This window comes from Sabethes cyaneus, chromosome 1 (genome assembly GCF_943734655.1).
Source record: "Sabethes cyaneus chromosome 1, idSabCyanKW18_F2, whole genome shotgun sequence".
Lineage (NCBI taxonomy): Eukaryota > Metazoa > Arthropoda > Insecta > Diptera > Culicidae > Sabethes > Sabethes cyaneus.
In genome coordinates, this window is record NC_071353.1 from 70,008,052 (window position 1) to 70,152,230 (window position 144,179).

General features: G+C 38.1%; 3 protein-coding genes, 1 long non-coding RNA gene and 1 other non-coding gene across 7 annotated transcripts; 2 read left to right on the plus strand and 3 right to left on the minus strand.

Moving 5' to 3' along the window:
• Positions 1-6,444: 6,444 nt before the first annotated feature.
• Positions 6,445-79,132, minus strand: LOC128738197 (protein max). 2 transcript variants are annotated; one of them, XM_053833145.1, is made up of 5 exons: positions 78,822-79,132; positions 78,702-78,770; positions 49,132-49,245; positions 48,949-49,072; positions 6,445-6,957 (listed from the first exon to the last, which is right to left on the minus strand). In XM_053833145.1, the coding sequence occupies exons 1-5, from the start codon at positions 78,921-78,923 to the stop codon at positions 6,782-6,784; spliced, it is 585 nt and encodes a 194-aa protein (XP_053689120.1). In that variant the 5' UTR covers positions 78,924-79,132; the 3' UTR covers positions 6,445-6,781. The 2 variants fall into 2 exon arrangements, with proteins under 2 accessions (XP_053689120.1, XP_053689129.1); XM_053833154.1 differs by having other exon boundaries at positions 6,446-6,957; positions 49,138-49,245; positions 78,822-78,939.
• Positions 79,133-101,754: 22,622 nt separating this feature from the next.
• Positions 101,755-102,759, minus strand: LOC128741877 (uncharacterized). Of its 2 annotated transcripts, XR_008412235.1 has the most exons (4): positions 102,642-102,759; positions 102,504-102,590; positions 102,130-102,273; positions 101,755-102,072 (listed from the first exon to the last, which is right to left on the minus strand). It is a non-coding gene; the product is annotated as an uncharacterized LOC128741877 (long non-coding RNA). The 2 variants fall into 2 exon arrangements; XR_008412236.1 differs by lacking the exon at positions 102,504-102,590.
• A 2,521-nt stretch (positions 102,760-105,280) lies between these two features.
• On the plus strand, positions 105,281-106,042 carry LOC128741867 (thioredoxin domain-containing protein 17-like). The gene is made up of 2 exons (XM_053837973.1): positions 105,281-105,484; positions 105,541-106,042. The coding sequence occupies exons 1-2, from the start codon at positions 105,340-105,342 to the stop codon at positions 105,774-105,776; spliced, it is 381 nt and encodes a 126-aa protein (XP_053693948.1). The 5' UTR covers positions 105,281-105,339; the 3' UTR covers positions 105,777-106,042.
• A 14,148-nt stretch (positions 106,043-120,190) lies between these two features.
• Positions 120,191-120,297, minus strand: LOC128733231 (U6 spliceosomal RNA). The gene has a single exon (XR_008411906.1). It is a non-coding gene; the product is annotated as a U6 spliceosomal RNA (small nuclear RNA).
• A 15,680-nt stretch (positions 120,298-135,977) lies between these two features.
• LOC128745803 (uncharacterized) lies at positions 135,978-136,865 on the plus strand. Its single transcript, XM_053842877.1, has one exon. It carries the CDS (start codon positions 135,978-135,980, stop codon positions 136,863-136,865), a length of 888 nt encoding a protein of 295 aa, XP_053698852.1.
• Positions 136,866-144,179: the final 7,314 nt, after the last annotated feature.

Genomic DNA, 144,179 nt, shown 5'->3' on the forward strand with positions numbered 1-144,179 from the left:
TTAATATTTAAAAAAATTGAAAACTTATATCACTTCAAAAAATTAAAATTTTATCTTCGTCGCCACTGATAAAAAGAGTGTTGTTCGTACTGAGTCTCAAACAAGAATGATCTTTATTCACTTGATCGGTTATCTCTTATCGGTTATCAATTTCTAATCGATTGACTCATTCTCTCTGAGCCATAACAAACCTACCTACTCTTCATCGATCGACTCTCTATCCAGTGGTTATACCACAGTGATGATGAAAGCGATGATGCTAATAACGAAAATGACGATGGTAATGCCAAAATAGCAATGGTAATGACGAAAATGATGAGGGTAATAACGAAAATGATAATGGTAATGACAACAATGATAGTATTGATGATAGAAAATGATTACGATAATGATAATAATGACGTAAATGATGATGGTAATGTCGAAAAATATGCAGACGATATTGACGATTTGGTTATATTAATGATGTTAGTATTGTTGACATAGATGATGAGCATTTTGATGATGCTGATGATTTTGATGTCGTGGATAATGTTGACGATTTAGATAATGATAACTATTTGATGACGATGTTGATATTGATGTTGATTTTAATTATTTCGATGGCGTAAATGATGATGATTTTGATCGTTTTGATGATGTTGATGATTTTAATTACGTTAACGACTTCAATTATGATTATGGTCATAGTAATTATAATGGTAATGACGAAATTGATAGTGATAATGATGAAAACGATGCTGATCTCAAAAATGGATGATGGAGATTTTTATGGTTAAGTAATCAGAAGAGTAGAGGAGGGGGTGAATGTAGGGAACGAGCCGAGTTAGATGAATCAGCGTAAAACAAATCTAATGAAACTGCAGTATTTACTTGAGTGTAACTGAAACCCCTTGCATAGGAAAAATACCGTCATACGAATGATAAGAGACAAGGAGAGAAATGAATCGTTCAATATGAGATTTACGCATACTGTGGCATGATATAGCATGCTCTAAACTAGAGTCAGTTTTTGGACGAACGTAGACTTTGACGGACGTTGTTCCGTGTTCCGGAGGACTCGGTTGAAAATAACCGACGGACACGACAACAACCATTGAAATTACAGTAATGATTGTTAATGGCAATATGTAGTTATACAAGTTCATGACGGAACGTAATACTTAAGGTCCCATACATACAAACAGGTTGGAAGAAAATGTTGGTGAATTCAGTTAGTGAATGCCAACACGCTCGGCTGTGCGTGAGTTCTATGAACCAAGCCGGTGGAAGAAGATGTTGGGTTCCCCAGATAACACAAAATCGTAATAGAAAATTCACATTAAATCGTTTTCATGTCAATTTCAAATTGGAATTGTATAATGATTAGAGTTCCCCAGATAACACAAAATCGTAATAGAAAGTTCACATTAAATCGTTTTCATGTCAATTTCAAATTGGAATTCGAAGTGAACAATAAGTTGTTTTGCAGTCGTGTGTGTCTTCATATACAATTCATGACTGTGAATTATAAAGCAGTATAGACGATTGCAATATTTGGTTATATCTTAATCATATATTCAGGAGCATTTAGTTGCGTGTTATAAAAACTACGCAAAATAGAATTAAAAATAATTGGCAAAATTTTCGCACGTATATCGCCTCCACTTTGGTACATATATGTTCTTATATGGCGTGAAATATAACTTTTTCGTTCAGATATGATTTCGAATATCTCAGTTGCAATCGAGATATACAAACCAAATGGTTTACTGGGTCGGCGCTTGACCGGAATGACTTGCCAATATTTTGTTCATTTCCAAGTAACAATTTCAGACTGATCAAACGCTTTTATAGCTGATTTTATTCAACCTGTGGCTGAACTTTGGTTTAGGTTTAGAAACGAAACTCTTTTTTCAGCTCCCAAACATCTAAATCTCGTGATTCAAGCTTCAATAGCTGCTTCCGAAGCTGCAATGAAGCTAAATAGAGGCCTTTGCGTCTTGTTAAATAACCAATTTGGGCAATGCTGTCAATTCTATTTTTAGAACGAGAAATAGTTTTGCAATATGCTTTTCCAGTCGCTTAATCAACATCTCATCAGCCTTTATGCAGCCAAAAAAATGTATTTTTAATTTTAAAAAAATTGAACGCGTCATTTTTATTTTGCCGTGAACATTGTCGAACGCGAAATTTTTAGTTTCGAATTACTCTAATTCATATAAGTTAGCTAATTAAAAATGCATGTCTTTTTTCGGGAATTGAACCCGCCATCTTCTGGTCCATAAGCACTCACCCTTATGATCCGCCCCATCTACATCTACAGAACAGACCGTGGCAATATCTTTACACCTGAAGCAATCGATAATGTTGATAACTGATAAACTTTTGCTGTCAGCCTAATTGCGAAATTCTATGATCTGGCAGTATGTGTGCTGTGAACCGAATAAAAACTTGGTAGAAGTTTGTAAAGCCACTTTAACACGCTTAAGCAGCCTTGAAGTAGTTTGAAAGCTGTGAGCCTAATGAAATCTGCTACTGTAAACTTTAACACCTTTAAGCAGCCATAAAACGGATTGATGTTTATGGCTGTTTAGCAGCGGACACGGAGTAAATCACTTCCTGCACTATTCAATATGTGATAAATATATTTGCTATTTTAAATGTGTCCACCTCATCATAACAACTCTTGCCACATACTGTTACACTCAAAAAAATCGACACGTCGCATCCACGTGAAAAATCACGTAAACTTCTGTACAGCAACTTACGTGAACTTCATGTACTAGTTAATGGGAAGATTGATCAAATTTACCGGGATCGCACGTAAACTGGTTAGTATGAGTGCGAGTTACCAACAATTCACGTGAATGTTACATGAAAAGTGTGATGGTTGAGAATTACCTATGTTTTCACGTAAACTTAACGTGCTGATTTTTTTGAGTGTATTGGACTTGACAACTCAAGATCGTATTGAAAAAGGTTAAAACTTTCGTTAAATATTCATCAATACCGGTAAATATATTTAGCACCCAGGTAAAAGCATGTAAATATGCATAAATATATTTAATATATTTTATAAATTTGAAGCGATTCGCCCCGTAGTATTTGCGTTATTATCATTTGCAGCTGAACCTGGATTAATCTAGATGTTTTTCCTTAATATCAATGTATATGACATAAAAAACAGCAACATTGCCGTTGTCGCTCTTTCTTTTTCTTACTTCGGTGATTTCCCTATGTCTTACGTTTGTACCCAGTTGTTCTTTTAAACAGCGGTGTCCAGTAAGGTGCAAAATGCGGGATATCTCTTTGGCAATTTAAATACTGTTTCTTAGAACGACATGGTTTTCGAACAGCCCCCTAATGAAAAACTTTCAAGGGTATTTTTAATCTCATTTCTGTATATACAACTCAACCCGGTAACAATGTGACAGCTCCCATACAAATCAAGCGTACCTAAAACTGCTGGTTCATGGTTCACCGTTCACGACAGATGTTTGAAATGTGCGTAAAAATCAAAGAATGCTTATGATATTTTTGGCAAAAGTTCCTTGTGTACAACCAATAAATATAAAAATTGAATTGGTTTATTATTTCAAAAGAGCATTTTACGAACTGACAACATTACCAAAACGTTTCCGCGGCAATGACAATAGCAGCAAATAACCGCTTCTTCTGTCATAATAAAATGCTCTATTTGGTTCTGTCATGTAACAGAGTGTTTTTTATACAACTGGAAGAAACGTTTTTGAGTAAATACCAACCGCAACAAACTCTATTACTTAGATTCACTGTTCAACCATCTAACGGGTAAGACCATCTCTTCACTCTTTAGACATTACAAAGGTCTCAGAGCTGGAATATGTTAGAAAAGTTAAATAAATGCTTCGCGAACAGATTTATATATTCGTGGAGAATAGAGTGCAACGAGGTCTAAAGGCAATAATGCCTAAGCTCTGTTGTCAAAAGCAATAAACACTTTGAGTTTTGTATAACTTGTTATATTAACTACAAAATCGCTCCGGCAATCATGAAAGAGCATTTCATTTTGAATTGCGCAGTGGATAACATTCAATGAAACTCACAATATATAAATACTTTAGAACAGACAACTCGTAAACAAGAGTGACAATCTTGTTAAATAAATACCGCTTTTTATCTTGTAAACAATTAAACTAGCAACCCACGGCTGAAAATCTCGATAATAAAGAGAAAAAAAAATTAAACTAGCAAGAATTCAAACAGTTTTAACGAAAAACATGAAAAAATGCTGAATTAGTGAATAAGCACTATTCGAATCGTTATCCAGACAACTTTTTGCGTCCACATTTAACGTAACAAAAGTGAACATTTCCTTAAGAAATCGATGGTGCGTCAATTTTGGCCGGCACGTAAAAACGATCGTCGCGACATTTTTGGCACTGGTGGGTGTTATGGGAAACTGTTATTAACTGTCACTTTGTTACGGGGTACACGCTTAAAAAATTTAACCCACTTTCACAAAAAGTGGAACAGCCCAAAACATGCGTATATTTTACACACTATTTTGAGTAACTCTTACTCCTTTTATGAGTTCCACCGTAGAAGCTCATTAACGAGCAATATTTACTCAAAAATGAGTGTTATTTCACCCAAAACTGAGTAGTAATTACACAAATTACGAGTAAATTTAACTAAGTTATGAGGTCGACCTAAACTACTCAGAATTGAGAAATTGCCATTACTCATATTTTTGGGCTGTTCCACTTTTTGTCAAAGTGAGTCGGTTTTTACTCATTTTTGAGTTGAAAGTCACTCATTTCTGAGTTATTCTTATTCATTCGCGGGTTAAATTTTTTAAGCGTGTAGATACAACTAGACAGCGTGCACATTTCAAGAGCAACATTTCAAATAGGCCGAAGTCAAAACTGACAGTTTCGAGAAAATCGATGTTGAAACTTGAGCATCATTTTTAAACTCCTTATTTGATATAAACAGTGTTGCTTAGAATTGAATATCACATTATGATGCAAAAACATAATAGTTTAATGTGTAATGCAACAACTAGCAGAAAAAACATTTATTTACTTTGTAATTTGCAAAAATATGCGTTTGGCCGTTGTCGGAGATCATTCGGTAATACGACTTTTTCATAAGGCTGATTTGATTATCAATTGTTGATGGGGCCTTTGACATGAGGCTTTTATTTACTGTCAGTGGTGATATGATTTTGGTGTTGGGCCGGTTTTTAGACAGCGTTTCGCGTTTGGCCTTTTTTTATCACGTTGTTTTGAAGCGCAATGGCTAGAAAAGGTTAAAAATTCGTAACTGGGACACCGATCAACTTTATTATTTCTACTAGAAAAGTTAGGGTTTAATTTCACCGGCAAATCTGCCACCGTTGAACAGGTTTGTGAAGCGTAATGTGTTACCCGTGAGGTGCGGCAGTCGCTATTGGTAGTGTGAAGCAGCAGCAGTTCATTCATTTAGCATTTCTAACTCACCACAGCGTGCAAGTGCATCACGCCTTGGCAGTTCAGCGATAGTAAATGTCTCGGGCGCGCAACTAACGAACTCTGTCCGGTTCCTCCACAGGTGATATATATATACAGCGAAATAGCTTTTTTCGTGTAAGCCGAAAAGTAACTTAAATTTTTGTTGCCGCGCAGGCTTAAGTTCTAAACATGCCGTGTCTGTGAATGACCGTGTTATTTATGCAGGTAGCATCGTAGTTTTTTTCGGTCGTCCGTCGAGTCTCTCGCGTACGGCGGGGATCATCTTCGCAGCAGCAACTGCAGAACTGGCTGTTTCTAAAATATTTAATTTGCACTGTTGACAATTGATTACCAGCGGAAATTCAAAAATTGTGTATTTATTACTTACTAAACGTACTTAACCGGAGATGGCCAGTGATTATTCGCCACTATGCGTTGAAATCTCACAACAAAAATAGGGCCGAATGCAAAACAAAACACAAACTGCGTATAGGCTTTTTCATACAGAAGGGCCGAAGCACAAAATGAAAACTTTGTTGCCAGTTTTCACATAAGGCTTTTTCAAATTTGCTTTTTAAGTTTCATAAAGTTTTCAAATCGCTATGATGTTTGGTATTATTATAGATACTTAAAAAAGCTTTAAATATAACCAAAAAACCAGTTTTTTTATATTTTGCACTTGGGCCCTATTGAAATGTTGCTCTTGATTTGACGTATGACAGTTTTCACATCTGTCACCAAAACTTCTATAAGATGAGATCATTACACACATACATTGACAGTGTGCTTTACCCAGCTGCAGATAGGTAGCGCTGATGGCATACCACTTACGCGTTATATGAAGAAATCAAAGAGTTGCATATCTATTGCGTACTATTAATAATCTAAGGTAAAGACTAGCAATCCTCACAATAGCGGTGTTATTTACTTCGAAAAATATGTAGCATTTCTTTTCATTCTATTAAATTTTAAAAACATTGGTTGTTGAAAGATAGTCTATAATAGATATACAAATAAACACGATATATCCGCAATTATTTTATATACTAAATCAAAGATTTTTCCATTCTTGTCTATCCAAAAGAAAAAAATACGTGACGAGAAAAGTTAGAAAAATATGTATATAACAAAAGAGCAGATAAAAACTGTTTGTACACTTTCATTGTCTCAACCTAACTGGATACAGATATTACAAATTCTGAATTCACAACAAAACCGGTATATGATTCATTCCAAACTGCTATAAACGTATCAAAATTGGTTTTTGAAATTTATACTTTTTTCGCGGATAATCCTAATATTTCATACACAGCAAAATACAAACATTAATAGTTGTTGTTGGGTTTCAACTTTTTATTTCGATGAACGCCTGCCATATCCTGGTTACTAGCCCCGTCATCATCCGTGCTGTCAGAATCCCTGGAACTGTCATTCATACCCAATCCCATATCGCTGCCATCGCCAAAATTTCCTGTAGCACGTGCTTGCTCCAACTGTCGAACTGAAAGCGAAACAAAAGGTCAATGTATTTTACTAAATGACGGCATGATGCTTATATATAAGAACCTGAAAATAAATCTCTGGCTCTCACACAAATCTCCAGGTTCAAACTCTGCCAAGCAAGTCGAGATTTACCGAGTTTTACCAAGTTGACTACCCAAGTAACCAGTAAGCACTAAACACTAGTCCTTGGACAACATTGTATAAGCATACAGAACTATGATTAAAAGCATATTTTTCTTTATACAGTAGACCCCCGTTCGTTTGAACGATTCCTCATGCAAACTAACGGGGTTAGCTTTTAATTTGAACAACTGGTAACCCTAAATATATGCTAGAGCTTGTGTGAACTGGCTGCCCTGTTCTTTGTTATTGTTTTGGTGGTTTGAATCAGTTGGCAGTTGCAAGCAGCGAATATTTCATTCTCTGATCAGATTTCTACCATAAGCGTTGGGAAAACGCATTGTGAAACAGATTAAACACGCTAGATCAGTCCAAACAAATCGTGTTTAGGTGCATTGTCTGCATAAGTAAATGATGTCATATTGAGAATAATATTTGAACCATTTTTAATTTGCACGTCGTGCAAACCAACGGGGTTCAAATTAAAAAGTGTTCAGATTACAAACGGTCAAACGAACGGGGGTCCACGGTATACTTCTGTAGAACTCACATAATGCTAAAAAGGCGAAATAGCGGGTTGTTAAAATGCTACGCCACAAGCATCCAACGCCACAAGCATCCAATAAACATTATCAGTGAAACATCAGTGAAATTAAACGAAACGTCATTTTGTCTACATTATCGACGTATCGAAAAAGTATCGACGGCATATCGTTTGCTTGTTATGGTAAATAAAAATAAAAATAGATTCAGCCGGGATTTAAAAAAGCAAGCGATTTTGCTGCATCTCAAGGAGAGCAGGATAAACAGAACCATTTTTTGAAATGCTGAATGATCTTACCACCTAGACAGGGCTCGAACCGGGAGTTAGTCATGCAACCTCATTCGTTTCCTTGCACCTTTGCTATCTAAACCATAGCGGATGTGATTGAGCAGTATAATCAATATATATAGAATGCCAGTGTCGCTGCAGTGCGCGTGGTAAACATCATACATATTCAGATAATGTATTTACAATATATATGCATATGTGTGTATGCCTGAGGTTCATCAAAAGGGGAATCTCATTGTCAAACTTTGACAACCAGTTTGAAATTTCGAATATGGCTGCCAAGTAATGTGATTGTAAACTTCGCTGGCTGCAAAATTCTGAAAAAATTGGTGCAAAAAGGCACAGTTTTGGGATTCAATTCTTCCGGACGAAAAGAAAATTAGCGTTTAAAACATTTCACTGGCATGAAAACACAGCGATGCGCGCACTGATGACAGCACCAACCAGCGCACAGATAAAGAACAGATAAATAACAATAAGCAACTTTGACAATAAAGTTCCCGATTCACAGACTTGATAGAGATTGTTAGCATCATGTTTACCACAATGAGTCCTGTAGAAAAACAGCGACACTGGTATTCTATATATATTGATTCTACTGATTGAGTGAGTAGAAATTATTCGTATTTAAATCTTGGTGACATTCCCTCTCATATCATAGCTACTTGTCCTGCATTACCAATAGAATAGAAAAAGACGGCATTCGTTAGGTGGAAGAGGGCACGAATAGTGGCCGTAGAATAGCAAAATAAGAAGTCAAGTACCAGCCGTTTATCAACACTTACGGCTCATTTTAATGCAATTGACTAAATGCATTATATTGTTACGTTATATGCGCATATATTACTTACTAAATCAGCATTAAGATTTACTTTAATGCTTCTATGCATCAACAATGTTAATACACGTTTTAAAAGCATTAAGATTGCTAATATACAAAAGTTTGACATTTGGGATGCGGAATTATTTCCAATATACGGTTTTAGATTAATGCTTATGGTTGCTTGGGTAGGCATGTTCGAACTACCGTGTACCCCACTGGAATGACATTCTTTAATCTGAACATTTTTAGTCTGAACCCCGTTGGTATGAATACGTTGACAATAATCAAGCGTCATACTCAGTTGACCGGGCAAATTGAAAAAAAAGCAAAAATCAGAGGGGTTGTGTACAAGACACGGCCGCATACTGGTGACGCAGGACTACGTAAGTCTCTTTGTAGTGATAGTGGCATGTATTCATGCTTGTAATCATTCGATTCTTCATCTATACATGCTATATGCAACATATATATATGCTACATGCGTTGTATGTAACATTAATCAAGGTAGTAACATTGCATACGTTCAATTCTCAAAAGATTGTGCATTTGAAAACAATTTAACAAAATCAAGAACACAAACTATTGCTTTCCTGCTACCTTACTGAAATTAAAGATTGTTTTTATTATCCATGGTTTCCCACGTTGAACGGATTTTACCAATTCAATTTTATTTTATCAACAGCACATCTTTTCACTACACTTCTAATGAAACGGCAAGCATGCGTATTCATACAGTCTTATTATAACCGAATAGTACAGCTGTAGCACATTTTTCCAACACAAGTTCGCCGAGCACAAGTTTTATCAAGTTCGCCGAGGTTTAATCGTCACGCAGTAAAGAATTTGCGATCTGTTGGGACAACGAACTTGTGTCATTTTTTCTGGCACACTTCCCTAACACAGACATCAAATTAGACTAGGTTTAATCGCGTTCGTAAGAAGTCTGTTGACTCGAGGGGGCTTTGTCACTCTCTCTGGCGTACTTCCCAAGCAAGGACATCAAAATGGTCTAGGTTTAACCGCGGTGTTAAGAAATGTTGTTGAAATTAGGAAACTTGGTCACTTGTTTTGGCTTACTTCCCAAGCACAGATATCAAATTGGTATAGGTTTAGATCATCGTAAAGAATCTTCCAACCAATCACGAAGCGAGAACTCTGATAAAACATAGGTTCATTATTTTCAATTTTTCAATAATTCAACATCAAGTATCCATAGTTTCCTTCATTTGGGTCAATTCTTAGAAGATTTTCCGATCGATTGGTGTAAGAATATTGAAAATCGATCGGAAAACCGCTGAGCTATTGGCGCTCAAAACCTTTCATTTTTCGTGACGCTCGCATTTTTCGATTTTTTGGAATGACACCCTATCCCAAATCTTGCCGTAAGACGTAGTCCTACGTCAAAAACTGCAAGGTATACAGCCCTAAGGGTTGTACGAAAGGGTGACGTAGGACTATATCAGACCATTAGATCAAAGACTAATGTAAACTGGCAAATGTATGTTTGTAAGCATCTGTGAGTGCCATTGTTTAAGTGAATGAATAGAGCGAAATATTCAGATTGAATTCTTCATTGAATGCAATAGTGTCTTTAAAAAAACGTGGACGGGCGTTCATAAGTACAACGCCTGCAACTATTGAGACATAGATTCCTTTTAAAAATCACTTGTGTGCATCATAAAGGTTGAAATAGTAATGAATAACCAGCCCACATTGCATTAAAAGTTATTATGCGTAGCTTGACATGTTTCAATAATCTTGCTTTAACTCGCTTGTGGTCTTTAAAATGGCCATTGGATACAAATAACATTAAAGCCAAAGCACGTTCATCGCAAATACGACGGCAACAGGCACGTAAGTTATCGGCATCGATTCACTGTCTCTTTTTCCGAGAAGGTATTACTAGTTTACTTTCACAGCTTACCGCCAAATTTGGTTCCATTTGCTTGATTAATTCTACAATCATGAAGAAATTTGTATTACATTTATATGGAAGTCCCCCCGCTTAGAAGGAGAAGGGGTCTCAGTACACCAAAGAAAAAATTCTTACCTCTGAAAACCTCCACATGCCGCATTTGGTTCCTTTTGCTTGATTAATTCTCGATTTATAAGGAAATTTGTATATTGTTTGTATAGGAGCCCCCCTCCTAAAGAGGGGAAGGGTCTCAATTCACCATAGAAAAATTTCTTGCTTTCTGAAACCACCACATGTCAAATTTGGTTTCATTTGCTTGATTAGTTCAAGATTTATGAGGAATCCCTTTATCCCTCTTAGAAGGGGAAAGGGTCTTAGTATACCATGGAAAAAAATCCTACCTTCTAAAAGTCCCACATGCCAAATTTGGTTCCATTTGCTTGATTAGTTCTGAAGTTTTGAGGAAATTTGTGTTTCATTTGTATAGGAGCCCACCCCCCCCCTCTTACGCCCTCCATAAAATTGCTCTCTTACCCCGGTGCAGTAGTGAATGCTGTTTTGCCTTATGGAAAGTTAAATATCTGTCATGGCAATGTTCAGAGTTTATGCGCTAGGAAATCAGCTAAACTGGATGAAATTAAGGACTTTCTCCACGATTCCAAGATTACTGTTGCTTGCTTCACCGAAACCTGGCTCTCTAGTAGGAACAGCAGCCGTAGTATAGCCATCCCTGGGTTTTCACTGGTTCGTAATGATAGATGTTATCAACGCGGAGGAGGAATTGTCGTATATTACCGGGATTACTTAAGCTGTAGAAAAATCTTCAACACTGTACTCTCAACGGATTCGGAGGATAAAACTGAGTGTTTAGCGCTCGAACTGCGTATGGGTGGTGAAAAGATGCTTTTAATGGTTGTCTATAGTCCTCCGGAAAGTGATTGTACAAGATACCTCTCCGACAAATTAGAGACTCTTAGTGTACAATATAATAACATTCTGCTCATAGGAGATTTTAACATCGATTTGACTAAGGTGTGTAGGAAACAAGCCCAGTTTAAAAGTATGCTAGATACTTTTGCTATGCTATCCATCGGGGAAGAGCCCACGTTTTACCACAATAGCGGATGCTCGCAGTTAGACCTGTTCATCACCAGCTGCAGTAACAAAGTGCTACGATTTAATCAAGTTGGCTTTCCTGGACTTTCGCAGCATGATGTTATTTTTGGTTCACTGGATTTTGATGCTAAACCGACCCACCGAGTTGACGTGTATCGCGATTACGTTAATTTTGATGCAAACGCCTTGCTGAATGCTGTTTCGTCTATACCTTGGAATGTTTTCTATAATAACCAGGATCCAAACGAGCTAGTCAGTTTTTTTAATTCAAATGTGAAGCAGATCCACGATGACTGCATTCCGCTTCGCAGGGGATATCAACAGAAGACTTGCAATCCATGGTTTAGCAACACAGTAAGGAAATCTATGCTGGAACGAGACCTAGCTTACCGAGATTGGCTCAGATCACCCAGAGATTCAAAGGATCAGGCAAGACATCGTTATAAAGTGCTGAGGAACAGAACAAACACGGTGATAGCGAATGCAAAAGCACAGTACATGCAGCAATTCCTTAATAGTCAAATTTCGTCCAAAGTCCTATGGAAGCGGGTGAAAAGCATCGGTGCGGGAAAAGATAAATCGTCTACAGTTTGTGAATTTCATCCAGATGAAGTAAACCAAGTCTTCTTGTCAAGTTACATTCGCAGTGGGACTGATGAGAATATTAGAACAACAAGTAATTCACAGTATTGTTTCTCGTTTCGCCCGGTGCAATATTGGGAAGTTATAAATTCCATATGGGACGTGAAATCTAATGCTGTCGGACTAGATGGGTTGCCGATAAAGTTCTTGAAATTAATTTTACCGTTGCTCGTGCACCAAATCACTCACTTGTTCAACAGCATTATAAGAACATCGTCATATCCGACTTGCTGGAAGCAAGCTAAGGTGCTACCGCTAAGGAAAAAAGCTCATATTAATACGCTTACAAACCTTCGCCTTATCAGTATACTGAGTGCTTTGTCGAAGGCGTTCGAAAAGCTGTTGAAGTACCAGATGTCGGCGTACATTACGGATAACAACTTATTGTCGGAGTTCCAAGCGGGTTTCCGTAAAGGCCAAAGCATACAAACTGCAGCTCTTCGTGTGTACGATGCTCTGGCAAGCACAGTAGACAAAAAAGGATCTGCTGTACTTCTACTTGATTTTTCTAAAGCATTCGACACTATTCCTCACCGGTTGTTGTGCTCGAAGCTGGAAACGCAGTTTAATTTTTCAAGCTCTGCAGTGAATTTGTTGGAGTCCTACCTCGATGAACGAACGCAAATTGTTTTCTGTGGAGACTTACAGTCCGAAGTAGGTTACTGCACCTCCGGTGTGCCACAAGGTTCCGTGATTGGCCCACTACTCTTTTGTTGCCACGTGAACGATTTGCCAACAATACCTCGGCACTGTTCCATTCAGCTTTTTGCGGACGATGTACAGTTATATGTTAGCCGCCCAGGTGTTTGTTCACGAGATCTCGTCGATTTGGTGAATACAGACCTTACCAGAATTGCAGAGTGGTCACTAGGAAATCAGTTGCACATTAACCAAGCTAAAAGTAAAGCTATGTTTATTCGAGGACGACGCAGGAATACTACGCAAATGGATTTGTTGCCACCTGTTATATTGGACGGCCAAGCTATTGACTGGACGGATCGAGCGATGAACCTTGGTTTTTTGTTTCAAGTTGATCTCCAGTGGGATGGCCTTATTAACCAGTAATGCGGAAAAATCTACGCGTGCCTTCGTTCGCTTCATAGTTGTGCACCTGCTGCTCCCATCGACATACGGCTTAGGCTGTTTAAGGCCTTGATACTGCCACATTTCCTTTTCGGGGATATATTGCATGTCAATCCAAGTGCTAATCCCATGAGCAGACTACGTGTTGCCCTTAACTCTTGTGTACGCTTCGTGTATGGACTTAGCCGCTATGCTCATGTGAGTCACCTGCAGAGAAATCTAATTGGCTGCCCCCTTGATTCTCTATATGCCTACCGTTCCTGCCTGTTCCTGCGTAAACTGATCACATCGTGCTCGCCGCCAACACTCTTTCAGAAGCTGATACCAACTCAAGGACGTCGCCTCCAAAACCTGATTATTCCGCGCAATAACACGAACAGCTACTCAAATTCACTATTCGTACGAGGTGTTGCTATATGGAATTCTTTACCCACTGTGGTCAAACAATCGTCAACGGAAGCAGATTTTAAGAGGGGCTGCCTAGAGTTTTTTAACCGTCATTAAATTAATTGTTAGTATGTAATGTATTTAGAATTTATAAAATGATACAAATTATGTATATGATAATAACTGTGACATTCGGAGATAGCATACAAAAAGGTTTACCTTACGCTATCAGATAAATAAATAAATAAATAAATAAAAAAATAAATAAATAAATAAATAAATACTATAACAAAGGTTTAGGAATTGGTCGAAAAACACGAAATTGGACCGAGGCCCGGAGGGCCGAGTCACATATACCAATCGATAGGATTCGACGAACTGAGCAATGTCTATGTGTGTGTGTGTGTGTGTGTGTGTGTGTGTGTGTGTGTGTGTGTGTGTGTGTGTGTGTGTGTGTGTGTGTGTGTGTGTGTGTGTGTGTGTGTGTGTGTGTGTGTGTGTGTGTGTGTGTGTGTGTGTGTGTGTGTGTGTGTGTGTGTGTGTGTGTGTGTGTGTGTGTGTGTGTGTGTGTGTGTGTGTGTGTGTGTGTGTGTGTGTGTGTGTGTGTGTGTGTGTGTGTGTGTGTGTGTGTGTGTGTGTGTGTGTGTGTGTGTGTGTGTGTGTGTGTGTCTGTGTGTGTGTGTGTGTCTGTGTGTGTGTGTCTGTGTGTGTGTGTCTGTGTGTGTGTGTGTGTGTGTGTCTGTGTGTGTGTGTGTGTCTGTGTGTGTGTGTGTCTGTGTGTGTGTGTGTCTGTGTGTGTGTGTCTGTGTCTGTGTGTGTGTGTGTCTGTGTGTGTGTCTGTGTGCGTCTGTGTGTGTGTGTCTGTGTGTGTCTGTGTGTGTCTGTGTGTGTGTCTGTGTCTGTGTGTGTGTCTGTGTCTGTGTGTGTGTCTGTGTCTGTGTGTGTGTCTGTGTCTGTGTGTGTGTCTGTGTCTGTGTGTGTGTCTGTGTGTATGTCTGTGTCTGTGTGTGCGTCTGTGTCTGTGTGTGTGTCTGTGTCTGTGTGTGTGTCTGTGTCTGTGTGTGTGTCTGTGTCTGTGTGTGTGTCTGTGTCTGTATGTGTGTCTGTGTGTGTGTGTCTGTGTGTGTGTGTGTCTGTGTGTGTGTGTCTGTGTGTGTGTCTGTGTGTGTGTGTCTGTGTGTGTGTGTGTGTCTGTGTGTGTGTGTCTGTGTGTGTGTGTGTCTGTGTGTGTGTGTGTCTGTGTGTGTGTGCGCGCTTCATTTTCTATCGCCTGTTTCTCGAAGATGGCTGAACCGATTTGTTCAATTTTACTTTTGTTTGAAAGGTATTATTGCCTAGTATATCACTATTGAGTTGTTTCGTGGTCCCACTTTTCGTTTAAAAGTTATTAGTAAAACCCGATTTAATCCACCTAGTGGTGAAAGGAACCTTTGTTATACGGTCTTACTTGCTATTTGAGATAGAAATCGACACGTTTTCGGAACATAATTCATCTATTGGTCAACGTTGCGTAATGCGTTGGTTTACATAAAATTTTTGAAAATTGAATAAGTTTACAAATTTTGAACAAAATAGGAACACCTTTAAATTTTGATAGATCCTTTTTTCATGAAATTGCTGAGTAAGGATAAGTAAGTTGTTATTAATTTGAGTAAGTGCAAATAAAAGTAAGTTGTAAGAGAAAACCTTATTCTTTAACATATACATTGCCTAGTAAAGGTCTAGCTTATAGGGTTTTGAACTATGCATAATTTCCTGTAATGCCATTCTATTTGATTCACATCAATAGAGTTTTCTAGAATAATTTTCATCAATTTTTATTAACCTTCGGTTACTCACGCTGTTGTATTTTGTACAACACGCCATATTGTTATAAAGTTACAAATCGTTGTTTAACTAACGTATATTCTTCAATAAACTTATTCTGAGCAAAATGTCATAATTATTCAATGCATTAATAATTTAAATTGTTGGGAAAATAGATCAGCATAAACCGCCATCACAGAAACGAAGCAATCAGCAAGCGAGGTGTACCGCAATTGACCCCAAGTGGAATTTTCTCTCGTTTCTCCATATGGAAAAATGGTGTCTGTATGCAGCAAAGCAACCCAATGTAAAATGTTTAAAATGTATCCGTCTGCTGGTAGTCAAGTAATTCGTAGTCAAAATTAGGGTATTTTTTATAATCAAAGTTTTACAGTTCCTAAACAAGCAAATAAAGAGGTATACTATATTCAGCAAAGTTGTGTATTTTTATCATTTGTACAACTTTGTAATACATGAAAAAGTCATACTACAATTACAAAAAGAGCAAAAGTATAAAACCTGATTTTACAAATTCATATACAATAAATAAGATTTTTCTATCTTAGCTGCAGAGATGGAAGGTTACTGTCTTTAGCAAAATTTCTTGTAATAATATGCTCTATAACTTTGCAGAACACATCAATGTGTTATATTGACACTGAAGAAAAATATTATTTTTTATTCACTTTTAGGGGGATTAATCAAAATTTAGATTCCACCAGACGATAGAGCTTTTAATTTCAAGAAACTATTCTAAAGGTTCGATAAACCTAAAACCAAGTTTTCCCAGTCAAAACTCTAGTATGCACGTTTTCTTTGGTTTGAGGCTATTGTGCGCGCGAGTAACTGTGTTACAAAAGTTGGCGCGAGTGTTCGAGGGTTAATACCTTTTGACCGCTACAACCAATTATGAAATTTTGCATATATATTCGTAGTGTCAAAACCTCTCGTTTGATATTAAAATAATTGAAATTAGGTAAATTATCTTGGTTAGAATCATTATAAATTTTTGTTAATTTTGGTGTGGTGTATACGGTTGCTCATAACTTTCAAATTAAACGTCCAATCAAAAAATCATTCAATAGTGATCTATTAGGATATATTATCTTTCAAATGAGACTAATAGCGCATAAATCGGTTTGGCCATCTCTAAGAAACAGGCGATAATTATCACCTTGTCAAAACAGGTTTTTTAAGCATAACTTTTAAACTACTTGTTTGTTTTCAATTAAAAATTCCTGAATAACTTAGCTTTAATAAGAGCTTTCATTTGATACTAAGATCGCTGAAATCGGGCATGTAGTTCTAGAGAAACCCGTGTCACGTATTTTTCACATTTTTGCTTATAACTTTTAAACGAAACGTCGTGTCACGAAGCAACTCAATAGTGATCTACTAGACAATAATACCTTTCAAACAAAAGTAATAGCGAACGATTCGGTTCAGCCATCTCTGAGAAACAGGCGATAGAAACAATCATTACATACATACACACACACACACACACAGACATTGCTCAAATCGACGAACCCTATCGATTGGTATATGTGACTTGGCCCTCCGGGCCTCGGATCAATTTCGTGTTTTTCGACCAATTTTTAAACCTTTGTTATAGTATAACAAAGGTAAAAATGTGAAAACTACCTGACACGATTTTCTCCGGAACCATACAACCGATTTCAATGATCTTAGTACCAAATGAAAGCTTTTGCTATCATAAAAATTGTCAGAAAGTTTGATTGAGAATAAACGAGTAGTTTAAAAGTTAACCTTAAAAAACCTGTTTTGACAAGGCAATAATTATCCCCTGTTTCTCAGAGATGGCCGAACCGATTTTTGCGCTATTAGTCTCATTTGAAAGGTAATATATCCTTATAGATCACTATTGAATTGTTTTTTGATTGGACGTTTAATTTGAAAGTTATGAACAATCGTGAACAACACATCAAAATTAACAATTATTTATAATAATTTTAACTAAGACAATTTATCAAGTTTCAATTATTTTAGTATCAAACGAAAGGTTTTGACACTGCGAATGTATCTGCAAAATTTCATAAGAATAGGTTTTGCCGGTCAAAAGATATTAACCCTCGAACACTCGCTCCAACTTTTGTAACACGCGTGGGCACAATAGCCCAAAACCAAAAAACGTGCGCATTATAGTTTTGACAGGAAGAAATTGGTTTTCGATTTATCGAACCTTTGGAAGTTTCTTGAAATTGAAAGCTCTATCGTCTGGTAGAATTTAAATGTTGATTAATCCCCCTAAAAAAGAAATAAAAAAAATATTTTTCTTAAGTTTCAATATAACACATTGACAAGTTTTAGAGCATATTATTACAAGAAATTTTGCTGAAGACAGCAACCTTCTATCTCTTCAGCGAAGATAGAAAAGCCTTATTTTTTGTATATGAACTTGTAAAATCAGTTTTTCTATTTTAGCTCTTTTTGGAATTGTTGCATAACTTTTTCATGTATTACAAAGTTGTACAAATAGTAAAAATACACAACTTTGCTGAATATAGTACATATACCTCTATGTTTGCTTGTTCAGGAACTGTAGAATTTTGATTACCGTCATCCGGGGATACTTGCAACACCGGGGTTACTTGCAACACTTCTGCGCATCGCGCTTTTGACAGCTCTAACGCCTTTGTTTGTTAACATAACCATTTGTATCCAATGCCATTTTAAAGAAGGGACGTTTACCTATTGTTTAGTTAGGTTTAATCCATTACATAATTGTTTTGCGTATAAAAAGATTAGAAAATAATTTCACTTTCAGAGCAGGAAAAATTGATGTGCAAAGTTGCGTCAGTTCATTGACATGAAATTATTTTGTATTGTTAGGTTCCTGTACACAATAAGTGCATCATATAAGCTAATAAATAGCAACTTTGAGCTTTGTTTATATTTTGAACTTGGAGAAGAAACGATGAATTCGTGTTGTTACTTCCAATATGGCGCGGCTTGCAACACTTGTTGAAAGGAAAACAGTATGTACAAAGTAAGTTTGCATCTGTACGATGTTATTTTGTCTACCAGCATCACCAGAAAAATTAAAATTGTGAAAAATTCCACGTGCCTTGAAACGGCAATTTGGAGTTTGCCGACATGCTGCATTTTCACCGAATATCTTTAAAAAGGCGATAGACGAAATTGGGAAACAAAAAACGCCTCCAGTATCTCTTGTTACATACATTCAAAATATCTAAAAATAGTCATTCGCGGTTTGAAATCAGATATAAAATCATAGGAAACGCAAAATCAGAAAAGTGTTGCAAGTAACCCCGTTTACTGGGTAACTTGCAACACCCCTATTTTCGGTTCATTCTACAGATTCATTTAGTTTATATTTTTTCTCATAATCATAAATCAAAAGTACTGACCACTATACAAGTTTTGGCTACTTACACTTGAACCTAAACGATAGACCTCAAAAGTTATACTAAGTCAAAGTTCAAAAGTGTTGCAAGTATCCCCGGATGACGGTATAAAAAATATCCTATTTTTGACTCCGAATGATTTGACTACCAAGATACGGATACATTTTAAACATTTTACAATTGCTGATAGTTTTGCTGCAGAAAAACACCATTTTTCCATATGAAAAAACGAGAGAAAATTCCGGTTGGAGTCAATTGCGGTACACCTCACATACTCCTTGCTTCATTTCTGTGATGTCGGCTTATGCTGATGTATTTTCCTAACAATTCAAAGTATTAATGCATTGAATAGTTATGGCATTTTGATCATAAAAAGTTTATTGAAGAATATACGTTAGTTAAACAACGATTTGCATTCAAAAACCTACACGTGTTGTACAATATACAACAGCGTGAGTAACCGAAGGTTAATACAAATTGATGAAATTTACTCAAGAAAACTTTATTAATGTGAATCAAACACAATAGCATTATAGGAAATTATGCATAGTTCAAAAACCTATAAACTAGACCTTTGCTACGCAATGTATATGTTAAAGAATAATATTTCCTCTTACAACTTACTTTTACTTGCATTTACTCACATTAATAACAACTTACGCAGCAATTTCATGAAAAAAGGATCTATCAAAATTTATAAGTGGTCCTATTTTGTACAAATTTTGTAAACTTGTTCAATTTACAATATTGTTTATGTAAACTACGCAACGTTAACTAATTACTACAAAAGTTCATTTCATTGGACAAAGTAGTCTAAGTCCCCACTTAGACCAATAGATGAATTATGTTTCGAAGACGTATCGATTTCTATCTCAAATAGCAAGTAAGACCGTATAACAAAGGTTCCTTTCACCAATAGATGAATTAAATCAGGTTTTTCATATTAGCGGGGGGTAAGTGTACTTTTGTGCAGGCTTACTAAGTACCTATCTCCTATCCTATCCTATCTGAACCATTTGAACGAGCATTTCGGCAACAACGTTTCAAAAGTGCCAATCTGCATAAGGTAAACAAACCGAGTGAGAGTGTTTTTCCTATGTTAGTCCAGCAGAAAGTAACTCCCACTCGGTTTGTTTCAGAACAACCAAGAGCTTTTTAAATTTTGAAAAAACGAAAAAAACATCCTTGAAACTAGCCGTTATTTAAATTTGATTCTGCTCATCCAATTTGAGTAGTAAAATTTGACAAATTCTAGTACGAACATCTATCCCATTAAAATTCGTAAATTACATAGGCACGGCAACTATTTCAGAATAAGTTTTAAAAGACTGCAAATTACTTTTATTTTCCCCAAAAAAAAATTAAAATCAAAATTAATCAGATTAACAATATCAAGATTCTTGATTTTAAGGACATGAACGACTAAAAATTTTGGAAAAATCATTATTCTTTCATTTCAGATTTTAATTCTGCAGTCTTTTCCGCTAATTTTGATACTAAATTTGAAATAATCCGACCACGGGAAGTGACCGGAAAATGATCATACACATAAAATAGAAGACAAAATTTTATTTTTTCAGGCATTTCTTTTTTTCTTTTTCGTTTTTGTCAAGCTGTGTTTTGTTTACGATATTCAAAAGTAATGAAAGTCTTTACCAAGCTACTACCAACAAAACAAAAAAAAGTTTGTTCCAATACGTTGTGTAGTTTCTGAGAAAAAGGTAGGGTATTGCCGTTATCGTCGGGCCACTGTTATAGTCGGGCCATCACGATTTTACAATTTTAGTAACTCATGATATCTATGATACAACCATTGTAAAATTTCTTACTGTGATAGCTAACTTTTCACAATATTGTGAGTTTCAATCGTATATTCAAAACACCCGTACTGAATTCAGTAACTAAATCTTACAAAAAAAGTTTTCTAGGCGCAATGAACTTTTCTTCAAGAAATGATTCATGAAATGCAATTATCGAGATAAATTTTGAAAATGTATGAAGTGTGTTGTGCGTAATTTTAAGCGTAGAAGCGCAATAATCGCTAGAGAATGTCAGTCACGTAGAATGTGATGAAATAAAGCAAAATTAATACAATAAAAACCTAGATTTTTGTTGTTCATTTTTTCATTGTAGTTGTACACTTCGGAAAAGGCGATTGTAGCAATATTGATTTTACAAGGTCGCCAAAATTTCGCAAAAATGCAATTATAGATAGGGTATTTGTACCTATATGAACCATTGTTCACGGAATTCATTCTTTCCATGTCTCTATATAGAATTTCAATACGTATGTCTTAAATTTTCTGCAGTGGCCCAACCTGTACAACATGGCCCGACTATGACAACATTTTTTGTCTTCACATAAATGCCTATAACTTTTTTATTTTTCAAGCAATCAGTTCGAAACTTTCCGGAAATATACCTTATTCTTAGACACTTGCAACGATGTATTTAGATTTTCAAAATTCCTTTTGAAACAAAAGTTATGGGCGAATTCCAAAACGTGGCCCAACCACGACGACACTCCCCTACATAAAGTTCGAAAATCGTGGAGTTCCAGGAGCAGCGTTTTATTCCGCTGAAGTTGTTCCACGCCATTTCAGTGCGGCTTATATGTATGATCGTTTTTCGACCACTCCCCGTGGTCGGATCATTACAAATTTAGTATCAAAATAAGCGGAAAAGGTTGCAGAATCAAAAACTGAAATAAAAAAATAATGACTTTTTCAAAATTTTTGGTCGTTCATGTCTCCTTAAGATTTTTTCTCATTTTCGAAAAAGTGCTCGTTTTTCCAGTGTATATTTTTGCAAGTTCTGAACTCAATTTCCTTCAACTCATACTTAAGCCTCAAGCACATTAGGCGAGTTTTTTGCTGTCTACTAGCTAGCGAGGTTGCATAATTTTGGAGCCATAGCTCATTTTCGAGATACAATATTTCAAATCGATATAGCGTGCATTTCGATTTTCAAAATGTACCTTCTATCGAAGGATACAAAAAATTCTAATATAAAGCTCATAAAGTTATAAAAATCTTTTCCAATCTTCTACCAGCAAAACAAAAAAGAATTTTAATACGTTGAGTGCCTCTACCCTCTGGAATGACCTTCTTTAATCTGAACATTTTTAATCTGTACCCCGGTAATATGAATGCGTTCACATTAACCCTATAGATTGACTGACCGAAAATCCGACAAAATTCGAGCAGTTGAAGGGATTACCTATGAATGGCCGAAACACAAATGGCCGAATCACGAATGGCCGAAACACAAATGGCCGAAATAACGAATGGCATAATATACCAAATGGCCGAATCACGAATGGCCGAATCACAAAAGGCCGAATCACGAATGGCCGAATCACAAATGACCGAAACACGAATGGCCGAATGTCATATTTGAACGAAAATATTCATAACCTTCGACCTGCGCAAACGTTGGGTACATGCTGTCCTTACTCGCTGTCGTTCGTTCGGACTTAACTAAGGGATAATCCCTAATAGACAGTAAACCTAGGAAAATGCATGCACCTAAATAGTAGTGTTTTCTGCAGGGGGCTGCCCCCCTGCAGTGGCCGGCGCTTCCGACGGCGGGTCACCGCCGATAAAAACCAGGTAAACACAAGTTTATTACCCTATCACTAAAGCGGCCGAAATATTTCATTCAATATCCCGCCGTGTCCATATTTGTTGACCGCACATAGCAAAGCCAACAGTTGTGTCCATTGTTGTTGAACACGGTTTGCTTTCCGCACGGTAGTTGGTAGTTGTCCTGTGAAAAATGAGTGCATCCGGCGATTCATCCGATGTTGCTGGTTTCAACGATGAAGAAAGTGCACCTGTCGTCAAAATTGTGTTGTCGCAGAGAGGAAAACCGATGCTTTCCATTGATGGGGTACTATTCAATAAAAACAAGCAGGTAATGTACGCAACTATTGTTGGTTCCCATCACCTGTCAATGACTAGGATCATCACAGAGCTGCGGGTGGAGCAAAAGGCGATAGAGAGGAACATCCTTAGAATTCTTCAAGGGGATGATCCGAATTCGCGCCGAGAAATAGACGAAAAAATCTACTCGAAATGTGTTAATGCTCACAAAATGAGCAGCAAAAATTTTGTTGACGCAGTTGCGGTTTTATTAACCCTCTAGTGCCCAAATTTTTGATTTGCTTGAAAAAATTCTAAAATGCTCATTTCGTGGCCAGAATAATGGAAAAAATATTCTCTAATTACTAAGTTCAGGAATAGTTTAATTATTTATAAAAATTCGTAACCCGCCAATTGGCGGGGTTGGGCACCTGGGCGCAAAAAAGTTGCGAAATCTAATTTTTCGATTTAATTCGGGACATCAATTTCAGAACATCTAGAACAGTGCTAGTATTGATGGAACTAGTTATAATGAGCTTCAACTGAAATTTTTGTATACATAAGATATTTTTTTAAAATTAAAAAATAGGACAACACCGTACAGTTAAAGAATACTTGTCTTGAATGATGGAAATCGTAGAGACAGGCATCTATAGTTTTTTTTTTCAGCGTGTTCTGGGAAATGTTGTACTCCATCAAATCTGATGTCACACGGTGGAAAATATATACGTTCGGTTATGGCAGCTTGACGTAGGACTACATCTTACTGCAAAGATTCAAAAGGTTTGCGACATTTTGAACATTTTGAACATAAAACCGAACATTTTGAATAAAAACATAACTTTTGAACATAAATCCAATAAATGGTATACTAAGCGATTTCTATGCTTTTTAGTTTTCATTCGAAGTAGATACTGACCAACGAGACCGTTTGCCATATCCACGGCTTCCATATACTTATTGTATACCCGAATCATTGGTGGTACACGGAAGTTGGCCTCAGCCTGGTCGAGCCATCTAGCACGGTGAGCCCCTATGTTCCTGGTGTCGGTGGGGTTCTTGAATAGAACGGATTTCACTGCACAGTCGTCTGGAATCGTTGCGATGTGGTCGGCCTACCGTAGTCTCTTATCTTTCGCCAGGTGTACGATGGGAATCTCTCCAAGTAGTGCCAACAGCTTGTGGTTCATATGAGTTTGTACTCTGCCCAAAATAGTCCGCTACACCTTTCGTTCAAATGCGTGCACGAATTTCCTTCGTAAGCAAAGTTACTGTCTCAAGTTTGTAGAGGACTACCAGTCTGAATAGCGTTTTGTACTTTGTCAGCTTTATGCGGCGATGTATGCTCCTTAATCGAAAAAAAAATTGTCGGCGGTGACCATAAATTCCAAATATATGAACTCATCAATCACTTTCAGTTCATCGTTGTCTATAGCCACTGTCCGTGGGAAGCGAATCTTTCCAAACAGAGACAGAAACAGTTGTATTTTCAAATTTGTTAATGAATTCAGCAGAATGACCACGATCTTGCCTACTGATGTCCTTATCAGTAAGCAGCGGGCTTTTGGGGATTTTATAACTCCGAATAGTTCAGTAATGTCGTATAATAATTATCGAAAAATATGATTTTTAAAATCCGGTAAAATTTTAGAAAGGCGAACAACAATATTAGTAACTGCTCCCAAGTCAGGATTGGCTACACCATAATATGCTTTGAAACTGTAATCATTGAAAAACCATTAGAGTCTGATAGAACATGAAACTTAAATCCTGTGATTTGTTTGATAAATTGGGTTTTTCATTTTTGTTGTACACATTTGTTCACTACAATCTTTTATCGTCTGGTAATTCAGTCAATTTGTTCATTAACACAAACTCATTAACCGATATAGATTAAAATTTGCGGTTAAAATGGTCTATGATAGATCCCATTTTAAATAATTGTCTTGCTTATCAAGATTTTGTCGTTAAGCATCAAAATTCGCCGGGTTTCATGGAATCTATTTCTTGGTTATAGGGTTATGGTTTTCAAATACCATAAAATGCAAAAATCTTTTGTGATATAGCTATAAAACGCCATATTGCAGCTCGTCAAAAAGGCGCCCTGAAAATTAGGTGATAAGTCCTATAAATTGCCCTTCCATATTAATGCCACTGCATGTTTGTATATTTTTCAAGGCATATAAAAGAAGCTAACAAGGCTTATAACAATAATTTTTAGCTTAAACTCGAAAACAATCAATAAATAAAACAGAAACAACACGTTGTCAAATTACCAAAAAAAAGTTGGCGTTAATGCCCAACCCCGCCAATTGGCGGGGTCAGTTCCTTGATAACAATCGACCAGTTCCTAAACTTTTTATCGCAAATTTCCTTTTTTACCATGAAGTACAACTTATCAGCTACTCACCAATAATTTTTTTGTTCATTTATTCCAAGAAATAAGCAATTTACAACAATTTGAATTTCACTCTGCAGAGCAAAATAATTTTTTTCTCAGTTTTCTGGCATTTTTCAAGTTTCGCACGAAATATCTGCCTCAAATTAACGTAACAAAACAAACAAACCACTCGAATAGTTAGATTAGACTATAATGAGAAGGTATGGGTGGATATCAACATAAAACGATTAAGCATAGTAGATTTATAACGATTTACCTGAAGCCCGCCAATTGGCAGGGTTGGGAACTAGAGGGTTAAGCGCTTAACAAAGGCGTTCGTGAAGCATGTTTTGTTTGTTTAATAGTAGCAGTTTGTTTTTTGTTTGATTAAAGTTATTTGTTAACTACTTGCCAATTCATGGTTTTTTATTGAGTAGTTATTTGGGCATTCCGAAAAATTTCGGCCTTTCGTGATTCGGCCATTCGTGATTCGGCCTTTCATGATTCGGCCTTTCGTGATTCGGCCATTCGTGATTCGGCCTTACGTGATTCGGCCTTCTGTGACTGTTATTGAAATTCGGCCATTTGGATTTCGGCCATTCGTGATTCGGCCATTTGTGTTTCGGCCATTCGGTACCAGCCCATTTGGAGATGGGTCAATCCCGGCGTAGTGGTTAGCATTCATGCCTCTCACGCCGAGGACTCAGGTTCAAATCCCAACCCCGCAGAAGTCACTGTTAAAATGACTATAATCAAACAAAAAAAAAGGTATCTGGAGCCTTTGGACAATATTTCAAAAGGAACAGTCTGAAACTGCAACTCGAAATTCTCGACAGGGGTACAGGTGTACCCAGTTGATCAATTGAGGGTTAAAAAATGTTCGGTTAAAGGTTAACGGCAATCATCCATTTTCGAGCAAATAGCATCACAGGTCTGCTAAATAATTTAAACTTATTTTTACTCTTTCTCTGAAAATTTCAGACCCTTTGAATAAACACTGTAATATAAGACAAATATGTTATACCCTGTATATAAGCAAAGCAAAGCCTAGGTGCTACATTCCGTTATCGAAACTTGACCTTCTGGTTTTATACGACAGACTTCGCAGCCAGCTGTTAGAGTACAGGACAATTGCAGGACCGTGTATATACTTACGGTTTTAAAGAGGGGGGCTGCGGCCGCGGGATGTCGAACGAAGTAATGACTAGCCTTGTTATGTGAAGAAATAGATAAGCCCCCTTAGGATATACGCCCTCTCTAAATTTCCTCCTCCTGTGAACCCTAGAAACACTACTGGCTATATAAAGGCTATTAATAGACTACGAACTCATTATTAGTTATTTTAGATCTCCCCGGGTTATATTCGTCCATACAATTTGTATGATGCGCTGTTTAGGCATTTATTTATTTATTTATTTATTTATTATCTTACTTCATCGGATCTAATGTCTAAATGAAGATTAAAACTGTGGATGGGAAAAACCGATTTGAGTTGAGATTTTATCCCATTCCCAAATCGGCATAAAAACCCATTATCTTTTGAAATAACATAGGTAACATTGGTACACAAACTTAATCAAACATAAAGACATAAAATTCACATCAAATCGCAATATTTCTAATCATATTCTTAAGAGTATTCGTCGATACCGTAAAGCCAAAATGTTCATACACCTCATTAAATAAAACAACACATCGCATGAATTGGTTCATGTAGTCCGTAACTTGTACGGTGAAAAGCAGGCCGTAGAAATCCTCGGGATCTAAGCGGTCGAGGCATAACATTCACATCTATCATACGTGGAAGTTCTGGAACGTCGACCTCCCATTTCAAAAGTTAGCTGCTTTGATTCTTGTTGACCAAATGTTCGTGAACGGACTCCATACCACAAAAGCCGTCTCAAGAATGGAGCGTACTATGGTACGAGTAAAGAGCTCACAAACAATATGGGTCGCGGAAATCTTTAGCCACGCGCATGATAAAACCCAGATTACGATTCGCCTTTGAAATAACGTCTGAGTAATGGTTGTTGAAGGTCATTCTCGTATCCAGCTCCACTCCTAGGTCATAAACAACTTTGACCCGCTCAAGACAAGAGTTGTCGATTGTATAATTGTACACAATTGGTGTTTTGCTTCGTGTGAAGGTGATGACTGAGCATTTGGAAGTACTGATGGTCAGGTTGTTTAAATGACACCATTTTGTAAACTGGTTGATAAAGCCTTGTAATAGTCAACAGTCCTCAGCAGATCGTACAGAGAGAAACATCTTTAGATCATCAGCGTATAGTAGCTTGCAGCCCGATGGGATCACCGAGTAGACGTCATTAAAAAATATTATGAATAGTAATGGGCCTAGGTTGCTTCCTTGCGGGACACCAGATCAACTGCAAAAGCAGTACGACTCAGTTGAGCCCAATTTAACTGAGAGTTGTCGATTTGTTAGGTAAGTCCGAAGCCAACAGACCAAGCCATCGGAATCTCCAAAACGGTTTAGTTTCCGAAGCAAAACATGGTGGTCAAAAGCAGCTGTGAGGTCTGTGTATATTGTGTCGACTTGGGCTGCGTCTTCAATCTGGCGAAGACAAAACAGACCTGCAGTAGGTTGGTATTAATTGAGCGTTTGGGAACAAATCCATGTTGCTCTATCGAAATATATGATTTCACTTTAGTAACAGTAGCTCATTCACGAGGATCTCAAGTAACTTAGAACCAGCACATAAAGATGTTATTCCAAGGTAGTTCGCGATGTTGCATTTATCTCCTTTTTTTAAATATTGGAAAAATATAAGATCTTTTCCAGGATCCCGGGAACTTAGTTTGTCGAAGAGACAAATCGGAAATTTTCAGTAGCGGTTTATATAACGCATCAGCGCATTTTTTCAAAACTACAGACGGTATCCCATCAGGGCCCACACTGCACGATGATTTTAGTTTCGAAAGGCCGGCTTTAATGTCAGCTTCGCAGAATTGTGTAGAACCCATACTGAAGAGGTTTTCGGGAACATTGCGCATCGCTTCGTCAATTTGGAAAGGAAGAGCTGTAACTGGATTATAAACAGGCTTCATTCTCCGTTTTTTGCTCAGTAGATGCTCATTTGGAGTTTTGGCTGGCAAAGGGTGAACATGTGCATTCCATAACCTCTGTTCATTAACTCCTATTCCTACCTCCACGAGGCGCCGACTGGGGTACGCAACTTCGGTTGTCGTATGCTAACAGGAAAGGGGGTACAGTGGCTCCCGCCCACATTAAGATGGCAGCCCCATCAGCGGGATAAGGACCTTAGGTTAACAGCCTACTGTACCAGAACATAAAAAAGTTACCGAAAATGAAAGAAGAAATCTCTCTGGATTATTGGCAACGACCTTTAGCATGAAAACACGGACACGAATCGGAACATGGAATATACTAACCCTTGCCCAGCAGGGCAAGCTGGCTCAGCTCGCAAGGGAAGCTAGCCGCCTGAAGCTTGAAACGCGGACCTTGAACGCGTCATGGGACGCCATGGCCTAGGAGAGATGAGCGAAAACGGGGAGCTGTTTACAGAATTCTGTGGTAATAACGACATGGTCATTGGTGGATCGCTCTTCCCCCATAGACCAGTACATAAAGTCACGTGGGTTTCCCGCGACGGCCGAACAGAAAACCAAATCGACCACATCTGCATCAGCCGGAAATGGAGAAGGAACCTTCTTGATGTACGCAACAAACGCAGCGCTGATATTGCATCCGACCATCATCTTGTTATCGCTGAGATACGTCTGCGCGTCGCACGTGTCCAACGACGGGAGGAAAAAGTTGGATGCCGCTACGACGTCCGCCGATTGGAAAATCCTGAGGTGAAAAGGGCCTTTGTCGAATAACTTGAATCTCGAGCCTCGGAGTTGCCACCTGGTGGAACCGTCGAAGAGCAATGGACCGGCATCAAGAGCGCCTTCATCACGACCAGTGATGAAACCCTCGGCAAAGCGCGCAGCGGGCGGAGGGATTGGATTTCGGATGGAACTTGAAGGAAGATCGACGAGCGGAGAGAGGCGAAAGCCGGCATTGAGCGAGCGCGAACCAGATCGGCTAAGACAGCTGTCCGTCAACGATACGCCGAACTGGAGAGGGCTGTTAAACATGCTTGTAGGCGGGACAAAAGAGCCTGGACTAACTCCCTAGCCGCACAAGGAGAAACCGCCGCCGCCAATGGTGATATCCGTTTGTTGTACGATATTTCTCGCCGCCTTAGTGGTGCCAGTATGAATACAAAGATGCCGCTAAAGGACAGAGCTGGTCAGCTATTGACTGACCGTACAGAACAGCTTAAGCGATGGACTGAACATTTTGAACAACTCTTCCAAATTTCAAATGTCAGAGACCAACAAAACCAGCAGCGTATGACGCCTACAGTTCGTCGAATAAATCGCGTGAACTCGGAGGCGCCATCGCTGGATGAAATTGTAGCAGCCATCAAGAGTATCAAATCCAATAGAGCGCCAGGGATAGATCGTATTTCAGCCGAAATGCTCAAAGCTGACCCATCTTTGTCAGTCCAGATGATGCATCAGCTTTTCAGCAATATTTGGGAAACCGCAACTTTTCCGGTGGACTGGATGCAGGGCATATTGGTCAAACTCCCTAAGAAAGGAGACCTAACGGAATGCGGTAACTGGCGTGGCATCACGTTGCTCTGTATTACTCTCAAAGTACTCTGTAAGGTAATCCTCAACCTGATCCAGGAGAAGATCGACGCTACTCTCCGGCGGCAGCAAGCTGGATTCCGTGCTGGCCGATCATGTGTAGACCATATCACAACGCTCCGCATTATACTGAAGCAGATCAACGAATTCCAGGACTCTCTTCTGCTGATGTTCGTTGACTTCGAAAAGACGTTCGACCGACTCAATCACGAAAACATCTGGGGCGCACTTAGGCGTAGAGGAGTTCCAGATAAGCTAGTCCATCTCACCGAGGGTCAGTACGAGGCGTTCTCGTGCAAGGTTTTGCACGACGGCGTCTTGTCCGACCCCATAAGGGTTACTGCTGGCGTGAGATAGGGCTGCATTTTATCACCGCTTCTGTTTCTCATCGTTATGGATGAGATATTAGTTGGAGCAATTGACAGTAGACCAAATCGAGGATTGCCTTGGAATCCTCTAACGATGGAGCAGCTAAATGACCTCGACCTAACCGACGACATTGTCTTGCTCGCACAACGCCGAAACGATATGCAGAGCAAGTTAGATTACCTCTCCGAGAGCTCCCAGGCAGCAGGTCTCACAGTCAATGTAGCGAAAACTAAGTCTATGGTAGTGAACACTGACAATTACGCCAACTTCACAGTAGCGGGACAACAAGTTGAGCAGGTAGACGCCTTTCAATATCTTGGTAGCCAAACAACGCCCGATGGTGGTACCAAGGCTGATATAGCCACACGGATCAGGAAGGCCAGGGGTGCCTTTGCAGGTCTGCGAAACATTTGGCGCTCAAACCAGATCACTCTACGTACGAAAACCCGAATCTTTAATTCAAACGTTAAATCCGTACTGCTGTATGCCTGCGAAACGTGGTGCGTCTCAGCGGAGACAACGCAAAAACTGCAGGTATTCATTAACCGGTGCCTGCGATACATCATTCGTGCCTGGTGGCCTGATAATTGGATATCCAATGAGGAACTCCATCGTCGGTGTCATCAACGGCCGATAGCCACAGAACTTCGTGAACGTAGGTGGAAGTGGATCGGACACACCTTGAGGAAAGGAGCGAACGAGGTTTGCAGAGAAGCACTCGACTGGAATCCACAAGGACAGCGTAGAAGAGGCAGACCCAGAGGCTCATGGCGACGGAGCTTAGCCAACGACATCCGGGCTGTAGAAGAGAACCTGTCCTGGCGACAGGTAAAAGCCATGTCGGGTAACCGTCAGCAGTGGAGATCTCTGATTTCATCCCTTTGTTCTGCCGGACCGGCGGACATGAACACATAAGTAAGTAAGTAAGTAAGATGCTCATTTGATTGCAGTGCCTTAACTAAACAGAATTCGAAAAAGTAGTGTATACGGCAATTGTAGAGCTAATTATTATCTACATTATTGTTGAAGAAAGTATAGTTCTAATTTTTGTATTTATGGCGCTATGCGATTGTTACCCCGTTGTTAGCCAACTGAGCGCTCTTTTTGCTACCAACGGGGTGGCAGAACTAAAGAACTATACTTTCTTCAATAATATTGTAGATAATACTTAACTCTACAATTGCCCATTACACTACTTTTACGAATACTGTTTCGTTGAAGCGCTGCAGTTAAATGAGCGTCTACTGAGCAAAAAACTGAAAATGAAGAATGATTATAAACGCTGTAAAAATGCTTCGCAAATAAATCACAGGTTTTCTGTTGGCTGTCAGATTCGGAATTTCTCAGATGGCAGCGCAATATGTTTACGTTTGTCGTTTCCGATCACTTTGCATACGTCTAGCGTAGCACGAATAAAGATGTCGGTTGTAGATTCGATATTCATTACTAATTTGACAAAAATCAAGTTTAGTTGTGGGATTACGTCTATTCGTATACCTCCTTAAAGCAGCAGATCGTTTACGCTTCAAATGCCGAAGTCTGGATGTAGACCAAGGTGGCTTCTTGCGCGGTCACCGTGTTGGCACGTACAAATGCAGAGAATCCGAAATTGTTGTGTTAAAGTAGTCAACAGCTGAATCCACATCAAGCAAGCATGTCAAGCAAGGTCCAATCGACACTAAGTAGTGATTAGTTCAGTGCAGCAAAATCAGCTTTGCTGAACTTCAACTCGTTAGTCAACGCGAAACTTTCATATAAAACGGGCAGGGAAACACGTAATGTAAGTAAGAGCGGGGGATGAAAAGCATCAGTTTCGATAATTGGCACAAGAGCTTCAAATACAGTGCAGGCATCTTTAGCTTCATCATTCACAAATATAAGGTCTAGCGTACGACATATGCTGTTGACAACCGTGTCCATTTGTCTCATGTTCAAGAGAGCAAATCCATCGATCAGCGCAATACTAGCGAGAGAAAAAGTTGAAGAGCTGGGATCGGGAAATGCAGCTCCATTTCGGCCCCTAAGCCACGATAAGTTTAGCTGATTATAATCCCCAAAAACAATATGCAAGTTATTGGGTTGCAAGACATTCGATTGCCGTAAGACTGAATCGATATGAGATTCAACTGACGACACGTTAGTAGCACTATCAGGGCTCATGGAAGCGACGCACAGTGCGTTGAACGTATGGGACTGCGGGACAAAAATCAAAACTGTTAATTTTAGACATTTTACCAAGCTAGTGTAATGAAAAAAAATAGTTTACGATAATCGAAGCTAGTATTTGCTTAAATGTCTCAAAATATTTACATAATGGCAAAAATGTCCCAAACGCCAAATTTTTACGCAAGCATTGCAAAAGTTTTTCATCATTATATGGGTTGTCGTCGGCTATATAACTACCAAAGTTTTTTGTGAAAGCGGCATTTGTACTAGGAACATTTTGGTAAATTCAGCAATGCCATGCCAGTGCCAATCAGATCCCTGTCACGACAGCTATCAGCTGAAGCCGCCTCCGATAGTGGTGGTAATAGAGGTAGACAACAAATTTTGAAACAAAATTTATACGAGACAACGCATGTATTTAATGCTGGGCAATATGACGAATGCAGCGAGTTGTTTCCCCTCTTTCGTTTATGGTTAAAAATAAGACTATCAAAAGTCAAAAATTTTTCCTTTTTTATGTTGCCGATAACAGAAAAAACAAACATGTTTCATTATCTACATCCCAAATGCAACAAATTTTCTGAAGCATAAAACCGTACGATTGTGTAATTCTTACAGCTGCTGCCAAATTTGACGTAAAATCGAGCCAGCAGCAAGCCTGGCACAAACGGCTTCAAGAAAAATGTATGAGAATGACGTTCGTGCCAAGGATGTGGTGCCGATGCCAGATCAAGTAGCACTCGAAAATCAACCTTGGCTGCAATTTCGGTAATCGAAAAGTTTTTCTTCAGTGCATGAAAGCTTGGAAAGCTATGTTTATGGAAGACGTTTAAGCATTTCTAAGCAAAATGTACTTTTGCACTAACAAATCTGTATTTGTAAACAGGGCTAGTGTTTAAGTAATACTTAAGCCTTTTTTACCATTCTCAGCCGTAACGGAAAAGTAATTAAGAATTTTCTGTGGCATAATTTGAGACAAAGTCTGCAGCTCTACATTCTGTTTTTGTTGGGTAATTTTTGAAAACCTTTTAATTAGATCCACGAAACGAATTTCCAGCAGGAAAATCGTATCATTGATTATTCGTCATTATTATCAAACCGAGAAACGGGAAAAAACGACAGCCCGTATTAAGTTTATTAATTTTTTTAAAGAAATATTTACTCACCATCTATATAATAAAATCAAGTTGGTGCGATTGTTTGTAAGGGATAAACTCAAGAACGGCTGAACGGAATTGCATGATTCTTTTTCCAGTTGGTGTGTTTTGGTTTGCGTCAGGTTTATACGTAAAAAAAATAATAAAAATCTACGTGAAAAGCTGGAAAATAGTAAAAAACCGATATTTTACTTTTCCCGCCATTCGCCGTATACGCAATGTTTTAGATTACTATGATTATTATCGGTGCAAATCAACTGGCGTCGCGTTCACTATGAAGCAGCGTCGTTGCTGGGCAAGCAAACATGTTGATGAGGGTAACTTTGATTGAATGATCAACTGTGCCGGATTTTCACAAAACATCTGTTCGTTACAACTATGTTAAACCATTAGTAAAAATGGTAATCTTTACAGAATCCTTAAGCTTATTGCCAAATATTCATTGGAAACATGTGAAAAATGTTGATTTTTCAATTTATAGCACCAACAGTTAAGCTGGCTGTAAATTTATTTTCTGTAAAAGTAAACTCGATAGCTTTAGATAACGCCTAATTCCGTTTGCTGTAGCTGCCCGTAATATGATATGCAATATTCATATATTCAAACAGTTTTATGGACTAGCAAATTTAAAAAATAACAAACGTTGTATAATGCGTTGTGGGTTCAGTTTATCAGAGAGCCTAACAGTCTAAAACTAATTCTTTCATATCATTTATGAAATTAATGAAACTAACCAGAACATCAGGAAACTTTCTACGTTGTATGCGTTTCTAATGCATGTTTACAAATGTTTCAATGACTGAATAAATTAGACATGAAGCTATATGACCGTCAAGTGAAGAATATATTTTAGGTATTAAACAATTTAAATAAAAGTTGTACATAATTGAAAAGAATATTAGCTGGAATAACCTAGCACTAAAAGTATATGTAGCCCATTAGAATAAATCGTAAAATTATGGTTCTGTTTCAAATAGTTTTGAAATACCAAAGTAATAAAGAATACAAAAAAGGGTTTAAGACAAAGCGTACATTTATTTGCATTTTCGTATGTTTGAGGAGTAGACAGGAAATTAGCAATATAACATTGATTATACCTATTTTCAGGAATAATGAAACCCATCGGATTGGTATAATATACTAACAGAGGTGATTGTTTGAGAATAAGTTATTGAAATTCAGTACTGTAATTCATTCGACAAATTCTTACCGTTTGATTGATAAATCAAATAAAATTAAAGATCTAATGAATGTTACATTCTCAATACATACATATGAATATCAAATTTAAATTCAAAAATTATGGTGGAAATCATAACAAAGGTCTGATTATGATAGAGAAAATGTGCTCGAAAGTGTCAAAAAATTATTTTTTTAATAAAGGAACAATTTGCGTAAAAAACAACATGCAAAATGTCAAATTAATAACGACAATGGCAATGAAAATATAGTTGGTGGTGCAATGGTTCTGTTCTCAAAAAGTTTTGAATATATGTTGCATATCATTAGACAGTTCACTGCAGTAGACGGAATTAGGCGCTATCTAACATCATCGAGTCTACTTTTACAAAAAATAAATTGGCACAACTGTTAGGTACTGGCACTTGAAAAATTAACATTTCGGTCGGTGGTTTTTACAGTAGACGGAGGAAGAGGCACATTTTGTGTCTAAAAATAACTCAACCTGCCAAATGGTAGAGTCTGCAATACCTCGCACGCTTAATAAGGGGGTATTGGAGCCTCTGTTTTGGCCAGCACCTCTGTGGTTCAAAGGATCATTACCACCGGCGAGCCACATGACCTGAGAGGAGGAGTGAGTTCGAATCCAGTTGTAATGCTCCGAAAACTACTTGGTTCGATCCATGAAATCCCCCAGCTTGGATGAAAGATTGCGGTACACAACTTCTTAAGCGGGACTTCATCTTCCGCTCTTTTCCCTTCACGCCTGGTCTCAATTTGTTAGATCCTATAGACTATGAACACAAACAATTCATCCAGTACCAACCCGGATTGAATAAACAAATTCGCTATTTGTTTCATTACTTACTTCTACCGTTCCCTCTGGCAATTGTAAAAATCTACCGCTATAAAAACTTAACATTTTCCACATGTTTTTAACGTATATTTGACAATAAATTTTACGATTTTGGAAATATTGCCATTTCCAACTACTGGTTTATCACAGTTGTAAGAAACAGACGTTCTATGAAAATCCGGTCAATTAACCATTTCCTTAAAAGATAAATTTCTCAAAAAACGTACAAAATTTAACCTGCATTTTGAGTACATCCAAAATTTACAAAATTTACGTCATTTATTTCAGTTGGTGGCAGTACGAAGTTTGCCGGGTCAGCTAGTATGAAATAAAATCGCTTTGAGTTTAATTTTGAACAGTAATAGCACAAACCTTCATAAACAGTGGTTTCTTTTAATAACATAATATAGTAGAATCAACGGAAATCTGACGGTTTAACAGTGCTTGACGTTGATCTACAAATATTGAAATATCTTGCAGAGTTGCAGGTAGTTGCAGCTAAAACCTGTTCGATCTTGTAGAGGCCACTTTGAACAATTATTCTGTATATATTTTAGTTTGGAAGTCGGTGGAACATTTTTTAAATCTGTAATCAAAGTTTAGCTATTTTTAGCTGCTATTTTTTTAGAAGTGAGGTCAAAATGAATTCCTTCTATAACCAAAATTTATTCTACTAACCTTGATTGTTATTCTCCATTTTAAAGATTTTGATTACATAACCTACGAAACTTTTACGAGCGTGATGAATAACCTTTAAAAATGAAAGTAAAATTTGTAAGTAAAATCCACTCTGTAACTTGACAGTTTGAACGCTTGTAATAGTAGTTGTGGCGCTTTCCCAACCAAACTAATACTTGCTTACATAGCAGAAGGCATCTATAAACAATTCTAAATACTTAGTATACCCCATTAAAAAAAGTGAAAAACGATTTTTGTCTATGGCTCAACGCACTGTGCGATGCCAAGGCAAATAGTTCTATCTAATCCGGAAATTTTAACCCAAAGCTCTTTCACTACGTCAGAAGTTTGAACCGACGAGATTTGCGAGTTCAAACGGTTGGCAACTTTATTTTTATTTATCTACTAGAGGACCCGGCGCGCGTTGCTACGCAATTTTAAAAAGCGGGTAGATACATAATGCTGAAGGTAATTGTAATCTTGTAACCAACAGCTTTTTTTGACAAACTAAGACATTTCTAAATTCTACCAAAAATTTCTAAGGCCAAGCAATTTTAGTTTTATTACCAACCCTTAAAATAGTGATGTTGACAAAATCGCAATAAATATCAGTGCAGTTTGTTTGAAAACAGGAAAACTGGGCAGAAACAATAGACTTAGAGTAATCTCAACATTTTTTTCCTTATATTTTCATTTCAACAATGTATTTTTTCTTCAATTTTTGTTAAAAATAAGTATTACATTTTCTTACTTTTATTTAATAATTTTCATTATTATTAACAATTTTGTTCCAAATCTTTTCGTATGGACGGCAACACTCACCCTAAATCATCTAGATTTTGGTGGTATTGTTATTAACTAATGTTTTATGGAAGAATCTGAAATTTCTCGAGCTCGATTACTTTTTGAATTATTCAAAATTTCTGTTTAATTTGTATGAGAGCCACCCCTCTTAAAGGACAGAGGGGGAAAGGGTCACAAACTACCATAGAAAAACATTCTGCCTCCAAAAACCACATTCGGTTCCATTTGCTTAACAGTCGAGTTGTACAGAAATGTTTGTTTCATTTGTATGGGAGCCCCCCCCCCTTTTGAAGGACAGAGGGGTCTCAATCTACCATAGAAAAAATGTCTGCCTCCAAAAACTTCACATGCCATATTTGGTTTCATTTGCTTGATTAGTTCCCGAGTTATGCAGAAATTTTTGTTTCATTTGTATGGGAGCCCCCCTCTTAAAGGGCAGAAGGGTGTAGGGGTCTCAATCTACCTTAGAAAAAATTTCTGCCTCCAAAATCCTTTACATGCCAAATTTGGTTGCATTCGCTTGATTAATTCCGGAGTTATGCAGAACGAAATAAACAACTTTGAAACAGGAATCCCGGAGGATGAGCCATGTATGAAAGAATCTCTGCGAAAACAAATTAGAACCGACCATCTCAATGATGATGAAAGAAAAAAATTATTAAATCTTATTTCTCGGTACGAAGATATCTTTTTCATCGAGGGCACACAACTTTCGTTCACAAGTTCTATTAAACACAGCATCAGAACAAAACAAGAGATGCCTATATAAGCCAATAGCTTTCGCTTCTAGAACATTGAACAAAAGTGAAGAGAAATACTCCGCAATCGAAAAGGAGTTATTAGCAGTAGTATGGGCCTGCAAATATTTCCGCCCATATCTCTACGGAAGGAAATTTGTTCTATACACGGACCATAAACCTTTGACGTATGGTCTCAATTTAAAAGACACCAATAACAGATTGGTCCACTGGCGTCTTTCCCTTAGTGAATTCGATTATGAAATTCGCTATCGGCCAGGCAAACAAAATATTGTTGCCGATGGCCTCTCTCGAGTTCGAAACGAACTTAATATTAACGAAAATGAGGACGTGTCGTCTGATGATGCTACCGTGCACTCGGCAGACACTGACGACTCAGAATTCATAAGTTGCACTGAGAAACCGCTGAACAGTTTCAGTAACCAAATAATATTGAAAATAAGTCCAGATGAACCAGATAACTATGAACAAATTTTTTCGAGAGTATATCGAAGAACGATTACAAGACTCGTCTTCGGTGTACCCGCAATTTTCAAAATGTTTAAAGACTTTATGGATTTGAGAAGAGCGAATTGTATTTATTGTCCAGAAAGTCTCATGAATTTAATCCAAACAGTTTATAAAAACCATTTCAGTAGAACGGATAATCGGATAAGGATCCGGTAATATATCGTTTCATCCAGCAGATGCACATCGAACTGCTTCACGTCGGGCAAACAGGTCTACTGAATGCTCTTCGTCAAAGGTACTGGCTCCCGAAAGGAGCATCATCCGTTACATCACCCGTCGATGCGTTAAATGCTTCCGAACCAACCCGACGACAACCAATCAACTAATGGGAAACGTGCCAGCGTCGAGAGTGATGCCATCGCCCCCGTTCGCCATAACCGGTGTGGATTACGCCTCTTCTGGATTAAACAAGGGTCACGTCGTACGACGCTGATCAAGGCGTACGTGGCCGTCTTCGTCTGCATGGCAACTAAGGCTGTGTACCTGTAAGTCGTCTCCGATTTAAGCACCGAATTGCATTCGGACAACGCCACCAACTTCCGAGGTGCGAATCATGGATTGAACAGCCTATACCAGAATTAGTAGGCTGTGAACGCCATCGAGTCCTTTTGTCGCAATCGAGAGGCATTACATCCCACCGGACGCACCGGAGCTCGGTGGTCTCTGGGAGGGGTGAAATCCTGTAAAACACATCTGAAGCGTGTCGTCGGCAACGTGAAGCTGACATTTGAGGAGCTTTCGACTGTTATGGCTCAAAGAGAGGCCGTCTTGAATTCTCGTCCTTTATTCGCCGTCTCGAATGACCCGGCGGATCCGCGGGCTATCACACCGACTGACTACCTCATCGGACGACCACTCATCGCTCCAGCTGAGCCCTCCTTAGAAGACGTCAAGGTTTTCCGTTTGATTTGTTTATTTGTTTATTTGAACAACATCCTCAACTCCTCCGCGAACATTTTTGGCTTGCTTGGAGCAGAGAATATCTGAACACCCTGCAACCCCGAAAGAAGAATCAACGAGAGATGCCCAATGTTCGTGAGGGCATGATCGTCCTGCTTCATGACCGGAACCAACTATCCCTGAACTGAAAATTGGGACGCAGCGGAAGCAGTCTACCCTAGTAACGATGGACTTGTTCGTGCAGTCGATGTATTCTCCAAAGGCTGCAAATATCGTCGTCTAATCAACAAGGTATCTATCCTTCAACCGGGGGAGGATGTTTCGTCTCCAGCCGAAACTAAAACCCGCACCCAGCAGCATACACTGCGCATACAGGGCATCGCGCAACACACTCACTGTCATCATCCCGCAGCTATAAAAGCAGCCCACCCAGATAAAATCACCCCATTCCATTTTGACTCGTTACATTTTTCATGGTAAAGCGTATCATAGCAACCTGGAGCATCTGGGGTAAAGATTGTTGTTGTTGTTATTAGTTTATTAGGACTTTTTAAACGCAAGGCGTTCATTCGACTGGGGTAAAGAGTGAAGCAAATTAAAGTTAGAAAAAGATTGCTATGAATACGTTTTAAATCTATGCCGTTTCAGATAGACTACATATACGTGCATAAAATGACAACGATTGAGGAAATAACGCATGAGCTGTTAAAGAGACCAAGTGGTGAAATGTTTAGAACGTGTGGACAATATTGAATACACTTTGCGAAAGCAAAACTGCAAAACTAGAACTAATTGACAAAAACATCTTCTTCTTCTTCAGCAGCATAGAGCCGGGGTGGCTCGTGCTGTTTCAAGCACTCGTCTCCATTCAACTCGGTCTTGGGCCACTCGTCGCCAATTTCCTAGTCGTCTCAGAAGTCGCAAATCGCTCTCGACCTGGTCGAGCCATCGTACACGTTGGGCCCCCCTGTTCCTGGTGCCGGTGGGGTTGTTGAAGAGGACTATTTTCGTCGCACAGTCGTCCGGCATCCTTACGACGTGTCCGGCCCACCGTAGCCTGCTAACTTTCGCTAGATGTACGATGGGAGTCTCCCCAAGCAGTGCCTGTAGCTCGTGATTCATACGCCTCCGCCACTCTCCGCTTTCAGTTTGTACTCCGCCAAATATCGTCCGCAGCACTTTCCGCTCAAACACGGCAAGGGCGCGTATGTCCTCCGTAAGCAGCGTCACGGCTTCAAGTCCATAAAGAACTACTGGTCTAATAATGGTTTTGTACATTGTTAGCTTCGTGCGGCGGCGTATGCTTCCTGATCGTAGCGTTTTACGAAGGGCAAAGTAGGCCCGATTTCCCGCTTGGATGCGCCGCTGGATCTCCTTACTAGTGTTGTTGTCCGCGGTCACCAGCGATCCCAAATACACGAACTCTTCTACCACTTCTAGTTCGTCGCCGTCAACGGTTACCGTCCGTGGAAGGCGCACATTTGTTTCCTTTGAGCCTCTTCCTTTCATGTATTTGGTCTTCGACGCATTTATTTTTAGCCCAATTCTCCTAGACTCCGCTTTCAGTCTGGCGTAGATTGCCTCCGCCGTCGCAAAGTTCCTGGCAATGATATCGAAGTCATCTGCAAAGCCTAGAAGTTGGCTACTCTTGGTAAAAATCGTGCCTCTCGTTTCGATGCCCGCTCGTCGGATCACCCCCTCAAGCGATGTTGAACAGCATGCAGGATAGACCGTCACCTTGTCTCAACCCTCGTCGCGTCTCGAAGGGACTCGACAGTGTCCCCGAGATGCGTACGAAACACATCACTCGATCCAATGTAGCTCAAAACAAAACACACAAAAACATGCAACCACAATTATTTTTCATACAATTTTATTCCTGGGAAGAACATATGCCGGAGGAGTGGCTTCATTTTTTTAAAGGACATCAACTCGAGTGTAAAAACTATTGAGGCATTATATTGCTTAATTCAGCCTGCTCCCTCGTATCCTGTTCTGTAGCCTGAGACCGTGAGCAGAGCCCTGCATCGACAAGCACCATGCTGGTTTTCGTGAAGATCGCTCCACAATGTATCAGATGTTTACCCTGCGTCAGTTACCAGACAAGTTCCGAGGGTGTAGACTGCAGAGTTGCAGACTCATTGTCTGTTTGTAGACTTTAAGGCGTCGTACGATTCAGTCAAACGAAATGAATTGTTGTAAATAATGCTAAAACATGGTTTTCTAACGAAACGAAAATCATACGTCAGAATAACGGGTGAAACCTTAGCCACTATAGTGATGCTAGACAGTGTTGAAAAACTCTTAGCAACAAAAAACTCAATGAGATTTCAAGTACAAGAAATTTCAACTTTGATCACAAGCGCAAAACTCACATATGAATTTCTCTCGCTATTAAACGCGATGTCTCTGTTGCTATGCGATGTGAGCCAAATTCAGCTGTGAGCATTTTGCTTCATTCTTCCACAGCTGGCATTTCATACAAGGAACCAGAGAGCAAAAGAGAATCTACCGTCAGAGAAAACAGCAGCAGCAAAAACGCAGCACACATTCATGAATTAAGAGGGCAAACATATTGGCGGAATTTACATTTTTCCTTCGCGGGAATCGACATTTTCTTAACTAGAAAGTAACAAGCATAAAAAGAATTAGATAAACATGTAATTTAAATGTTCGTTTTAGTTAAACTTTGCGATTTATTTAGAGATTCTTTCACTCACGCTACACTATGTCATGAAACCCGGGAGCTCACCCCTCAAATGATAGTTTATGGTGTCGCAACAAAACTTCTATATTTTAGTTAGAACGTTAAATCACCGCAATATTATGATTTGAGATTGCTTGATTCTTTTCGGTGAAATGATAACTATGTTTGTTTTATGCGTGACGCGTTTCAGCCTACTGTATTCTTTCGGCCATCTTCGGACGCCTGCGTAATTGTGAAATATTAAAATTAAAATAAATAAAATTCTACACTTCCGCAGGCGTCCGAAGATGGCCGAAAGAATACAGTAGGCTGAAACGCGTCACGCATAAAACAAACATAGTTATCATTTCACCGAAAAGAATCAAGCAATCTCAAATCAAAACTTCTATATGGCGGCAACATTGGTTGACGTGAAACATTTGAGTGAAAAAGAGCATTTTTTAGAATAATTTCAAAAAAATGTTTTTAGAAATAGTAAAGTACAGTCAACTATTGTTCGTTGGGCTATCTTTAAGTGGGCTACGTCTTAATCGGGCTCCTGTTAATTAGGCTATAGCCCATCTGAAACGAAGTCAAATGTCATTTCTGACAGTGTATTTTTTCTTCCGTGGTGCTCTTGAATACATTATTTCAAATGCAGAAAATAATTTATATGGAAAATATTAAAATTAATTAAATGGAACACAGTTGCATCATATCATTATCTAATAATTTTTAAGCATCACGGCGAAACAGTTAAAAATGCCAATATATGTTAACATTGTCGTATGAAATTCTACTTTTTCCTTGTTAAAAAAATCTAGAAATAAATTTCAACAGCAAAAAGAAAAATTTCACTTCGACTCTATGTTTATTAAAGCTATATATTTTCATAAACCTTTCAGCGACGATTTCGACAAAAACAATCGATGTATCCCTCGGTTTCTACAGCTCAGCCCAAATAACTAAGTCTTTCACTAAGTGGGCTAAGCGCTTAGTGCAATTAGCGAATGTTGACTGTAGATGAAACAAGGTACAGGGATACCTCGATATAAGACCATTTATAATTTCAAAAAGTTGTCTTATATCGAAATTGTCTTATATCGAAACATGTTTTTTTGACAAAAATTTGGCAATAGCAGACACTAATATTGCTCTGTGTTGTGTGTTTATGTTTTTTGAACTATTAATTATTATTTGAGCTATTAGTTGTTAGCCATTTTTAGAATTATTTTGAAATAATGAACAAATTTATGGCGCCGCTTTTGTAATGGAAAATGTGCTCTGGTATCGTTACCAACTCAAAGGGATTTGCCTTATATCGAGGTAAAAATTGTCTTATGTCGAATTGTCTTATAACGAAGTTGTTTTATAACGAGGTTGCCTTATATCGAGGTATCCCTGTACCTCGATATAAAACATCCTTGTTATAAAACAACCTCGCTATAAGACAATTCTCGCGTAACTTTTCAAAAGGACCTATCTAACAAAACACTTTTTGCCAGTAAAGCGCGCGCGAAGATTGATGAAATATTATTTGAAAGTGTTTAAAACTGAATCATTTTTTTTTATTCTGTCCTCGGCAAAGTCAGTATGCATAAAAGTACTTTGTCATAATAAAGAGATCTTGTAATTTTATGCAGAATTTACATTGAATAAGCCCAAAAAGTTACATAGGACATTTTTTCAACCGGAATGTACATTGGACATATTAGATAGGTCGCTTTGATTAACTTATTGTTGGATTGGTCGTTTTGAATTTTCTCATTTCATCGTCCCGGTAACGCGATATTTCTATGATACGATTTCAATATCATGATATTTAACATAGTGGCTATACATACGAGCAGGAACGGGGCAAAATTTCTTCTAACGTCTAAGAACATAAGACTTTCGTTCAAATCGCTATGTGTAATCAATAAATAATTTGAGTCGCTCAGAAGGAAAGGGGTGTAAGTGACAAAAAGTATATTTCGAGAAAATCGGATCCAAAGTTAAGCTAGAAGTCAGCTAGAAAATTCGTCAGGTTAAAATACAAAACTAATGGCGCACTATGGTTCTGTTAACTTCACTTTATTAATTTCTATTGAAATCTTGGAAAAGCATTTTATAATTTTTGGGAGATATAAGACATTTTTGAAAATGTTATTTGCACTTACACACCCCTTTCCTTCCAAGCGAAACCCAACTTTTATTTTGCTCTTTTTTTCATGTTTCTAAAAAAGTCATTAAACGGTAAAATTTTGACACGAATTTTCTAGCATGCATAAAACCATGCTCAAAGTATCGTTTCCTATCATTATCTCGATTTTTTCAATTTTGTCACTTACACCCCTTTCCTTCTGAGCGACTCATTTATCATCTTCTGACGATTAATTTAACATTCTTAACAGATCTGATTTTTATGTTTAACAGATTTGATTCACTAGTATGATTTGATTCATATGACTGCATAAACAAATTTAACAAATACCGGCCAGCTATTAGTTGTGTGCTGAGCAGGGCCCGGCATCGTCGAAACAAATAAATGAAACTGACTTTCTCTTACCTTCGCTTCGTACATGAAGTGACTTGCTTCATTTATTGAACAGAACGTTTCAAGCAAGCTTCGGTTGAAGTTGGTGGTTGTTTCAATTGACGATGGCAGAAAATCAGGCACGATTGGTCGACATTACCTAGGTTAACTTTAATATGCGTTGCATTGTAGGAAAGATTACTCAAAATCAATTTATTTGCATTTAAAGTTGCTAGTATTCTTCTGAATATTTGATAGAAAAGTACAAATGAAAAGTTGAAACCGATAGTCATGATGAAGTGAAGCCCGTTTCGCTGACGCTGACTGAAGCCAGTTTGAAACTGAAGCGGTCCTGTTTCTGTTGAAATCGAAGCTTCACTACTTCATTGTTAAATGACGCTATGCAATTGAAGGTTACGTTGTCGGGCCCTGGTGCTGAGCGCTATTCTCAATGTAAGCAACATTGGTACCCGTTTGCTCGCTGCTAGGTAAGATGTTACTCTGTAGTCGACTGCTGTGATATCAAATTCATGTGACCGCAGATCCACTATTTGTCATAAGCTATACAGATCATGATTTGTACAGTTGGCGATATCTTTCAATATCGTCCATTTTCCATTATCCAAAACATGTAGGGGAATGACCCCGGTTATGAAAAAGGTTTTGTATTTTGGTCATAGTTTTTTGATCGGATCATTCAATCTCGAATCTTTTAAAAGCATATAAAAGTTTGAAGACATACATATCCTTTTGCTAAAGACTGCGTATTTTTTCGCTTGAAACAAAAAAGTTATAATAAAATTAGAAAACAGGGTATTTTTTGCCAACAAAAGTGCCCCCGGTTGTAAAACACTTTGCAAATCCATTAAACAGAAAATAAACAAAGAAATACAGATGGAAAATAATATATAAAAATTATTTATTAACGAAAACTCCTTAAATACAGTCGTTTATCAGTTTCTTTATTTAATCATCCAAATCTGAATTGCTTTAGACACATTTCAGCGTTACGGGACACAATTAGCATCCATTTTTACTGTAAAATTAACTTTTGTTTCACCAAATTTATAGTAAATAGCTTGTAAAATTGGTGACTAAAAGGGACTTTACTTTGCAGGTGTATGCCAAAGATTTGGTTTAAGGCGGAACCGAAAGTGGCTCACGTTATTGTGTTAGTGCGACAAACACTGTACTGTACATCTCATGTGTTTATTAAAATCCTAAACGTTTATTTGAATATTGCATTAGTATTGGTAATATATGTCAAATAGCGGAGCTTGCAAACATAAACAGCTGATTCGCAGCCAACCGCACTGACTACAAACATCCCGAAAAAGGGTTTGTTTTCTTTATCAAGGCATTCCGATTCAATCAAAATTAACAGCAGCAACTGAATAATGCGTAGGATCACTAGGATGTTTAATTAATCCGCTTGCATCGGATTGCGTTTTTGATTCCTGCGTTTGCGTTTTGTTTGTTTACTTCACTCTAAGCTCATCGATGCGGCGAAAGTTGAAAGCTCTTTAAAAGCTCATTGATGTGACGAAAGTTTGATACTGTGTTGCTGCTTTTTCGGAAATCGCTAGTTCAACGAAATATGTGCGTAACCAAATATCTATTAACTAATTCTAAATTATACATTGGTCGCTTTTATGAACACGTAATGATCGATATGTTCAGTTAAATTTATTTTCCATTAGCAATTATGTTTTGCTGAGCATTTATTGATACATAGCAGATCGATAAATTGAATTACAAGTTTTAGGAAATTATAACAGCGCTGGCAGCACTGATTACGTGGCGAAAGCGTGCTCTGCCAATACAGATGCATTTTTAAGGCGCAAAACAATACATGCTTCGTATGGTAGCCATTTATCCAGCCATCTTTGAGCCACTTTCGGTTTCCCCTTAAATGGAACTGATTTGCATAGTGGACGTAGTGTCCCGTAACGCTTGAATGTGTCTTTAAATGTATGTAAAAACAGGAAGATTTAGATTCCAAATAAGCCAATTTCGTTAATCGTATGCCTGCATAGTATTTTAAATATGATTATGTTGGTTGAAGTATTAAATAGTTTATTTTCTGGGTATTTTAGAACCGCAGAACTTTACTGTTTCACAGCCGGAGTTCTTTCACGAATGGGGTCAATTGCCTATCATATTCAATCATCAAGTTTTTTCATTTTGGAGAGCGCAACGATCAATGAGGAAATTTTGTCCTGGACTCAGAAGGATGCCGTTAGTTGAAAAGTATATTAAAATTGGTCAGTCAGTCAGTATAAGTTTATATGATGTATTATCACTATAATATTTCACACAATAACCGTTCAATTGGTTAGATAGCACTTGTTTTTTCCTTATTCTATGCAGAATAAACACTGGCTGAAGAACTAATGGGCGTCCTTTTGTATAAGCAACTGCCTTCGGTGCATTCAAGATTAGATTTTTGGAACTTGATGTGCAATACACTTGAACACAAATAACGACCAAAGTACAGATTAGAGTTGTTTGATTTGTTTTGTTACTTTGGACGTTGTCGTGGTTACCAAAGCAAATGTCCAATGTAACAGTGGAACGAGAATGAATCAAAATTGTACATAGGATGTTTTGCTTGCTTTGATTTTCTCAATTCAAAGGATATCAATTTGAATGGATGTTTTCGTGTAATATTTATAGGAATGTGATTAACTATAATCATCTATCAACTCGATTTTTTAACATTTGTTACTTAGGACCTTTTGAAAAGTTACGCGAGAATTCGATATTAGACAATTTTTGACGTGGTTTTACACCTTCAGTGAACATGAACGTGAACAAATTTTCATTAAGGCATTACTCGCTCGTCCATAAACATATGTAATCCGAATCCCACTAGGATGATGCAGTACTAAATTTTGCATGAGGAAAAAAATGTATACATTGCACATATTCTGAAATATTGGCATTTATTCAATTTCCGAAGAAGCAATTAAGTTTCATGATGAAACCATAGCGGAACCAAATTCACCACCCTTCACTAGAAGCGTAAATGCGTTAGCGAACATTATCATGAAACGAGGTGAATATAAATGTCACTGTTGTTCACAGTGGACACTCGCTTCCGAATGTGTCGCGGCATTCTGAAAACGTTTACTCTTTGTGTAAACTGAACAATGAACGCGAAATGAGTAATTCACTTTTCACAATGAAGTGCGGCACGGAAAAGTGACAGTTCAAACTTTAGTTCACGTTCAATTTCACAATTGTAAACTGACCTTATATCGAACAAATCCATTTGGCATAGTTGGTAAAGATACCTACCAGAGCTAATTTTCTATTCCAAAATCGGCGCCATAATGATGTTCATTATTTCAAAATAACCCTAAAAATAAGCATAAGCATATGCATAGGATATCGTCCGTGGTTTATTAACTGAACATGAACTGAACTGGTTCTACAATAACAGAGCTTATTTATAGTGAAAAATGGTAGCTATGCAGTTGTTATTTACCTGTAGCATAGTAATCTAGCAAAACGAGGGTGTGTATTTTCGTGGTAATAATCGCCCACATTAAGCAAAGACACGAACCAATCATACCAGATTGCATTCAAGACGAGCAAAAGTAACGTAGTTGCACCTCATAGAGTTACATAGCGTTAGCGTTACATAGCGTATCTCCAATTTGCTCTCAATTAGACGCGAGGCGACGTGCGCGGGTTACAGCTAGTAAGATTATAGATCATTACACGGGAGCTCCTAACCACACTTTTTTGACAGCACTTGGTGGTTTGTTTACATGGTGTTAAAGTTTGAATTGAGTTTTCTATCTTTGTCCGGCAGATAATGATCAAAAATTATAGTTTTTATTTAAGAGAAAGCGCCTTACATGCATTTTAAAGCAACTGATGCAGTAATCCTTCACGAAATTTTAAATCGAAACTGCTGGACGTGACAAAAAACATGTAAACAAACCACCAAGTGGCGTCATTTGACGGCAAAATGACGTCATCGCAAAATGATCTATATGTCAATGAACTGCACACAACTTTACCAAGTACCAACCCATTTTTTCTACTCTGAAAGAGATATTACTTACTAATCGTATAAAAACAAGTAAAGCATTGACATAATGAATTAAACCCAATTAAACAATAGGTAAACGTCCTATTTTTAAAACGGCATTGACTGCAAATGGTTATGTAAACAAACAAATGCGTTAGAGCTGTCAAAAGTGCAATGCACAGAAGTGTTTCGAATAACCCGGCTGTTGCAAGTATCCCCGGACGATGGTATCTTTAAAATTCTTCTAAACATTAACCGAAACTATCGAGGCCTAAAATGGCATGCTATGCTTAAAGCATTTAAGTCGTTTTGCAACTAAATACTTACTTTGTGTTTCAAGTAAACTATTTTGCCTCCTCAGATCATCAATGTCCTGCTGGTGAGAATTGTTTTTACGTCTCATAAATTGAATGTATTCTGCTGCCTTTTTCAGAATTTGTGCTCGGCTAGCCTATACAAAATCCAATATTAATGTCGTAATTGATTACGTTAAGTAGCGACTTTTCCTACATTTACCTTTTCGCCATGCAGTGATGGCACGGAGTCACGAAGAGATGTAAAGCTGTCCTTTATATGATCACGACGTTTTCTTTCTAATGCATTGTGGTGAGCTCTTTTTTCTGCCTGGAAAAATAAATCAGATCACTAACATCAATAATTTAAACCAAACACACATGTGCATATTCAATGCCAACAATGTTTCATGGCGGTGGAAAATTCCAAATAGAAGTCGAAAATCCATGTCATAATTTTTAGAAAAATTGTAAAATATTTTTTGCTCGTCTCTCAATTCATCGTTTATTTATTTATTTGTCCAGATATATGGGCTTGCCCATCATCTAATTTAAAATTAATATAATTGGCCTCCTAAAACAGTCTAAGTTTTTGCTTTAGAGTGTCCAATGACATATTAAGATTAATTACATTTCTAAAGTTATTCATGAGCACCATGTATCGATAAGCTGGCTCATTACGGGCATAATTAGCTCGTCGATTGTCTAAGGTAAAGAGCCTAGGTCTTCTAAGAACTACCGAACTTAGGTTCACTGTTATTCTAGATTTTAAATAATCACTATCATATCGTCCCCTCTGCAGATTGAAAAAAAACAATGTCCGTAAACTGGTATTTACTTTCCAATGTGTCTATGTCTAGGAGGGCGCACAAGTCTCTATATTCTGGTAGATGCCCTCTTCATCCCAAATTTCTCACAGCAAATTTAATAACTTTTTTCTGTACGAACTCGAGCTTATTCATGTATGTAGCGTACATTGGCCTCCACACAATGCTTGCAAATTCTAGCTTTGACCGAACCAGACTTACATAGATGAATTTAATTGTGTAAGGATCATCTATAGTTCTGTTGCAAATCTCCTCACCACAGCAAAAACTGCAAGACACTCCGAAACCAGCGTATTAACGAGGTTGCTGTAAGTTAGACCTGTATCTAGGTTAACTCCTAAGTCCTTAACCTTACTCATCCTCTTTATCACATTTCCAACTAAGGTATAATCGAATACAACTGGGCTCGAAGAACGGGTAAACGTTATTGTAGAACATTTTTCGTGATTGATTTGTAGTTGGTATCTACAACAGAATTGCCAAAAAACTTTCAGGTCACTTTGGAGAATTAAGCAATCCTCCCTTTTTCTAACTGGATAAAAAAGCTTCACATCGTCCGCGTAAATTAATATAAAAGCATTGTTGTTGATTACGGTAAGCAGCAAATTCATTAGCATGATGAACAGAAGTGGTCCCAAATGATTACCTTGCGGAACCCCTGACGTTACTGTATACAGCATGCTGTACAGCATGCGCTACTGCGCTCAACACTTCATGAATTCCTACAAGATCGAAGACCTTCGTCATGTCTGTATACACGCAATCAACTTGGTTACCCATTTTCATCCATTCTATGACTATTGTGGTTAACTCACACAAATTTGTAACCACTGATCGACGCTTGAAGAATCCTTGTTGAGCTGGCAGTATCCAATTCTCTACAGCTAAGTATAACTTACTATAAACAAGCGATTCAAACAGTTTCGGGATCGCGGATAAAATATAGCCACCCCTCTATAGTTTTCAGCTCTCAATTTAGATCCCTTTTTATGAATTGGCGTTCGCCGTCAGATTTTCCATGAGCTGGGAAAGTTTCCTGCTGCTAGCGATGAGTTAAATAATTTGGTCAGCGGAATAACTAACGAATTGCAACACTTTTTACCTTTCTTATACAGTGGTTTACCGATTTTATCTACCCATCCGAAAATTTTTGGTAGATATATTTGGAAAGTAGACAAATTTGGGGAAAAATAAATTGCTCTAAAATAATTTAAATTAACAAAAAATATTGTTATTATTAATCATTTTTTACAATTATGTATTATTTCAGCGTAATTTTACGCATAGGGCTCATTTTATTCATATCAACCATTGGCATTAGCATGTCAACTCAGCAATATTATGAAAAAAGACATATGTATCGAAATTCAAAATTGCTCCGATTTCATTCAAATTTTGTGTACTTATTCCTTTACAGTAAATCTTAGATCGGTATTTTCATTTGGTACTTAGGGTTCTCTTTTCTGAGTCAGTGTGGTCCCAAAAGTTGCCATTTTTTCACTTTTCTTTCTTTAAAAATTCATAACTTTTGGTCCATTGAACCGATTTAAACGATGTTAGTACCAAATGGAAAGTATTTTAACGAGCTTTTCAGAAAAAATATTGGACTGAAGCCCAAACTTTTTTTTATTATCGCAAAAACAGTGAAAAGATTCACTTTTTATGTTTCCATGGTGTGTAGATCAAAGAAACTCTTTTCATAAAGTGTCGAGAATACAACAGAGACGCATGGTTTTGGTTTTTACTTGTAATAAAAGGGGTTTTTGACAAAGAAATGTGTGTCTCAAATAAAACGCCATGCGAGTCCATTACATTTTCGCATCTTTATTTCTTAAAAAAAGAGTATCTCAAAAACTGAAAATGTTACAGGTCTGTTTTTTGATCGTATGTAAACAACTAGCTTGCCATTACAAGTACATATAATGAAAAAATAAAAAACTAATATATTAAATGTTTTAAGTGGTTTTAAGAGGCTTCAGCATTGTTATACCCATTCTATGTATACACTGAAGTCGCTTTTTAAGCGGTTTGTTTTTTACGCGACTATTTTTACGCGAATTTCGGAATTTACGCGAATTTCGGGGGCTGGTACCGAATGGCCGAAACACAAATGGCCGAATCACGAATGGCCGAAATCCAAATGGCCGAATTTCAATAACAGTCACAGAAGGCCGAATCACGAATGGCCGAATCACGAAAGACCGAATCACGAAAGGCCGAATCACGAATGGCCGAATCACGAATGGCCGAATCACGAAAGGCCGAAATTTTTCGGAATGCCTACATAACTACTCAATAAAAAACCATGAATTGGCAATTAGTTAACAAATAACTTTAATCAAACAAAAAACAAACTACTACTATTGAACAAACAAAACATGCTTTACGAACGCTGTTTAGCGCTTAATAAAAGCGCAACTGCGTCAACAAAATTTTTGCTGCTCATTTTGTGAGCATTAACACATTTCGAGTAGATTTTTTCGTCTATTTCTCGGCGCGAATTCGGAACATCCCCCTGAAAAAATCTAAGGATGTTCCCCTGATCCTGGTCATTGACAGGTGATGGGAACCAACAATGGTTATCCATCGTTGATGCCATGCTTCCAAGCTGTTTGTGGTCCGCGGTAGCTTGTCAATGACAGGCTTAAAATTTGACCACAGAGTGGGGTGAAACAATGGCCTGTTGTTCCGGTTCCTCCCACTTATGTAAGTATTCTGAAAATATGTAAGGCAATTCTCCTAATCTTCAGGAATCGTTCCTTCCATCGCGTCGTACGCCTCCTGTATCCGATTTTGCGGCAGAAAAGACAAGGCCTAGAATTTTTATTACATTATAAAAACATCAAATAAAAGTGCTTTATCAACAAACCTGCAGCCGTTTTACCGCCATGAATATGTCTGTATTGTCGAGTAATATTGTTTTAGTTCGCGTATATTTAATTGTTTTATTATATTTTGTGTGAAAAAAAAGCATAAGAAGCATTCCGCTTCTGCTTGTTTTTTTTGAATAGTATCCCATCAATGGAAAGCATCGGTTTTCCTCTCTGCGACAATACAGTTTTAACGACAAGTGCACTTTCTTCGTTGTTGAAGCCAGCAATATCGGATGAATCACCGGATGCACTCTTTTTTCACGGGACAACTACCAACTACCGTGCGGAAAGCAAACCGTGTTCAACAACAATAGACAGAACTGTTGGCTTTGCTATGTGCGGTCAACAAAGATGGATATGGCGGGATATTGAATGAAATGTTTCGGCCGCTTTAGTAATAGGGTAATAAACTTGTAGTTTACTGCATTTACTTCTTTATGAAAATCCATGACAGTAAGAATAAGATTACAATTATAATATAAGCATATATCTACGAAAGATAATTTTTATACTGGTTTTTACCTCATATTTCTTGATTATAAATACATCTTCATTATAAGGTGGGAGACGTATTTACCGTGTTAGTAGCAAATGTTTCCTAGATGATTCAGGGCGAGACGGCCGTAGGCCGCGAGTGTGCGCCGGTGACCCGCCGTCGGAAGCGCCGGCCACTGCGGGGGGGCAGCCCCCCCGCAGAAACCACTACTATTTAGGTGCATGCATTTTCCTAGGTTTACTGTCTATTAGGGATTATCCCTTAGTTAAGTCCGAACGAGCGGCAGCGAGAAAGGACAGCATGTACCCAACGTTTGCGCAGGTTGAAGGCTATGAATATTTTCGGTCGAATATGACATTCGGCCATTCGTGTTTCGGCCATTTGTGATTCGACCATTCGTGATTCGGCCTTTTGTGATTCGGCCATTCGTGATTCGGCCATTTGGTAAATTATGCCATTCGTTATTTCGGCCATTTGTGTTTCGGCCATTCGTGATTCGGCCATTTGTGTTTCGGCCATTCGTAGGTAATCCAATTTCGGAATTTTCGTGGTTTTTTTACGCGAATTTCGGAATTTACGCGGTTTTTTACGCGAATTTCGGAATTGGTGCGGTTTTTTACGCGATTTTCGGAATTTACACGGCTTTTTCGGCGATTTTCGGAATTTACGCGAATTTCGGAATTTACGCGGTTTTTCAACGTGATTTTCGGAATTTACGCGGATGTGCTCAAAACGTCTATTTTTTCGCGTACTGTTGAATACCACAAAGGATTATTTTACGCGAAATTTTAGTTTTTTTACGCGAATTTTGGAATTTACGCGGTTTTTTACTCGAATTTCGGAATTTACGCGGGTTTTTTACGCGAATTTCGGAATTAACGTGGTTGTTTTTACCCGATTTTCGGAATTTACGCGGTTTTGATTTACGCGGGACGTATCCTTCGCGTAAGAAGCGACATGAGTGTAATTACATACCACAAATGCCCATGCCATATAGTAAACTATAAAATACAAAGAAATATTCTCTGTTATGCATAAATTCATGAAATCTTCCAAATTTTTATGCCTCATGGTTGAAATGACAATTAAAAAAAAGGTAGATAAAACCGGGTCTAAATGGTAGACAAAATCGGGGGTACCTAAAATCGGGTGTAGATTAAACCAGGTGTAGATATAATCGGAATACCACTAGTATACGAGCTGCCCCGACAAACTTCGTATTGCCACAAATTAAACTGTGTACATAAATCGTGAATCTCGGATGACCTTTGTCACAATCTCGAGTTTTGCGGAGTTTCTGAGGAGTTCATGGGTGTTTTAATATACAAATTTTCCTCACAGTAAAGTGTTATTGATTAATGTTTTATGAGTCTAAAATTTCTCGAGTTGGATTAGTTTCTGTATTGTAGTTTTATTTGTATAAGTCCTTATCCCCCAACCACAGGGGTGAGAGGTCTCAAACCATCATTAAAAAAATTCCTGCCTCCAAAACCCCCAACATGCCAAATTTGGTTCCATTTGCTTGATTACTTCTAGAGTTATGAGGAAATTTGAATTTCATTTGTATAGGAGCTTCCCCCCCTCCTAAAGCATGGAGAGGTTTCATTTCACCATAGAAAATATTCTTGTCTCCAAAAACACCCACATGTCATATTTTGTTCCATTTGCTTGATTAGTTCTCAAGTTACGAGAAAATTTGTATTTCATTTGTATGGGAGCCCCCCCTCCTAAAAAGGTAAGGAGTCCTAATTCATCATAGAAAAAATTCTTATCTTCAAAAACACCCACACGTCAAATTTGGTTCCATTTGCTTGATTAGTTCTCGAGTTATGAGGAAATTTGTATTTCATTTGTCTGGAAGCCCCCCCTCTTAAAAGGGAGAAGGATCATCAGGATCTCAATTCACCTTAGAGAAAAAATTGCCTACAAAAACACCCACATGATAAATTTGGTTCCATTCGCTTGATTAGTTCTGGAGTTATGAGAAAATTTATTTTTCTTGTGTATGGGTGCCCCCCCTCCTAAAAAGGTAAGGGATCCTAATTCATCATAGAAGAAATTCATGCCACCAAAAACACCCACATGTCAAATTTTGTTCCATTTGATTCATCAGTTCTCGAGTTATGAGGAAATTTGTATTTCATTTGTATAGGAGCTCCCCTCCTAAAGTGGGGAGAGGTTTCAATTTACCATAGAAAAAATTCTTGTCTCCAAAAACAAACACATGTCAAATTTTGTTCCATTTGCTTGATTAGTTCTGGAGTTATAAGGAAATTTGTATTTCATTCGTATGGGAGCCCCCCCTCCTAAAGTGGGGAGGAGTCTTAATGCACCATAGAAAAAATTCTTGTCTCCAAAAACACCCAGATGTAAAATTTTGTTCCATTTGCTTGATTAGTTCTCGCATTATGCAGCAATTTGTGTTTCATTTGTATGAGAGCCCCCCCCCCTCTTAGTGGTGTGTGTGTGTGTGTGTGCGTGTGTGTGTGTGTGTGTGTGCGTGTGTGTGTGTGTATGTGTGTGTGCGTGTGTGTGTGTGCGTGTGTGCGTGTGTGTGTGTGCGTGTGTGCATGTGTGTGTGTGCGTGTGTGTGTGCGCTACTTATTTTCTATCGCCTATTTCTCGGAGATGGCTGAACCGATTTGTCTGCTATTACTTTTGTTTGAAAGGTATTATAGTGGAGAATATTGCTGTCCAATTGTTTCGTGGTCCGACTTTTCGTATAAAAGTTCTAAGCGAAAATATGAAAACTACGTGACACGATTTTCTCCGGAACCACACAATCAATTTCAACGATGTTAGTACCAAATGAAAGCTCTTACTATTGCTAAACTTTGTGCTAAGTTTAATTGAAAACAAACAAGTGGTTTAAAAGTTAGTCTTAAAAAACCAGTTTTGACAAGGTCCAAATGATCGCCTGTTTCTCAGAGATGGCCAAACCGATTTACGCGCTATTAGTTTCATTTCGCAGGTAATATAGCCGGATAGATCGCTATTGAATGGTTTTTTGATTGGACGTTTAATTTGAAAGTTATGAGCAATGTTGCAAATTTTCACCACGATGAAGGCTCATCACCTGCTCATCAGCGATTTATCAACTGGCAACTCCTGATTGCTCGCGATGAGCAAAATATGAATTGATTACGCTCGAAAATACTCGCTCGGTATCTCTGTCTCACATTCATCGCTAATCATCGTTAATCGCTGTCATCCAACCGAAAATGTATTTTGCGATGAAACGTAAACAAACATATTTTTTGGCAAATTACAAAAGAAATATTGCTCGTTCAAATATAAAACGTTATTCGTATCACATATAATAATTATGAACTTGTCAAACGTCAACATATACTTGCAACGCCATACGCAACCAGTAACTTCAAGCGGCACATGGACAAACAAAATGGTTTCAAGATTTAGTTTTAATGAAATGCAAACCTGGTGCAATATTATTATTATTAATTGGTACCTCGAAGGTTCGAAGCTATGAAAAATAATACATCTTCTTCTTGTGTGACTAACGATGAAGGCTGATAATAAAAATATCGTCGGTCACTGTTCAAAATTTGATTCTGCCAACATGTCTGAAAAATCGCTTGTATCTTGTAAACATTTGCAAACGTTGCTGGTGCTTGTCATTGTCACGAAAAAAAGATTTGTGCTGCACTTAACGTGAATGTTGAAAAATTATGAATAGCATGTTAAAATAATTTTATGAGATTAAAGGTCTTCTGGGTGTAGAAGAACGTTGATGTTTTGAAGTGCATTTATGTATTATGTCGCAAAAATGTATATTCCAAGTATCTCAGGTGCTAATAGTCGCACTGAAAAACCAACATAAAATGTTAGGTACATGTTTTTTTGACGGTGTAATTCAATATCCGATAGCGCTTTTGCCTGTTTTCCAAAATTGATAAATCATAGCTACTCATCGCGATGAGTCACGATGCGAGGTATTCGTTTTTGATTGGCATCATGGCATAGCGATCAAATCATTACATGAAAAAGAGTGAGTGGTAATTCGCTTTTCTCTCACTCTCATTAAATAATTCTCAGCTAGAAAAGCATTGCCAGAGAATTTGACGTTATGGAATCACCTTTGAGTGTGTTTCGAACCGAATCAGTACTTTTATCGATGAATAGCGACATTGGTTATGAGCAATCGTATACACCACACGAAAATTAACAATAATTTATAATGATTTTAACCAAGATAATCTACCTAATTTCAATTATTTTTATATCAAACGAGAGGTTTTGACACTACGAATATATATACAAAATTTCATAAGAATTGGTTTTACCGGTCAAAAGATATTAACACTCGCGCCAACTTTTGTAATACGATTACTCGCGCGCACAATAGCCCAAACCAAAGAAAACGTGCGTACTAGAATTTTGACTAGGAAAACTTGATTTAAAGTTTATCAAACCTTTGGGAGAGTTTCTTGAAATTGAATGCTCTATCGTCTGATAGAATTTAAATTTTGGTTAATCCCCCTAAAAGTGAAATAAAAAAAATTATTTTTCTTCAGTTTCAATATGACACATTGATATATTCTGCAAAGTTTTAGAGCATATTATTACAAGAAATTTGGCTGAAAACAGTAACCTTCTATCTCTTCAGCGAAGATAGAGAAATCTTATTAATTGAAAATGCACTTGTAAAATCAGTTTTTCTATTTCGGCTCTTTTTGTAATTGTTGTATGACTTTTTCATGTATTACAAAGTTGTACAAATAGTAAAAATACACAACTTTACTGAATGTAGTATACCTCTATGTCTGCTTGTTTAGGATCTGTAGAACTTTTGATTATAAAAAACACCCTAATTTTGACTCCGAATTATTCGACTACCAACAGACGGCTACATTTTAAACATTTTACATTTGCTGATAGTTTTTCTGCATACAGACACCATTTTTCTATATGAAGAAACGAGATAAAATGCCAGTTGGGGCCAATTGCGGTACACCTCACATGCTGCTTGCTTCGTTTCTGTGATTTTCTGTCGGTTTATGCTGATCTGTTTTCCTAGCAATTTAAAGTATTAATGCATCGAATAATTCTGACATTTTGCTCATAACAAGTTTATTGAAGAATATACGTTAGTCAAACAATGATTTGTAACTACATAACAATAAGGCATTCAAAAACCTACACATGTTGTACAAAATACAGCAGCGTGAGTAACCGAAGGTTATTAATAAAATTTATTCAAGAAAACTTTATTGATGTGAACCAAATAGAATGGCATTACAGGAAATTTTACTTACACTTACCCACATGTCGATTTCTATCTCAAATAGCAAGTAAGACCGTATAACAAAGGTTTCTTTCACCACTAGGTGGATTAAATCAGGTTTTTACCTTTGTTATACTATAACAAAGGTTTAAAAATTGGTCGAAAAATACGAAATTGATCCGAGGCCCGGAGGGCCAAGTCACATATACCAATCGATAGGGTTCGTCGATTTGAGCAATGTCTGTGTGTGTGTGTGTGTGTGTGTGTATGTATGTAATGATTTTTTCTATCGCCTGTTTCTCAGAGATGGCTGAACCGAATCGTTCGCTATTACTTTTGTTTGAAAGGTATTATTGTCTAGTAGATCACTATTGAGTTGCTTCGTAACACGACGTTTCGTTTAAAAGTTATAAGCAAAAATGTGAAAAATACGTGACACGGGTTTCTCTAGAACTACATGACCGATTTCAGCAATCTTAGTATCAAATGAAAGCTCTTATTAAAGCTAAGTTATTCAGGAATTTTTAATTGAAAACAAATAAGTAGTTTAAAAATTATGCTTAAAAAACCTGTTTTGACAAGGTAATAATTATCGCCTGTTTCTTAGAGATGGCCAAACCGTTTTATGCGCTATTAGTCTCATTTGAAAGATAATATATCCTAATAGATCACTATTGAATGCTTTTTTGATTGGACGTTTAATTTGAAAGTTATGAGCAACCGTATACACCACACCAAAATTAACAATAATTTGTAATGATTTTAACCAAGATAATTTACCTAATTTCAATTATTTTAATATCAAACGAAAGGTTTTGACACTACGAATATATATGCAAAATTTCATAAGAATTGGTTGTAGCGGTCAAAAGATATTAACCCTCGAACGCTCGCGCCAACTTTTGCAACACAGTTACTCGCGCGCACAATAGCCTCAAACCAAAGAAAACGTGCGTACTAGAGTTTTGACTGGGAAAACTTGGTTTTAGGTTTATCGAACCTTTAGAATAGTTTCTTGAAATTAAAAGCTCTATCGTCTGGGGCAATCTAAATTTTGATTAATCCCCCTAAAAGTGAATAAAAAAAAATATTTTTCTTCAGTGTCAATATAACACATTGATGTGTTCTGCAAAGTTATAGAGCATATTATTACAAGAAATTTTGCTAAAGACAGTAGCCTTCTATCTCTGCAGCTAAGATAGAAAAATCTTATTTATTGTATATGAATTTGTAAAATCAGGTTTTATATTTTTGCTCTTTTTGTAATTGTAGTATGACTTTTTCATGTATTACAAAGTTGTACAAATGATAAAAATACACAACTTTGCTGAATATAGTATACCTCTATATTTGCTTGTTTAGGAACTGTAGACCTTTGATTATAAAAAATACCCTAATTTTGACTACGAATTACTCGACTACCAGCAGACGGATACATTTTAAACATTTTACATTGGGTAGTTTTGCTGCATACAGACACCATTTTTATATATGGAGAAACGAGAGAAAATTCCACTTGGGGTCAATTGCGGTACACCTCGCTTGCTGATTGCTTCGTTTCTGTGATGGAGGTTTATGCTGATCTATTTTCCCAACAATTTAAATTATTAATGCATTGAATAATTATGACATTTTGCTCAGAATAAGTTTATTGAAGAATATACGTTAGTTAAACAACGATTTGTAACTTTATAACAATATGGCGTTGAAAAACGTACACGTGTTGTACAAAATACAACAGCGTGAGAGTAACCGAAGGTTAATAAAAATTGATGAAAATTATTCTAGAAAACTCTATTGATGTGAATCAAATAGAATGGCATTACAGGAAATTATGCATAGTTCAAAAACCTATAAACTAGAGCTTTACTAGGCAATGTATATGTTAAAGAATAAGATTTCCGCTTACAACTTACTTTTATTTGCACTTACTCAAATTAATAACAACTTACTTATCCTTACTCAGCAATTTCATGAAAAAAGGATCAATCAAAATTTAAAAGTGTTCCTATTTTGTTCAAAATTTGTAAACTTATTCAATTTTCAAAAATTTTATGTAAACCAACGCATTACGCAACGTTGACCAATAGATTAATTATGGTGCGAAAACGTGTCGATTTCTATCTCAAATAGCAAGTAAGACAGTATAACAAAGGTTCCTTTCACCACTAGGTGGATTAAATCGGGTTTTTTATAGTTTATTAGGTATCCCATCCGAACCAGATGACTTGGTTGGATCAAGTGAACGCAATCCTCTTCGGTGAAAGTGATAGATTCCATCTTTGTAGTTTCCTGTCGAGGACAATATTCATTGTTACCCTCTGCGGGATATATTAATTTGAAAAAGTCAGCGAAAACCTTAGCGGCGCTTTGCGGACTCGATGAGGTTGTCCCTGCATACCTACAACTGCCGTCAACAGACATATGTCCGTATCGCTAACAAAAACAAGATCTAAGTACCTGTTGTTTTGATTCGGAAGATTACAAATCTGGAATATCCCGGCTGCCGTAAGAGTGTGAATAATTGTCGACTACGAATCCGAAAGATGCTCAGGTAAGAGAAATACGTTTCTGTTATTCATTCCATTGACTCCAGATTAAATTCGGCAGATTAAAATCTCCGACCCCAACGAGTGTATCGCCGTACCGATATCTTTCTTACGCATATTGCTTCGTTATTTTCAGCCACTGCATGTTCTTCTGCCCGAAGACGAAAGTGAACGGCAATAAGCACCCCGCCGTCCGATAGTTTTGAGCTATTTCTCTTGTTTCGATCACAGCGAAACACGTTAAAGCATGAGGGAAATAACATACTGCTCGGAATATTTGCATCGGGGTAAGTTGCAGTAAACGTTGTAGTCATAAAAGCCTTACGGCTCCTCTAAGCTACCGCAAACGAGCCAAATCAAATAAATGAGATAAAAAAAAACCTGATTTAATCCACCTAGTGGTGAAAGGAACCTTTGTTATACGGTCTTACTTGCTATTTGAGATAGAAATCGACACGTTTGGTTTACATGAAATTTTTGGAAATTGAATAAGTTTACAAAATTTGAACAAAATACAAGCATTTATAAATTTTGATAGTTCCTTTTCTCATGAAATTGCTGAGTAAGTTGTTACTAATGAGGGTAAGTGCAAGTAAAAGTAAGTTGTAAGATGAAATATTATTCTTTAACATATACATTGCATAGTAAACGTCTAGTTTATAAGTTTTTGAACTATGCATAATTTCCTGTAATGCCATTTTATTTGTTTCACAACAATAAAATTTTCTTTAATAAATTTCATCAATTTGTATTAACCTTCGGTTACTCACGCTGTTTTGTACAACACGTGTAGGTTTTTGAATGCCTTATTGATATAAAGTTACAAATCGTTGTTTAACTAACGTAAATTCTTCAGTAAACTTGTTATGAGCAAAATGTCAGAATTATTCAATGCATTAATACTTTAAATTGTTGGGAAACAAGATTAGCATAAACCGACATCACAGAAACGAAGCAAGTAGCCTGTGAGCTGTACCGCAATTGGCCCCAACTGAAATTTTCTCTCGTTTCTTCTTATGGAAAAATGGTGCCTGTATGCAGCAAAACTACCAGCAAATGTGAGACGAGTGATTCGGGGTCAAAATCAGGATATTTTTTATAATTAAAGTTCTACAGTTCCTAAACAAGCAGACATAGAGGTATACTAAATTCAGCAAAGTTGTGTATTTTTATTATTTGTACAACTTTGTAATACATGAAAAAGTCATACAACAATTACAAAAAGAGTTAGAATAGAAAAACTGATTTTACAAATTGTACATATACAATACAATGTACAATAAATAAGACACAATGTACAATAAATAAGATTTTTTGTCTTCACTGAAGAGATAGAAGGTTACTGTCTTCAGCAAAATTTCTTGTAATAATATGCTCTAAAACTTTGCAGAACATATCAATGTGTTGTTGTATTGAAACTGAAGGAAAATAATTTTTTTATTTCACTTTTAGGGGGATTAATCAAAATTCAGATTCTACCAGATGATAGAGCTTTCAATTTTAAGGAACTCTTCCAAAGGTTTGATAAACTTAAAACCAAGTTTTCCTAGTCAAAACTCTAGTGCGCACGTTTTCTTTGATTTGGGGCTATTGTGCGCGCGAGTAACCGTGTTACAAAAGTTGGCACGGGTGTTCGAGGGTTAATAACTTTTGATCGGTAAAACCAATTCTTATGAAATTTTGCATATATATTCGTAATGTGAAAACCTCTCGTTTGATATTAAAATAATTGACGTTAGGTAAATTATCTTGGTCAAAACCATTATAAATTATTGTTAATTTTGGTGTGGTGTATTCGGCTATCCGGCTATATTACCTGCCAAATGAAACTAATAGCGCGTAAATCGGTTTGGCCATCTCTGAGAAACAGGCGTTCATTTGTACCTAGTCAAAACAGGTTTTTCAAGGCTAACTTTTTTTTAAACTTTTTTGTCCGTTTTCAATAAAACTTAGCAAAATATTTAGTAATAGTAAGAGCTTTCGTTTTGTACTAAGATCGTTAAAATTGGGTGCTTGGTTCCGGAGAAAACCGTGTCACGTAGTTTTCACATTTTTGCTTATAACTTTTAAACGAAAAGTCAGACCACGAAACAATTTAATAGTGATATACTAGGCAATAATACCTTTCAAAAAAAGTAATAGCGGTCGAATCGGTTCAGCCATCTCTGAGTAACAGGCGATAGAAAATTCGGAGCGAACACACATACACACATACATACACACACAGACATTGCTCAGTTCGTCGAACCCTATAGATTGGTATATGTGACCCGGCCCTCCGGGCCTTGGATCAATTTCGTGTTCTTCGACCAATTTCTAAACCTTTGTTATATAGTATAACAAAGGTAAAAACGTCGTAGTCAAGTTCGAGCGACAATTTAAAAATTTCTTGCATTCTCTGTCGCCCTCTTATGCTATTCATATTTTGATAATACAGTCAACTTTCGTTCGTTGGGCTATCTTTAAGTGGGCCACGTTTTAATCGGGCTCCCGTTAATTGGGCTATAGCCCATCTAAAACGAAGTCAAACGTCATTTCTGACAGCGTATTTTTTCTTCTGAGGGGCTCTTGAATATGGTTGATTCAAGTGTGGAAAATATTTTAAATAGAAAATATTAAAATTAATTAAATGGAATACAATTGCATCACATCGTTTTCCGATCAATTATGAACTTGACCCTGCCATTTTTAGAATCACGGTGAAACAGTTAAAAATGCCAATATATATTAACATTGTCGCATGAAATTCTACTATTTACTTGTTAAATAATCTAGAAATAAATTTCAACAACGAAAAGATTAGTTTCCACTAATCTACTGATTCCGTATTTAATATAAGTGTATATTTGTATAAACCTTTCTGCGACGATTTCGACAAAAACAATCGATATATCCCTCGGTTTTGACGTCTCAGCCCAATTAACGAAAGTCTTTCACTAAATGGGCTAAGAGTTTAGTGCAATTAGCGAAAGTTGACTGTATATATGAACTTTGTCGTTTCTGGCAGGTATCGAGTGGTTTTGTTATTTTTTATTTATTTATTTACATTTATGACCCTTTAACTCTAGAGTCATTCGGGTAGTGGTTTTGTGGGCATCACGAAAACTTACATTGCCCATAAGATTTCTGCAAGCTTGGCACATCGAGAAAATCGCCGGGTTGGATTTCACTTCTGCACACAACTCTTGGCTGAGTTTAAAAAAGACTACATGAAAAGTAGAGTTGCAAAAACCCTGACAGGTAACGAAATCGGCACTTTCGACAACGACTTGGTTAAAAAAAATGAGCGACGATATTGATAGCGATTTTCTCTTTTAGTAACGAAAATTTCATAAAGGCGTAGTCCCCTTACCCCGCGCATCCTACTTTAACATAATCTGAGCCCGGATTTTAGTCCCGGAAGATATTGACCAATAGTCTTTCACGGTCCTCACATTAGGTTATAATTTCTGTTTAATGTCAGCAGAACGCTCATGGTCACCTCGCGTTTATTATTTCTTTACAATTGCAGCGCGACAACACCATCGGCACCTGGAAGGCTCGACGTGCAAGATGGTGGCTCGACCACATCGAAAGTGACTTGCGACTTCTGAAATTGGAGACTAGTGGCCCAAGATCGAGTCCAATGGAGACAACTGCTGGAAACAGCACGAGTCACCCCGGCTTGTTAGTAGGTAAGCTTAATATAAATTATTTTAATTATTTGTTTCGTTTTAGCTCATGAAGCATTTCCTAATGTACAGTGAAAATGATGCAACTCTATTCCATTCGAAGGACTGCTGGTGAGATTGTTATATTTTTGCCCATATCTATACCTATAAAAAAGGATTTCTGTCTGTCTGTCTGTCTGTCCGTATGTTCCTTATAGAATCGCAAACTACTAAACCAATCAGCGTGAAAATCTGCATGTAGAGGTTGTTGGGGCCAAGAAAGGTTTTAGTGATGGTTAGAGACCCCTTCCTCCACTAAGAGGGGGGGGGGGCTCCCATACAAATGAAACACAAATTTCTGCATAACTCGAGAACTAATCAAGCAAATGGAACAAAATTTGGCATGTGGGTGTTTTCGGTGACAAGAATTTATTCTATGGTAAATTGAGACCCCTCCCCTCTTTATAAGGGGAATTATAACTCCTCTCCCCTTTAAGAGGGGGGGCTTCCATACAAATTTCCTTATAACTCTAGAACTAATCAAGCAAATGGAACCAAATTTGGCATGTGAAGGTTTTCGAGGGCAAGAATATTTCCTATAGTGAATTAGGACCCCTCCTCACTTTAAGAGGGGGGTTCCTGTACCAAAGAAATACAAATTTCCTTATAACTCGAGAAGTAATCAAGCAAATGGAACCAAATTTGGCATGTGAAAGTTTTCGAGGGCAAGAATATTTTCTATGGTAAATTGAAACCTCTCCCCACTTTAAGAGGGGGGGGGGCTCCTATACAAACGAAATACAAATTTCCTCATAACTCAAGAACTAATCAAGCAAATGGAACAAAATTTGGCCCGTGAAAGTTTTCTAGGGCAAGAATATTTTCTATGGTGAATTAGAACCCCTTCCTACTTTAAGAGGGGGGGCTCCTATACAAACGAAATACAAATTTCTTCATAACTCGAGAACTAATGAGGCAAATGGAACCAAATTTGGCACGTGGGTGTTTTTGGAGACAAAATTTTTTTCTATGATGAATTGGGACCCCTACCCACTTTAGGAAGGGGGGCTCCCATACAAATGAAATACAAATTTCCTCATAACTCGAGAACTAATCAAGCAAATGGAACCAAATTTGGCCCGTGAGTTTTCTAGGGCAAGAATATTTTCTATGGTTAATTAGAACCCCTTCCTACTTTAAGAGAGGGGGCTCCTATACAAACGAAATACAAATTTCTTCATAACTCGAGAACTAATAAAGCAAATGGAACCAAATTAGGCACGTTGATGTTTTTGGAGACAAATTTTTTTTCTATGATGAATTGGGACCCCTACCCACTTTAGGAGGGGGGGCTCCTATACAAATGAACCTCATAACTCGAAAACTAATCAAGCAAATGGAACCATATTTGGCATGTGGGTGTTTTTGGAGGCAACCATTTTTTCTATGATGAATTAGGACCCATTACCTTTTTAAGAGGGGGGGGGCTCTCATACAAACGAAATACAAATTTCCTCATAACTCTAGAACTAATCAAGCAAATGGAACCAAATTTAGCATGTGGGTGTTTTTGTAGGCAAGAATATTTTCTATGGTGTATTAGGACCCCTCCCCACTTTAAGAGGGGGGGGGGCTCCTATACCAATGAAAAACAAATTTCCTCGTTGCTCGAGAACTAATCAAGCAAATGGAATCAAATTTGACATGTAAGTGGTTTTGGAGGCAAGATTTTTTTCTATGGTGAATTGAGACCCGTCTCTTCTTTAGAAAGCGAGTTATGGAACATCTCCCCTTTAAGAGGGTGGGCTTCCATACAAATGAAATGCAAATTTCCTCTTATCTCGAGAACTAATCAATCAAATGGAACCAAATTTGGCATGTGGGAGTTTTAGATGGCAGAAATTTTTTCTATGGTAAATTACGACCCCTTCCCCTTTTAAGAGGGGAGCTCCCATACAAATGAAATTCAAATTTCCTTATAACTTGAGAACTAATCAAGCAAATGGAACCAAATTTGGCATGTGGGAGATTTTGGAGTCTTGAATTTATTTTACGATAGTTAGAGACCTCTCACCCCTGTGGTAGGGGGATATGGACTCTCATACAAATAAAACAGAAATTTTTGCGAAACTCAAAAACTAATCGAACTCGAGAAATTCGAGACTCTTCCATAAAACATTAGTCAATACAAGACCACAAAAACTATCTATAGTAACACTAGATCATTCAGGACGAGACGGTCGCGAGTGTTGCCGGTGACCCGTCGTCGGAAGCGCCGCCCACTGGGGGGCTTGCATAACTCGATCCGAGATTCATGATTTATGTACAACACAGGTTAATTTGTGGCAATACGAAGTTTGTCGGGTCAGCTAGTCTTATATATAAAAATGGAAGTGAAAAAGTTCGACCGCGCATCACTTGAGAACGGAGCGTCCGATTTGAGCCGTCTTTTCTTTATTGTGTTCGTTTCCACCACTGCTATGTTTTTACGGCGAGAAAAGTAGAAAAATTTACTCGGAAGATAGGAAAACTCGAAAAATTAGTTTTCCATATAAAACCCGCAACGCATTGTATGCGCCATGTCGTTGGCTGCTATGATCATCGTACGATTTTTTGCAGCACCGTTGTCATATTCAAACAAACACGTGGTTACCTTCATTGGAATCGCCACATCTAACAATGCTATTAAACATTTTGGGGGTTTACAATTTCAGAAAATTACCAATCAATAGGTCCAACTTATTAATCAACCTAAACTCAAGCCTAAACTGTCAGCAATAAAATTCGTTAATTTCATTCATTCGTTCATTCGTTTATCAAATTTATGAAACAAACACGAATCATTTTTATTCCTTTTTACATCGGATGCGTAGCCAGAAGATGCAGGTTAACAAAAGGTTTAAGCACTACATTCACTAAATTGCCACTTCCCAATCGTCAAATGAAGAATACATTTTGCATATGTTAACGGATTATGAGCATATTCGGTTTAACTGAATGTCAAGCTAATAAATCAACAGTAAGAGCATATGATTTAGAATTTAAAAAAAAGTGAACGAAGCAACTATTATACATCGTATTTAAGGGATCAGTCCCGTAGTGATTATCATTCACGCCTTTCACGCCGAGGACCCGGGTTCAAATCCCAACCCCGCAGAAGTCACGAATGACCCAAGCTGGTTAAAGTGACTAAAATCAAAACAAAAAACAATCGTATTTAACTTTCAGTCGATTTCATTTCGTATTAGACTCTTTAGAAGTGTAACAAGGTTTATAAAATGACGCTTTTATGTCAAACTAGAAGACCCGGCAAACTTCGTACTGCCACAAATTGGGCTAAATATACGATATATAAACTTCAGATGAACTCCTGCTGCGTTTTAGAAAAAGGGATATTTTCTAGGTATAAGTCAAGTTTTGCCGTTGTCTAAGGAGTTCTGCGTTTGGTTTATTAAACGGTGGGATTTCAGAGAATGTCTAAATTTAATAACTGTATTAAGTTATTAGTAAGAAATGCATATCGGTGTAAAAGTTGGTTTGCCAATCCCAGCAATATCAACAGTCGTGTTTGTGGTAGTTGCATTGAGTCTTGTTTTATAAACTCTGCTGGTTAAAAATAGTAATACTGGATGTTAATATATTTGTTGTAAAATTTGGTACGACGGCTAATATCGTCTGCTGCAACTTTGGAATTTCTCGATAATTTAAGGGCCAATTTTATATTCTGATATGTATTCAATATCAATAGTCATCAGATTTTTTTTTATTCATAAATCTATTGATAAGAATTACCCAAAGGAATTGCATCGCTGAATCTCGATAACTGTTATTCTCAATTCTCAAAACAAACTAAATTTTATTATTCCACAAAATCAATTGATCGCTGTATTGTTCCTTTCGTAATTCACGCACTAAAACAATCTTATGTATAAAAATGGAAGTGAAAAAGTTCGACCGCGCATCACTTGAGAACGGAGCGTCCGATTTGAGCCGTCTTTTCTTTATTGTGTTATTTATAGTGATCTATGAGGCTATATTACCTACCAAATGAGACTAATAGCGCATAAATCGGTTTGGCTATCTCTGAGTAACGTTCGACTAATTGACACCTTGAAAAAGCACATTTTTAAGCATAACTTTTGAACCGCTTGATTGTTTGCGATAAAACTCTCCCAAAAAAATTGCAGTAGCAAGAGCCTTCATTTGATACTAAAATTGTTGAAATCGGTTGAGCGGTTCCGGAGAAAATCATGTCACGTAATTTTTACATTTTTGCTTATAACTTTTAAACAAAATGTCGGACCGCAAAACCATTCAATAGTGATCTACAAGGTGATAACACCTTTCAAATAAGCGTAATAGCAAATGAATCGGTTCAGCCATCTCCGCCATTCACTTGGCCGGTGAAGGCCCTATCCCAGGTTATGGTGTCGAACAATGTCAGTTTGGCTTTGTACGACCCTATATAGCCATTAAAATGGGAGCGGGAACTCTTATCCCTACCTCCTCGCGGTGCCGGCTGGGACGCAACCGGGCCTAGGGTCGATCAAATACCAGTCTTTGGTTGTACCCTCGGTTGTGTGCTAACAGGGAAAGGGGGGCACGTAGTGCCTTCGGGCGGCGTAGTGCAGTGGTGTAAAGACGCGAGTTTAGCTCGAGTCCCATGAGCCAGCTGCAGACGTCGTAGTGTCCTGTTATAGCTCAGGACTATAAACCTAAAAGCCAGGTCAGGAGTATCGTGGGCACATTAGAGTCGGTTCCAGGAAGATCCTAATTATGGTATACTGGAATGACGGGAAAACGATCGGATTAGACGCTATAGGGCTGACGGCGGTGCTATTCTGCTCCCTTAGGTAAGGAAGGGTGACACCTTCCCGAAAAGGCGAGTAGGCTAATGGTACAGCTGCCTTCCGTCCCGATAAAACCGTGGCTGGTCTCTAGGTACGTTCAAAACTCGTCACTCACGTCAAAGTGCGGTGGTGTAGGCTCAGATGATACATTCCTGACTAACGCTGATCGGATGCTGACATCCCTATCCCCATGAAGGATAGGGGGAGTGTCCATGGCCTCCCTGCTTGCATAGATACCCATGGGATCGTAAAGGCGACTACACAAATACGAGCGGAGATAGCGGCCTAGAGTTGGGACCCAACAGAAAAGATGAGTACAACCAACCAACAGAATGAAGAAGGAGACAATGGTACGACAGTAATGGCAGAAGGTCAAACCAATGCGTTTGCAAGGAGCGGAAAGCTGCTGAGATCACCGCTTTTCAACCTGTCGATAAAGCAAAGACCTAGGAGCAACAATACTAGCGAAGACCAGCAAATCTCTCAGACAGAGCAAAGCCTGGGATTAAACCCTCTATTTACGCCGAGAAGTAGTCAAACCAGAGAGGGGCGGTTACCTGGAAACACAATATTGAGGACAATTATCACGAAGGTCAACGAGCTCTACGACTTAACGCAGGAAAAGTCCAACCTGCATAAAGAAGTTAAGAGCAGAGTAGTAGGTATAAGGACCCTCATGAAAAGCGCTTTGGAAGAGCACAATGCACTTGTGAAAAGAGCGGAGGTCGCCGAAAGCACTCTCGCTGAAACGTTAGAGAACGTTGCGGCAGAAGTGCGAGCCAAGGTGAAGGAAACGCAAAACCGGTCGGAGAAGAGGAAAAAAGATTCGCCAGTGGAATCCGAGCTGCCCAAAAAGCGCAAGAGCGACCAGAGCGATAGCGATGAAGAGGGAGCGGATTGGAGCATAGCCACGAACAAAAAGGAGAGGAAAAAGAAAGAAAAGGAAAATGAAACAAAACGCAACGAGAAAAAAACGGAAGCTAGGAAGCAGGAGAAAGGAAAACCCAATTCTCGCCGGGTAAGAACCAAAGGTGACGCGCTCATTGTTGAAGCAAAGGGAGAAACGTCATACGCTGCTCTCTTTCAAAGGATGAGAGAGGACCCGAAACTGAAAGGTCTAGAAGAGAACGTGACAAAATCTAGGCGCACCCAAAATGGTGAATTGCTGTTTGAGCTGAAAAAAGACCCGGCAATTAAAAGCTTAGCATTCAAGGAGATGGTTGAAAAGGTCTTAGGCGACGTGGCGAACGTGAGAGCCTTATCTCTGGAGACCACGATCGAGTGTAGGGAACTGAGCATGTTTACTACGGAGAACGATCTGAGACAGAAGCTGGAAACCGAAAACATCTTGGGTAAGGTACCGATGAAAATCCGGCTAAGAAAGGCGTATCGCGGAACACAGACCGCGACGATACGTCTCTCAACAGACGCAGCGAGCAAGTTGTTGAAGTTAGAGAGAATAAACGTCTGCTGGGCAGTGGGTCGCTTCAGGACTATTCCGCGTGTTCCCAACCAATTGGAGAGATGCTTTAAATGCATGGACTTTGGTCACCAAGCCAGAAACTGCCCTGGTCCTGACAGGTCCAAATTGTACAGGAACTGTGGACAGGAGGGACATTTTGCCGGTGACTGCAAAAGGCAATCGAGGTGCATGCTCTGCAAAAGAGAGGACGGCAACGACCACATGACGGGGGGATTTCATTGCCCTTTGTACCGAAGGGCAAAGGCAAGCCAACAGTAACGGAGGTAATTCAAATAAACCTCAACCACTGCGACACGGTACAACAACTGTTGTGGCAGTCAACAACAGAAGCGAAGTGTGATGTCGCAATTATCGCGGAGCTGTATCGTGTTCCTCACGGTAATGGCAGCTGGGTGGCAGATAGAGCAGGAAAGGCGGCAATACAAGTAATGGGACGCTATCCTATTCAGGAAGTGATTTCGAACCTGCACGAAGGTTTTGTGATCGCTAAAGTAAATGGAATTTTCATATGCAGTTGCTATGCACCCCCAAGTTGGACAATAGAACAGTTCCACCATATGCTGGACACCTGTACACAGAACCTTATTGGAAAAACGCCGATCGTTATTGGCGGTGATTTCAACGCCTGGGCGGTAGAGTGGGGAAGCAGATGCACCAACGTGAGAGGAAATAGTCTGCTGGTAGCTCTGGCTAAGTTAGAGGTAAGGCTCTGCAACGAGGGCACCACAAGCACCTTCCGCAGGGATGGTCAAGAGTCCATCATCGACGTCACCTTCTGCAGTCCATCGTTGGAGGCAAACATGAACTGGAGGGTATCTGAAGAATATACTCACAGTGATCATCAGGCGATCCGGTATTCCATTGGCACACGGAATCCCGCAGCAGCTCCAAAAAATAGAGTCGATAAACATAGGTGGAAAACGAAGGCCTTCGACAAGGACCTTTTCATTGAAGTACTACGCGCGGACAGCGATTCCCTGGACCTAAACGCAGATGAATTGACGGATGTGCTAGTGAAAGCCTGCGATGCAACTATGCCAAGGAAACAAGAACCGAGGAACTACCGACCTCCAGCTTATTGGTGGAACGAGGAGCTCTGCGTACTTCGCGCTAACTGGCTCAGGGCAAGAAGAAGCTTTCAAAGAGAAAGAAATGTCGCAGTAAGGGAAGAGCGAAGAGAGGAGTTTAGAGTGGCCAGGTCTGCACTAAAAAAGGCGATAAAGAAGAGTAAATCGAACTGTCTGAAGGAGCTATGCAGAGACGCGGATGTAAACCCATGGGGTAACGCATATAGGGTAGTGATGGCGAAGCTCAGTGGTCCAAGGATACCAACTGAAAGGTGTTCCGACAAGTTAAAAGCCATTGTTGAGGAGCTATTCCCGAAGCATGATCCAACCCTCTGGCCACCTACGCCGTATGACGAAGGGGAAGGCGGCGACGTTGAGCGCAGACAGGTTTCCAACGACGAATAGCAGCTGTAAAAAAACTGAGAGCGAAGAAGGCACCGGGGCCGGATGGAATTCCTAACGTGGCCCTGAAAGCGGCAATGCAGATGTACCCAGACATGTTCAGAACGGTAATGCAGAAATGTTTAGACGAAAGCCACTTCCCAGAGAGGTGGAAGATACAGAAACTGGTGTTGGTGGCTAAGCCAGGAAAACCTCCGGAAGATCCAGCATCGTATAGACCCATATGCCTGCTGGATACACTTGGAAAACTACTGGAGAGGATCATTTTGAACAGGTTGAAGGTATGCTTGGAGAGTGATCACGTACTCTCAGAGAGACAGTTCGGGTTTCGTAAAGGGAGATCTACGGTGGACGCCATTTGCACAGTGATCGAAACAGCTGAGAAGGCGTCCAAACAGAAGCGAAGGAGTATACCGATACTGTGCAGTGGTAACGATTGACGTTAAGAACGCGTTTAACAGTACCAGCTGGGAGGCCATTGCACTAGCGCTCCATAGAATGAGCGTCCCTGACTATTTGTGCATGATCTTGAAAAGCTACTTCGAGGATCGGGTGCTGTTTTACGAGACAAACAAGGGACAGAGGATGATCAGGACTACAGCAGGAGTCCCACAAGGCTCTATCCTAGGTCCATCTCTCTGGAACTGTATGTACGACGGTGTACTAAAACTGGTTTTACCTAGAGGCGCGGAGATCGTTGGCTTCGCAGACGATATCGTAGTAGTAGTAACAGGAGAGTCGCTGGAACAGATAAAAATGCTGGCAACCGAGTCGATAGACATAATCGGAAGCTGGATGCAAGGGGTGAAATTGCAAATAGCCCAACATAAGACGGAAGTGCTGGTGGTCAGCAACTGCAAGGCAGCTCAATCAGCGGAGATTGTTGTGGGAGAGCACACGATAGCCTCGAAGCGATGGTTGAAACACCTAGGTGTATGGATTGACGATCGGCTAAATTTCAACTACCACGTCGACTACACTTGCGAAAAGGCGGGCAAAGCGATTAACGCACTGGCCAGAATTATGCCAAACAACTCTGGTCCAAACAGCAGCAAAAGGCGCATGTTAGCCAGCGTATCCTCTTCTATACTGAGATACGGTGGACCTGCTTGGATAGCAGCGCTAAAAACCCAGCGGAATAAGAAGAGATTGAACAGTACGTATCGGCTCATGGCAATGCGGGTCGTGAGCGCGTACAGAACTATTTCTTCGGAAGCGGTCTGCGTCATAGCCGGAATGATTCCCATATATATCATTTTGGCAGAAGACAACGAATGTTATAAGCGGAAGGGTACTACAGGAATTCGAAAAGCTATGAGAGCGGAGTCAATGGCAAAATGGCAGCTAGAGTGGAACTCCGCGACTAACGGAAGATGGACGCATAGGCTAATACCGGTACTCTCAGCCTGGGTGAACAGGAAGCACGGAGAAGTGAACTTCTATCTGACGCAATTTCTTTAGGGACACGGTTGCTTCAGACAGTATTTACATTGATTCGGGCATGCAAGGTCACCCTTCTGTCCGGAGTGCGGAGATGTTGAAGAAACACCCGAGCATGTGGTCTTTGTATGCCCCAGATTTGAAGCGGTGCGCGAGGATATGTTCGCTCTAAACGTAGACAACATTGTTGAGAAAATGTGTCTAGATGAGGGCACTTGGAACGTCGTCAATAGATCGATTTCAAGAATTCTGGTTGAGCTGCAGCGAAAATGGAGCGCAGATCAGCAAGTCGGTAACGCCTAGCTTCGAAAGAGGGGTGATGAGCATATAGAGGACAAGATGGTCCATTGAATGGGCGTCTCTAGGCCGCATATGACACACAGATCAAAAGCAACGCGATTCTGGGCGCGGTAAACCCCTAGACGGACTCATATGTGTGGGAGATGGGATCTTCCCCAAAATAGTCCCTGTACCTAGATGAACAATATTCAGTGTGGAAATGGAAGAAATCCTGCGATGGTGACTGTGCGGCGTGCGCGTTGTGTTGGAGGGCACTTCCTTATCAGGTCACGTCTCGACAGGTGGAGAAATCCCGCTATGGAGGCCATGTGCGTTCTGGAAGGTACCCGATTTGGCTCACGTCTCGACGGGTAAAGTTCCTGTGAATGCGGTCGCGATGCTAGCTACACTTCCGTAAAGAAATCCTGCGAGGGTGGCCGTGAAGAGATGGACGTTAAGTTGGTCGCCATCTCAGCATCGGCTCGACAGGTAGCGGAGTAGTGCATAGGCACGCTCTCCTCCCGAAGTAATACCTAGCGGTGGTCCCGGGAGGATTTTGGGGCCAGGAGCAGTGAGGTTTTTAGTGGGTTAGAGTCCCACACCGTGCCACGTGATGCAGTGCATCATCAGTGTGCCAGGCATTAAGCTTTTCCTCACGGTAAAAAAACACACACACACACACACACACACACACACACACACACACACACACACACACACACACACACACACACACACACACACACACACACACACACACACACACACACACACACACACACACACACACACACACACACACACACACACACATACACATACACATACACATACACATACACATACACATACACATACACATACACATACACATACACATACACACACACACACACACACACACACACACACACACACACACACACACACACACACACACACACACACACACACACACACACACACACACACACACACACACACACACACACACACACACACACACACACACACACACACACACACACACACACACACACACACACACACACACACACACACACACACACACACACACACACACACACACACACACACACACACACACACACACACACACACACACACACACACACACACACACACACACACACACACACACACACACACACACACACACACACACACACACACACACACACACACACACACACACACACACACACACACACACACACACACACACACACACACACACACACACACACACACACACACACACACACACACACACACACACACACACACACACACACACACACACACACACACACACACACACACACACACACACACACACACACACACACACACACACACACACACACACACACACACACACACACACACACACACACACATACACACACACACACACACACACACACACACACACACACACACACACACACACACACACATACACACACACACACACACACACACACACACACACACACACACACACACACACACACACACACACACACACACACACACACACACACACACACACACACACACACACACACACACACACACACACACACACACACACACACACACACACACACACACACACACACACACACACACACACACACACACACACACACACACACACACACACACACACACACACACACACACACACACACACACACACACACACACTTTTCGGTCCTTCACGAACAGCATTGACATGAAAGTTACTGGATAGATAAATTCGATTCTGAAGTAATTCTACTTGCATACAATGGGAAACCCTTGAGGTGATGGTGGCTACTCCCATACATACCCACAGCCCTTGCAACATCTTCCATGTTGCTATTAAGTCTTGTTTAAATTGCAAAAAACTTCATTGGTTACAGTATTGAAACACGCAACAAATAAGCAACTTCATGTTATTAATACGTTGGATTCAGGTTATCCCATACTTATACTGGCTGTCACAAATATATTAGTCTATATCTAGTAACAAGAAACTTCATCGCAACATTGTGTTATTATAATGTCATTGCTTAAAAATAATGTCACATGATGTTTCATCATGTTGATTAGGGCATATTTTTACATAATGTAAGAACCAAACAAATACAATCAATGTAACATCATATTCTGCCATATTTTTATGAAAAAATATTTTTCAACGAAGAAATGTTTTTATTTTAACAATAATTACACGAACATTCATAAGGAATCCATGGTAAATGCCATAATAATTACTTGATTACAGTATCTACTTCGATTTTACACCGCATTTTTCCATCGTAAACGAATTCTTAATCTGGCTGGTTTAATTCTTTAAACTTGAAAATTAACAAATTAATAACTTTCACGAGGCGCATCAAATAATACAAAGCAAAACTATATTTTGCACGATAAATTTTGAATGGCATGAAGATTAGCTCACAATAGGCCCAAAAAACTAAAGTTTTGTTTCGCATTAAGGATATTAATGTAAATAATTTTCGCATTGGAGACCAGAGAGGAAATTTGTTTCCCGGTTCCCGCTAAACATAATTCGCGATTACAAAGTTGCTCATAATTGTTTGATTTTTGTGGTAGGAAAATAGAGAAGAAAATATTTCTGTTTTTGTTTTCACGCAAGTGTTGACAACGCGGCATATAGGATTTCGTGTGAGTGTGAACAGACTTAAAATCTCTTTAGTATCGTAGTCGCAAGTTTTGACAACGCGACATAGGATTTCATGTGAGTGCGAACAGGCTTAAAATCTCTTTTAGTATCGTAGTCGCGAATGAATAGATAACGCGCATTGATGTTTCATAAAACATCTGTGTAACAATTGGTTGCATATAGGCTCCACCTCTTGCGCTTTTTCAATCACATAACAGGACGATAAAGGTAACTGATGCGAACTTTTACCATACTTGAATGTTTCAATTATAGTTGCGTAACCCTTCATGCAACAAATGGTGCTGTTTGGGTATATACATTAGAGTGCCCCAAAAAAGCACTATGTCAGAAAACCTGGGGTCGCCCCTCAAATGATAGCTTAGGGTGTCACAACAAAACTTTTATATGACGTCGCCATTGGTTCACGCGATTTAGGGGTCGCACATTTGAGTTTTATGAAAAAATGGCATTTTTCAGGAGTAAATTTAAAAAAATATGTTTAGAAATGTTAAAGTCGGTGAAACAAGGTACTTAACTATTTTTTCCACAATCATTGAGATCTGATACATTCATAAAAAAGTTGTGATGGTATGTCTGGAGTCATATTTGGTTACAAAAATTTATTGATTTCGACAAAAATTTAAAATTTTTTAAAATTCAAATTTATTTAAAACATCAAAATAGGGTATCGAACAGTGTCTCAGAGCAACGTAGCTATACTGTATAGATGGAAAATTTTATGACGAACAAGTTTGCCGAAGAAAATATAAACGTATGTTCAAATCTCGCTGACGTAGTCAGGGGCCATCCAGATACCGCGTGGACAGAAAAATGCCAATTTTCAGCCATACAGCTTGGTAATATAACACGGATAACGTATGAAAAGGGCACGTTTAAAATATTTTTTTTTTTTTTCAAATACATATATAATTCACCCTAACCCTTGGTATATAGGTTATAAGCTTATAGGTTATAAGCAGTACCCAACGTTAATTATTTTTATAATAGCCTTAAGGGGGACCCTATTCAGGAAAGTATGAAAAATCGAAATTATTTTTTTTGCATTTTCGAGACGCTTATACCTTTAGAAATGTCATGCCAAAAGAATTTTTTGATATCTGATTTCGTTGAAAACTTACGGCAAATATTGTGGAGTCACCTCAAGGGAAACCCATTGCTGTACGAAACTTTGACGCGTTTTCCCCGAAACTATGTTTATTTAGTTGGCGGTACGTGTATCTCAGAATCTAGACCGATTTGTCTGAAAATTTTTTTCAGCATGTAAAAACCAATTATCAAAATTGTTACGTAGCCGTTTTTTTATATCTCAATTTTTCATTTTTTATGAGCTTTTTTTAAATGGCGATTTTTGATGAAAAAACACTTTTTTTGGAAAAATTGCCGCCATTTTGGCAATATTTCGAATTTTCAAAAACCGCTACGTAACAATTTAGGTATTAACCTAAAGCTTCAAAACCACGCTTGAAATCCTGTCTACGATACGTTCCGCCAGCGAGGAACTATTTTCTAGAGGACATTCACCCGCCCACCTGCCACCAACATAATAATCACAATTCTGGTATCAAAAAATACAGAATACATCTTCAAATATACCTTAACCAATAACCAAAACACCCCAACGCCTAACTGTAATACTAACATCAAAAAAATTTACGAAAATCTATTATTTTCCGGTCTTCCAGAGTAGGGCCCCCTTTAACGCTCCTCTAAGTTACCGCAAACGAGCCAAATCAGATAAATGAGATCAAAAATGAGACCAACTAAATGACAGCACCATTGATGCTGCAGTTGCAATACTATAATACAAAAATTATAAATTATAAAAATATCAAAAAGCACAAATAATGAGACATAGCTTTAAATATAGCAAATTCAATAGCTTGATATGACTAAAAATATGTGCGCACCTGTGAATAGAATTGATTTCCTCCGGAATTTCGTGTCTGTGATTTAGTTGTATCGGAATCATCTCCGTCCTGGAAAAATAGTATCAGCAAGATCGTTCATAAACAAAATTTACGCCTTACATCACTGTCTATGTCGATGTCTCTATCATCGTCACTCATGTTATCGTACGGATCGACAGTGCTGACCTTCCGTGCCTGCTGTTGCTCCTCGTACAAACGCATCCACAGGCTGTTGCTTTTTCAGTTTTGTCCTTTAGCAGACAACTACTATTCACAGGTTCACAAACTCGATCGAACTTCGAATTTATTATTAATCAGCCTGCAGCTCAGCTAATAAGCACACTCCTTAAAATAAAACAATCCAACCTCAATAATTCTCAAAAACAAACCGACACACGAGTTTAGTTTAATTATACACGTTCACTAAATTTTTTTATGTATTCGCTATGACGGCCAGAGATGCCATATTTTCTGAACAAAAGTCTGGAACTGCTCGAAAGCCGAAAAAATCGAGCAGTTTTCCGGCTACTCGAATTTTCTGGTTTGAAAATAATCTGCGAAAATCTGCTCACTTTTTTAGGAAGTCTGTGAAAGTTTAAAGAGCTTCGGACAAAAAACTGCACCAAAACAATAAAAGTCAGAAAAACTGCAAATACAGTGGTATTCCGATTATATCTACACCTGGTTTAATCTACACCCGATTTTAGGTACCCCCGATTTTGTCTACCATTTAGACCCGGTTTTATCTACCTTTTTTTTAATTGTCATTTCAACCATGAGGCATAAAAATTTGGAAGATTTCATGAATTTATGCATAACAGAGAATATTTCTTTGTATTTTATAGTTTACTATATGGCATGGGCATTTGTGGTATGTAATTACACTCATGTCGCTTCTTACGCGAAGGATACGTCCCGCGTAAATCAAAACCGCGTAAATTCCGAAAATCGGGTAAAAACAACCACGTTAATTCCGAAATTCGCGTAAAAAACCCGCGTAAATTCCGAAATTCGAGTAAAAAACCGCGTAAATTCCAAAATTCGCGTAAAAAAACTAAAATTTCGCGTAAAATAAACCTTTGTGGTATTCAACAGTACGCGAAAAAATAGACGTTTTGAGCACATCCGCGTAAATTCCGAAAATCACGTTGAAAAACCGCGTAAATTCCGAAATTCGCGTAAATTCCGAAAATCGCCGAAAAAGCCGTGTAAATTCCGAAAATCGCGTAAAAAACCGCACCAATTCCGAAATTCGCGTAAAAAACCGCGTAAATTCCGAAATTCGCGTAAAAAAACCACGAAAATTCCGAAATTCGCGTAAATTCCGAAATTCGCGTAAAAATAGTCGCGTAAAAAACAAACCGCTTAAAAAGCGACTTCAGTGTATACATAGAATGGGTATAACAATGCTGAAGCCTCTTAAAACCACTTAAAACATTTAATATATTAGTTTTTTATTTTTTCATTATATGTACAGCAAAGTTTCGTTAATTGGTGGTTCGTTAATTGGGCGGTTCGTTAATTGGGCGTTCGCTAATTGGGCTATGTGACAACTTGAATGTCAAAATTGTATGGAATTTTCGAGTTTAGAATTTTCTAACAACTGTCAGTCGGCCCAATTAGCGAATCAGCTGGAGTGCAGTCGTGGCCCAATTAACGAATTCAGGCTGTACTTGTAATGGCAAGCTAGTTGTTTACATACGATCAAAAAACAGACCTGTAACATTTTCAGTTTTTGAGATACTCTTTTTTTAAGAAATAAAGATGCGAAAATGTAATGGACTCGCATGGCGTTTTATTTGAGACACACATTTCTTTGTCAAAAACCCCTTTTATTACAAGTAAAAACCAAAACCATGCGTCTCTGTTGTATTCTCGACACTTTATGAAAAGAGTTTCTTTGATCTACACACCATGGAAACATAAAAAGTGAATCTTTTCACTGTTTTTGCGATAATAAAAAAAAGTTTGGGCTTCAGTCCAATATTTTTTCTGAAAAGCTCGTTAAAATACTTTCCATTTGGTACTAACATCGTTTAAATCGGTTCAATGGACCAAAAGTTATGAATTTTTAAAGAAAGAAAAGTGAAAAAATGGCAACTTTTGGGACCACACTGACTCAGAAAAGAGAACCCTAAGTACCAAATGAAAATACCGATCTAAGATTTACTGTAAAGGAATAAGTACACAAAATTTGAATGAAATCGGAGCAATTTTGAATTTCGATACATATGTCTTTTTTCATAATATTGCTGAGTTGACATGCTAATGCCAATGGTTGATATGAATAAAATGAGCCCTATGCGTAAAATTACGCTGAAATAATACATAATTGTAAAAAATGATTAATAATAACAATATTTTTTGTTAATTTAAATTATTTTAGAGCAATTTATTTTTCCCCAAATTTGTCTACTTTCCAAATATATCTACCAAAAATTTTCGGATGGGTAGATAAAATCGGTAAACCACTGTATCTGCAAATTTATAATGATCTGCATCAAGACCGTTCCAAAAATCTGGAATTTGCAGACAAATGTCGACCAACATTTGAAAGGGGCGGATAAGCCAACTGTCAAACAGAACGAGTGAGAGTTATTTTTTGCTGGATCAGCATAGGAAACTGAACTCTCACTCGTTCTGTTTGACAGTTGGCTTATCCGCCCCTTTCAAATGTTAGTCGACAAATGTCGACTAACATTTGAAAGGGGCGGATAAGCCAACTGTCAAACAGAACGAGTGAGAGTTCAGTTTCCTATGCTGATCCAGCAAAAAATAACTCTCACTCGTTCTGTTTGACAGTTGGCTTATCCGCCCCTTTCAAATGTTGGTCGACAAATAACCAAGCCCATGGCAGACAACCATGTTCTCGCCGCCAACATCTCGTGTGTGCGAAAATGAGATAGCAATTCAGCACTGCGTTTCATTCAACTGCCAGCAATCTGATTTGGGCCCGCTGTCAAATTTTGAGCCCCGGACATGCTGTCGCTGACGTTTACTGCAGCTCGATATAGAGATGTCGATGGGGTGCAAATAACTCTCACTCGCAGGGATGCCAGGTGATTTTTTGAAAAGTCTTCACAAATCCAGAAAAATGTCTTCATTTGTCTTCTCGCGGCTTTCCAGATTTTTTACCCATCTGAATTGCATGGTGAAGACATGTCTTCAAGTGAAGACATTTCAAAATAAAAGTCTTCTTTGTAACAAAACTGTTTTCAAAATGAAGACATGTCTTCACTTCTGGCATCTCTGTATTCGCCCCTTTCAAATGTTGGTCGACAAATCTGCAAGTCTGGTATCCCTGCGGCAGTGGAGACACCTACCACAGAACAGAAGTGGAAGTAAGAATCCAAACACGTACATGCTACTTTCTACAGATACTAGCGAACCTGGCGGTAGCGAGTCACTTTTTTCCACGAAAACACACGAGCGCATACGAATGCACACGAAAGCATGTGAAAGCCGCTTTGCGATTGGCAGCGAGCGTTCTGCCTATATTGCTGTTATTTGCTTCTATGCGAAAACCTTCCCTAAGAAAAATAAAAACAAAAAAGACTCGGTTACCAGTTTTGATCGCCGAATCGTTCGGACTTCCACTTCTGTTCTGTGCACCTACATTAGTTTCGAGTTTGCGTGAAGCAGAATAGCGATTTGTTTAAGAGTGCAAAAGATAGAAATATGTCGGAAATAATTTTCACGCATTCAGCTACGGGCAGTTCTGTAAGTTGAAGAGAGATCGTGCGGTGCCGTCCACGGGAATGACACTTCCAATTCGCTATGACGGCGCCGCAGTGGTGACACCTGCATTAGTTTCGAGTATGCGTGAAGCAGAATAGCGATTTGTTAAAGAGTGCAAAAGACAGAAATATGTCGGAAATAATTTTCACGCATTCAGCTACGGGCAGTTCTGTAAGTGGAAAAGAGGTCGTGCGGTACCGTCATAGCGAATACCATCCTGTACAAATCAGGGGGGTGGTATCAAGCGAAAATTTCGTACCTAGCATCGAAATCATCATCCCCATAAAAAATTCCTCCTATTTAGTATTTGCAGTAGTATTTCAAAAACAACAATCCCAGTTCTTCCAATGTTCGTTCTTCATAAAAACACAAATACTCAATAGTAAAAAGCATTCAGTCTATTCGTAATAAGCTAACCAAACTTGTTTTGTTTGAAGGTCATTGATAATTGTCGTAATGAATTTTTATTGTAATTAATTAAAACGAGCTTAAAGTTTCACAGGCGATTTAGTTTTATGTGCAAGTCAAATTTTTTCTTCGCTGTTATTTCAATTTCTAACCAATTAATAAAAACACCTTAATTGAAAGTAAAAAACTTATAAAAATATTGCAAACATTTCTTGGTCACTCTAATTTGGAAAAAATGGTAACCCTAAGAGCCAAATTTTTGGTGCATGTTAGTAACGCATCGAATATATGGAGTTTGACAATTTGTGTTTTTATGAAGAACGAACATTGGAAGAACTGGGATTGTTGTTTTTGTAATACTACTGCAAATGCTAAATAGGAGGAATTTTTTATGGGGATGGTTTCAATCACCCCATTGGCAGGCAACCATGTTTTCGCTGCCAACATCTCGTGTGTGCGAAAATGAGATTGCATGTCAGCACCAGAGACGCCAAAAGTGAAGACATGTCTTCATTTTGAAAACATTTTTGTTACAAAGAATATTTTGAAATGTCTTCACTTGAAGACATGTCTTCACCATGCAATTCAGATGGGTAAAAAATCTGGAAAGCCGCGAGAAGACAAATGAAGACATTTTTCTGGATTTGTGAAGACTTTTCAAAAAATCACCTGGCATCCCTGGTCAGCACTGCGTTTCACTCAACTGCCAGCAGTCTGATTTGGGCCCGCTGTCAAATTTTGAGCCCAGAACATGCTGTCGCTGACGTTTACTGCAGTTCGATATAGAGATGGGGTGATTTCGATGCTAGGTACGAAATTTTCGCTTGACACCACCCCCCTGATTCTGGCAACAGTTCTCTTCTAGCGCGGTGTTTCCTTTTATACCGCGTTTAACTTTGGGCAAAGCACCCAATAGACCAAATCAAGGTGACGTCATCTGGCAGATACTGGCGCCCTTGTTTACAAACAGACCGCAGAGTCCAAAAAAGTTTCAGCCGTTTAAACGGCAAGTTTGTTATTCAAACCGAGTTTAAACAGCATTAGGACTAAATTTAAAAGCCATTATGCCTGTAAAATGTTAAAACACACGCTACATTCGCTATAAACGGAAAGGAAAGTTTTCCAAAATGTAAACAAGGGCGCCAGTATCTGTCAATTGACGGTATGATGATTTGGTCTATAGAATGCCAGTGTCGCTGCAGTGCGCGTAGTAAACATCACACATGTTCAGATAATGTATTTACATTATATATGCAAATGTGTATGTGCCTGAGACTCACCAAAAGGAGAATCTCATTGTCAAACTTTGACAACCAGTTTAAAATTTCATATATGGCTGCCAAGTAATGTGATTGGAAACTTCGCTTGCTTCAAATTTCTGAAAAAATCGGTGCAAAAGGGCGCAGTTGTGGGATTCTATTCATCCGGACGAAAAGAAAAAGAACGTTTAAAACCATTTCACTGGCATAAAAATACAGCGGAGAACGCACTTATGACAGCACCAACCAGCGCACAGATCAGGAACAGAAAAATAACAATGAGCAACGTTGACAATCAACGGGTTTCCAGTAAGGCGTATAAGTGCGTAGTAATCAGAGATTACTTTTGTAATCATTTACGAATTAATTAGGTAATCAATGGTAATCAGTAGAGTAATCAATGGTAATCTTAAGCAATCATTGGTATAATCATGATTAATTTATAGTAATCACAAGAGATTGATTAGTGGCAGGGGGCTGGCAGGCGGCCATGTTTTTGCAGCTAACATGTCAATCGCAGCATAACAACACAACATATCGTAAACATTTTTATATTTCGCTCCTGCAACTTTCTGTGCTTCCGATTTAATGCTTGATACTTCTACCACAGAGAACAGACATCCAGGCTGGCATACCCAACCTGTGTAAATTTTGGTAACGGCCATTTCGAAATAACCCCTCGTTCACGTTAAAACTACCCCTCGCATTTGTTAGTTTGGCGATTCGTTTGATGGCGGCGCCACCCGCAAGCATCTGTCAAAACTGAAAAGCATTTTTTTTTTTGTATTCTTAATCGGGTACGAGAGAAACAAACGAGAAAACACAATCATAATATTGATTCAAAATTACTGGTTGTGTACAGATGCTGTCCCCGGTAATCTTATAAAGTGTTATAAAATCTATGTTTGATGAGCCAGGTGTTGAACTCGTTGAGGACGATGAGGATTCTTGCTCACCGATATACAGCTTTTTCAACGGCCTCATGGGATCTTTCACTGAGTTCCACTGGTTTGCGATACAGTTCATCGGGTTACGCAGTGGCTGATTCAGCAAGACTACCCACCGTAATTTCACTGAACAGCACATTGAATAATGTGTTGATTGACTCACTAAACTACAAATTTTAGGAAACATTGAACAACAACGCGCCAGTCGATTCACTTAACGATTTACCGAACAAAACAATTAGTCTATCAAGTAGTGGGTTAACTGTCTCAGTAATGCCATCGGCAGGGGAACCGTTTAACAATACAAATCGCAATCTTCAGCTACAACGCCCATTGAAGATAGAGCAAGCTTCCGAAAATCTGCTAAAGATGAAGCTAAGATTTACGACAACTATTTATTTCCAAGCAAGCCTGCAAACGACGATTGACATCCTCATTTAAGTACAAACGACTCGTATTCCAGTGTTGTTGCATTAATGTATTTATTCAAGAAAAGAAAAAATGGAATCGAAAAGCTTTATGTATGAACCTTTTGTAAAATTATATTACTATTGCTATAATTTTCAGATAAACTTTTCTTGTAAATTGTTCAAATATAAAACAAAAAGACACCACCATGCTGCTAGTACAGCACTCGTTCGCTAATTGCACGAAAGAGGCGATGCGATTAGCGAATTTCGTTGTTTAATTGCACGATGGTTGCCAATATTTATTGTAAAACGTGATGCGTTATCACTGTAAAGAACTCTTCACATGCATTCACACGTACGCTAAATTTTGGGAAAAACATTTAAATTTTTACAAACGAACTAAAAGCTTAATGAAAATGTGTTCAATTTGTCAAAGTTTAGCCAAATTTGCATGAATTTGTTTGTAATGTATCTATGTAATGCAGAGATAGAGAGTTTGCATTCGGCAACGCTGCATTTTTGTTTATAGCAACCACCTGGGAAACCACGTGTAGACAGAACTGCTTTTTAATTGCACGATCGTGCAGTTAGCGGACGTGCAATTAAAAGACGGTGCGATTAGAGGACGTGCAATTAGCGCACGAGTGCTGTACTTTTCTGAATGTTTCCCGGATTCTCTCCGGTAGATGAGGATTTTTAATTCCATTTGGCCGGCCGCCAGCACAGCTAGATAGATGAGGAAGATTGCCTACAATACAAAGAATGATAATACCAAAATTTGCTTAATCCCAAACAGCAACTTACCTGAAAAACGAGGAAGATAAATTCAATCGCCATGATCACGCCGGTGTTTCATGAATCGGAATTGTACGAGTTGACATAATGATTATGGCCTTGCAGCAGTTCATTCCCATTAGCATCCTTAGGGGACGGGATCGAATAGCACCGCCCTGTTACTACCGGTGATGTACTTATCCAAAACACTGTACCATTTGCGTAGACCTGGGTCCTGTAAAAAAATATTTTATTACAAAATTTTTGAATGTAATAAGTGAACAGGCTACTTACTTCAATACAAAATCCCTAGGCGAAAAAAATCAGAGGGGTTGTGTACAAGACACGACCGCATATATAGGTGACGCAGGACTACGTAAGTCTCTTTGTAGTGATAGTGGCATATATTCATGCTTGTAATCAGTCGATTCTTCATGTATACATGCTATATGCAACGTATATACATGCTACATGCGTTGTATGTAACATTTATCAAAGTAGTAACATTGCATACGTTCAATTCTCAAAAGATTTGCATTTGAAAACAATTTAACAAATCAAGAACACAAGCTATTGCTTTCCTGCTACCTTACTGAAATTAAAGATTGTTTTTATTATCCATGGTTTCCCACGTTGAAGGGATTTTACCAATTCAATCCTATTTTATCAACAGCACATCTTTTCACTACACTTCTAATGAAACGGCAAGCATGCGTATTCATACAAAGTCGTATTATAACCGAACAGTACAGCTGTAGCACATTTTTCCAACACAGATATCAAGTTCGCCGAGGTTTAATCGTCTCGCAGTAAAGAATTTGCGATCTGTTGGGGCAACGAACTTGCGTCATTTTTTCTGGCACACTTCCCTAACACAGACATCAAATTGGACTAGGTTTAATCGCGTTCGTAAGAAATCTATTGGCACGAGGGGGCTTTGTTACTCTCTCTAGCGTACTTCCCAAGCAAGGACATCAAAATGATCTAGGTTAAACCGCGGTGTTAAGAAATCTTGTTGAAGTGAGGAAATTTTGTCACTTGTTTTGGCTTACTTCACAAGCACAGATATCAAATTGGTATAGGTTTAAATCATCGTAAAGAATCTTACAACCAATCACGAAGCGAGAATTCTGGTAAAACATAGGTTCATTATTTTCAATTTTTCAATAGTTCAACATCAAGAATCCATACTTTTCTTCATTTGGGTCAATTCTTAGAAGATTTTCCAATCGATTGGTGTAAGAATATTGAAAATCGATCGGAAAACCGCTGAGCTATAAGCGCTCAAAACCTTTCATTTTTCGTGACGCTCGCATTTTTCGATTTTTTGGAATGACACCCTATCTCAAAACTTGCCGTAAGACGTAGTCCTACGCAGGGTGTCGATTACCTGGAAAATCAGGGAAAACCTGGAAATGTCAGGGAAATTCGTTTCAACCTGGAAAAGTCAGGGAATGTCAGGGAATTTTATTTGAAGTCAGGGATTTTTAACACGGGAAGAAAATATACCGAAAAAGCTATGGCTTCGCAAGGATAACATTTATTTCAAGTAGCTGGCACATTTTTACTCAATGCCATCACGTGTGCACAAATGAATTTTTTGACTCTCGTGCAACCAATCTGTTGCGTACAAATTTCACAGAATTTCGAAATTTAGAATTTCATGAATGTGCGACTGACCCGCTCTTTCCCAGGCCACGTTTCTCAATAATGGTTGGACCGATTTGATCGACTTTCGGAAGGGTTCACCACCTAATTGATCATTATCAATATTTATTGGATTCGATATTGATCGGATATTTAGCACAAAAGTTTTATGCACATCTTGTGTGAAATTGGTTTATTTTGCATGGAAAGTGGCATAAAAAGTCCGGTGTGGCTAGTGGATGTTGAAACGCACAGCGCATATTAGTCTGTGCGTGCTATTGTTGAAACAATACATTTTCTGCTTTCTCTGCGGCCAATGTAGCAAGATTCTTAAAACACTATTCTACGCTTCGAGAACAACTATTCATTGGGTCATGGGAGTTGACATTTAGAAAAAGTCCAATCTTTAAAACAAAGAAATTTTGCATCTAGATAATTCCAGACTTCCGGACCGAAATCTGACTGTAACCGAAACAAGAACGAATCAAACTGAACCAAAATCAGCTTTTGAAATTAGCTACGACATTTAACCCATTTGTGCCGGAACTCGGACTTTCATTTTTATTCTAATGTCGATCACTAGTAAAAACTTACGATTAATTCGTTTTCGGAGGATAGACCATTTCAACCTCAAAATCTTGATTAGTCAAATAAATCAGTCATATGTGTGAAACTCGACTGGGAGCACAGAGTCGATAGAATCGCAAAGCCGAAGTAATCCTGAATATTAAAAGCTAGCTGCAAGTAGATTGAATATAAACAGAAGATCTGGATTCAAATAATAGAACGAAGCGCGTTGCTCAATTCATCGTCGCAAAAAAGATGAATTTGAATTGAAAAAGACAAATGGATTCATCAAGAAATAGTAATTAAAGAGTTATAACCAATTTAGTTTAATAAACACAAAGAGAAATTAGCGAGATATTTTGCAACTGATTTTTTTCGAAATACACCTGGAAAAACCTGGAAAAGTCAGGGAATTTTATTTTCACCGGATAATCGACACTCTGCTACGTCAAAACCGACAAGCTCGCATAGCATCATAGCAGCATCATCGACTGATCCCATCAAAATTCTCGACTGCATAGATTGTACCGAAAGCGGATATTTCACAAGGGTATGTTTATGCAATATAGAAAGCGACATTATTTTCATCAATCACTTATCCAGGCTCTTGCAGTGAAGTTCCGGGACCCGGGAGGCAAACAGGAAGGATGCAGAACTACGCCGGCATCGTAATAATCACAGTCGATAACCGATAACAGAACTTACCAACTTGCCAGAAAAGCGAGACTTTTCATATCGTTCAGATTTAGCTGAGAAAAATATTTGTAGCTCAAAAAAAACCGAATTAATCCACCTAGCGGCGTGACCTAGCCTTTCTACTGCCACAATAATCATTATTTAATTTCTCAGGAACTTGATTGTAGATGTAGAGATGTTATATTAGACTATATTTTTAAATATCCGTTCCGTATTCCTCAAAATCCTTATTTGCCAGTAAAATTCACAACGTATTGTGTAGAATAATTATATTTTCTTTCCTTGGGTGCGTAAATACATGTAAGCGTCATTTAGTCATTTAGTTTTATAATATTTATAGAAAAATAATGTAAACACAAAAGATAATTTTTACAGACTTGAATGAATATGTATAGAAAATTAGAAATTAACCCTCTAACGGGTCTACAGACGGCCTTAACTTTCGGGCTTCAGAGCCACATACGAAACTTGTTTTGTATTGACAATATGAAGTATTTGTTCATAGCAGATTTTTTGATATTTTGATATTATTACCATGCATTCAAAAGTTAGCATTTTTGAACAAGAAGAGTTCAGAAAAATTATTATTATATTTCGCTTTTGAAGAAAAAGGATATCTACAACAAAATGATTGATCTCAAAATTTTACTATTGGCTTGCTTGGCTTCAATTTTGCAATATATCTGAATTAGAAAAAAATTACTGAATAGAGCATTAGATATGAAAACGAGAAATGGAACTATTTCTTAGCTAGCACTCCTTCAGATAATTATTTTTGCATGAAAATCAAAACTTAAGCTTCTTTTGAATGTACTTTCATGAAAAGATACCCAAGTAACAATTTCAGGCTGATCAAACGCTTTTATAGCTGATTTTATTCATCCTGTGGCTGATCTATGGTTTAGGTTTAGAAATAAAAACCTTTTTTCAGCTCTTAAACATCTAAATCTGGTGATTTTATCAAACTTCAGGCTAATTAATAGCTGCTTTCGAAGCTGCAATGAAGCTTAATAGAAACTTTTTTGCGCTTTTAAATAGCCAATTTGCTCAATGCTGTCAATAGAGGTTTTCCGTCAGATCATACCCCTCCTTTTCTTATTTTTTCTCGAAAGTACTCCCAATACGAGTGACAATGGTGCAAAAATATATTTTTTTTGTTGACTCTAGAATTTACTACGATTTTTTAAACAATATAAATTGCAAGAATGTTGAATTTCTTTTCACCAAATCACGAATGTTGAGTTTTAAAAAATTCGTTTCGGCAGCACTGTTTATCAAAATTTTTTAGTTTTTCTGGCAGCATTGCACAACAGATTTTGACATATGTGTATCAGCGGTTGAGTGAAAAGGACAAAACGAATGAAAAGCTAATGATTACCTTCTTTTTCGTTTCGTGTGTTGCTTGCCACAAGAGTAAAGAGTGGCACAAATGGTTTCGAAGTGGTGAAAATAGAGTACACTGGTACAAAAAGCCATGTAATACATCTGAGAAGTGACGGGTTGAAATATACGTATTTTATTTTTTCATTTTTACAGTAGTTAGAGGCTTTATTAAAGAAAGTTTTATATGGGTATCATTTCTAAGAGTCAAAACCGAACATTTTGTGAAAAAAAAATTTTTGACGGAAAACCTCTATTCTATTTTTAGAACGAGAAATAGTTTTGCAATCTGCTTTTCCAGTCGCTTAATCAGCGCCTCATCAACCTTTATGCAGCAAAAAAAAGTCTATTTTTAAATTAAAAAAATGGAACGCGTCATTTTTATTTCGAATAACTTCAATTCGTATAAGTAAGCTAGCTAATTAAAAAATGCATATCTTTTTTTCGGGGATTGAACCCGCCATCCTTTGATCCATAAGCACTCACCGTATGATCCGCCCCATTTGCATCTGCAGAACAGACAGTGAGAATATCTTTACACCTGAAGCCTAGCCCGCCTAGCGTGAAGCAGTCGATAATGTCGATAACGGATAAGCTTTTGCTGTCAGACGAATTGCGAAATTCTATGATCTGACAGTAAGTATGCTGTGAGCCGAAAAAAAAACTTGGTAGAAGTTTGTAAAGCCACTTTAACACCTTTAAGCAGCCCTAAAGTAGTTTGAAAGCTGTGAGCCTAATGAAAGCTTCCACTCTACATTTTAACACCTTTAAGCAGCCGTAAAACGGTTTGATGTTTATGGCTGTTGAGAAGCAGATTGTTTAGCAGAAAAATCCGCTATTAAGCTTGTTTATCAGCTTTTGGGAGAGAACTGGTTTGAAAAACTTAAAGTGGCTTAAACATCGCTTATTTAAACGCCATTTAAGTGCTTACTTTATGCAGCTTTGATCGCCTTAAACCAACCCGTAAACAGCCATTGCTCTTGCAATTCAGCTACCGTTGTTACTTGGGTAGTCATTAGCTTGATCGCATCGTTTTTACAATGTTAGAGGGTTAGGAAAACAAGATGAGGTCGAAAAATAGTGCCAAAGCTGCGCCATAAACATGCTTGAGAATGGGAAATACGATCGATATGATTCCCAGTGCTTGTCTTTTTTTGATTTATTTATTAAAACATGATACATGACATAAGACATCTGTCCTTTAAAATATCACTAACGAAAACAAATCTTACAAAATTTCTACCGTGCAACGTTTACTTCCTATTTTTCATATAACATTTCTAAGTTGTAGTATCTATTGATTGAAAAGAGCATCTATTGATGCGCAGAATTTGTTTGGAATAGAGGTTTTCCGTCAGATCATACCCCTTCTTTTCTTATTTTTTCTCGAAAGTACTCCCAATACGAGTGATAATGGTGCAAAAATATATTTTTTTCGTTGACTCTAGAATTTACTACGATTTTTCAAACAATGTAAATTGCAAGAATGGTGAGTTTCTTTTCACCAAATCACGAATGTTGAGTTTTAAAAAATTCGTTTCGGCTGCACTGTTTATTAAAATTTTCAGATTTTCTGGCAGCATTGCACAACAGATATTGACATATGTGTATCAGCGGTTGAGTGAAAAGGACAAAACGAATGAAGCTAATGATTACCTTCTTTTTCGTTTCGTGCGTTGCTTGCCACAAGAGTAAAGAGTGGCATAAATGGTTTCGAAGTGGTGAAAATAGAGGACACTGGTACAAAAAGGCATGTAATACATCCGAGAAGTGACGGGTTGAATATACGTATTTTAGTTTTTCATTTTTACAGTAGTTAGAGGTTTTAATAAAGAAAGTTTTATATGGGTATAATTTCTAAGAGTCAAAACCGAACATTTAGTGGAAAAAAAATTTTGACGGAAAACCTCTATTTGTACAAATTTATTTGGAAAAATCAACTCACTAGTATTTTTGATTCTATACACCACTATACCACAGATAACAGACATCCAAGCTAAAACAAAAACCTTCGTAAACCGTGTGTAAAATGACTCTAGCGACATCTAACTGCTTATTGCCACTTGCATTCTCTTAAGTGATTGAAGCGCCCGCTTGCGATACCTGCAGCTGGTGTTGGGCAGAGCTGCCAGATATCCCGCTTTTTTCAGCTTACCACATATTGTACACATATATTATAAATACGGCATGGTTAAAAGATATGTTTATATTAGAAATCAATATAATTCCAAATAGATGAAACAGAATGCACAAAATCATTCTTTCCGTGATTCGGCGTTAAAATTCGATAAAGAATAATTCTTTTAAAAAATATCTGGCAGCTCTGCAAAGTGTTGCTGATATTTTGAGGTTTGTTCATGACAAAAAAGGAAGGAAATATTTTTTCCTTTTGTTTATCTGCCCGTTTAAGATTTCGTGCAAGTGCGAGCAGGCTCTACCGCGAAACTAAAAAAGGATGTTCAATAGAGGTTTTCCGTCAGATCATACCCATTCTTTTCTTATTTTTTCTCGAAAGTACTCCCAATACGAGTGATAATGGTGCAAAAATATATTTTTTTCGTTGACTCTAGAATTTACTACGATTTTTCAAACAATGTAAATTGCAAGAATGGTGAGTTTCTTTTCACCAAATCACGAATGTTGAGTTTTAAAAAATTCGTTTCGGCTGCACTGTTTATTAAAATTTTCAGATTTTCTGGCAGCATTGCACAACAGATATTGACATATGTGTATCAGCGGTCGGGTGAGAAGGACAAAACGAATGAAGCTAATGATTACCTTCTTTTTCGTTTCGTGCGTTGCTTGCCACAAGAGTAAAGAGTGGCATAAATGGTTTCGAAGTGGTGAAAATAGAGGACACTGGTACAAAAAGGCATGAAATACATCCGAGAAGTGACGGGTTGAAATATACGTATTTTAGTTTTTCATTTTTACAGTAGTTAGAGGTTTTAATAAAGAAAGTTTTATATGGGTATAATTTCTAAGAGTCAAAACCGAACATTTAGTGGAAAAAAAAATTTTGACGGAAAACCTCTATTCTTTTCGCACTCACACGAAATCTCATTGTGGATTGGCAATGCGTGCGTGATGTCAAAAGTAAAATATTTCCTTCTGTTTTTTTTCTCGCTAAAAAGCTAAACATCGATGATTCGCGGTTTTGCTGATATTGTTCAGGCGTGAGAAAAAAAGAGGGAAGTATATTTTTAATTTTTTCGTACTCACACGTTGACAGTTCGTTACGAGGTTTCCTGTAAGTGCGAGCAGCCACGAAATCTCTTTTACTGCTTTCAACGCGAATTCGTGACTACAAAAGTGAATGAAATTTTCAAGCCTGTTCGCATTTACACGAAAACCCATGCCGAATTGTCAAAACTTGTGGGAAAACAATAGCAAAAATACTTTCTTCTCTTTTTTTCTTACAAAAACCAAACAAATATCAGCAACTTCGTAGTCTCGAATATGTATACAAGAGATCGTGTAGGTAGAGTGACTATATACAGAGTGGCGACAATGTCAAAATTGGAATGATAATTATCTGTCAGTGTCATTCCAATCGAGCAGACGACCTATCCAACGCGTATGCAGGAAAGAGAAAGAAAAACCTTGGAAAAGCCGCATTGCATACATTTGGGATGACTTGGCGTCACTCTGTATATAGTCACTCTACGTGTAGGGTGTAGCATCGTAGTCGCGAATGTGTACCTTATGGGGTTTCCTGTATGAGCGAGCGGGTGTCGATTTCTTTTAATATACACTAGGGCCCCCAGCTATATAGGCTTTTGTGTCAGTGTGAGCAGGCTTCAAATTGCTTTTGCGCTCATGTTTTCGAATGAACATTTTAGGTGATCGCAGTGCCACCATACTGCTTATTGCCACTTGCGAAAAACCGTTGCAAGTTTTTACACACGGTCCAAGCCTAGCTTGGATGTCTGTTATCTGTGGTTTTACCGAAAACATGAAACAATGCTGAAATAATCAATACGCACTTTTCAAATCGTTGTCCAGACAGCTTTTTGCGTTCACATTTAACGTAACAAAAATTAACATTTCCTTTGGAAATCGAAGGTGCGTCAATTTTGACCGGCACGTAAAAACGATCGTCGCGACATTTTTGACACTGGCGGGTGTTATGGGAAACTGTTAATAACTGTCACTTTGTTACGGGGTAGAGAGCAACTTACTACTGGACCTAACCTCCATGTCTGCTGTGCCACTCCAAAGTCCGATAGGCAAAAATGGTCGCACGATAAGTTTCAGTACATTATTCCATCTAAAATGGTTGTAATAAGTTACAAATTCAATACAGTTATCTTTTTATGTAAAGGATACTTACCTAGCTATTCAAATAAAGATCAGGTAAACTAGAATCACTAGAACTAAACTGATCGTGTTCGATAATCAATCAGTCTAACCTGTCAACAGATCATTCTGTGCAGAGTAACCCGATTTTTCAACTGATTTAATCGTTACCCAACGATAACAGATTAAGTATACCAATGCGTCGGGTGACGAAGACAACCACCCAACGCCAATGGACGAAGTCGGTTGATTAATAGGTTGATTTCTTTGGCACATGTTCAGATAATGTATTTACATTATATATGCAAATGTGTGTGTGCCTGATGTCGTTTTCGTTTTTGTGGTGCAGCTACACCGTTTGGTGTTACACTTTTCGCTGGATAAACGAACACTTGCGGTGCAGCAGCAGTGATGTGGTATGGGTGTGTTGGTGTTTTCCTATCTGCACCAGCTACACTTTCTTTTTTTCTGGTGTAGCTGGTGCAGAAAAAGTGTAGCAATTCGCGTTGACGGCATTAAACGATCTCTTGCACACTCATAGAAATTCCCGTATGTACGTGTGGGTGAAAATCTGCCAAAATGTTTCGGTCTCTTGCGCTCTTTCAGAAATTTCTATTCCGCTTCACCCCTACAGCAAACTTTTGGAGGTGGCAGCAGCTTACGTTCGTCAACGCGAATGGTGTAGCACAAAAATCGAAAACGAACAGTTTTGGTGCAAAAAAGCTACAGCGGTGTAGCCTCGGTGTAGCTACACCGCAAAAACGAAAACGACATGAGATTCATCAAAAAGGGAATCTCATTGTCAAACTTTGACAACCAGTTTGAAATTTCGAATATGGCTGCCAAATAATGTGATTGTAAACTTCGCTGGCTGCAAAATTCTGAAAAAATTGGTGCAAAAAGGCACAGTTTTGGGATTCAATTCTTCCGGACGAAAAGAAAATTAGCGTTTAAAACATTTCACTGGCATGAAAACACAGCGATGCGCGCACTGATGACAGCACCAACCAGCGCACAGATAAAGAACAGATAAATAACAATGAGCAACCACAGATAACAGACATCCAAGCTAGGCTTGGACCGTGTGTAAAAACTTGCAACGGTTTTTCGCAAGTGGCAATAAGCAGTATGGTGGCACTGCGATCACCTAAAATGTTCATTCGAAGACATGAGCGCAAAAGCAATTTGAAGCCTGCTCACACTGACACAAAAGCCTATATAGCTGGGGGCCCTAGTGTATATTAAAAGAAATCGACACCCGCTCGCTCATACAGGAAACCCCATAAGGTACACATTCGCGACTACGATGCTACACCCTACACGATCTCTTGTATACATATTCGAGACTACGAAGTTGCTGATATTTGTTTGGTTTTTGTAAGAAAAAAAGAGAAGAAAGTATTTTTGCTATTGTTTTCCCACAAGTTTTGACAATTCGGCATGGGTTTTCGTGTAAATGCGAACAGGCTTGAAAATTTCATTCACTTTTGTAGTCACGAATTCGCGTTGAAAGCAGTAAAAGAGATTTCGTGGCTGCTCGCACTTACAGGAAACCTCGTAACGAACTGTCAACGTGTGAGTACGAAAAAATTAAAAATATACTTCCCTCTTTTTTTCTCACGCCTGAACAATATCAGCAAAACCGCGAATCATCGATGTTTAGCTTTTTAGCGAGAAAAAAAACAGAAGGAAATATTTTACTTTTGACATCACGCACGCATTGCCAATCCACAATGAGATTTCGTGTGAGTGCGAAAAGAATTGAACATCCTTTTTTAGTTTCGCGGAAGAGCCTGCTCGCACTTGCACGAAATCTTAAACGGGCAGATAAACAAAAGGAAAAAATATTTCCTTCCTTTTTTGTCATGAACAAACCTCAAAATATCAGCAACACTTTGCAGAGCTGCCAGATATTTTTTAAAAGAATTATTCTTTATCGAATTTTAACGCCGAATCACGGAAACAATGATTTTGTGCATTCTGTTTCATCTATTTGGAATTATATTGATTTCTAATATAAACATATCTTTTAACCATGCCGTATTTATAATATATGTGTACAATATGTGGTAAGCTGAAAAAAGCGGGATATCTGGCAGCTCTGCCCAACACCAGCTGCAGGTATCGCAAGCGGGCGCTTCAATCACTTAAGAGAATGCAAGTGGCAATAAGCAGTTAGATGTCGCTAGAGTCATTTTACACACGGTTTACGAAGGTTTTTGTTCTAGCTTGGATGTCTGTTATCTGTGGAGCAACTTTGACAACGAAGTTCCCGATTCACAGACTTGATACAGATTGTTAGCATCATGTTTACCACAATGAGTCCTATGGGTTAACACAGTTGAATCAATATATATAGAATGCCAGTGTCGCTGCAGTGCTCGTGGTAAACATCACACATTTGAAAATTACGTATTTACACTGTATGCGCATATGTGTGAGTGATCGATTCGAAACGGGAATCTGATTGTCAAACTAAAAAGGCAACCCAATAAAAAATCCTTCTGCTTTTCCGTAAATCACGTATAGGATAAATCACCCGATTTGGTCGTTTTGGGGTATTTCGTCGGCAGGAAAATTTTCTATTGGGCAATTTGACAATGTAGTTCCCGTATCCAAGACACGAACCAGCAACATGTTTGCCACCAAAATATCCATGAAACACCAGCGACACTGGCATTCTATATATATTGATTATACTGTTAACACGATGAAACTGAATATTGCTTAAAGGCCAAGGGTAAGTCGCTTAGAACATTGAGGCAGGCTCAATTTAGGGAACAGCTGACCTCATTGATTGCAATTGCGGTACACTCATTTCACAGTTTATGGCACACTGTGGCCCACATTTTTGACATTTAAATTTTGAAATGTTAGAAATTGGCAGCCCTGCCAATGTTTGTTAATGTCAAAACGATCAAACGGTCAATCTGAGCGCTGCCCGCATAGTCAAATACCATATGCCAACGATTTTCCATATATTGCTCTTTGCATTGAAAGTTGGATTTTGAACACACTTGTCCAGTCACACATTTTGTAGGTGAGAAAAGTTGCCAAAATTTCGTGGGAAAAAACCATGAATCTTGGTTGATTTCTATTTAAATTCTAATGCTTACGTAGAGTTGTTACCGACGCAAAGAATAATATAAAAATAGTTTCTAAATACATAATTCCACGCATAATTCATAACTAATAATAAATATGCAGCATATATGAAATAAATGAAAAATTAAATACTATTTGCTTTTCCTACAACTGGTACTGGCGCCACTGCTAAATCCAATATCAGCTCAGATGGGAGAGTTTAATGATGGGAAATGTCGGTCAAAATCTATAACGATTATTGATAAAGTTTTGTTATCGTTAATAATTAATAACGATAATATGGCAATATAAGCAAAAATACGTAAGAAATAGAACAAAAATGTTAAAATAATAACAAATCAAGAAGAAGATTTCACTTTAAACCCTCCAATTTTCGATATTCTTCCATGACGATAAAGTTTGATGGTATTATCGATATAAGATTACTAGCGATATTATCAGTAGCACACTTTTCATCACAGTTTTGAAGGTTGCACTTAATAACTGTGCAGTCCAATTGAGTGTGAAGAGCGCAATAGTTTTCTAACCATTTGGTGAATCAAGTGGACCATTTGCTATATAATCAGATAACCATATGCAGACTATACTCAGCAATGGTTTTGACTATGTGGTAAATGGTAACTTGAGAAATAACACGGAGAATAAAAATGTAGTTTCAACCATATTTATGGTTGTTTTACGCACAAACAAAAATTTCGTTATGTTTCAAACTGAAATGTATGATTGAAATGAAAATATTTATTGTTACATCAATGTCAACTTCAAAATTGAAAATACTTTACTTTTAATTCAAAACTGTTATTTACTTGATTCAAACAGGATCTCGTTTGGAAACAACAATATTTTTAGGTTGTTATAAAAATATTTTATTAAGGCTTAAAACAACAATCATTTTGTTTGAAACAAACTGGAGCTTTTTCGCTCCGTGAACCATTGTATGAACTAGTCGTTAGGTATGGTTACCATACAAAAATGCTGATTTTCGCGAACAATTTTTTGGCGATACCATACTTGGTATGGTGGACATACAGTCAGTGAAATTGTACTAAAACTATTACATATATAGTACTAGCTGACCCGACAAACTTCGTATTGCCACAAATTAACCTGTGTTGAACATAAATCATGAATCTCGGATGATCTTTGTCACTATCTCGAGTTTTGCAAGCCCCCCAGTGGGCGGCGCTTCCGACGGCGGGTCACTGGCAACACTCGCGACCGGCTCGTCCTGAATGATCTAGTGTTACTATAGATAGTTTTTGTGGTCTTGTTATTGATTAATGTTTTATGGAAGAGTCTCGAATTTCTCGAGTTGGATTAGTTTTTGAGTTTCGCAAAAATTTCTGTTTTATTTGTATGAGAGTCCATATCCCCCTACCACAGGGGTGAGAGGTCTCTAACTATCATAAAATAAATTCAAGACTCAAAAATCTCCTACATGCTAAATTTGGTTCCATTTGCTTGATTAGTACTCAAATTATAAGGAAATTTGTATTTCATTTGTATGGGAGCCCACCCTCTTAAAAGGGAAAGGGGTCGTAATACACCACAGAAAAAAAATTCTGCCATCTAAAACTCTCACATGCCAAATTTGGTTCCATTTGCTTGGTTAGTTCTCGAATTATGAGGAAATTTGTATTTCATTTGTGTAGAAGCCCTCCCTGTTGAAGTGTGGAAGGATCCTAATTCACCGTAGAAAATATTTTTGCCTCCAAAAACCTCCACATGCCGAATTTGGTTCTATTTGCTTGATTAGTTCTCGAGTTATGGAGAAATTTGCATTTCATTTGTATTGGAGCCCCCCCTCCTAATGTGGGAAGAGGTCCTAATTCATCACAGAAAAAATTCTTGCCTCCAAAAACACCTACACGCCAAATTTGGTTCCATTTGCTGGATTAGTTCTCGAGTTATGAGGAAATTTGTATTTCGTTTGTATAGGACCCCCCCTCCTAAAATGGGGAGGGGTCCCAATTCATCATTGAAAAAAAAAATTGTCTCCAAAAACACACATATGCCAAATTTGGTTCAATTCGCTTGATTAGTTCTCGAGTTATGAGGAAATTTGTATTTCATTTGTACAGGAGCCCCTCCTCTTAAAGTGGGGAGGGGTCCTAATTCACCATAGAAAATTTTCTTGCTCTCGAAAACCTTCACATGCCAAATTTGGTTGCATTTGCTTGATTAGTTCTCGAGTTATGAGGAAATTTGTATGGAAGCCCCCCCTCTTAAAGGGGAGAGGAGTTATAATTCCCCTTATAAAGAGGGAGGGGTCTCAATTCACCATAGCATAAATTCTTGTCACCAAAAAAAACACCCACATGCCAAATGTTGTTCTATTTGCTTGATTAGTTCTCGAGTTAGGAGGAAATTTGTATTTCATTTGTACAGGAGCCCCCCCTCTTAGAGTGGGGAGGGGTCCTAATTTACCGTAGAAAATTTTCCTGCCCTCGAAAACCTTCACATGCCAAATTTGGTTCCATTTGCTTGATTAGTTCTCGAGTTATGAGGAAATTTGTATGGAAGCCCCCCCTCTTAAAGGGGAGAGGAGTTACAATTCCCCTTATAAAGAGGGAGGGGTCTCAATTTACCATAGAATAAATTCTTGTCACCGAAAACTTGCTTGATTAGTTCTCGAGTTATGAGGAAATTTGTATTTCATTTGTATAGGAGCCCTCCCTCCTAAAGTGGGGAGAGGTTCTTATTCATCATAGAATAAATTCTTGCCTCCAAAAACACCTACATGCCAAATTTGGTTCCATTTGCTGGATTAGCTCTCGAGTTATAAGGAAATTTGTATTTCGTTTGTATAGGAGCCCCCCCCCCACTTAAAGTGGGGAGGGGTCCCAATTCATCATAGAAAAAAAATTTGTCTCCAAAAACACACACATGCCAAATTTGGTTCCATTTGCTTGATTAGTTCTCGAGTTATGAGGAAATTGGTATTTCATTTGTACAGGAGCCCCCCCTCTTAAAGTGAGGAGGGGTCCTAATTCAGCATAGAAAATTTTCTTGCCCTCGAAAACTTTCACATGCCAAATTTGGTTCCATTTGCTTGATTAGTTCTCGAGTTATGAGGAAATTTGTATTTCGCTTGTATAGGAGCCCCCACTCCTAAAGTGGGGAGGGGTCCCAATTCATCATAGAAAAAATTTTGGTCTCCAAAAACACACACATGCCAAATTTGGTTCCATTTGCTTGATTAGTTCTCGAGTTATGAGGAAATTTGTATGGAAGCCCCCCCTCTTAAAGGGGAGAGGAGTTATAATTCCCCTTATAAAGAGGGGAGGGGTCTCAAATTACCCTAGAATAAATTCTTGTCACCGAAAACACCCACATGCCAAATTTGGTTCTATTTGCTTGATTAGTTCTCGAGTTATGCAGAAATTTGTGTTTCATTTGTATGGGAGCCCCCCCTCTTAGTGGGGGGAGGGGTCTCTAACCATCACTAAAACCTTCCCTGGCCCCAAAAACCTCTACATGCAAATTTTCACGCCGATTGGTTCAGTAGTTTTCGATTCTATAAGGAACAAAATACAGACAGACAGACAGACAGACAGACAGACAGACAGACAGACAGACAGACAGACAGACAGACAGACAGACAGACAGAAATCCTTCTTTATAGGTATAGATTATTATGGTTTTTCGGAAACAAACGATTCACATTGAATGACAGGGACAATGGTATTTATATTGTTACTAATGGTGCATGTATCATTCGTGTAATGGTTTTGATATGGTTAAGGGATTATACTGGAAATCGTTGGTGTATGCTATTTTATGCTATAAATATTGTTTCAACAATGGAAAATAATTTAGCCATATTATATAGTTCGTTTATTAGCTCATAAATGATATGAAATATAATTTCAATTATTTCGTAATGCTCAGGCGCTTGCGATTTTGCGCTTTTTCACTCACGCCTCCGTTTGTAACCATCCACCATGGTAGCTTCATGGATAACTGTGCAGCGTAACTAAATCCTGGCAGGTCACCGTGTCACCACTATACGTACTTTTGACTTCCTCGCTGACATCACCTTGGACACTCCAAATGAAAGCGGATAGTAGTATACGCGGCATGCTGCGATCTCTTTAAGGCAAAACTTAAGAACATATTCGTCGCTTAATAGTTGCTCGATCTGCAGATAAAATATTTCAATTAAATTATGGCAATCCAATTTTTAAACAATACTCACTAGCATTTTCACGATGATATAATCTTCACTCAAAGATTCTAACCGGCAATCAGAAATGACGGTGACGATGGTGACGGTTAGTGTAGAGGGCGGAAGTCCAACAGCGAAGCAATGAATAACAGTTTATCGCTTTTTCGTTCGTTTCTGTGGGTACACAGTAAAATAATGTAACCCATTTATATGTACACAGAAAAATCATTCAACCTAATTTTTCACTCAATGGTCAGAATTTCGTTCTTACTATTTATTTAGTACTAATTGTATACAGTATCGTACGCCAATCGTTAAACCTATGAACTTGAATGATAGCAAATGATATAAAACTTTATCGGGAACAGTAACTGTTGATCATACAATACATTTATAATACCCACCGTTTTATCAATAGTTTTTGATTATGCGGGTGGCGAATTTGACAGGTTTCACATGATCAGCACCTCGGCAGCACAGTAAGGCACAGACTGAACAAAATTTCCATGAAAGAGGTGAACGGAATGTTCTCAGTGACTTACCCTTGTTAAAGGCCTTAACGGCGGTCAGAAAAGCACAAAAACTGCCATTCCGAGTAGTTTGGAGGGCGACACTGCTGGATAATACGCTTTTAAAACATTTAACTTCAATTTATGCATATCGCGTTCGTCTAACAAATAGTAAACAAACCACGAGTGGATGTCAAATGGGTGAATTGCGTTCATTCCGGTTCATTCGTGACGTCATCTGGCAGATACTGGCGCCCTTGTTTACAAACAGACCGCAGAGTCCAAAAAAGTTTCAGCTGTTTAAACGGCAAGTTTGTTGTTTAAACAGCATTAGGACTAAATTTAAAAGCTATTGTCAATTGCAAAGAAAATTGTCCAATCAATAAGTGCGCAATCGCTCATAAAAGTGCTATTTTAGCTTAAATCGTTTCGGTCTCTTCGGTGCACTTATTGCTGCGAAGATAACGAAAAAGTGCGCCGAAGATACCGAAACAATTTAATGCAAAATAGCACTTTTATGAGCGATATCGCACTTTGGATGGTACAATTGACAATTGACAATATTATGTCTGTAAAATGTTAAAACACAAGCTACATAGATCATTTTGCGATGACGTCATTTTGCCGTCAAATGACACCACTTGGTGGTTTGTTTACATGTTTTTGTCACATCCAGCAGTTTCGATTTGAAATTTTGTGAAGGATTACTGCATCAATTTCTGTAAAATGCATGTAAGGCACTTTCTCTTCAATAAAAACTATAAATTTCTATCATTATCTGCCGGACAAAGATAGAAAACTCAATTCAAAATTTAACACCACGTAAACAAACCACCAAGTGCTGTCAAAAAAGTGTGGTTAGGAGCTCCCGTGTAATGATCTATACGCTATTGTGCTTCCCGAGAAAATATTTCGTTTTTCAGCTTTATAGATCATTACACGGGAGCTCCTAACAAAGCAAAGCGAGCAACCAGAACAAAGCTGCGCGCAACTGTTAGGCGCACAACTTAACCTACGAAAGAAAAATTTTAGATAATAATCGCAATATAAACGGAAAGGAAAGTTTTCCAAAATGTAAACAAGGGCGCCAGTATCTGTCAATTGACGATATGATGATTTGGTCTATCAAGAGCAACATTTCAAATAGGCCGAAGTCAAAACTGACAGTTTCGAGAAAATCGATGTTGAAACTTGAGCATCATTTTTTAACTCCTTATTTGATATAAACAGTGTTGCTTAGAATTGAATGTCACATTATGATGCAAAAACATAATAGTTTAATGTGTAATGCAACAACTAGCAGAAAAAACATTGATTTACTTTGTAATTTGCAAAAATATGCGTTTGGCCGTTTTCGGAGATCATTCGGTAATACGACTTTTTCATAAGGCTGATTTGATTATCAATTGTTGATGGGGCCTTTGACATGAGGCTTTTATTTACTGTCAGTGGTGATATGATTTTGGTGTTGGGCCGGTTTTTAGACAGCGTTTCACGTTTGGCCTAAAAAAAGGTTAAAAATTCGTAACTGGGACACCGATCAGCTTTATTATTTCTACTAGAAAAGTTGGGGTTTAATTTTATCGGCAAATCTGCCACCGTTGAACAGGTTTGTGAAGCGGAACGTGTTACCCGTGAGGTGCGGCAGTGCGGCAGTCGCTATTGGTAGTGTGAAGCAGCAGCAGTTCATTCATTTAGCATTTCTAACTCACCACAGCGTGCAAGTGCATCACGCCTTGGCAGTTCAGCGATAGTAAATGTCTCGGGCGCGCAACTAACGAACTCTGTCCGGTTCCTCCACAGGTGATATATATATACAGCGAAATAGCTTTTTTCGTGTAAGCCGAAAAGTAACTTAAATTTTTGTTGCCGCGCAGGCTTAAATACTAAACATGTCGTGTCTGTGAATGACCGTGTTATTTATGCAGGTAGCATCGTATTGTTTTTTTCGGTCGTCCGTCGAGTTTCTCGCGCAATTGTACGGCGGGGATCATCGCAGCAGCAGCAAGCAGCAGAAATCCCTTAACAAAAATAGGGCCGAATGCAAAACAAAACACAAACTGCGCATAGGCTTTTTCATACAGAAGGGCCAAAGCACAAAATGAAAACTTTGTTGCCAGTTTTCACATAAGGCTTTTTCAAATTTGCTTTTTAAGACTCATAAAGTTTTCAAATCGCTATGATGTTTGGTATTATTATAGATACTTAAAAAAGCTTTAAATATAACCAAAAAACCAGTTTTTTTATATTTTGCACTTGGGCCCTATTGAAATGTTGCTCTTGCTATAGTCACTCTAGTTTTCCCATAGATCATTTTGCGATGACGTCATTTTGCCGTCAAATGACACCACTTGGTGGTTTGTTTACATGTTTTTGTCACATCCAGCAGTTTCGATTAGAAATTTCGTGAAGGATTACTGCATCAATTTCTGTAAAATGCATGTAAGGCACTTTCTCTTCAATAAAAACTATAAATTTCTATCATTATCTGCCGGACAAAGATAGAAAACTCAATTCAAAATTTAACACCACGTAAACAAACCACCAAGTGCTGTCAAAAAAGTGTGGTTAGGAGCTCCCGTGTAATGATCTATCCCTAATCACAGACTGATGATGATTATGATGATGACGTGACGACTCACTCTTGCGCAGTCTTGCTCTTGCATTGCACAGTTCTAGTTTCAACTCATTACAATATTTTAATATAAATTTAACTTGCAAAATATCAATTATGGTAAAAAAACATTATGTTTCCGGATATGACCAATTCCTTAATGCAATGAAAGGTTTTGAGCCAAAAGAACATGTGATTAATATACTTTTCACCGGTGCTAAAACAAATAGCAATGTCAGTTGGTGTAGTGATTGTGTAGAAGGTATGCGTAGAACTAACATAGTACATTGACACATTAAGTATCGTAAATGTTTTCAGCTGCACCTTTTATAGAGCAGGCACTGGAACATGCTCCAGAAAACTCGCATTTTATCTATTGTGATGTAGGAGATAGATCAACATGGAAAGACATGCAAAATCCATTTCGTAAGGATACTTCTACACATCTGAGTGTAATTCCAACTTTGATTCGATGGAAGTCACCACAGCGACTAGAAGGCGAGCAATGCACAAAGAGTGATTTACTGGAGATGTTTTTCATAGACGATAATTAGTTCCAAAAGCCAGAAAAAATGTTAAAAACTGTTTAGATTTGTCAATAAGAACAAGCACACTCGACCCTCGACCGTGGTGCACTCGATACTCCTCCATCAGGCAGGCTGTGAACAGAGATGCAACATATAACTCAACGGGATAGCATGCTAAGATATCAGCGTAACGAACATCTATTTTCATTTCGCTTTCACAAAAACTGGATAAACTGTTGGCGTATTTTCACTCATTCTACAGAAAAATATATTGCCCCTTTTATGACTATTTAGAGTACTGTGATAATCATTTAATGAAGCATACCCCATCTTGCACTGGTAATTTGACACTAGAGTGGCTTTTAGTTTAATCAACTTATGAATTTGACTCCTTTTCCTTCTTGCGCTTCTTTTTCACTTCGTGTGCGAGATTCGACTGTGATAATTGTGTAAATCTGGGTAGTCTAAATAGGGGCAAATGTCGCAAAATGATGTATAATATATTACAAAACCGCAAGAATATTCACCAAATTGTACTAAACTGCATAAATAATCTTAAACTGCCATCATTTAGTACTGCCTGCAACCAGGGTTGCCACATGCACAGATTATTCTGTGTTTTACAGATATTTGAAAGAAATCGCCTGTACAGAATCTGTATGCATCAGCGGAGTGCTATCCCTATCTTAACGAACGGTGTTTGACAGTCGACTTAACGAAGGGCGCTATTGCAAGAATAGCGCCCGTCTGACAGGTAAATTTGCTGCCAACCTTGTCGAGAAGTATGCTGAGATCTTGGCAACAAAAACATGGCTCCCATCGCATGCCCCTGGTATGCATAGAATACAGATTTCAAGAGCAACATTTCAATAGGGCCCAAGTGCAAAATATTAAAAAACTGGTTTTTTGGTTATATTTAAAGCTTTTTTAAGTATCTATGATAATACCAAACATCATAGCGATTTGAAAACTTTATGAGTCTTAAAAAGCAAATTTGAAAAAGCCTTATGTGAAAACTGGCAACAAAGTTTTCATTTTGTGCTTTGGCCCTTCTGTATGGAAAAGCCTATACGCAGTTTGTGTTTTGTTTTGCATTCGGCCCTATTTTTGTTGTGGGATTTCTACGCATAGTGGCGAATAATCACTGGCCATCTCCGGTTAAGTACGTTTAGTACAACCCGGTAACAATGTGACAGCTCCCGTACTAATCAAACGTACCTAAAACTGCTGGTTCATGGTTCACGACAGATGTTTGAAAGCGGCGTAAATATCGAAGAAAGAGTTTATTATCATTTGTTTTGGCAAAAAATCCCTTGTGCATATAAGATCTGAATTGGTTTATTATTTCAATAGAGTATTTTACGAACTGACAACATTATGTCAAGTATCAAAAAGTTTCCGTGGTAATGAGAATAGCAGATAACTGATTCTTCTGTCATAATAACATGCTCTATTTGGTTCTGTCATGTAACAGTGTTTTTTGTACAACTGCAACGATCCCTATTGCTTGGATTTACTCTTGAATTTTGCTTAACTTGTTCTGTTAACGACAAAATCGATCCAGCAATCATGAAAGAGCATTACATTTTGAATTGCGCAGCGGATAACTTTCAATGAAACACGCAATATTTAAATACTTTACAGCAGACAACTCGTACACAAGAATGACAATCTTGTAATAAATACCGCTTTTTATCTTATAAACAAATCAATCAAACAACCCACCAAGAATAGAGGTTTTCCGTCAGATCATACCCCTCCTTTTCTTATTTTTTCTCGAAAGTACTCCCAATACGAGTGACAATGGTGCAAAAATATATTTTTTTTGTTGACTCTAGAATTTACTACGATTTTTTAAACAATATAAATTGCAAGAATGTTGAATTTCTTTTCACCAAATCACGAATGTTGAGTTTTAAAAAATTCGTTTCGGCAGCACTGTTTATCAAAATTTTTTAGTTTTTCTGGCAGCATTGCACAACAGATTTTGACATATGTGTATCAGCGGTTGAGTGAAAAGGACAAAACGAATGAAAAGCTAATGATTACCTTCTTTTTCGTTTCGTGCGTTGCTTGCCACAAGAGTAAAGAGTGGCACAAATGGTTTCGAAGTGGTGAAAATAGAGTACACTGGTACAAAAAGCCATGTGATACATCTGAGAAGTGACGGGTTGAAATATACGTATTTTATTTTTTCATTTTTACAGTAGTTAGAGGCTTTATTAAAGAAAGTTTTATATGGGTATCATTTCTAAGAGTCAAAACCGAACATTTTGTGAAAAAAAAATTTTTGACGGAAAACCTCTATTGTTAACAGTGCAAATTAAATATTTTAGAAACAGCCAGTTCTGCAGTTGCTGCTGCGAAGATGATCCCCGCCGTACAATTGCGCGAGAGACTTGACGGACGACCGAAAAAAACAATACGATGCTACCTGCATACATAACACGGTCATTCACAGACACATGTTTAGTACTTAAGCCTGCGCGGCAACACAAATTTAAGTTACTTTGCGGCTTACACGAAAAAAGCTATTTCGCTGTATATATTTATCACCTGTGGAGGAACCGGACAGAGTTCCTTAGTTGCGCGCCCGAGACATTTACTATCGCTGAACTGCCAAGGCGTGATGCACTTGCACGCTGTGAGTTAGAAATGCTAAATGAATGAACTGCTGCTGGTTCACACTACCAATAGCGACTGCCGCAATGCCGCACCTCACGGGTAACACGTTCCGCTTCACAAACCTGTTCAACGGTGGCAGATTTGCCGATGAAATTAAACCCCAACTTTTCTAGTAGAAATAATAAAGCTGATCGGTGTCCCAGTTACGAATTTTTAACCTTTTCTAGCCATTGCGCTTCAAAACAACGTGATAAAAAAGGCCAAACGCGAAACGCTGTCTAAAAACCGGCCCGACACCAAAATCATATCACCACTGACAGTAAATAAAAGCCTCATGTCAAAGGCCCCATCAACAATTGATAATCAAATCAGCCTTATGAAAAAGTCGTATTACCGAATGATCTCCGAAAACGGCCAAACGCATATTTTTGCAAATTACAAAGTAAATCAATGTTTTTACCTTTGTTATAGTATATAACAAAGGTTTAGAAATTGGTCGAAAAACACGAAACTGATCCGAGGCCCGGAGGGTCGAATCACATATACCAATCGATAGAGCTCGACGAACTGAGCAATGTCTGTGTGTGTGTATGTGTGTGTGTGTGTGTATGTGTGTGTGTGCAGCTCATTTTCTATCGCCTGTTTCTCGGATATGGCTGAACCGATTTATGCGTGATTAGTCTCATTTGAAAGGTATTATTGCCTAGTATATCACTATTGAATTGCTTTGTGGTCCGATGTTTCGTTTAAAAGTTATAAGCAAAAATGTGAAAACTACGTGACACGGTTTTCTCTGGAACCACACAACCGATTTCAATGATCTTAGTACCAAATGAAAGCTCTTGCTAAATTATAAAAATTTTCAGGAAGTTTTATTGAAAACAAATAAGTAGTTTAAAAGTTATGCTTAAAAACGTGTTTTGACAAGGTAATAATTATCGCCTGTTTCTCAGAGATGGCCAAGCCGATTTATGCGCTATTAGTCTCATTTGAAAGGTAATATAGCCGGATAGATCACTATTGAATGGTTTTTTGATTGGACTTTTAGTTTGAAAGTTAAGAGTAATTGAAATTACACGTTAAAATTTACAATACTTTATAGCGCTTTTAACCAAGATAATTTATCTAGTTTCAATTGTTTTAATATTAAACGAGAGGTCTTAACACTGCAAATGTATTTACCAAATTTCATAAGGATTGGTTCTACTGGTCAAAAGATATTTAAAAATGATTGATGAAATTTATTCAAGAAAACCTTAATGACCATACCTTTAATTGGACTAAACATTTAAAACAGAATAATATAGTAAAAATGTGTAATTTTTCAACGGATGTTTCTTTGCAGCAGTTAATTAATAAAATATAGCACATTTTCTTACACTTTTAGGGTGACCGTGAATCCACCTAATAGGGTGACACAAATTTTTGTTTTTTTCATGCGTCCCAAAAAATAGCGTCTTCACAAAAATTCTAGAACACTAAAATAAGCAACTTTGCTGCATATAGTAACTATCTGTCTCTTAATGGTTGCGAAATTTAATGATTTGTTTGAAGAAACCACTTTAAAATCAAGCAAAGCAAAGCCATGGGTGTAAACGTCCTTCAGAACTTGACCCTTCTTTATCGACAGACTTCGCAGCCGGTTATTAGAGTACAGGAAAATTACGGGGCTAGGGCAAAGATCCTATTAACTCTGTAGCGACACCGATCAGTCGAGATTCGAACATACAATGACTGGCTTGTTAGGCTAGCATTGTACCCCGAAGCTAACAGCCACTTTAAAATCAGATCTGCTCAAAAATTCGGTATACGATGTTTTCATTGCTTTCCTATATTCTATAAAGTAATTTATAGCTTAAAATACACTCTGAAAATTGTTTATCGCTAGGATGCATATGGATGATAACTAGCACAGCGTTAACAAACAGTTGAATTAAATTCCGAAGACGTGTCGATTTCTTAATGATCATTTCCAGCTCAAAACGCTAAGCGCAAAAAGCCAGTTTTTACTCGACTATTTTCGATTGGAATTGGAATTTGAATGTGAAAATAGTTTCTTTCTAAACCTAATATTTGACGAGCAGCATTCCAAAAGGTCTCTTTGCGACTCGTCCCTTACGGTTATTACGGCGGCATAAATGCACTTGAATGCGTCTATTTTCACATGAAACGGTTACTGGTGTTATTGGAAAGCTTATCCTTTAGAATAATTGGGTTGAAATCTATTTATGCCGCCTTAATAAGCATAAGAGAAGAAACGCAAAGAGAATCTCTCATTTGCACATTGGACCTTTTGACATGTTGGTCGAGATTTCCAGGTTTATCTGTAAGTAAAACATAAAAAGGTTTGACAAAACGGGTCTTTTTTAAAAAGGAGGTACTACCACTAATCGTACCATTTATGGAGGTATCAATCGGCACCAAATCTAAGATTTTTGCTTTCTGACCTAAAACGAACAATCTGACAAAATTTGGTTCAAATCCGTGAAAGTCGATTACACGGTTATCGGATACTTTGTATGTGTTGACTCCAATAGATAATTTTGAGATTTCACAACTGAATAACTTGAGAACGGCTGGGCCTAAGAAACAGTTTATATAAGAATTTAGTTCAAAGTGATGCGTATATAATTTGACTCTGTCAGTTTTATGAAAATTACAAATTCAAATACAAATCAAATATAATATTTTAACTGAAAATGCCTATGTCAAATGACATATAAGATGGTATAACAAAGGTTCCTTTCACCACTAGGTGGATTAAATCGGGTTTTTCTGCTAGTTGTTGCATTACACATTAAACTATTATGTTTTTGCATCATAATGTGACATTCAACTCTAAGCAACACTGTTTATATCAAATAAGGAGTTAAAAAATGATGCTCAAGTTTCAACATCGATTTTCTCGAAACTGTCAGTTTTGACTTCGGCCTATTTGAAATGTTGCTCTTGATTTTCGCAAGGGGTCGGACACTCAGCACATTGTACCGCGGCACTCCAGAGATATCAAGCGGCACACCTCTAAAGCCTTATAAAAATAACATTTATAGGGCTTTACACACCTCAATTTTACATATATGAAATGGGAGCACGGCCAGTTGTCAAAATCATCTCGCACGGTTGCTAGATCTATCAGATTATAACGAATTTAACAAATCTTGCAGTTCGGCACTTTCGGTGCAGCATCGGCACAGTTCGGCTAGTTTCAAGTCGCCTAAGATAAAAACGGCTGTGCCGAGTGACCGACCCCTTGGCGATATCGCACTTTGGATGGTACAATTTTCCTTGCAAATGACAATATTATTTCCAAATTTTAATTTCTTTTGTATTCTGTAGTTCTATGCTGGGTTTTATATTAGTTTTGTTTGTACACGAATTTTAATATTCAAAATAAAATGCAAAACATGATTTTGGTCGCATTAACTGTGGCGTATTCGGGAGCTGATTTTCGGCAAACGAAGTTATTTTTAAAACAATATGTGCAGGCAACAGTGGTGCAGAGTGTACAAAGCACCCCATCGACATCTCTATATCGAGCTGCAGTAAACGTCAGCGACAGCATGTCCGGGGCTCAAAATTTGACAGCGGGCCCAAATCAGACTGCTGGCAGTTGAGTGAAACGCAGTGCTGAATAGGTGAACAAAAGCTTCATTCGACAAGTAGTTGGCGCCGCGGTAAAAATGATGATATTTTTATTTCGAGCTGTCAAAACACATAGAAAACTAAAATCATAAGAAGCGAATTTGAATTTTTTTTAAAAATGCGCGCTTTGGAATCAATCAAATGTTATGGTTGGGTTAGAAAATAACATATATACTTACTATAATTTTTATTTGCCTGCATTTTATTTAAAACCATTTATAATTTTATTACATAATAAATACTAAACAATAAGGACATTGATTCAACATGCCTTGTATGAAATATTGTTATAATTTTGCTTAAAATCATTGAAATTACCTTAAACAATATATAGAACACTTTCATGAATATATCTGGATCTAAATTTTTCGGTCCGGAACCTATAAACATAACCACACACACCTAAACTAAATCCGGATCTCAATTTACTTGTTCTAAGTACACATTTCATTTGCAACCACCAGTGCGCTAGCTGGTAAATAAGATTTCTAACCCGCTGCAGAAAATTCAATGTTCGCAATATTCATTTTGCTGAGATTTAAATGAAAAATGTTTTGATTTGTATATCCGTCCAGCGAAAATTTGTAACTGATCATCATTTTCCTAGTTCGTACAGCCAAATGTAGGAGTCGCATGGGCTTCATTAGTTTTGCGTTTATTCGCCTATTGCTATCTCATTTTCGCACACACGAGATGTTGGCGGCGGGATCCGCCGGGAGTTGCTTCTGTCCGGCTCTAGCTCTGCTCGATCTCTGTCCCACCTATGCCACTTTCACCGCTATTATGGCGCGTAAAAAGCTGGAAAGTCTTTATTAATGCCGTCAACTCTCAATACTACTCTCTGTGCTCTCTGGTCAGTTCTGAATTGCTGAAAATCGCATATCGTATGCACTTACTGTTCAATAAGCGTTAAACATAAAGCAAAGCCGTGGGCTTAAACCGTCATTAGACATTACCCTTCTTTATCGACAGACTTCGCAGCCGGCTGTATAGAGTACAGGAAAATTACGGGGCCAGTGTAACGATCCTACTGACTCTATCTAGCAAGCACCGCCTAGCCGAGATTCGAACATGCGACGACTGACTTGTTAGACCAGCATCGTACCTCGAAGCTAACTGGGCGGTTATGCGTTAAACATGTAAGTGACATTGTTCAAGGTAAGAGCGTAAAGGCATAAGAGTCAATTCCAACACGGAGAATAAAAATGTAGTTTCAACCATATTTATGGTTGTTTTACGCACAAACAAAAATTTCGTTTTGTTTCAAACTGAAATGTATGATTGAAATGAAAATATTTATTGTTACATCAATGTCAACTTCAAAATTGAAAATACTTTACTTTTAATTCAAAACTGTTATTTACTTGATTCAAACAGAATCTCGTTTGGAAACAACAATATTTTCAGGTTGTTATAAAAATATTTTATTGAGGCTTAAAACAACAATCATTTTGTTTGAAACAAACTGGAGCTTTTTCGCTCCGTGAATAAAGTAAATTTGAGAATTAAGCTTAGTAGCTACCAGAAAAGAAAACAGCGCGAGAAAAAATCCTTAAAATATAGCTTTCTTGAGCATTTCCAGGCCTAGTTTTAGCCTATATTTTTTCAGCTGTATATCCCGCTTTATCAAAACAGTATCGGGATGAAATTATCGATTTAGCATAATATCGACGTCGTAAGTATCGATGAAATATATCGAAATATCGGCCTTCGAGTATCGATATCGCGGACATCGATACGGTATCGCCCAATCCTATCTAAAACTAAAATTAAAAAAACTAAAATCCGTGCGAAATAATCATGCGTAATGAGACGCACTATTAAATTTAAAAGGCATCAGAGACGTCCCAGAGAGGACATCTCCAAAATTATTGTATATTACAGAAAAAAGATAAAACATATTGACAACCGGAAAGCTAATCGTTGCCATTCTAGGTTACTCGCTTACACCACGGCATTAGAGGTCGGCGGTTTCGCGATCCAATTTTTTACGCTGCCAGTAACATATGTCGTAAGAGGACACTACGTCATTAAATTCACGCTAGGAACGAGAGCGATAAACGCGCAAGAAGTGTTCCTGAAAGATGCTAGGACACGTTTCGTCAGCACTTGCAACTTGCTGAACTCGCTGCATTGTGTACAATCAACACAACATCTCGACAGCAGCATCGAAGAAGTAGAATTTAAGAATGGGTATATAAAAATGTATTTAGAAACAAACCGCGTAGGAGCGTATGGTCCGCGTTAGGAGCCATGGACTCGTCGGACAGGGGCAGGATCGAGGGAGACATGGACCACCTGAGATCGAATGAAGAACATTTGAAAACAACATTGCAGCATCAAACGGATGTGATGGAAGCCACTTATGCTTTCGTCAGCCGGTCGGTGCTGGTTATGAACAACTTAATGGAAATAAAAAAAGATTTTATGGCACTCAGAGGCCGTAAATAATTCAAATAATTTCACTACACATTTCAGACGAATAGTAGCTCTTGAAGCCAAGCTACTAGAAATGGGGTTCTGGCTGCAGAATTTGATCGCGAGCGTAAACGGAAAGCTTGACGCGGTCGTAGCTGTCCTAACAAATAAAAAAAATAAGCAGCCAAATGCTACAGAAGCTGGCGTACCCGGAAATTTTAATAAACAAGCTGGATACCATGAAGACTAATCTCCCAGATGGACTTTACTTCCCAAGAAATATTGACGGAACTATAGCACCGGAAACATTAGACGGCGCTAAACATAATTACAATGTTTTAAGCGCAGGCAAAATGATGGTAGAGTTTGTGCTGCCACTCGTAAATCGAGAAAGTTTTCAAACATACAGCGGTATGATGAAACCGTGTGGTAGAGGCACAGAAAATAGATTAACAGGCTCGAAGGAAGTAATCGATTTTTTGTGTGTAAAATCTGTCGGTAGCGCCCTTCAGAAAGTTTGCCAAACGCATCAAAAAATATCCATGTATCTTTATCAATATTTCTTTGTGCTGGAGTTACATAGCAGCGATGGCAGCGACATCAAGATTTAGTTTGCTACTTACTGCTCGAGGGGTGCTCTATTGAAGGATTACTCGTAGATTACATAAAAACCTTTTACACACTTTTTGTCAATTACCTGGTAGTCTGTTCTCTGTGGTAGAGGCTCAAACGAGAGCAACGTGCGCTTTTCGCGGACGGCCATTGTTGCCAGCGACGAACCAGAAGTGGTAGATGAGCTCGTGTATGTGGGATCGCTGGTGGCCACGGACATCGACACAAATGAGAAGATCCAGCAACGTATTCAAGCAGGACATCAAGCCTACTTCGTAAAACGGCATGATCAAGAGGCACAACCCGTCGAACGAAGCTGACAATGTATAAACCCCCTTCTGGACTGATAGTTTTTAGGGATTTGACAATGCGCACTGAGGTCATACGCGCCCTTGTGGACGGTGGACCACAGCTTCAGAAACGCCTGGGAAATGGGCGACGAATAACCCAAGATCGAATTGAATGAAGCTTAAAACAGCACGAACCACCCCGGCTCTAAGCTGCTGCTGACGACGCGATCTTCGTCGCCCCGCAAATTTTCTTGTGTTCTAAACCAGAACCCGGCATAGTTGAAACAAATAAAAGACTCTGACTTTCTCTTACCTTCGCATCATACATGAAGAAACTGGTCTCATTTGTTGAACAGGACGTTTCAAGTAAGCGCCAGCTGAAGTTGGTGACTGTCTCAAGTGACGACAACTGAAAGTCAGGCACGAACACGATTTGTCGATATTGACTAGGTTGAATATTACATGCGTTATATTGTAGCAACTGTTACTCAAATTCAATTCATTTGCAGTAAAAGTTACTGACGTTCTACTGAATATTTGATAGGAAAGTGAAAATTAAACTTTAAAACCGATCGTCATGCTGACGTGAAACCTGTTTTACTGACGCAGATTGAAGCCAGCTTTGAAGCGAAGCGGTGTTGCTTCAGTTGAAACCAAAGCTTCATTGCTTCATTGTCGAGTGACAATTTGTAATTGAAAGTGATGTTGTCGGGCTCTGCTCCAAGCTGATGGCTGTGAAATTTCAAGCTTGAAAGTGTAGAACAATTTTTCTTCTGGGGGGGGGTTGAACCCCCAAACCACCCCCCTCCCCCCCCGTCGCTACGCCCATGCGCTAGACGCTTAGCTCCTAAATTGCTTCGTTTCGTTTTCCTCGTGTAAAAGTGCGCAAAAGTTTCGGAAAGTATTGTCAATTGCAAAGAAAATTGTACCATCCAAAGTGCGATATCGCTCATAAAAGTGCTATTTTGCATTAAATCGTCTCGGTATCTTCGGCACACTTATTGCTTGAAAGATAACGAAAGAGTACGCCGAAGATACCGAAACGATTTAATGTAAAATAGCACTTTTATGAACGATATCGCACTTTGGATGGTACAATTTTCCTTGCAATTGACAATATTTATTTATCTATTTGCAACGACATCACCAACAGTACTATGAGTAATTGTGACGTAAATATCCGCCAGCAGACACCGAATGGTTCCGCACGTACTACAGTCACAGAGAACAGACTACCAGGTAATTGACAAAAAGTGTGTAAAAGGTTTTTATGTAATCTACGAGAAATCCTTCAATAGAGCACCCCTCGGGCAGTAAGTGGCAAACTAAATCTTGATGGCGCTGCCGTCGCTGCTATGTAACCCCAGCACAAAGAAATGTTGATAAAGGTACATGGATCAAGGGGTCGGTCACTCGGCACAGCCGTTTTTATGTTAGGCGACTTGAAACGAACTGAACTGTGCCGATGCTGTACCGAAAGTGCCGAACTGCAAAATTTGTTAAATTCGTTAAAATCTGATAGATCTGGCAACCGTGCGAGATGATTTTGACAACTGGCAGTGCTCCCATTTCATATGTAAAATTGAACCGGAGGTGTGTAAAGCCCTATAAATGTTATTTTTATAAGGCTTTAGAGGTGTGCCGTTTGATATCTCTGCAGTGCCGGGGCACTATGTGCTGAGTGTCCGACCCCTTGACATGGATATTTTTTTATGCGTTTGGCAAACTATTTCTGGAGGGCGCTACCAACAGATTTTACACACAAAAAATCGATTACTTCCTTCGAGGCTGTTAATCTGTTCTCTGTGCTACAGTTAAATTCAGTCAGCTCAAATACAACTAGATTTGCTCACCAGCGACGGTCGCGAATCGGTCCATTTCGAACGTAATTCGACTGACGATAAGGATCGGCTGAATCCGTTGAATCGCACGACACCGTTTTTCCATCAGCCCAGCAAATATAATCCAGAAGATTACTATCGCCGTTTTAATAATCAATCGTATCCGTCCAGTGGAATGCTCGATTAATGTTTCCTTAGTGATGTGTGTGGTCTTTCGGCAACGTTGTCACCGTAACTATGACATTTCCACATCTGCACCAGCAACAACCATGATTTTACCAATCAAGAGTGGATTACATCCATCAGAATCCTATTTGCATTTTTTGTGGATTGGTCAGAATCAAAAATCGACTATCAATAGAATAACGGATTTCGTGAAAATTTTCAGTTTGGGTGCTCACACCTCGACACGAAAACTTCAAACTAAACCAGCTCCTTTGATGAAGGACAAGACCCATAATAACTGTGTGATTGAGTTCTGTGAGGAGCAACTGCGTAGTCAGCCAATTTCTTTAACAGGTCAAGGGCTTGTGAAATCCTAAGGCAACTCGATCAATAGTCCACACCAGGGGCGGACTGGCCCACCGGGCAACCGGGCAAATGCACGGTGGGCCCCAGTAAAAATTTCGTTGTTACACAAAATGAGATTTTCCAAAATTTTTATTTCAGTTAAACACTTTCTACGACTCACGAATGTTCAATTGCTGGGGCCCCATGATTTATGAAATCAACCGATTTGATGATTGAAAATTCAGCTTCAAATGCGACTGTTGGGGCCTCGAACTTTAAACCAAAATTTCTATTTCAATTAATCTTTTGCTACGACTCACGAATGTTCGATTGCTTGGGCCCCATGATTTATGAAATCAACCGATTTGATGATTGAAGATTCAGCTTCAAATGGGACTATTGGGGCCCCGAACTTTAAACCAAAATTTCTTTTTCAATTGAACTTTTTCTACGACTCACGAATGTTCAATTACTGGGGCCCCATAATTCATGAAATCATGTAAGTTGAGCTGCTGGGGTCCAAGCTCCGAGAATATTATCAGCTTCAATTCTGAGTATTTAAAAGTAGAATTAGTATTTCATTCGCAGTTTTTTGACTAATTATAAATATTGAACTGTCGGCTTAAGATCCATACTCAGTTTACTTCAGTGGCGAGAGTCCGTTATCGATCCTGTGCCGAATGAATTATGGTCCTATAGTACTCAATCCTGGGCTACCATTCTCCAAACACCTCGAACACCAGCATTTCAACGTGCATCATCCTCGATAGCGCACATCTATCTGTGCGATGTCTACTCCGAAGTCTATGGCCTCTTCCCGATTCTCTGCCTAAAATAATTTTGGCTACTCTTTCGTCAGGCATTCTAGACACGTGACCAGCCCAGCGCAGACTGCCACACTGTACTATCTTCATTATAACAGCATATTTGCATTCTTAATGTGGTTCATGCGTCTGCGCTACACTCCATTTTGGGTTTTACCAAATTTTACGCTAAAACCCCAAGCATTCGTCGATCAGCTTCTTTTAGCGTCCATGATTCATGACCGTAAAGGGCCACCGATAGGGTTAGTGTTCTCTAGAGCGTCAGTTTTATGCGAATTTCCAAGCTACGGAACTTCAGCTACAAAATGTAATGCCTGCGTAAAGACCAATTCGCAACTGCAATTAGTCGTTTTATTTTGCGACTTACATCGTTGTCACATGTCACGAGCATACCAAAATATATTCAGTTCCTCTTCGACACCAACACCATTTGGATTTCCACGCCATGTACTTCGTTTTGGCGGTGTTAATGGTAAGTCCCAATTTCACAATAAATGAAGCCTTTAGTTCTTTCGCTGCTCTACTTTTGATTTCAGTGATATCGACGTCATCCGCAAAATCAAAAAGCACATGAGATCTCATCGGCTATTCTGACTCATAATTTTTACTCATCCAGCGTCACATGAGTCAACGTAACTAGTTCTGTGGGAAAATCATTTCCTAGCGTTAACTGTCACAGCTCATTTCGTTTGACTGTCACAGCTCATTTCGTTTGACTGAATCGTATGCCGCCTTGAAATCCATAAAAATATGATGAGTCTGCAAGTTGTACTCCCGGAACTCGCCAGTTACTAGACGCAGGGTAAATATCTGATCCATCGTGAAGCGACCCTTATGAAACCAGCTTGATACTCGCCGACGAAGAACCCTCGGACGGACTCAGTCTAAAACACAGGAAGGGAGAAGGTGCTCTCCCAAAATTGGCAAAATTGGGCAACGTAATGCCTCGATAGTTTTTACTCTCAAGTCGATGTCCGTTTTTAAAATTATGGGAAATGAGGCCAATTAACCACTCCTCCGATATTTATTTTCCTGCCATATTCTGTGCCTGACAATGAGGTGGCGAATTGTTTCGTACAGCTGCTCGCTCCCCGTTTTTAGAAGTTCAGCCAGGATACCATCCTTTACAGCAACCTTACCGTGTTCCAGCATGGCCACAGTTTGGCCGTCGCTCAAAATTCTTATCCTGTACCTACTGATCTTCGTGTTTACTTTTCTATTCAACAGCGTCTGGAAATACTCTTCCGCCTGGCTGCTACCGTCGTTTTGACAGTAAGCAGGTTGCCAGCACTATCATTGCACATCACAGGCATGGCAAAATTCTTGCACCTGACCGTTTTGTAGAAACTCCGTATGTCGTTGCTGACGAACCTCTCCTCTGGACTGGCTGACACGTGCTCTTCGTACTGGCGTTTTTAGACGGTGGGTTCTTTTTTCCGCAGCTCTACCAGGACGAACCTCACATTGGGCATTCCTCACATTGGAATCGTGTGAAGAAATTCTACAGAGGATTCGCACAGAATACCTTGCTAATTTTTTTTTTTTTTTTTTTTTTTATTGATTAAAGAGATTTTAAATTTTAAATTCATTCATCTCTATAGCTTAGAGGTTTTACTTCACTATACAATAATTTTTGTTTCCTTAATGAATCCTAATAGTGCTTTTTCTTTTGTGTTATCAAAAATGTGGAACGCTTCACGATTTTGCGTGTCATCCTTGCGCAGGGGCCATGCTAATCTTCTCTGTATCGTTCCAATTTTAGTATATGTCCAGCCGAAGCTAGGACACCTTGCTAATAGAAGCAGGATTTTTATAGGAGAATCCAAGAATTTAATCCCAGGGATAGCTATAACTCGGCACGGGTATCGCCTGCACTATGAACTGTTCTGTTCTGACGTGTAGACGCAGTAAGCTACTCATTTATATTGAACTATTGACATCCTATCATTTATCACGCAAATCAAATCAAATATTCACGCTGCGGCAGATTCTCCAAAAAGTCAATGAATACAGAATTCAACTCACAATTATTTCATTGATTTCAAAGTTGCGTAAGATACCATCGACCGTAAAATCATGACCATTCTAACCTCGCAGGGGACTGTATCAACGTGATGGTCCCTCATGTGGGCTGTTCAACATGCCGTTACAGGATGTTATGAAAGGAGCAACACACAGGCACGATCTTCAGCAAATCTAGTTAGTTCGTCAGCTTTCCCAATGAAATGGATATTGCCGATAGAACAGCATCTGTGGTGGTGGCAGAACAAACTAAAACTCAAAGTAGCGAAGATTGGGTTCAAGAAAATTGCGTCCAAACTAAGATACCGTGAACCGCTAATATGATGCACACGCTAAAAGCTGGTAACTCGGTCCTAATAACGACTGAGTTTGTTTTGTTTCGAGCTTCAGCCGCTATGCTGCCCGTTCTCCCGATACTCGACACTCGACAGTGCCTGAGTCGAGACGAGTAGCACGACATGACTTACAAAATAGAGCCCATATTCATTCGATTTACTGCCCTTGTAACGCTGATGTCTTTTGAGTAGATGTCGTTTTTTGTTGTAATTTACTATCATGAGAATATTGCAAACTGGGGCCCCTAATCTCAAAAGCCCGGTGGGCCCTTTGGCTCCCAGTCCGCTCCTGGCTCCACACTCATTAGGATCCACCGTGAATCGAAGATCATTCGTCCCACTTTGGAGTAACATAGTTTTACTGTTAAGGCAATTGGACATTCGATGGAACGGAATTTGTTAGTTGCTCTTGAATAACAAGTGTGAATTTCCTTTCGATTCACAACAGAACAGTCGATGGACATCAGTGGCACAAATTCTTCATCAGTCACCGATAACAGCTTCGTTTTGTTTCTAAATAGTGTGGCAGGTAAGAAATACACGACCGGAAAAAAGAGTAGATCTTGTTTGTTTAGGACCCAGCATTCAAGGGCCCATCAGTATGGAGGTACTGTCAAACTATGCGTGAAAATGTATACCTATTGCCATTATAACTTGTTTCGTTCAGCGGTTTCCCCAGCTTGGGTAGAGAGGAACGATACACTTCTTATTAAGTGTTGCTTCTATGACCCTTTTTTACATTTCCGCTCACTCCCTTTCACGTCTTGTCTCACTCTACTTGAATACTATAATATAAACACCTTTGTTTTATTACTTTCTCCTTCAGTCCCTCCATCCATTGTGAATCCTATCGTTATAAAAATTAATTTTAATACAAGCTCATGTACGTATAATGAAATATGACGAAGTAATGCTCTTTTTACGATTATTTCAGCTAACCTTATTACGGACGATGCGCTGAAGGAGTTGAACGACGACGACTTGAAGGAAATGGGTATATTTGAAAAAGGTCCAAGAAAAATAATTTTATAGTTTATATAAAAGAAATTGCCCTCCACTAATGCAACTGGATCCAATGAAGGTGTTGTTGAAGGTTATGAAACCACCCCATCGGCATGCAACCATGTTTTCGCCGCCAACATCTCGTGTGTGTGAAAATGAGATAGCATGTCAGCACTGCGTTTCACTCAACTGGCAGCAGTCTGATTTGAGCCCGCTGTCAAATTTTGAGCCCAGGACATGATGTCGCTGACGTTCACTGCAGCTCGATATAGAGATGTCGATGGGGTGTATGAAACACAACAGGTAAGTCAAATCTGCTAGTTGTCCAATTATTGAGTGATAGTCAATAGAGGTTTTCCGTCAGATCATACCCCTCCTTTTCTTATTTTTTCTCGAAAGTACTCCCAATACGAGTGACAATGGTGCAAAAATATATTTTTTTTGTTGACTCTAGAATTTACTACGATTTTTTAAACAATATAAATTGCAAGAATGTTGAATTTCTTTTCACCAAATCACGAATGTTGAGTTTTAAAAAATTCGTTTCGGCAGCACTGTTTATCAAAATTTTTTAGTTTTTCTGGCAGCATTGCACAACAGATTTTGACATATGTGTATCAGCGGTTGAGTGAAAAGGACAAAACGAATGAAAAGCTAATGATTACCTTCTTTTTTGTTTCGTGTGTTGCTTGCCACAAGAGTAAAGAGTGGCACAAATGGTTTCGAAGTGGTGAAAATAGAGTACACTGGTACAAAAAGCCATGTAATACATCTGAGAAGTGACGGGTTGAAATATACGTATTTTATTTTTTCATTTTTACAGTAGTTAGAGGCTTTATTAAAGAAAGTTTTATATGGGTATCATTTCTAAGAGTCAAAACCGAACATTTTGTGAAAAAAAAATTTTTGACGGAAAACCTCTATTTTTATCATGACAACACCACAGAGAACAGACTAACAGACAATGAAGGAGAAATGTGTGAAAAGTTTTTCATGTAGGGGAGAGTAGTCAACAGTGAGACAACAGGAACAGTGAGACATCGGGAATAGCTTCGCCATAAAACATACAAGATCCATGATATTTTCCTGCAAAGTAAGGTTTGTGAATCTATATCACATAATACAGTTTGAGAAAAATTTGTTAATTTTTTAGTATATTTTTCAACAAAAGTCGTTTTTGGGGGGTTCAAAGTAAATTTTATTGCGATCATTTTCATGTGATTTTTAACGGCAAATCGCATAACTAATCCAAATTAAATTTACTACATGGCATCTCATAGGAATGAGAGATAAAAATAAAAAATATAAGACCATCGAATTGTTTGCTAACACCACTATTTCACTATTTCTTATAAAACATTCCTATTGGGAACAGTGAGACAAACAGATGTGGGTAATTTTCAAAAAAAAAAAAAATTTGTGTTGAATTGTAACTCAATCCATATAAATTGATTGTAAATGAGTTCTGAAGTGTAAGCTGAAGGTCAGATAACCAGGATTTGACCTTCATATGACTATAAATGTAGATGTGAGAAAAATCGGAATTTTCAATAATGCACAACAATAATGTATCCTTTATGCACAAAATAAACAGTACGACCTCTAAACTATTCTTTGTAAACAAAAAATATGGTTTAGGTTCAATTCTAATATGTGTCTCAGTATTCAATACTCGTTGTCTCACTCTTCCCACCTACTGGGGAACAGTGAGCCAAAAAGACACCTTCACATTTGCGTTTGTAACTAGTTTATCTTTTAATCAAAAGGGCTGAAACTTTTTTTCAGACAACTAGAAGGATATACCTTTCAAATGGATTGAAGACCTCGTTGGTAACTATCACCAAAAATTTTTGAAAATTTTTGGAAGAAAAGTGTCTCACTGTAGACGTCTCTCCCCTAATGAATGAGGAGCCCCTCGATTAAGCATCCTTCAAGCAATAAGTAAGAATCTAAAACATGCTTTAAACATGTAATTCCAGCATAAAATCATATTGGTACAGGTACAGGTGCATATTTTTTTATGCCTTTGGCAAATTATTTCTGATATGCGCTACCAGCAAATTTTACACGCAAAAATCGATTAATTTGTTCGAGCCTATTACTCTGCTTTCCGTGAAATGACATTGATAAATTGAAGAATATCCGTTAATCTCATAAACTAAAAGTTCCCTCTTTTTAAAAAGCATGCTAGAAAACCGTAGTTGCCTTATATATCAAAAATGACGAATGTTGGTATAATTGATTGATGTAGATAGATGATATGCTCATTATGAAAACAGACGACAAAATATAGTCTTGCCGAATTTTTCGTTTTACTTTTAGAAATCTAATAGGAATTATTTTGGGTATTTCTTTTTTCGTGATAAATATGTGATCACGAAATCGTGATAAATTAGATTTCAATTTTCACGAACCATGTCCATGTTCGAAGGCTCATTTCTAACCGGCCAGAAGTGAAGTTGGAGTGCGAGTCATTAAGTGAACTGTACAAACTTCTGCTCGTTAAAAACTATGCAATGTTCATGCAATTCTATAAAACTCACAAGTTACTACTTTACGACTTAACTGATTCTTGGGAATTTGTTAATAGTCATTTATAAAGAAGTTTTATTCGAAAACCAGTTTTAGAAAAACTTATACCGATTTTGTTTTTGCTTAGGTCTAATCTAGGTTCGCTCTCGTTCCAATCGAACGGCTGTCAAAACGTTTGTTTTTTCACTCAGGTTGAACTTAGTTTCGCTCTGGGTTGCACTTTTTAGACGACGGGTTCGCACTGAGTTTTTTCACAGTTTGAACCTCGCAATAAGCAATACACTGACAACCCGAAAACGTTTGTTTATGCTCGCGAAAATGTTTGTTTATTTAGTGGTCGGTTGGAATAAACGGAATTAACCCAGGTTAAAAAACAAAAACGCTATTAGAAGGTTAAATTCCTTCGCCTTGCTCCCAATTGTGCGCATCGCATATTTTAAATAAAAATTGAAATACATTCTAGTTGAGAACTAAATGTCAACATATTTTGCGTTAACTAAGATAAAAATTCATCGGAAATTGGAAAGTTTTAGCTGAAATCTGTTATTTCGCGGATTTCGTCTTCAGGATAATTCCGGAGTGATTCGCGATTAGGACGCAACTAACAAAATGTAAACAATGAGGAATATCAATATGATAATTTGCAAGTACATTTTCAAGTTGTAATTTAAATAAAAGTGACAAAATCGAGTCTAAGGGTATAAATTGGTGTAGAATAAATCAATCTTATAATTTCACAGCAATACTGCATTAAATCTGTGGATTCAAGCTCAAAATCCAAGTCTTCTAGTTGAACCCCTTGAAATAAGCCTCAAAGCATTTTGACAATGAGATTCGCCCAGCCCTGTTTCGCCTTGCTTTGATTTTTTTATTTAGTTTCGCCTGTTTACATGCGCCTGTGTTTTGAAAACAACGCAGTTTCGCTCTTTACTATCGCCTGTTTACAAAACGATTTGCAAATAAACCTGTTACTTTATAGCAATAAAAGGGGCTAAACTGCAAATTGTCTTTTGTTTTGATTAAACACTTCTATCGCCCATCACTAAGAACTTGTTTTAAATAATTCTGTCGATTGAAAGAAAAGAAAGGATTTTTGTCATGGATATTATCAGTATAATCAATATATATAGAATGCCAGTGTCGCTGCAGTGCGCGTGGCAAACATCACACATGTTCAGATAATGTATTTACATTATATATGTATATGTGTGTGTGCCTGAGATTCATCAAAAGGGGAATCTCATTGTCAAACTTTGGCAACCAGTTTAAAATTTCAAATATGGCTGCCAAGTAATGTGATTGGAAACTTCGTTTGCTGCAAATTTCTGAAAAAATCGGTGCAATAGGGCGCAGTTGTGGGATTTAATTCATCCGGACGAAAAGAAAAAGAACGTTTAAAAACATTTCACTGGCATGAAAACAGCGATGAGCGCACTGATGACAGCACCAACCAGCGCACAGATAAAGAACAGATAAATAACAATGAGCAACTTTGACAATGAAGCTCCCGATTCACAGACTTGATACAGATTGTTAGCATCATGTTTACCACAATGAGTCCTGTAGTAAAATAGCGACACTGGCATTCTATATATATATTGATTCTACTATATTATCAGTCTTTTTAAGGCTGATGGTGCAATAAAACGTTTTGTTTACATTTTGTTAGTTGCGCCCTAATTGCGAATCACTCCGGAATTGTTTCTGGAAAATAGTATTCTGGCAATTAGTTCCTTCTGGAGAATAGTATTCTGGAAATGAGTACTTTCTGGATATTAATTTTCTGTGGATTAATGCTTTCTGGTCAACGGTTTTCTGGTTATTGGTGCTTTCTGGGATTTGGTTTTCTAGGAAAAAAGATTCGGCGTTTTATTTTTTAGGGAATAGTTTTCGGGGAATTGTTATACAATCAGTAGAATCATTGTTTTTTCTGCAATTTCTATTTCGCACAAAAGGATTATTGCACTTGCGCCGTAATTGGCCTTACTCTAAACCCCAGCTGCAAAGGGTAAAAGTCTTAAAGACGTTTAAGGAGACACCGAAAGTGGCTAACGTTATTGTGTCAGCAGCAGAAGCAGAAAGCTCTTTAAAAGCTCATTGATGTGGCGAAACTTTGAGACCGTGGTGCTGTTTTTTCGAAAAGCGCTAGTACTACGAAATATGTGCGCAACCAAATATCTATTAACCAATTCCAAATTATACGTTTTATGAACACGTAATGATCTATATGATCCGTTGAATTTATTTTCCATTAGCAACTATGTTATGCTGAGCGTTTGTTGATATATACCGGGTCGACAAATGGAATGACAAGATTTAGGAAATTCTATCAGCACTGGGAGCACTAATTACGTGCTCTGCCAATGCATATACATTTTTAAGGCACAAAACAATACATGCATCGAACGGTAGCCATTTATCCAGCCATTTTCGGTTTCCCCTTAAATCTAAGATTTTGCCTTCCTTTATTATGACTCATCGAAAATTATGTGACCTCGAAATATAAAACGTTACTTTTCGGGGAAATGATGTACGGGGAAGTAGAACATTCGGGGAAATGGTTTTCGGGGGAGTGGTAAATGTTGTACAACCTACTGCAACATGTAATGTGCAAGCAAAATGTGTCGATCGAGGGAGGGGGACAAGTGACCTGCGGCGCGACGCGACTCTTCTTGCTGTAGTTAAATGCGCAGCCCTTTTTCACCCGAAGCAGAACTGAGCATTTAGCAACATGAGAGTGAAGTCGCGTCGCGTCGCAGTCGCTTTTACTCTGTACGGGGTCTATGTGTCATTCACACCTGAGAGAGAGTCGCGGAGACGGTCTTCTTTTTCTTATGCTTTGGCTGTTCTTCTTCTTCCTATTACGTTTGCTTTCATTTTCGGGCAAATAAATGAAACTTGTGCGTGAACATCTCATTGGACGTGTGAAGTGTGCATTTTATAATAACATATTTTGGTGTTAATTGTCACACGGGCATTTCAGTTTTTGCAAAAATGTTAATTTACAATTGAGACAAACAAGACTAATTCAATTCCGAATGTGTTTTTCACAAAAACACCGGCAGAAAACTTATGAGAATTAACAATACTTTTCCATTTTGGGACAACGATAACGACTGGCTGCATTTGACAGATCGTACTGGCTGCATTTGACGTTAGAATTTTTCCTCTTCGCGAATCTCTCTCAGATTTACACTTTGTCAACTACGGTTGCAACTACGGAGTTTCCACCTATTTAGAGTCCCACGCGAGAATTATTAGCGTGGTTATTTTCTGGGTTTATCACGCATGTTTGCAATTTAGCAATTTGAACTATCAGTTTTTCGTTATTGCTTCCCCACTGCACCCCTCCCTGCTTGACAAGCATATTTTCAATGTATTTAGTAAGTACAGGAAAATTATTATTAAAAAACGAATTTGCGTAGGACTCGTTAAATTGCTGCCAGGTGCAATAACAACTTGATTTTTATCAGTAGCAATTTTATTGATAAAATACAACATAGGTTCATTATTTTCAATTTTTCAATAGTTCAACATCAAGAATCCATACTTTTCTACATTTGGGTCAATTCTTATAAGATTTTTCGATCGATTGGTGTAAGAATATTGAAAATCGATCGGAAAACCGCTGAGCTATTAGCGCTCAAAACCTTTCATTTTTCGTGACGCTCGCATTTTTTGATTTTTTGGAATGACACCCTATCTCAAAACTTGCCGTAAGACGTAGTCCTACGTCAAAAATTCTTGACAAATTTAAACTATTGTTGCAGATTCGCCATGTATTGTCAGCAGAACCCAAATTTTCGAGAATTTTGCTAGGAAAATTGGATTACGGACTTAAGCGGGGTACGCTGCTGAAAAGTAATGGGTAAAAATAGAGTGACTATATACAGAGTGGCGACAAGTCATCCCAAATGTATGCAATGCGGCTTTTCCAAGGTTTTTCTTTCTCTTTCCTGCATAGGCGTTGGATAGGTCGTCTGCTCGATTGGAATGACACTGACAGATAATTATCATTCCAATTTTGACATTGTCGCCACTCTGTATATAGTCACTCTAGGTAAAAAGATAGGACAAGAAATGCTCAAGAAATCGATTTCGTTTACGATTTCTTAAGCAGTACGCACTACAGACGGTAGATAATCTACAGACGCGCAAAGAGAAAAATTACCAATTCGGCAACACTTTTTTTTGTTTATTTTATTTAAACAGTTTTGGCAACCAGTCAGAATTGGATCAATCTCCCTATAGGTGAACAAAAGCTTCATTCGACAAGTAGCTGGCGCCGCGGTAAAAATGATGATATTTTTATTTCGAGCTGTCAAAACACATAGGAAACTAAAATCATAAGAAGCGAATTTGAATTTTTTTAAAAATGCGCGCTTTGGAATCAATCAAATGTTATGGTTGGGTTAGAAAATAACATATATACTTACTATAATTTTTATTTGCCTGCATTTTATTTTAAACCATTTATAATTTTATTACATAATAAATACTAAACAATAAGGACATTGATTCAACATGCCTTGTATGAAATATTGTTATTATTTTGCTTAAAATCATTGAAATTACCTTAAACAATATATAGAACACTTTCATGAATATATCTGGATCTAAATTTTTCGGTCCGGAACCTATAAACATAACCACACACACCTAAACTAAATCCGGATCTCAATTTACTTGTCCTAAGTACACATTTCATTTGCAACCACCAGTGCGCTAGCTGGTAAATAAGATTTCTAACCCGCTGCAGAAAATTCAATGTTCGCAATATTCATTTTACTGAGATTTAAATGAAAAATGTTTTGATTTGTATATCCGTCCAGCGAAAATTTGTAACTGATCATCATTTTCCTAGTTCGGACAGCCAAATGTAGGAGTCGCATGGGCTTCATTAGTTTTGCGTTTATTCGCCTATAATCAGCAGTAAGTTGCGTGAATCGCGAGGTATGTTCCATGGAACTTCGCGAATTGCGACGCATATTTTGCAAATTGAACAAGCCAATTGAATTTTTCAAAGCATTATATGATATATCGAGTGTAACTAATCCATATGTTGTTAGTAGATCAATAGTTCAAGTTTTAATATTTCAGGTAGATTACAAAACTTAGTCTTCCCTGCCTATAGGATACACAAGTTTGTTTACTTTGCTCATTTGGTGTCTCGATTTGACGGTTCGATTGGTGTTTTATGCCACGCTCTTTGCGCGTCTGTAGATTATCGACCGTCTGTAGTACGCACTTCATAAGAAATATTATTTCACGTTCAGATGACGCAGTTTTACATGCAGGTGAATTAAAACGTCACTTTTCCGTACGGAATAATATCCGGCGCAATTATTACCACAAGAAAAAATGACAGGTGGTTGCTTGCATTGGAGTTGTCAAAATTTCTTCGGTAAATAGCAAGATTTTTTCTTGAGCTGTTTTCTTTTCAGCAGCGTACCCCGCTTTATACCGGACACTAAAGAAATGCTCTTTATGAACAGAATTTTGACTAAGCACTTTTTCGAGAAACAAATCATCCAGGATAAACCGTATGTATATATGCATTTAAAAATAAATAATTATATGCACACAGAAAAATAGTTTGTAAATGCAAAAAGATCCTGTATAATAAATTCAACAAAACATATTGTAGACTCGCTTATTCTGTTTCTGTTTTTGTTTCTGTTTGCAGCACAAGGTAGGGCAGTTAGAGCCAAGTCTGTCCAGGGCTGAGATAAATTGTAGACTCGCTTATTCAGACATTTTTTCGATTCTAATTGTTTGACCTTTTAATTCAACATTAAACTTTGTTGTCTCTAAAAACAGCCAGCTTCTATCAAATAAAATTGTAGAATCAAAAATAAGTATTTCTGGATTTATTAACAATTTATTAACAAAAAAAGTATGAATTCAGTTTGAAAAATATGTTTTTGATTAAAAAATTAGAGGGGTTGTGTACAAGACACGACCGCATATAGGTGACTCAGGACTACGTAAGTCTCTTTGTAGTGACAGTAGCATGTAGTCATGCTTGTAATTAGCTGAGAGAGATTCGCGAAGAGGAAAAATTCTAACGTAAAATGCAGCCAGTACGATCTGTCAAATGCAGCCAGTCGTTATCGTTGTCCCAAAATGGAAAAGTATTGTTAATTCTCATAAGTTTTCTGCCGGTGTTTTTGTGAAAAACACATTCGGAATTGAATTAGTCTTGTTTGTCTCAATTGTAAATTAACATTTTTGCAAAAACTGAAATGCCCGTGTGACAATTAACACCAAAATATGTTATTATAAAATGCACACTTCACACGTCCAATGAGATGTTCACGCACAAGTTTCATTTATTTGCCCGAAAATGAAAGCAAACGTAATAGGAAGAAGAAGAACAGCCAAAGCATAAGAAAAAGAAGACCGTCTCCGCGACTCTCTCTCAGGTAATTAGTGATGTCCGATTACTTCTCGATTAATCGAACTAATCGATTATCCGCTAGAATAATCGAATAATTCTTAATCGATTGCTTTATGTTCCGATTATTAGATAATCGATTAACTGGCCGATCGATTATGCCGGATTGTTTAAAATTTTATTGTTTGACAATTTCTAACAAATTTAAATATTACAGTGGCAGGCGCTTACCTTCTAAATTAACCACACACAATCAACCAGTTCGTTGGTTTCGAGGTATGATGCTGATCTAAGAAACCAGTAGTCGTATGTTCAAATCTCAGCTAGGCGGTGCTCCTAGATAGAGTCAGTAGGATTGTTGCAATAGCCCCGTAACTGTCTTGTACTCTAATAGCTGACTGTGAAGTCTTTCGATAAAGATGGGTCAAATCTTATGCCGAATTTGTTTATTCAATCCGAATTGAAACTGGATGAATTTTATCTGTCAGATAGGAGCAAATGAACACAAAAAGTTCATCCAGTTCCAATCCGGATTGAATATTGCCCGTTTCTTTGGTAACAAAACGCGCTGATCACTTTTTTGATAGCTTGAAATCATCGCAGAAAGAATCTGCTTGGCTGTATGTAAATTATAAGTACATATTATGCTTGTCTAGCACGTAAGCTATTGATTTACTTGACAAAATAAACGATATTTGCTCCCGCGACGATTTCGCCCGCGACGGTTATAATTCATCGCGTACGAAAGGGTGGGAAATTGATAATAAACAAATTCGACATTAGAAAGGATGTTTAACCCCAAGGCTTTGCTTTTAATCATCCAGTTTGCACGCAGTGGGTCGGTTTAAATACTACGCTGAAGCCTAAAACCAAACTAAGCTTGATCTAGATATTAACCGTGCCACCGTCAAAAGATAATTTGAAATTTGTCAGTCTGTCAGACACGGAATTTTGTAAGGAATTTTTAGAAAACTGGGTAATACCCTGCGTCTTTTTCTATACAAAAACCAAAAAATGCGGTCTTCTCGTTTTCTATGTAACTAGCCTAAGTCTGACTGCACATTCCAAAACACTCGTGGACAGTACTACGGGACGCAAAGCTATTTTTTGGTGTCGGGGACGTAAAGGTTATATCCCAAGCAACCAAAAGTTCGATTATTACTTGACACGCGAACTCGAAAGTTCATAATTAGTTCAGATTCAGTTCCCTGGAACTTTCTTGCTGATTAGTAGTGTATATCAAGTATACGTGGAACTAAATGCTTTAAGAAGTGCTGCGAGTACTTCATAGATACTTCAAAGCTATTAGGATGCTACATGAAGTTCTGAAGTAACTTTAGTTGCTAACAAGTTCTGCGTGCTGCTTTTTTGTTTATATTTCTGGTGATCAAACCAGCAGAACCTGAAACTATTGGAGATTAATTATTTTTATTTCACTTGAATAAATTTAATCCTCGCACATTTCTAATTACAAATATAAATTAGAATCAAATGCTCTTCATTATTGTGTTGTGTTGTGTTGTGTAGCATATGCTGTCGGTATCTCACTACTATAGTTAATTGCCTGGTTCCAAACTTTATGTTCTATAATCAACTTGCGCTGCATAAAGCTGCTGCAAGTTCTAAAACGAACTTTTACTTAACAACTCATTGGCAAAATTCACATCGCTTGTATACGGCAAAGGTGACGCAGTGGATCGGTATAGGTTTGCAACGCGGAACACCCGGGTTCAAACCCAACAGCAGGCAAATGCAACGAATATAGAAGTTAGGTAGAAATATAAAAATAGAACATAGAAGTGCTGCTAAATTTGTTTTTTCTTAGTTTTTGACAGTTTATTTCGAAGCTGCTTAGCGTTCTATGCAGTGGACCCAAGACAGCTTGAAAGTTCGGTTAATTACTTAAAAGTGACGCTGCTTAGCAAGTTATAGATTGATATACATAAAGCTGTTTAACCCTTGTTAGACACCATTATTCGAACTTTTGGTTACTTGGGTAACCAATCGATTATTTCGATTAATCGATTATGCAGCGCTGATTAATCGATGTCGATTATGGGCCGCCTAAAAAGTAATCGATTATTAACTAATCGATTAACTGAAAAAATCGGACATCACTACTTGTAATCATTCGATTCTTCATGTATACATGCTATATGCAACATATATACATGCTACATGCGTTGTATGTAACATTTATCAAAGTAGTAACATTGCACAGCACACGTTCAATTCTCAAAAGATTGTGCATTTGGAAACAATTTAACAAAATCAAGAACACAAACTATTGCTTTCCTGCTACCTAACAGAAATTAAAGATTGTTTTTATTACCAATGGTTCCCCACGTTGAAGGGATTTTACCAATTGGGTATTTTAGTGGTATATACATTTCCGCATATTCTGACAAGATATGATGCCATTCAATCGCTACATGAAGACTTTTCCGAATTTGACTAATGGAAGTAATGAAAAAACATTTTTTTTATATTTGAAAAAAAATTTTGGAATAAGACGATAGCTTACAAGTAAACCACTTTTCTTTTTAGCTCGTCTTAGACAACACAGTGAAAAGATACACTATGGTCATCGAACGATACAGGTTTCATATGAGAGCTTTAAAAGCTCGGTTAAAATGAAGAGCTCTATCAGAGAGATAGAAGAGAGGGAGAGAACTTCTGACATCAAGTCAATCAATCGGCTTGGTTGATATCTGTCAAACAGCAAATCATTCTAGTTTTGATTTTTATTAATTTTTTAATCGAATATTGACTTAATTGAAATATAAAAAGAACTGCTAGATTCAGGAAACGACGGGCTATCAAATGAGATAGAAAAATCAACTTTTTTGGGAAAATTAAAATACCCAATTCAATCCTATTTTATCAACAGCACATCTTTTCACTACACTTCTAATGAAACGGCAAGCATGCGTATTCATACAGAGTCATATTATAACCGAACACTACTACAGTCTCGCAGTAAAGAATTTGCGATCTGTTGGGGCAATGAATTTGTGTCATTTTTTCTGGCACACTTCCCTAACACAGACATCAAATTGGACTAGGTTTAATCGCGTTCGTAAGAAATCTGTTGGCACGAGGGGGCTTTGTTACTCTCTCTGGCGTACTTCCCAAGCAAGGACATCAAAATGGTCTAGGTTTAACCGCGGTGTTAAGAAATCTTGTTGAAATGAGGGAGCTTTGTCACTTGTTTTGGCTTACTTCCCAAGCACAGATATCAAATTGGTATAGGTTTAGATCATCGCAAAGAATCTTCCAACCAATCACGAAGCGAGAATTCTGGTAAAACATAGGTTCATTATTTTAAATTTTTCAATAGTTCAACATCAAGAATCCATACTTTTCTTCATTTGGGCCAATTCTTAGATAATTTTCCGATCGATTGGTGTAAGAATATTGAAAATCGATCGGAAAACCGCTGAGGTATTAGCGCTCAAAACCTTTCATTTTTCGTGACGCACGCATATTTCGATTTTTTGGAATGACACCCTATCTCAAAACTTGCCGTAAAACGTAGTCCTACGTCAAAATATCGTACAAGTTGATCTTAACAACAGATATTAGGCCGTATGAATAAAAAATATAGAGCAAATGCTCCCACACGATTTAAACGGGAAAGGCAAGTACACTGTTTTATTTATACGGCCTATTGTTGTAATTAATTATCATCATTTTTCTGCGTGCATACAAATTGTTAAAAAAATCCCTATGTAGACTTTGCAAATCTATACCTATAAAAAAGGATTTCTGTCTGTCTGTCTGTCTGTCTGTCTGTCTGTCCGTATGTTCCTTATAGAATCGAAAACTACAGAACCAATCGGCATGAAAATATGCATGTAGAGGTTTTTTGGGGCCAGGAAAGGTTTTAGTGATGGTTCGAAACCCCTCCCCCCACTAAGAGGGGGGGCTCCCATACAATTGAAACACAAATTTCTGCATAACTCGACAACTAATCAAGCAAATAGAACAAAATTTGGCATGTGGGTGTTTCCGGTGACAAGAATTTATTCTATGGTAAATTGAGACCCCTCCCCTCTTTATAAGGGGAATTATAACTCCTCTCCTCTTTAAAAGGGGGGGCTTCCATACAAATTTCCTCATAACTCGAAAACTAATCAAACAAATGGAACCAAATTTGGTATGTGAAGGTTTTCGAGGGCAAGAATATTTTCTATAGTAAATTAGGACCCCTCCCCACTTTAAGAGGGGGGGCTCCTGTACCAAAGAAACACAATTTTCCTCATAACTCGAGAACTAATCAAGCAAATGGAACTAAATTTGACACGTGGGTGTTCTTGGAGACAAAAATTCTTTCTATGATGAACTGGGACCCCTCTTCGCTTTAGAAGGGGGGGCTCCTATACAAATGAAATACAAATTTCCTCATAACTCGAGAGCTAATCAAGCAAATGAAACCAAATTTGGCATGTGAAAGTTTTCGAGGGCAAGAATATTTTCTATGGTGAATTAGGACCCGTCCCAACTTTACGAGGGGGTGCTTCTACACAAATAAAATACAAATTTCCTCATAATTCGAGAACTAATCAAGCAAATGGAACCATATTTGGCATGTGGGTGTTTTTGTAGGCAAGAATATTTTCTATGGTATATTTTCTATGGATTTCCCTACTTTAAGAGGGGGGGGGGCTCCTATACAAATGAAAAACAAATTTCCTCATAACTCGAGAACTAATCAAGCAAATGGAACCAAATTTGACATGTAAGTGGTTTTGGACGTAAGATTTTTTTCTATGGTGAATGTTAAATCAATAGTTAAGATCCCTCGTTTACTGATCTAGATATTATGGCTATCTTGAGGTAACTTGAAAATCAATAGTTTTCTGTGGACTATATTGTTAGTCAACTTCCGGTAGATATAGTATAAATACAATTGTAAACCTAGAGTAAGTCTCTTTCCTTGTTTGGACATCAAGTAATAAAGTTTATATAGAAGAGTCGTGTGTATTCAATCCTGAAGACGTCCGTCCGCCATCTCATTCCTGGAAGGTATTTAACATTGGCGACGATTGGAGAATAGCAACGTGAGTTGCTGGTAACGCGTAAGTTGTGTGAAACCGCGTGGTTACAGTGCCGCACTGTGATTTAACCGGAAGTAAGGCTAAAAAGTACGGACAGAAAGTACAGAGCCGCTAGAATATGCAGCAGAAATCCGAAGAAGTGAAGGAACCTGCGCACAGCGGTTCAAAGTTAATCGGCACACTAGAAAATTTTGTGCCTAGTGCGGATTTTGACGACTATATGGAACGAGCAGAAAATTTTTTCGAGCTGAATAATATAACGGACGACGTGTTCAAGCGGAAGTTAATCGTTCATTTTATTGGCCTACCAGCTCTGAAGAAGCTGCAGCAGTTGCTGTACCCTAAAACTCATAAGGATGTGACTTATGAAACAGTGATACAAAAACTGAAATCATATTTCAGTCCAAAGAAAAACAGAATCGCGCAATCAGTAGAATTTTTCAAGCGGAATCAAAAAGACTATGAAAAAGTGGCTGATTTCGCAGTCGAGTTACAGGCCCTATCCAAACATTGTGTCTTCGGAGAGTTTCTCGATAAGGCTTTAAGAGATAAATTCATAGCAGGCCTCCAAAGCGCCAAAATCCAAGGAGAGCTAATGAACTGCGCAGATGAGACGTCGTTTGATGAAGCTGTTAGCAAAGGAAAGAACCTGGAACAAATTGAGGCGGATATGGCTAAAATGAAGGAAAAACAAGAGTATACAAATCGAATCAACGCTGGAAATTATCACCGAGGAAGTAGATCAAAGTCACGTGGCCGGGAACAACGTACGAGAGATCAATCGGAATCGCGAGGAAGATCCAAATCCAGGAGACGACGGCAACGTGGTAAGCAGGTCCGATGCTACAACTGCTCTAAGATGGGGCACATGGCTCGGAACTGTTGGTTCAAACGCAAAATGAACGCTGTCAGTAGCGACGAGGAGGACGACAACAATATGGCGGACCTAAATCATGGCATTGATATCAACCACGTGGTCAATGTGCCGCTGTACAAGACGCTCTGACTAAATGGTAAGCGGGTGGAGTTTGAGATAGACTCTGGCGCTTCGTATACCGTGATGTGCAAAAGTGATTATAAAGACAATTTTTCTAGTATACAGCTGCGTAAAAGTAAGATTAGATTGCGTGTGATTTCCGGTACAATTCTAAAAGTAGCTGGTTGTGTAGAATTTGTGGTTAGGTCTCAAAATGGCCGTTCATTTTGCTTGACATTAATCGTTATCGAGGGGGAAAGGAAATTTGCGCCCCTACTGGGAAGAGACTGGTTAGACGTGCTCTACCCAGAGTGGAGAGAGTTTTTCGTAAATGAAATGATTACTGTCGGGGATAGTACACAAAGTGATAATAGTTTGAAAATCGCGGCTTCTAGGTTGATTGCAGATCTAAGTGAAAAGTACAGAGAAGTGTTTTCTAAAAGTCTAGAAGAGCCAATGATGGGGGTTGAAGCTTGTATTAATGTGAAAGAGGATGCTCAACCGATTTTCTTTCGACCTTATGACGTACCGTTTTCGCTAAGGGAAAAAGTTTCATCAGAACTGGACAGATTAGTGAGGGAAAACATAATAGTCCCTGTCAAGCATAGTGATTGGGCTTCTCCAATTGTGGTGGTTACAAAATCGAACGGGGGAGTAAGAATATGTATGGACTGCAAGGTGACTGTTAATCGTATTATCTGTAATGAACATTACCCGTTACCCAACATTAATGACGTGTTTGCCGGTCTAAGTGGATGTCGTTATTTTACAAAAATTGATTTGCAAGGTGCATATATGCAGATACCGGTATCAAAAGACTCGCAAAAGTATTTGGTGATAAATACGCATAAGGGGTTGTATGCGTTTACAAGATTGCCTTTCGGTATAGCTAGTGCAGCATCAACTTTCCAAAGGGCGATGGATAATATTTTGCAAGGCATTGGTGGTGTACAATGCTATTTGGATGATATCCTGATAGGCAGTGATTCAATAGAAGGCTTGATTGCGAAAGTCCATGACGTGTTTCGTAGATTACAGGAACACATGGTTAAAGTGAATCTAGAGAAGTGTGAGTTCTTAGTACAAAAAATCGGGTACTAAGGTCATCAGATATCTGTGGAAGGTCTTAGTCCATCAGAAGAAAAAGTTAAGGCAATAGCCGGGGCTCCACGTCCGAAGGACGTTTCACAGTTGAAATCTTTCTTGGGAATGGTTAATTATTATTCCAAATTCATTCCAAACCTCTCTGGGAAGTTAACTCCGTTATATGTCCTTCTGAAAAAGAATATCAAATTTAAATGGTGTGCAGAATGTGAGAGGGTTTTCAATGAATGCAAAAAGTTATTGCAGAGTTACAAATTATTAGAGCTGTACAATCCCCAATTGCCGATAGTGGTAATCTGTGATTCGAGTTCCAACGGAGTTGGAGCAGTATTGTGCCATGAGATTGAGGGCGTAGAAAAACCAGTTTTCTATGTTTCTAGCACATTGTCCTCAGCCGAAAAGAACTACCCTAATCTTCATAGGGAAGCTTTAGCGGTTGTGTTTGGGTTAACCAAATTTTTTAAGTATATTTATGGAAGAAAGTTTAAAGTGGTCACAGACAACAAACCTTTGGCTAGCATACTGAATCCTAAAAAAGGCATGCCACCGTTAGCAGCAGCTAGGCTGCAGAAGTATGCATATATGTTGTCGATTTTTGACTTTGAGATCGTCTACCGACCGGGATCGAAAATTCCTAACGCAGACGCACTTAGCAGGTTGCCGCTGGAAGGAGAAACGGGAATTGACTCGGAAGTGTCTGATCTGCAATGTGTTATCGATGAATTACCAATAATAGATCTAGAAATTGTAGGTCGGGAAACACAAAAGGAACCAATCTTAAAGAAATTGTTCGAATGCGTAAGAGACGGTTGGAATGACAGTCAGGTTGATGCCAGTTTGAAATTTTTCTACACTAATCAGAGTTGTTTGTCATTGTATGACAACTGTGTGCTTTATTCGGAAAAAGTAATTGTCCCTGTACTCTGTCGAAAGCATATTTTAGAGCTTCTGCATGGGTGTCATCTAGGAATTATTCGGATGAAACAAGCAGCTAGAAAATACGTATTTTGGCAGGGTATGGACAAAGACATTGATGAATTTGTGCGACGATGCGAGGTGTGTAGCAGTCTGGGAAAAGCTAATCGGAAGGAATATTCTAAATGGCCTGATGCGAACCATCCATTCGAAAGAGTTCACTTGGATTTTTTCCATTTGGCTGGAAAAACGTTTCTCATATTAATTGATGCATATTCGAAATGGATGGATGTGATTTTGATGAACCGTACTGATGCGGATGGGCTAATTGAGGCATTGAAAACTTTTTTCAAAGTATTTGGGAAATGCGGGATGATTGTTTCGGACAACGGTCCTCCATTCAATAGTAGTACCTTTGTTAATTTTGCCAACTCGTTGAGAATTCAAGTGAGGAAAAGTCCTGCATATTTTCCACAGAGTAACGGACTTGCGGAGAGAGCCGTCCAAACAGCTAAGCAAGGAATTAAGAAGCTTTTGATTGATCCCAAATATAGTAACTTAAGTCTAAAGAAAATATTGGAAATATTTCTTTTCAGTTACCGCAATAGCTATTGTCAGGCGATTGGTTGTACACCTGCGAGCAAGGTATTTAAGTTTACACCGAAAACGAATTTGGACACTTTTTTAAAACCAAATTTAGAGAAAAAGAAAAAAATTAACAAGGTAATTAGTAAACTGTTTTGACGTAGGACTACGTCTTACGGCAAGTTTTGAGATAGGGTGTCATTCCAAAAAATCGAAACATGCGAGCGTCACGAAAAATGAAAGGTTTTGAGCGCTAATAGCTCAGCGGTTTTCCGATAGATTTTCAATATTCTTACACCAATCGATCGGAAAATCTTCTAAGAATTGATCCAAACGAAGAAAAGTATGGATTCTTGATGGTGAACTATTGAAAAATTGAAAATAATGAACCTATATTTTACCAGAAATCTCGCTTCGTGATTGGTTGGAAGATTTTTTGCAATGATCTAAACCTATACAAATTTGATATCTGTGCTTGGGAAGTAAGCCAAAACAAGTGACAAAGTTTCCTCATTTCAACGAGATTTCTTAACACCGCGGTTAAACCTAGACCATTTTGATGTCCTTGCTTGGGAAGTACGCCAGAAAGAGTGACAAAGCCCCCTCGTGCCAACAGATTTCTTACGAACGTGATTAAACCTAGTCCAATTTGATGTCTGTGTTAGGGAAGTGTGCCAGAAAAAACGACACAAGCTCGTTGCCCAACAGATCGCAAAATCTTTACTGCGAGACGATTAAACCTCGGCGAACTTGATATCTGCGTTGGAAAAATGTGCTACAGCTGTAGTGTTCGGTTATAATACGACTCTGTATGAATACGCATGCTTGCCGTTTCATTAGAAGTGTAGTGAAAAGATGTGCTGTTGATAAAATAGGATTGAATTGGTAAAATTCCTTCAACGTGGGAAACCATGGATAATAAAAACAATCTTTAATTTCAGTAAGGTAGCAGGAAAGCAATAGTTTGTGTTCTTGATTTTGTTAAATTGTTTTCAAATGTACAATCTTTTGAGAATTGAACATATGCAATGTTACTACTTTGATAAATGTTACATACAACGCATGTAGCATGTATATATGTTGCATATAGCATGTATACATGAAGAATCGAATGATTACAAGCATGACTACATGCTACTATCACTACAAGGAGACTTACGTAGTCCTGTGTCACCTATATATGCGGTCGTGTCTTGTACACAACCCCTCTGATTTTTTATTTTAGAGCGAAGGCGACTCCGACCAAGCAATAATGAATAGCTACATGACGACATCGGAGCCACACATATTATGTGTTGGGGAGAGACTAAAACCAGGCAATTTGCATATAATACTCGGTGCTTCGTGCTTATACTATATCCTGAGGAAGTTCATCGCTACAGGCCATAGATGTATTTTTTAAATCGTTTGTTGTTTTGGGGTTACCTGTGCCCATTCAATTGAAAAAGGTTCACGATTTGCTATCCATGCAATTATGGAAAACCTTGCCATCCACAAACAGTTTGACGATACAGAGACTTGTATCAAAAATGAACAGCTATGAAATGAGTATGCGTTAATTCGTGGGCATTTTGATTCTTATAGATTCCGTAGACGGCCTACGCGCCATCCAGGCAGTTATTTTAAATAATAAATATATGTACTGTATTTGAATCCTGTAACTGTAACTAAATCCTGTATATATTGGAGTAAACACAGATAGAGATACGCGGATGCACCTTTTCGCAGAACTAGCAATGAAAAAACTACAATTACATTTCATATTAGCATATAATGACGTCTTGTTCTCTTGGATTCACTTTTTAAGAGTTTTTTGGATAAAAAGAATGCATCTTTGCTCATCTATGTGACACTATTATCTATAGTGAATCTGACCAATGTTTAAATAATTTTAGTGCATATCTATACCTATAAAGAAGGATTTCTGTCTGTCTGTCTGTCCGTATGTTCCTTATAGAATCGAAAACTACTGAACCAATCGGCATGAAAATATGCATGTAGAGTAGAGTGTCCCAAAATAGCACTATGTCAGAAAACCCGGGGGCTCACCCCTCAAATGATAGCTTAGGGTGTCACAAGAAAACTTTTATATGACGTCAGCATTGGTTGCCGCGATTTAGGGGTCGCACATTTGAGTTTTATGAAAAAATGGCATTTTTCAGGAGTAAATTCAAAAAAATATTTTTAGAAATGTTATAATAGATGAAACAAGGTACTTAACTATTTTTTTCACAATCATTGGGATCTGATACATTCATAAAAAAGTTATGGTGGCATGTCTGGAGTCATATTTGGTTACAAAAATTTATTGAATTTGGCAAAAATTTAAAATTTTCGAAATTTCATTTAAATAAACGTCAAAACAGGGTATCGAACAGTATCTCAGAGTAACATACGTATACTGTATAGATGGGAAATTTTATGACGAACAACTTTGCCGAAGAAAGTATGGACGTATCTTCAAATCTCGCTGAGGTATTCACGTTTTTCTGAAGGCGGGACCAAACATATTTTCGCAATTTTCAAATTTTAGTAGTTCCACGTGAAAGAGGTAAATGAAAAAACTTGAACTGTTTACTCTAAACGTCACTTACGTTTTTGATTACAGGAAATATGCATCTTCCAAAAAATTTGGCAACATTTCGGCTCAAGAATCCCTTCTAAAAAGGGCGTATTTATTTTAATAGGTACTATGTTTGAGAAATTGTATCTCCTGAAACTAGGTTTGCTCCATAATGAAGCCTAAGCGTGAGTTTTTGAAAATTGAGTTTTAAACATGAAAAAATAAAAACTGCAAAAAAATTCACTATGCTCCAAAGTCAGGAAAAAATGTAAAATTAAAATATACAGGAAATGGTAACCTCGATTTTTTTGGTGATTTGATACATTTTGAGACTTTTTCTGAAATGGTGCACCATTTATCAAAGGATTTTGTAGAACAACGACTTTTATGAATATTTTGTAACCTAAGATTATTATTATATTTCTTATTATTATTCTTATATTTCTCGCTATACATATATGTAATTTGAATTTGAAGAACAACTTCACATGTGCTTGACAACACGTGTTCAAAATAATAATTAGCTTCTAAATGCAGCCGTATTTAAGATATTTAAAAAAAATTTAATATATTTTATATTTTTATTATAAACGTGCCGTTTTCATATGTTATCCGCGTTATATTACCATGTTAGCAACTAGAATAAATATTACTAGAATTAATATTTGTCTGAATACACCATGCTGATTCTACCATCTACTGACAGTACAAAAAGGGTAAAAAAAAATTTCAGTGTTTATTTTTTCAGGTTGAAAAATCAATTTTCTGCAACTCACGCTTAGGCATCATTTTGGAGCAACCCTAGTTTCGGGAGATACGATTTTTCAAGCATAGTACCTATTAAAATAAATACGCCCTTTTTTAAAGTGATTCTTGAGCCTAAATGGTGCCAAATTCTGTGGAAGGTGCATATTTCTTCCTATTCAACACGTAGGTAACGTTTAGAAGACATACTTCAAGTTTTATCATTTACCTTTTTCACGTGGAACTACTAAAATTTGAAAATTGCGAAAATATGTTTGGTCCCGCCTTCAGAAAAAACGTGAATACCTCAGCGAGATTTGAAGATACGTCCATACTTTCTTCGGCAAAGTTGTTCGTCATAAAATTTCCCATCTATACAGTATACGTATGTTACTCTGAGATACTGTTCGATACCCTGTTTTGACGTTTATTTAAATGAAATTTCGAAAATTTTAAATTTTTGCCAAATTCAATAAATTTTTGTAACCAAATATGACTCCAGACATGCCACCATAACTTTTTTATGAATGTATCAGATCCCAATGATTGTGAAAAAAATAGTTAAGTACCTTTTTTCACCTACTTTAACGTTTCTAAAAATATTTTTCTGAATTAACTCCTGAAAAATGCCATTTTTTCATAAAACTCAAATGTGCGACCCCTAAATCGCGGCAAGCAATGTTGACGTCATATAAAAGTTTTGTTGTGACACCCTAAGCTATCATTTGAGGGGTGAGCCCCCGGGTTTTCTGACATAGTGCTATTTTGGGACACTCTAATGTAGAGGTTTTTTGGGGCCAGGAAAGGTTTTAGTGATGGTTAGAAACCCCTCCCCCCACTAAGAGGGGGGGCTCCCATACAAATGAAACACAAATTTCTGCATAACTCGACAACTAATCAAGCAAATAGAACAAAATTTGGCATGTGGGTGTTTCCGGTGACAAGAATTTATTCTATGGTAAATTGAGACCCCTCCCCTCTTTATAAGGGGAATTATAACTCCTCTCCTCTTTAAAAGGGGGGGCTTCCATACAAATTTCCTCATAACTCGAGAACTAATCAAGCAAATGGAACCAAATTTGGCATGTGAAGGTTTTCGAGGGCAAGAATATTTTCTATAGTAAATTAGGACCCCTCTCCACTTTAAGAGGGGGGCTCCTGTACCAAAGAAACACAATTTTCCTCATAACTCGAGAACTAATCAAGCAAATGGAACCAAATTTGACACGTGGGTGTTTTTGGAGACAAAAAATTTTTCTATGATGAACTGGGACCCCTCCTCACTTTAGGAGGGGGGGCTCCTATACAAATGAAATACAAATTTCCTCATAACTCGAGAGCTAATCAAGCAAATGAAACCAAATTTGGCATGTGAAAGTTTTCGAGGGCAAGAATATTTTCTATGGTGAATTAGGACCCCTCCCAACTTTAAG

Coding starts and splice junctions, on each gene's coding strand:
- LOC128738197 (XM_053833145.1), bottom strand. CDS start 78,923: ATGCGTTTGTACGAGGAGCAACAGCAGGCACGGAAGGTCAGCACTGTC. Junction 49,073..49,131: donor TGCATGGCGAAAAGGTAAAT/GTAGGAAAAGTC, acceptor GATTTTGTATAG/GCTAGCCGAGCACAAATTCT. Junction 6,958..48,948: donor TAGTTTACTTGAAACACAAA/GTAAGTATTTAG, acceptor TTTCGCTTTCAG/TTCGACAGTTGGAGCAAGCA.
- LOC128741867 (XM_053837973.1), top strand. CDS start 105,340: ATGGTAAAAAAACATTATGTTTCCGGATATGACCAATTCCTTAATGCA. Junction 105,485..105,540: donor GTGTAGTGATTGTGTAGAAG/GTATGCGTAGAA, acceptor AAATGTTTTCAG/CTGCACCTTTTATAGAGCAG.
- LOC128745803 (XM_053842877.1), top strand. CDS start 135,978: ATGCAGCAGAAATCCGAAGAAGTGAAGGAACCTGCGCACAGCGGTTCA.